Below are 121,896 nucleotides of genomic sequence, written 5' to 3' on the forward strand. Positions count from 1 at the left end.
CAAGGTCTCACCTTGCTGTAGAACATTTCATCTCCAGATACATGGTCCAGTTCCACTCGATAAAGGTCATCTCTGCACCAACACACACACACACACACACACACACACACACCAGCATTAGCAGTAACATTAAAAATGGGCCTTAATTTAACATTAAGAAGGCGAATCATAAATCATATACTATTTCTACTACAGAGTATGCACCACACAACAAAAATAAATAAAAAATAAAAATGCAATCAGTATTTTGGCCATGAAACTGGACTGGAGAAGCGAATTTGTGTAGAGTTATCAGTAAATATATGTACAATTTGATTTGATTAACTTGATTAATCCCAAAGGGAAATTCCAATGTCAGAACAGAGCTCACCACACAATAATAAATAAATACATGAATAAAATACTACATTTTATATAGCACTCCTTTGTTTGAAGCATCAAAGTGCACACTACAGTACATCATGATTATACAATATACAAATAAGATTCTAAAATAAATCATCTAATCTGATAATAATTATAGAGTCTAATAGCTGTTGGTAAAAGTGACTTTCTATATCGTTACTTGTAACACCTAGGCTGAATTTGATTAAATATATTCAGTTTATTATGACAGTTTCTTGGTTTTTAGCATAAAATCTACCAAAAATAAATTAGGATTATGCTTAAAAAAACTGAGTAGAAATACTAATACTAATTGTGTTTAAAAATGCACTTAATTTAAGACATCTTCAAACAATCTAAATAATTTGAAGAATTATTTTCTTAAACTATTAGAAAATAAAATATAAATCAAAAAATTGAATTAGACTCAAAAGTATTTTTTTTTTACTTTTTATTTTAGAAATTAGAAATGTTGAACTGAACTGAAATAAAGTAATTGCTGAAATTAGCCTACTAAACCTGAAATGTTAATGTTAGTTAATAAAAATAAACGCTCCATTGTTTGTTCAGGTTAGTTCAAACTGCATTAACTAACATTAACAAACAACTTTAGATTTTTTAAAATTTATTAGTAAATGTAAAAAATAATATTAACTAAGATGAATAAATGTTGTAGAAATATTGCTCATAGATAGTTCATGTTAACTAATGTAGGTTAACTAATGCTAACAAATGAAACCTAATTGTAAAGAGTTACCATAATTTATCAACAATTCTATGTTTCAGTATGTCTGATTTACTGTCTGACTACATACAAATATTTTACCACTGTCAGTAAAGTATAGAGAATATTAGAAGCATGCAAATCAAATTACAGCCAAAATCATGTGACAAACTGAGACAAGACAGAAAGTCTGTGAAGATATATTTCACCACCTACAGGAATACAGTGAAGCATTGAAGGCTTTTGATAAAACAAATCCATCAAGCTGTCTATGAGAGCAGTCTAAATGTGAGTTCTCAGCTCTGGAGATGTCAGCCTCAGAGTTCTGTGGTGTCAGTAACCGGTTTATCAGAGTTTACACTTTCCACAATGTGTAAGAGAGTGCTCGGAAACGTAAGATAGAATATATATATATGACCCTGGACCACAAAACCTTAAGTGTTAATTTTTCGAAATGTGAGCATTATACATCATTTGAAAGCTGAATAAATAATCTTTCCATTGATGTATGTTTTATTAGGGACATTATTTGGCCGAGATACAACTATTTGAAAATCTGGAATCTGAGGGTGCAAAAAAAATCTAAATACTGAGAAAATCACCTTTTAATTTGTCCAAATGAATTCTAAGCTATGCATATTACTAATCAAAAATTAAGTTTTGGTATATTTACGGTAGGAAATTGTAAAAATATCTTCATGGAACATTATCTTTACTTATTATCCTAATGATTTTTGGCTTAAAAGAAAAATCAATATTTTTGACCCATTGTTCTTTGGCTATTGCTAAAAATATACCCCAGCGACTTAAGACTGGTTTTGTGGTCCAGGGTCACATATCTGTTCCCCAGCTTCAGAGAAAGCAAGTGTTTAAGTGGCTTGACTGTGTAATGGTTAGAGGTCAGCGAACAGGGGTTTAACTTTCAACCACCGCTTAACTAGGACCACATGTCAACTCCCTCGGGAGTCCAAATCCTTTGAAGACCTGTCTATGTGACGGATTTCAAAGATGTAAATAAATGTAAGACCATTCAAACTGGACACAGATTTCCCCTCAAACATCCACATGCACACTTTGAATGCGTGGAAAGAACATGCTGCTATACTGCTGAGTGTGTTGAGTTAGAAGAACAGAGTGTTCATGTCAGAGCTTTGAAACCTAAAGAAATGTTCTCATTGTGTAACCTGTCATTTCCATTTAAGACCAATTAGGTAACGAGATGGTGTAGCGAAATAGAAAGGTTTTAATAACAGAGAGGATATTATAGTACTCATGTCACATTAATTCATAATGTAAAACCAAATACAGTGAAGTTGCTGTGTGAACAGAGTGGGCAACACTGAAGTTAACATGTTGTTAATTAGTACAATAAATATTATTATTATTAAAAACATATCATATCATAAAATCTAAAAATATTAGAAGAAAAACTAAACAAAAATCTGACATTTTGCCATGGCAAGTTGAAGAACTAAAATTATTCACTGGAAATAAACAAACTGAACAAAATATTAAAAATGAAATAAAAATTAATTAAACCTGATTATGAAAATAGAATAAAAATACTAATAAAATAATAATAATAGAAATACAAATACTAATAAAATAACAAAGCACATACTGTAACAAAATGACAAAAATAATTAGAAAAAAAAAAATATATATATATAAAAAAATAAATATTATTTAATATTTAACATTTTAAAATGGCAAAAAAAATATTTTAATAAAAAAAAAAAAAAAAAATTGCTTTACTAGCTTAAAAATTTATAAGACTAGTTTACTCACCCTTATATATATATATATATATATATATATATATATATATATATATATATATATATATATATATATATATATATATATATATATATCATACTTAAATAACAATGATTACCACAGAGAATAATTTTCCCTTCTTCCTTAGTACAGTATGTGCAGCAATATGCAAAATGAACACAACAGTTTTTATTTTGATTGCTCTGAAAAGACGTGCAATATGCAAAATATAATGTACAAATATTTCTGATGTGAAGCGTGCATGTTGAATTGTTGTGAATGCAGTTGGATGTTACCTGGCTCCGATGTAGAGTGTACGGTTGACTTTCAGGACGGTCTGAATGTAGAGTGGCTCCTGACGGGTGTAAGAGTGATGCGCTCGGCCCACAAACACTGGATATCGTCTCACCACTGACAAATACAGAAACAGAGACGGTTCAGAAGAGAGGAAAGTCAAAATGTGGAAAAATGACTAGTTGAGATAGAAGACAGTGACAACCAAACAAAAGAGCCAAAACATGAAGAATAGATGGAGGAAACAGAGTCTAAAGCACAGGCAGGAATGTGTCCATCACTTTCCCAGAAGAGTTATGCCCCTTTCACACTGAGTTTCCGGACCACTGAGAGACAGAAGTCCTCAGAGACAAAAAAGTACACACATCATTGTCTTCTCCATGTAGAGTCCAAAAACAAGCTGTCTTAAAGCAGAAGTTCAACAAATCTGTCATATTTACTCACCCTTATGTTCCAAACCTGTATGACTTTATCTCTCCTAAAATATTCTGCCTGCTCTTTTCAAAATAATGACTAGAAAGATTCAGGCATCAAAAAGGACACAACGGTAACATAAAAGCATCTCAAGCTTGGTTTATACAACTTGTGTCCTACATTCTAAATCATGCGACAGGTTTTTGTGAGAAATAGGAATATGCATCATTACTCAATACATTACAGTCAACTGTTAACCACTTAGACTAAATAACTGAATCAGTGAGCTGAACTCAAGAACTGCATTAGTTCAATTCATTAATGAAACTTTCAGACCGTTTTTCATAAAAAAAAATAAATAAAAAAACATTAAAGTGCGACTATTATGGTTAATGAAAGGTTCATATTTTGATTTTGGGAGTCCCAAACAAGAGCTTGACATGCATGCAAGGTCAAAAAACACTTTCATTGTCTTATAATATGCATTTTTTTAAAGCTTACTTGCTCAGCGACTCTCCACCAATTTGCTCAATGATTCATTTTTCCAAAACCCATCTTTGCCAGACACTAATCTGCAGTGATCGGTCTGATTGGTCTCATTTTCATTTGACTTGCCTGTAACGCCCGATAAAGCAGCGTTTGTGAGTGCAGTGCTGCTGAGTGTACAGTGTTAACGGGAAACCAATATTTTTACCGCACCAAAAGCAGCACCTAGTGGCAAAGAATGAATTTGCATTTTCATTCAGACCAGTGCAAAAGAGCATCAAGTGGGCGGACAATATGCAAATGATTCAGGTTGACCTCAACATGAAACGGCTTGAGATTCATTTTAAAACGATTAGTTTCAATGATTCAGAGTCGACTCTTTCTTTTAAGAAACAATACACGGTGCACTTTCAGATTTAAAGATTTGCAAGATGTTTTTATTCACTTAAAGCTGTTTTGTACTGCATGAAAAATGTTTTTCAAAAATCCAGAATAGGTGAACTTTAAACGATTCATTAAAAAAGTAAAAAATAGAAAAATAGATTTGTTCACATTATGAATATATCATATGGACCAGTTACATATGTTGCATACTAATATGATATGCTTTCCTGGTGCTTTTTTTTGTCATTTTAGAACTTTCAAATTATTTACTTTCATTATACTGAATAGATTACAAGGGCATTCGTGTAAAATATCCCCTTTTCTTTTTGAATGAATGAATAAACGCACACAGCATTGTTTCTTTTAACTGAAAGTAAAATCAAAACTCTTTAAAACATTTTACGAATTAAAATAAAATATAAATATTATTAAAAACAAATGCAACCTGCCCTGACTGTGAGACTATTGGTCCAGTGTCCTGTCACATCAAAGCAAAGCGGATACGTTTTATATTACATCCCCATTACACTCCTGTATAAAATGCAGTTGAAAATAGTCGCCAGCAACAGCAAACTGCTTTCCAAATGCTGTGGAAAGAGGTTAAACACAATTAGAAAACCGATTACCACGGAAAAAACTAACAAGAATGTGTCCTCCAAGCGCAGATGGATCTGTACTCTGTGTCTGAGGGCTGAGAAGCCTGAGGACACCCACAGATTTATTGTGAAAGCTAATGATATTTCTTACAGTTTCTGCTACTAATTAATTCCACTGTTATACGGAGAGAAGGATAGAGATGTTGTTGTTGTTGCTGGCCTGTTCTTTGCCTCTAGTTGTTTGGACACATTTCACAAGGGTTTAAATGTTTTTGTGCTTTGGAAAGAGTAATTAAGTGTGGAAAACCCTTTAAAAGGTCACGTTATTTCACTTTGATTCACACACACACACACACACACACAAGCCCGCCATGTTCATTTTGTTCTTTACTAACTTCTGTTGTTTTTACACTGAGAGAAGGATATTTTCTTTCCTCTACCTCTTTCTCATTAAGACATTATTTAGTATGTCTACTAAGCCGTTTTCTTCATAGAGAGCAGACATTGGCTGGACCCCACAGTGTAGGTGATTTCAGGTTTTACTGTCCTTCTGGGGAGAAAATGTGACCCACATAAACACCAACTACATTGTGCTGGATGACCTTTAACCCCTGGTCTCTACTGAATCATTAGAGATGCATGAGTGGTTGTTCATCAATGTCACTGATTCTGTTTTGTGGGATCTATAGGGAATACGGGTGCTTGTACACACACACACAGTTTTTGTGTCAGTTGTTCTAACACCATTATGTTAAAAGGCTTTTAAAAGCCATATGGTGTATTTCATCCATTCACAAACGCTAATGTGCGAAACTATTTACAAACAGTGTGACATGTCCACTGTCCACATCACATGTCAACCATATGTACATTTAAAAGAACAACCTGTTTAACATAACCACAAGAAAGTATGCATTACAGTGATTTTACCACATTTAAAGGGGCAGTACAACTAAAAAAAGAAAATACTTACTTTTATAGCTTACTTATAGTTTAAGTCATTCCAAACCTAAATTACATAATTTCTTCTGTATATATATATATATATATATATATATATATATATATATATATATATATATATATATATATATATTAGTGCTGTCAAAATTAGCGCGTTAACGCATTCGATTAATTTGAAATATTTAACGCGTTAAAAAAAAATAACGCAATTAACGCGGTTGCAGTTTTTTTTTATTTCCAGTTGTGGCCTATGTGTGTTCAACGTGCAAAGAAATATGGATAAGACCAAGGAAGGACTTTTAGACAGAAAGTTTCAGTATAAAACTCTGCCGGATTACTCTTCAGTCTGCCACAAGAAACATTACTCTTCATTTAGTCTGCCACAAGAAACAGCAACATTAAAATCATGAACTCAAAGGTCATTGTTTAAAAAACAAAAAAAACAATGACTGTAACAGTGCGTAAATCAGACCTTTCTGTAACGCTAACGTTAATAAGCTTAAACGAAAATAACGAAATAATTGTGTAGGGAGTATTTTTTGTACACAGTGCCGCGAACTGTCAATCACTCTTGTGCGCGTGCATCACTGTCCTCCTCGCAGCTGCAGCAACTTGCGCTCTCTCTCTTCATCAAGCTTTAAAACAAAAAGGGGACAAAAAGATCATATTGTCTTTGAGCATAGGCTATAGATTAATTAGATAAATGAATATCTAAATTTGTGCCTTGCCGTCTACGGTATTTTTTTAGAACTTAGAAAAAAGATGCTGCAGCCAATGAACAGCCAGCGGGGGCTGCAGGACGACTCAACCTCCGCAGACAGTTTTTAATGTTTATCAGACAATAAATACTCAAGATTTTGCTTTAGTATAACTCACAACGAGTTTCACACACCTTCTCCGGCCACGTTGAGTTGTTGACACTTAACAGTGGGAAAAGCGACACATGCGCTATTCACTTGTATAACTTAAGGGTGAATGGGTAATGTAGTTTCTGCTCTGGGTGGGATGAATTAGGAAGCTTGCATTGTGAAGGGCGCTCTGAAAATCGGCAGTGCAGGTAAAAGATTAAAACCTCTATTAAAACAGATGTCCAAATGAGCGTACCGGTACGCTACAAGCACGTTCTGGGCGCACGGAGAGGTGGCGGTACGCTCAAGAGCTATATTTGGAAGTGACGTACTGAGTACCGGTGCGTACCGGCCCACTTAAAGCACTGGCAATGACTATACTTTGGAATTTTTTTGCAGTCCACTTAGAATTCAACATGGAAATCATTTTTGTTTTTTATTGGCATTGATTGTTTTGAAATTCAAATGGTACTTACATGCCTGTGTTTTTATTTCTGTAATAAATATGGCTTTCAAGCCAACAGTTAATTTGGAGGATATTGATGGTTTATTGCAGGTATGTTGTTTACATGAGAAAATCTGTGTTACAAGTTAAACAAAAATTCCAATAAACAATCATATTTTGAATTTAAATAGTTTCTTTGTCTTGAGTTTACATTAATTATTTACATTTTACATTTACATATCCAAAAAGTTTCAGTCTTTTAATTGGGATTAATCGCGATTAATTTTAAAAAATTGTGCGATTAATTAGTTATTTTTTTTTAATCGATTGACAGCACTAATATATATATATATATATATATATATATATATATATATATATATATATATATATATATATAATGTACAATGTATTATGTACTTAATAATAGGAAGAAAATGTTTTCTATTTTATGATCATGGAAACTTAGCAGAGTTTGGAATTCCGCTGATTTTCTCAAAGCTAATTCATGACGCAGAAATTGTAGTTGCTGATTGTGCTGTTATGCTCTAAACATAAGTGAATGAAAGATCCTAAATGTGGCATTTATCATGTCTAACTGAAAAAGAACCTGCTTGTGTTGCTTAACTGGTAGACTGTAATTGGTGAGGGGGAGTGTTCTTACCCTCAGCAGGGGCAGAGATTAAAGGGCCAGGTTCCTCTGGAAACGAGCAGACAGCCAATTGGAGGACAGCAAAGATCCGTAAGAAGCAGGGGGTCAGGGTCGCCATGGCAGCGACACACCAGAGCTGTGAAGGCAGGAATAGAGAAGTGATGTTAAGTTATAAAAACAGTGGAAAAAAACATAATACAATGCTAATGAGCAGCTTTGACATTTTAAAATAAACAACACCCTTTCAATGAATCCTTATGAATGATTAATTTGAAATGCTATTAATGGACAGAAGTTCCACAAAAAACCTTTGTCACATGAAAGCATGAGAGAACTGATGCTAAGCTAAAAAAAATTGCAATGCAAAACATAAATATTGCATTCAGCTGTGTATTTTAAATTGAAAAATGTCCATATAAATCATTTAGCTTTAGTATTGAATAAAATATATTTAACATTATCCTAAATTTATAAATATATAATTTTATAATAGAAATATATAATCAACATTTTCCTCTGTCAGCCATCTTGGTTGGAGCATTAAAATTACTAACTGGAAATAAAATAAATAAATAAAATTTACAAATTTAAATTTAAATTTAAAATGAATTAAATCTAAATGGTAAAACAGTATTTAGCAAGACAAAATAAAATAAAAATAATTCAAAATATAAATAAAAACAAAATATGTTTAGTTTATGTATAGTGTATATATATACAGCATTCAAATAATACCATTTGGATAAAAATTTTGCTAACTGAGCTTGTCCAAAGCCCTTATTAGATCAACTTATTTTCTACTGTAGCTTATACACTTTAAGCACTAATATCTCAAAAATCACAATAAATAAATGATTGAATGAATGCATGAATGAATGAATGAATTAATGAATATTTTATTATATTGAAAACAGTAATGATATTAGGATTTTTTTTAACTCATTTATTTAGTCATTTATGTATTTATTTAATTTCAAATCACACTAAGACCCTCTATATTTCATGTTTTGTCCTGAAAAAATGAATTGAACATTGATTATGGCCAGAAAATTTGTAGCATAAGTTTCCAGTTTACTGTTAGAACAACCTTCATGTAAGAAACACACCAATATTATGCCTAAAACGTTGCCTAGGTAGGCAGCATATCAGGTTTTAGGGCAAAACATATAACAAACAGTCTCTGAAAATATAAAGGCAAAAATGTTTAATGATACAAAGAAGTATTGAGTGTTCGACATGCCTCGTGCCTTCAATGACTTCATATGAAAATGAAACAATCTGCACAGACGACTCCACATGAGAGTGAGGCAAAACAGAAGCGGTTTATTACTTAACATTTGACATTTATTAGGCACTTTATGAGTAACAGACTGCTTCCAAAACCCACAATACCTGTCTGTAAAGCAAAACAGATTTTTAACAGGTGTGAGGAAACCGTCTGTCTATACGAGTGAGTGTAAGTGGGGCATAAAACTGTTTAACAAAAGCTTTCATCTCCGACAATCAGATGGAAACCAGATGAGAGTCGTGAGGGCTTCTCTTTCACAGACAACCCTCAATTACTGAAGAGACCCGAGCCCACACACACACACACACACACACACACACACACCGCAATTCATCTTCAGCAACTTTTTCATTGAGTGTGTGGAGGAAGGAGTGGTCGGTGGCTTTAGCAGGAGGACCAGAATGATGCCACCATCTGCTCTTTTCTTTTCCACACTCCTTTTTCATCTGTCCTTTTCTTTTTGTCGCTCTGCGTGATTGCTGTAATTGAGTAATTTATGAGTGTGTCAGGCCTCCCTACTGCAGTATATTACTGACACAAACACACACGAGACGTGGAGGGTGAATCGCGGTCAAGCTACATACGTCACATAATCTGAACAGTCTCACACAGCCATACTCATAACTATTGGTATAAAGCAAATATAGTTGATTTTTTTTAGTAGTTGATGAATATCAATGAGAATCATGGTGAGGGTGTAGAAAGATCCCAGTCCATTTGAAATCAACACTGAAGAAATCAATGGAATATGTGTTTAGAATATAATACAAATCAAAAGATTTAAGTGTTTATGCTCACCAAGGCTGTACTGATTTCATTACAAATACATTCAAAACTGTAATATTGTGAAATATTATTCTAATTCAAAACAACTGCTTTCTCTTTGAATATATTTTGAAATGTAATTTATTTCTGTATTTTCAGCATCATTACTCCAGTCTTCAGTGTCACATGTTCCTTCAGAAATCATTTGAATATGCTGATTTGCTGCTCAAGAAGTACCTCTTATTATTATCAATGCTGAAAATACTTTTTACTCTTTTTGAATTTCCCGTTTTCATTTTTCACATTTGTATAATCTCAGTTAAAGTTTTCTTTATTTCAAGTAACTTTTGTTTGAAAAACCGAAAAGCCAGCCAATCAGATTTGAGTTTGCAGTTTTCAGTTCATTGTGTAAAACAGTATATATATATATATATATATATATATATATATATATATATATATATATATATATATATATATATATATATATATGTTTAAAAAAAATTATAATGATTTTCATCATTAAAAACCTAAAATTCAGAAGTGTTTTAATGACAGAGATGGAGATTGTTTTGCCTCAGAGGATATGTTTGAGAACTTTCTCTATCATCCCTTCTTCTGCTTTCAACATGTCCCCAACAATACACGCATTACCACTTAAATGAGATGAAACAATGAATAATGTAATTAAGACATCCCTCAGGATGACGGAAATAAAAGAGATGGAAAAACTAATTGAAAGAACTTTAGATGCCTTTGGTTTTGAAATGAATAGTGGCCTTTTGAGGGTTTAAATTCATAAGGCAGAAATGAATCTCAATGGCATTAGAGAGAGACGAGCGACTCTATTAGTCCATTAGCACAGCGCACACAATGTTTATCCACCACACACATAAAATGAAGAACATTGTCAAAAACACTGCTTTAAATAGGCCACATCTTATAAGTTTTATATACAGTACCACTTGCAGGACAAATATCACAATTACTGCACTTACTTACACTTGAGGTTAGGGGTCCGAACAAATCACCAACCCCTAGGTAGTAAACTTCAGCATTGTTTGTGCATCGTTTGTGCTACGGTCATGAATGTTGCCTTAAATCATGCACACAGCTTGTTGTAGTGAAGTTTCTTTTCTAAGAAATCAGACAGAATTCAGAAATCAATCCACTCAAAAATTTCAATGTATATATATGTGTTTTTTTTAAGAAAATCTTACAGACCCCAAACTTTTGAATGGTAAAACAAACTATTTTACTCCAAAAGAGCCAGGAAATCTGTTTTCCATATTACGACCCCTTTAAGTTGAGAAACAAAAAATCATATTGAACAAAATGGTGTGTGTATTAGTGTGTGTGCGTGTGTGTTTCCAGGCTGTTTATAAGGGGCACTAAAAGGACAAAAGTACTGGTGGGCACACAGAGCTTCTGAATGTTTCATAAAGAAACCATTCATTGTCTAGAGCCTTCAGAACTGCTCTCTCTCTCTCTTTAATCTCCTTCATCCCCCTGTCCCACTCAAGCTTGAACCCTTTTGCCCGAAGGAAAGGTCAGAGGTCAGGATAGGTATCCTCCCGTGGGGTTTTTACAACAGAAAAGACATCTCTAGTACAGAACTGGTCTGTAATTTGGTTTAAGGGGGTCGTGACCAAGCCACAAACACATTACGTTTTGTGATAGCTCTAAATTAAACCTAATAGGCAGTGATACCACCTCAATTGTTCCTTATTAATGGAACACACACACCTCACAAACTCTCTCACTTCCTTCCTCTCTCACACACTCAAGCAACGAGGCCTGAATAACACAGGAGCCGTCCAAGTCTTTGTTGGCAGGCTGATGGTGCTAACAGCCGTTAAAATGAAATGCTTTAAACAGTAGTCAGAGACACAGCGGATGGAAATCCCTCACAGAAGCACGTCCAAAACATTTAAACAATTACCGGAATGTCATTGAGGCCGAGACTATTGTCCACAAAAGTCTAACCCACAAGTGCCTTAAAATTCACTGCACCTGGTCACAGTAACCCGACAGTGAACCACAAAACACATAATATAAAGGGACCGTTCTTATATTATGTGTTTTGTGGTTCACTGTCAGGCTACTTTGACCAGTTTACATACTTCCATAGCAGAGTATGTTGACCGTTTATATGCGTTTACTCTTCTCTCTCTCTCTCTCTCTCTCTCTCTCTATATATATATATATATATTCACTGTATTTATATAGAGGGACCGTTCTTATATTATGTGTTTTGTGGTTAATTGTCAGGTTACTTTGACCAGGTTTTATTTTTCAGCAAGGATGCATTAAATCAATCAAAATTGACAGTAAAATACATGTATAATGTTACAAAAGTTTTCTATTTCAAATGAATGTATTTCATAAATTGCTTTTGGGTAATGAAAGGTTCATATTTTGATTTTGGGAGTTCCAAACAAGAGGTTGAAATGCATGCAAGGTCAAAAAACACTTTCAATGTCTTATAATATGCATTTATTTTACCTTATTTGCTCAACGACTCCCAAACAATTAGTTTAACGATGAATTTTTCCAAACTCCTCCTTTGCTTGACGCTAATCTGTGGTGATTGGTCGATTTCATTTCATCATGCCTGAACTTCCTGATAAAGCAGTGTTTGTGAGCGCAGTGCTGCTTTGTGTACAGCGTTACCATGGAAACCGCTATCTTTATCACCTAGTGGCATTGCATTTTCATTCAAAGACCAATGCAAAAAGACTAACAAGTTGGTGGACAATATGCAAATGTTTCACGTTGACGTCACTGAAAGTCAAATCTTTCTTTTAAGAGACAATAACTTTATACATGGTGCACTTTCAGGTGCAAAACTTTGCAGGATGTTTTCATCCACTTAGAGCTGCTTTACACACTGCATGAAAGGTAATTTTCAGAAATCCATAATAGGGGCACTTGAATTCAATGCCAAAGCAAATTAAGCTGCTTTGCCATTTACTGTATTGATTAAAACATTAAGTTTTCAGGATTCCTGCATTTAATTAATTTTAATTCAGTAATTAACTAAATTAGATAGAAATTTGTTATAAAGCTGCATACAAGCAAATCTAAAAAAAAAGATCTTCTGGTGTTTGTTGTTCAGGCAAATATGAGACACTAATGTCTTGCTCCCTTTAGAGTGCTCACGTCAGGAACCCTTTTGAATGTTTTCCAAATCAGTCACCTTTTAGGGTCTATTTCAGTTAGACTGGCTTCGAAGACAGCTGCCAATAGACCTTCATCAGGGTAGCACCATATTTGATTTTTGACAGAAATGAAATTACCAACAAGCCTGTGAGGAATTCAAATACAGTGCGTTCAATGGATTGTCGTGTTGTATAACAACATACTTGTTCAGCTGATGAAACATCTTTCCCCTAAACACTTTTGGCAGACAAACACTTCATAAATCAATCCCGAAAGTTGTTAAAATTATGTGATCTAGGACATTTATACAGGTTGTGTTTTCCTTTCCTTTCCTTCATACAACCTTTTTTTCATCCAATATGGCGTCTAACCTGAGTAAGGCCTATGGAGGCAGTCTACCGCCATTTCTGAAACAAAGATATTAAAATATCTCACAATACTACTGTTCTATATTTTGTGTCCTATAACACATGATAACATCAGAAGATAGCCTAGAAGAGACATTTTAGGGGGTGCATAAACATTGCTGTGACCACGCTGTCCAGACTCACTCAAGACCACCAAATTAATCTGATGTATTGGACCACTTTATTTCTAAACTCAGCTAAAACCAAATAAACACCTTAAAAAATGCAGAGACCAAATTTGGTGTTGATAATTACAATGACCTCCTTCTAACTACTTGCATAGCAAAAGTCTGAAATCTTCCAAAACACGCCTCGGAGGTCAAAAAGTCGAACCTCAACCTTTGTCAGACAAATAAAACAAACCACGGCAACTGGTACAGCGACACTGGTGTTCAAACACAGACCAGTAGACCTCGATATTTTCCTATCGGGTCTCTTGAGGCTTGCTTTCGGGCCTCCATAAATACACACAGGATGTCATATCTCAGCAGGGTCTGTGCTATCTCTCAGCAAGCTTCCAGCCTTTACGTCAGTGACCTCTTTACATGGTCTGAAGTAGGTGAAGTTTAACTCCGTGGAAACAACCGCAGCTCTGTGTTTGATGCAGAATGACAGGAAGGAGAAGTAAAGGGCCTCATTCTTGTTATTCTAATGAAGGAATAATGCATGGAATGATATGAGCATGGTGAGATATCATAGACGAGGAGCCAAAAATGAGAGACACAATTACACAATGCTGCTAATTTGCTCTGTTACATTATATCTTTTGAATCTATATATTTAAAGATGGATATCATTGCTGATAGTAGATTTGTATATATTCTAACCAGTAGAGTATCAGAAATATTGAAGCCTCTCTGTGAACCATGAGATGCCTGTCATGCATGGATGGAATATTGCTGATGGAAACAGGCAAGATTTTATACTGACCCATTTATCTCTCTCTTAAGCACTTTGATATTGATTTATCACTCTAGATTTAACCATAACTATAATATAACTGGCTTTGTGTAATGCTTTGTGTAATGTAAAAATGTAATCTAAATCATGATACTTGTATGTTTTACAGTACAATTACACATAGTAACACAATATTTAGTACCAATTAAACAATGTTAAAGAATCTATTATTAATTTTGCATGTTAATTTATCACTGCCATTTAATATTTTAAGTAATATATTTTTTAAATATACTTTTATACAGCAAAGACACATCAAATTGACAGTTAATAAATGGATTATATTATAAATAAATTATATTATATATTTATTCTATTTCAAATAAAGGCTGTTCTTTTTTAACTTATTTAAGCACAATTTTCACAAAAATACAGTAAGCATGCAACACAACTGTTTTCAGCATTGATGATAATTAAGATTTTTGTCTTAAACACAAAATCTGCATATTAGAATGATTTTTGAAGAATTGAAAAAAAATCATTTTAAATTGTAACACTCACTTCTCACACCCTCAAATTGAAATTAAAACTGAAAACCAGAAATGTAAAGTGGTTCACTCAAAACTAAAATTGCATCGTCATTCCAAACCTCTCTTTCTTTTATCCTTAAACATAAAAAAAACTTTAAAAGTATATTCTTAACATAAAATAGCTGAAACATCTTTCATGAGATTTAAATGCTACTGTGGAAAGAAAGATGTTTCATCTTTCTTCCACAGTAGCATTTAAATCTCATTTACACTTTTTAGGTTTAATAGCTCTCTAAATGTGTCCAAGGATTTTAGAAGCAGATTTATTTGGTAATATATTTTTTCCAATATGAATCATCAGTGTTCAGAATTTTAAACGCTGTATATGATGTGCTGATTGTGATGGGCACATTAGAATTCTCTCTCACACAGGTCTGTCACCTCCATCTGGAGTCCAACGGGACTCATTCAAATAAGAGTCAAAAAGGGGTGAGTCCCTGAGAGTAATACATCCATGAACACGGATGGATGGATGGACAGAGAAGGGAGAAAGCATTAGGAATTGCTGTCTAATTTTCAGAAAACACCATAGAGTCCAAAAAACTTTGCAATGCTTATATCATGTTTTTAATGGTGCTTGCTAAAGCAAGATTATTACTATTACCATGCTTCAAGTTAGTCTTCTGAACAAACCCTTAACCCTAAACATGGTACTGGAGTTCATTACCATCACTTTACCGTGGTACCTACTCAGTAGCTTCAAGTCAAATAAATGTGTGCATGTGTACATCATTTCTCATGTTTTCATACAGAAAATCAATAATGAGGCACCTTTTCAAATGAAGGGAAAAATGCAGTGGAAACTCATCAGTTTTCATGCTGAACATGCTGCTTCTCTCTCACGTACACACATGCTAATACTGTTTTCCTCATTAGCATACACTAAATGTATACAACAACACAGTGTTTCACCTTTAGCTTCTGACTCCTGTTGGAATCCATTAAAACCACTAGAGCTGTAACCTTCACACACACAGACACAAACTGAACCACAGTTGATGCCTATTTTAAGATTTTAAAATGTCTAAACATTTTCTGATTTGCATCTGTCTTGATAAAGATCCCAGCCGACAGCTACTTTCTCAGTATCTGTTGTGATTCATAACTCATTGTCTAAATTTATACAATGCATGCTCTTCTATATTCAAGAGGAAAAGCCCAAGTCTCTATACAGGCTTTAATGTGGCACAGATATGATGTATGAAGTCATTTTACAGCACAGCGCACAATCTAAATCACAGTGTCTTATGTAAACTTCTTTAATATACTTTATGTAATATTGGACTCCCAAAGCACATCGTAATAACTAGCCTGTCATTTTATGTAGCGCATATGTGAGAAAAACACAATAAACATTCACAGCACAGCGACTACCGCAAACTTCATGATAAACACAATGTGGATATTAATCATGACTGCAAATGCACAGAACAGCTGCATAAACTATTTTTTTATTGTGCACATCTAAAAAAAATTCTAGAAAAGCAAGCTAGGTAGAATGAAATACAAACAGAGAGAATGATAAAATAACAGACAGACAGACATTTGACAGACATTTGACAGACTACAAACAGACATTAAACAGAAATTAGACAGACAACAAACAGACATTAGACTGATGACAAACAGACATTAGACAGACAGATATTATACAGGCGACAGACATACATTAGACAGATGACAGACATACATTAAACAGACAGACAGACAGACGGACGGACTTTAGACGGACAACAGACAGACATTAGACAGATGACAGACAGGCATTAAACAGACAGACAGACGGACATTAGACAGACATTAGACAGATGACAAACAGACATTAGACAGACAGACAGATATTAGAAAGACGACAGACAGATATTAAAGACAGACAGAGAGACAGACAGACGGACATTAGACAGACATTAGACAGATGACAGACAGACATTATACAGACATCAAAAAGAAAGACGACAGACAGATATTAAAGACAGACAGAGAGACAGACAGACGGACATTAGACAGACATTAGACAGATGACAGACAGACATTATACAGACATCAAAAAGACATCAAACAGACAGACAGACATTAGACAGATGACAGACAGGTATACATTAAAGGCAGGGTAGGTAAAAAATATATAAAAAACATTTTTTCCAAATTTGTTTAAACTTTATTAATATATCAATACATAATTAAAATGTAAGTACTCTGAAAAAGAAAGTATAAAAATTGAGTGTCTGTAGACCTCTCACGACTGTTTTAAAGACAGCTCATTATATCCATTCACTCCACCCCCTTCCTTCTGGGCTCCTTCCAAAGCCACGCTATAGCTATCATCTTGAGCTAGGCCTATAGATTATTTATCGTCTCTACTACGGCTCGCTAAGTAATGTTATGTTAGCTATATTATGCACTTTTTGTTCATTGCCTTTTCTTGTACTGTTACTGTCTTCCTTTTTTTGCCTGGTTTGCCTTCACTAACTGCATAGGCCGGTACTGTGAATTTTGCTTGCTGTTTCTCTACAATTGTTTTGGTATTCCTAGGATCCGTGCCTCTTGAATTCCTCAAATCAAACGTACGCGCGCAAGTGGGCAGGTCATGTGTGGCAAAAGTGTGGTTGCCATGGTTGCGAGAGAGTGGCAGTCGCCTAAGCCAATCCTATGTTTCGTCCCGAATGGAAATAATGAGCTGTGTTTAATACAGATTAAACGGTCTAGAGTCACTCGATTTTTATACTCTTTTTATCAGAGTACTTACATTTTAATTATGCATTGATATATATAGAAAGTTTAAACGAATTTGGAAGAAAGTTGTTTATAAATTTTTTTACCTACCCTGCCTTTAAACAGACAGACAGACAGACATTAGACTGACGACAGACAGACAGACATTAGACAGGCGACAGACAGACAGACATTAGACAGACGACAGACAGACATTACACACGACAGACAGACATTAGACAGACAGACAGACAGACATTACATACGACAGACAGACATTAGACAGACAGACAGACAGACATTACACACGACAGACAGACATTAGACAGGCATTAGACAGACATTAGACAGATGACAAACATACATTAAAAATACATTAGACAGACAGACATTAGACAGAAGACAGACAGAAATACAATAGAAAAGGACTTAAGGCCAGTTATAAAAATATACCATGGTAAACACAGTTTTCATTCAAATACTTTTGTGTTAACAGTTGTTAGAGAGACAGATCGACAGACAGATGGACGGATGGATAGACAGACAGACATAAATAGAATGACAAAATAAAAGAACAACAGAATGATAGACAGACAGATAGATCTGGCTTCAATTAATATAGGCAGTTTACATTATCCTAGTACTCATTCAGATAACGATTCAGTTAAAGATTACACACTCCACCCTCACACTGCGTTCTAATTAGAGCCCAGATCTCTCCTTACATGACTAACTAAAACACATTGAATCAGCATTCTCATTAGAATGTTTATTAACTAATCTGTTAAGGTTAGCATTAGCATTTGCGCTAGTCAGGGGTTCCCGGTGATTTTTAGCAGACCTTGTTTAACCCAGAAAGAACCGCAAGGTTTTAATCTCTGCGGCGTTCAGCCTTTGATCTCGACTAAATCACTGCACTCCCGCCCATCATACTAAGATGCACAATATAACTAATGGAACAGAGAATGAAAGAGAAGGGGATCAGGCCAGGAAATACGAGTTTGTAGCTGCTTTAAAGACACTTGTAAGGTTTTAGCAATTTCCTGAGAGACATGTCGTCTGGAACATAATTTTAATGGGTTTTCGGAGTCCTCTGTGGGATGTGGGATGTCATCCAGCGCTCCTTCCAGCATGCTAACATCAAGCTTGACCTGTGTTATTATAAATTTAGCAATGAGAGTTGATCGCAGCACCATCTGAACGCTGTATGTCACTGCAACGTGGGTTTACAGCCCACTCAGCACATGGTCTTGTAGGACAGAGAGTAAGGAAATGAATCATGGACATTTTGATTGAGTCAGCTGTTTTCTGGGGGCATGGGGACACATGCTAATGAATAAGAAAGAGCGAGACACAGGATATCAATGTTACAGATTTAGATGATACCGAAACTGCATACATTGATCCAACACAGAAGCTGTTGTAACTGCCTCTTACGTAAAAATGAAAGAAAAAGCCGCCTATTTTAAGTCCAATCAATGTCAATTTTCCACAGCATTGTGCAAACAATGTGCACATCGTGTAAATGTACAGAGTGTTTTATTTCAGGGAAACAAAACACTGCTTACCAATTATGCGACTTCATCCGGATAATGTGGCATTGCACAGGAAACACAATAGTGAAGTGACATTCAGTCAAGTATGGTGACCCATACTCAGAATTTGTGCTCTGCATTTAACCCATCCGAAATGCACACACACAGAGCAGTGAACACACACACACACACTGTGAGCACACACCCGGAGCAGTGGGCAGCCATTTATGCTGCGGCGCCCGGGGAGCAGTTGGGGGTTCGATGCCTTGCTCAAGGGCACCTAAGTCGTGGTATTGAAGGTGGAGAGAGAGCTGTTCATGCACTCCCCCCACCTACAATTCCGTCCGGCCAGAGACTAGAACTCACAACCCTTCGATTGGGAGTACGACTCTCTAACCATTAGGCCACGATTTAAGGCCAGTTAAAAAAATATGCCATGGTAAACACAGTTTTCTCAAAATACTTTTGTTTTAACAGTTGTTATTATAATGCAAGATGGGATCTAATAACCATAGTATTTTTGTATGGTAATGGTAATTGTAGTTGCTATGGTTTAATTTAATGAGGAAAGCACACGAACATTGTATTTATTGTGGTATTCTCCAAAGTACACCACGCATATACCTTATATTCTAGATTAATATGGTATTGATTAAATATCATATGTAAGAAATCCATGATATCCCTGACATGTCACTGATATCTGATATACTGCATTGTTGTTGATAACTAAAACTATTAAAAACAGTTTTTGGTAACTGAAAGTTTACATTGGATGAAAAACTATATGAACTATATATAAATAACTAATTAACTAGCAACTAACTATATATCAAAACCATATTGGGGTTAATGAAAACAGTTTTTGGTAGCTGAAATAAAGCTTAAATAAAATATAAACATTAGATGAAAAACTGAATCTAAATGAAAATTAGAAATTCATTTTTATGCAATTAAATTACAAAAATGAATAAAAAAATTAAAGATAAATAGAAATATGAATTAAAAATGAGCAAAAACTAAAATGAGTTGAATATTGAAAATATAAAAATTAAAGTCAATTCAAAACATTAAAACAAACTAAAATATTAATAATACTAAAATAACACTACTGATGTGTCTGACATACTGTGGTTTTAAATCAATGACCTTGACAGTTTACATAGAAATGTAAGTGGGAAATTACAATTAAAAGAAGTCGCCCTATCAAGAAACCCAACTATTTTAACTGCAGCAAACAGAGTTACACGGGTTAAAAACTTCACTACTCGCAGTGTGTGTGTAATGTGCTCTGCGTTGGAGACCAGGATAATAAAGCTGTTTATGGGGCTGCTTTATGAGAGGGATGTTTTAAAGGGGGAGGCAGAAGGCCTGAGGGACAGAAGCTGCTAACTAACGGTTATTAATACAGAACATTACAACAAAATGACTAACGTAATATTAGTTATTTAAAAATGTAAATACAGCTGCCTGTATTCATATATTATTGATATATTTATATATTATGAATAATACTTTTTGAATAAAAAAAATTACATTCCCAAAGGGAGTTTTTATTCAGATTTAGCTCATTCATGCGGACAGTCATTAATTCTGTTTATCAGTAAACGATGGAGAACAGACTCTTTATGGCAAATGTTATATATATATATATATTGTTGTTTTTTACAGTACTGTTCTAAAGCAGTCGAGTGACTGCTTTTTTTTGGTAAAAGTCACATTTTTGCGTACATACAGACAGATAGACAGATACACAGACAAACAGATGGATAGATAGATAGATAGATAGATAGATAGATAGATAGATAGATAGATAGATAGATAGATAGATAGATAGATAGATAGATAGATAGATAGATAGATAGATAGTATTGGTATTGGTAGATAGATAGTATTGTATTGGTATTGGTAGATGGATAATAGCAAGACAGAATGCCTGTTTGTGTAAATGTGTGTGTATCTTTGTTGTTTTTAATGCAGAAGTGGAGCAGCTGTAAAAAAAACGTAGGTGTCTTTAGGGCCTTATAGCAACAAGGAACCACGATCTGCTATCAAACACAACACAAATTTTTAAAAGGTGGCAGCTCCGTTCTTAGCCAAAGGCAATCACAATGCATAAAGCAATAAGAAAGCAATTTTGTCTAGACCTCTAATCCTTGCAAATAAAAATTAGCCAGTCGATAAGATGGAAACAGCTCATTTTGACAAGCCTTCAGTCAAATTCCTGTTCAGATTCATTTCTCTTCAATAACAAGAGATTCAATCCTTCGCTCTCTCATGATTTTGCTTGTTTAGCATCTCAAAAGGAAGCTGAAAAAGCATGATGGAGCTGCAGACTGAATGTAGATTGGGAAAGATAGAAATGGAAAGGAAGAATTATGCTGGAAACAGCATCACCACATGTTATTTACACACATGTTTTGTATGCATGGAAACTGTTTTCTTAATGGCTTATTGATTTATAAAGTTAATTGATTCTGTTGGCACTTTCTAAAATAAAATTAATTTTCCATTCACATGTATGCACATTTTGGAAAACAGCATAAAAACAGCAGTATGTTACACTGTTGTCATGGCCATTTACTTTATTTTATCTAGCTACATACATTTTTACATACTATTTGGAAACAGTATGCAGTAGGCAGTATATTGGTAATAGATTTCAAACACAGCCACACAATCTGAATAAACCACATGGACTGTGTTGTGCATGAACAAATGTACTTCTCACAATCCTAAAGTATTGCTCTCTGCTTATACTAAAACCAGAGTCAGCTTCTAAAGCCAAGACTCTGCATTAGTGCAGCAACATTTGCATTTCTGACAGCTTAAAATCTGGAGTAGGCTGTAAATATGCACACGCACATGAAACTCAAATGAATATGAGGTATAATAAATAAAAAACGTTATCAGTCAAGATCTTATTTAGAAGCGCTGATGAAAGGCAATCTATCTTTGGCACAAATGCGCCGTCACCATGGAGAACAAGCTTAAAGTTTTGCGTTTATATTTGTGTTGAACTTGTATATACAGATTTCATGTGCACAGTCTTCAGGTCTTCAGATCTGTTAGTGTGACACACACACACACACACACACACACACACACACACACACACACACACACACACACACACACACAGTATATACTGCAAACTGTCAGTCCCTATTTTAAAAGCTCCCTGTTGATTTTTCCATTTCCTATTTATGTGTCAACAGAAAATGTCGCTGTGAGTGTGATGTTTAAATAATGAGACAGGTTCAGATCTGTGACTTTGTTTAATAATTAATGAGCGGAGGCTAATTACCAGAGCGCAAGCTGAGTGTGAGAGGAAGAGTGGGATGCAGTGGCGGCTCGTGGGTTTTAAAATAGAGGTGGCACACTAATTGTAAAGGTCTGGGCTGGGACAATTCCAGGATATTCATTTTGAGGTCAAAAGTTTGGGATCAGAACATTTTTTATGTTTTCTTGTACAGGAGTACCTATGCTCATCAAGGCTGCATTTATTTGATCAAAAATACAGGGGAAAAAATTATATTGTGAAACATTATTATGATGTAAAATAAAAAATTATATTTTAATATACATTAAAAATATAGTTTATTCCTGTGATGCAAAGCTGAATTTGCATCAGCCATTACTCCAGAAAAAGTGTGACATGACACTGTAAATAAATAATATTCCAGAAAACTATAACTAAGCTTAGACCAAAAAAGAAAGAAAGAAAGAAAAAACTGAAAGTGAAAAAAGGAAAACAAACATTCTATGTTCTGTTCTTACTAAACTAGAACAGTTTAGAACTAGAAAAAAGAAAACTAAACCAAAACTAAAGAACATAGTTTACAGACTAAAATAAAATAAAATAAAAACAATTAAAAAAACGTCCTATTATCACGGCCATTAGCTGTTCACAGGAAAGAAATGTTCAATTTCTTTAGGAAATGTAAAGATCATACATACATTTTTTACATAAAGTACACGTATATTTAAAATACATATTTCAGTTCTTGTCTGACAGTTAAAAAATCACAGTCTCTTACTTTTTACCTTGGGCATAAGTAATTATTTTTATTCTTAGTTTGATTTCTCTGTCAAATTCTAGTTTTTTAAGAGTTTCTTCATTGTTAATAACTGTTGCTGTGAGGAGGCCATTTCCTATAACCTTATAACAAACTTTAAATGTAGTTTTCCACTCAGACACCTAAATGTAATAAATGCAGAGGCTTGTGTTGTGCTGAAATGTCCCCCTCAGGTCCCAATGAAAGCTAGAGACCGTTAGTTGACCGTGTGTCGCTGCTTTAATGCAATAAGCAGAGAAAGAGAGAGAAAGGGGGTGGCTAAATGCTGCAGATGGATCTTCTGTGGAGACTTTGACTCTTTCTCTCTCTCTCACACACACACAAGTCTGTCTACTGAGGTCTAATGCCTGTTGATTTACGATCATGGCACAGGAAGACCGCAGTGTTGTTGTAATCCACCCGGCTCAAAACTGCAAGGACTATTAGTGCAGCTCAGTACAATCTACACACTTCACCAAATCACGCCGAAACAGTGACAACAAAATGTGTCAGACTCAGTGGCCCCGCAAACATTAAAGGCCGGGCTTCCCTGAAACGCCACTGAAGAGAAGACTAAAGACATTGCATCCTATTCTAGTCACAGTCCATATGGGTAAATATGACATCGAATATAACTCTGAGAACAAAAATGAGAAAAATGATCTAAAAATCAATCAAACAACGTACATTTACTCAGGCATGAGCCATTAAGGCTCGTTTCCAAAGACCCTGTAAAAACTAAAGTGCATTTTGTCACACACTTGTGTAGATAAGAAACATACTTGTAAAGAATAAGGTTTAATGAGTTTTTGATTAGTACTTTTTGGACTTTTTCAAGCAAAAATGATCTAAATATCCATGAAACAAGATTTATTTATGTATGCAACACTGCATGAGCCATTAAGCATTGTTTCCATAGATTCTACTATCTTACAAGATAATTATTTCTTTTTTTCACTTGTTTTCACTTTTTATACTTAAAATATAAAGCAGCAAGACAAAACATGCTTGTATAACACATTGTCTGGAAACAAGTCTTACAATATCTTATGCATGTGAAGAAAACTTACTTAAAGTATTTGTGGTAGCACTTTAGAATAGGTAACACTTGTTAACTATTAACTACGACATTTCTCTCAATAAATTCTTCATTTGCTGCTTATTAATAGTTAGTAAGGTATTTGTTAAGTTTGGGTATTGGGTAAGATTAGGGATGTAGAATAAGGTCAAGTAGAATAAGGCATTAATATGCTCTTAATTAGCACAAATACATGGCTAATAATCTAGTAATATGCATGCTAATAAGCAAGTAATAGGTGTTACCTATTCTAAAGTGTTACCAGATTTTTTGATATTTTAGCTGAAAAATAAGACAAACATACTTGTTAAGAATAAGATTATTGCAGTTTACTTCTAATACAACTCTTGAATATATTTCAGAGACTCAATGTTGTAACATTGCAGCAATGACAGTTACTTCAGAAGTGCTCATGGGGTTTCATTCATTTAACAAACAGAAAGACTTTCAGTCGTACTGCTATACTGTATTTTTTATTAAATAAATGTAGCCTTGGTCACCATAAGAGACTAATTTCAAATTCAAAAAATCTAACAGATGCCAAAATGTTCAACGGTAGTCCAAGACCCAGCATGTCTCAAGCACAAACTTTCACCACTGCCTTGTAGCTCCCAACATTTATAATACTATGCAAATGTGCAAGGACTTTAGGTTGATATCAAATACAAGCTGCAAATTGATCTATTGAAGAATACTTCAGCTTCAGAAAAATCTCAAGCAGATCTTTAAAACACTGATTTTCAACATGTAGAACCCGGGTTCTCACGCAAAACCAGAAGAGAATCCACGGCTTTACAACAGAACAAATATTTTCCACACGGCTAAGCCCGAGAGGGAAACACAACATTGACAGACCGTACAGAAACGGCTGCAGTCAAAGCATGAATGTGCAGAAAACAGGCAAGGGAAGAGAGGAACGGCAGAGCTGGACGAGTCTGTTCCTGGTCTACTTTGCCGGAGGGCGGCTATAAGATGAGATGTCTGCATGTGTGTGTGTGTGTGTGTGTGTGTGTGTGAGAGAGAGAGAGATTGCCGCAGTGTCTCAGGCACACGCTCTTCTGCTAACAGTTGGACACTCTCTGTTATTCTGACCATGTCAAATACACTTTCAGTTTCCCCTTTCCTCAGTTATTTCATACCAGTATCAACTTGTTTCTCTCTACACAGTTCCTCTGAAGAAACAACATTCAAATAAAAGAAGACAATTGCAGAAATGCAGCAAAAGAAAAGAGCTATAAAATCAAATCTGGACCTCATAGATCATGTAGTCTCGGATGATAAATGCTTGCGATCATATTAATAACTCTGACATTTGATCTTAGACACTGCTATCTTGAAACACAGTTTGACATACTGTTGAAATAATGTCTGAAAATTTTGTCTAATCTATTCATCTTTTATTTGAGAGAAAATACAATTTTGTTCTCAAGTTAACCTCTCCACTGTTTAGGTGGAGTTGGAGGTGGGGGATATTAATGGAACAATTATTGCAATATAAAATTTCTGTCATCATTTACTCAACCTCATGCCGTTCTAAATCTCTATGACACGTTTTTTTTAAGCTGAATACGAATAAGTTATAGCAGAATGTTCACACTGCTTTTTTTCCATGCAGTGAAAGTAGAAGGTGACCATCGTTTTTAACTTTAACAATAAAATGTGTCCATATCACTCTTGCAATTTTTCAAACATCTCCATTTGTGTTCTAATGAAGAAAGACAGGTGAGTAAATCATTTAAGAATTTTCTCACCTATACATGTTTTTTTTTTTGTTTTTTTTGTCTATGCCTAAATATGTAGTTAATTCCAAAAGCAATGGTCTGCAAGATTTTTATATTGTTTGTAAAAATAAAAAAAAGTATCTTCTATTCACCAGGGCTGCATTTATCTGAATCCATTAAATACAGTAAAATTTTGAAATATTATTACAGTTCAAAATAACATTTTTTTTTTTCTATTTGAACATATTTTAAAATATAATTTGTTCCTGTGATGCAACGCTGAATTTTCAGCATCATTCCTCCAGTCTTCAGCTTCACATGATCCGTCAGAAATCATTCTGATATGCTGAGATCTGCTGCTCAAGAAACATTTCTGATTATTATCAATGTTAAAAGACTTGATCTGCTTCATATTTTTTGGAAACAAAACATTTTTTGGATTTAAGATTTAAAAGTACAGCATAGAACAGAACACAAATCTAAATTCTTTTCTGTAACTTTTGATCAATTAATAGTGTACTTGCTGAATAAAAATATTCATTTCTTTCACTAAAACATCATACTGACCCCAAACTTTGAACAGTAGTGTATCACACGAGAACAATTATTCTTAAACTCACTGTTTTACCAATCCTGATACGTGTTTCCACATTACACACACACACACTCACACACACACACACTTGTGCTTCTGCATGCTGGGACGCAGTCAAACTCATTTCCCAGCAGAAGTGGAAGCCATTACAGAGTCATTGTTTCATAGATGCCCTGCCACAGTTTGAAGGCGTCCCGCATGTTGTTGAGTCTGTGAGCTGGCAACAGATTGGTCCACTCGTACGGTGAGTGGGCAGGTTCAAGTGATCTCGCTGCTAAAACGTCCAACTGAACCCCCTCAAATGTGTTCTGACACCACGACGGGCGGCACTCGCAGATTTCCCACTATATGACGAGGACGGCTGGTGACTGTTGATCAAATTACATTTGGAAACAGAACAGTGACCTGGGGGGATGTGAAAAAGATTTCTATCTCCCTATCCCATGCAAGAGATGTAAGAAAGGATAGTTCAATGTCATCGATCGCTTGCAGGCAATTAATGTCCTGATTAATTGCTTAAGTCTATCAACAGCCTTCAATTTGGCTTGAATGGCGTTCTCTTCTCTCTCTTTTGCTGCAATCACAAGACACTAAACCAAAATATGCAAATAACTGCCAGAGTGAGATATTACATCCGGATCTCTAACCATTAGATGGAGATTTGTGTTTATTAGTATAATAAAAAGGATATTTTGGAAAGCATCAAGCGCAGGTGTCAGAGTCCTTTTTCCTCTTTCTTTCACACACACACACACACACACACACACACACACACACACACACACAGATAATAAGAATGTTTTCAACACGAATACCCTGTCCTCCCTACTGATTTTTCCTCTCCGTTTCGGTTGCCGTGGAAACAGTAAGCGATGTTCAATGGGGCTGGAGAAAGAGAGAAATCTATCGCCGTCAGTCTCATTCTCACCCACTGAGAGCATATGTGTGATCAAATATTTGACTTCTGTTTGACACATATATGTCTTGGGATACGCCAGCCATTGGGCTGAGAAGGTAATTGTATGAAGGACAGCCTCAGTGTGGGATTGAAGGTTGCCAATGTTTTCAATATCTGTGATATCTGAGGGTTTTCTTTTTTGGAGGACTACACAAATATATATATATATATATATATATATATATATATATATATATATATATATATATATATATATATATATATATATATATATATATATATATATATATATATATATATATATATAGCTTTTGGCATATTCCTATAAACAATATATATATATATAAAACTCCCACACTGTAAAATTATATATATATAATTTGTGTGTGTATGTGTGTATGTGTATATATATATATATATATATATATATATATATATATATATATATAATAAATGCTAGAGATATATTTAAAAAATAATAAATGCTATAGAGATAAAAAATTATAAATAATAAATGCTATAGAAATATTAATAATAAAAAAAATAATAGATTCTATATAGATATATTTAAAAATAATAATAAATAATAAATGCTATAGAGATAAAAAAATATAAATAATAAATGCTATAGAAATATTTATTAAAAAATAATAATAAAAATGACAAAAACAAATTTACTTTTCTTTTTATTTTGTTGAAAATCATAAAACTATTATACGCCTCAGATGCAGTTCTGAAATCAGTTTTGAAAAGTACATAAATGTGAAGAAAAACATTTAGCAGTAACTACAATGACTTTTTAATTAGATTCATATTTTTAACAAAAACACTAATCAACCATAAAAAAAATAAACTGATTCCTTCCACATTTGGTATCTGAACAATCACTTTTTTTTCACTCCTCCCCTCCTTGCAACCAAATAATTACACTTCTACATAATTCCATTTGAAGGCCGCTGAGACGTTGATGGTTTCTTCTTGTTCCACTCCTGAGGCCATGCAGTCCTTGATGATCCCTGATGCCTGCCGAAACTGTGGCAACCGTCAACTCATTATCTCACGACGAGACCCCCCATGGCAACCACGAGGGAAGTCAAATCAAATCATATCATAAACGTCGACTGGGGATAACCATTTAAAAACATTCTAAACCAGGCAGCTCATTAATGAACCATGTTACCATGCACTTCATATTGCGTCTGTTAAAAAGCAATTACAGCAAACCCTACTTAAGCGAGATAGATATCCAGCCAAATGGGTACATGTGAGGCTGTGCTGAGACTTAATTATGTTATACGGAGATGTTTAATGATCATTTACTTATCAGATGATCAAACACGTATGCGTGAAATCGATCACTGACGCCAGGCTTCTCATTTGCCACAGCTTAGTCAAACTGATTTGTATTAATTAAATGAGCAAGCACCTGATTGTCTGTGCTCCATCATATTCTCCAGTCAGTGAACATGTTTCTAAAACAAAATAAATGACATCTACTAAGATTATAAGAAGCCTTTTTCTCATGTCTTGATCCCACTCTTCCTTTCTCACCTCTATTTTCCTGTTTACACTTGATCCTATAAGAGTAAATGACATATAGAATGTCTATGTTAAAAGTAAAAGTCCTTTGAAATAAAGGAAAAAATTATGTTTAAAACACGTAAAATGTTTTGAAAACGTATGTGATTTTCAAAAATGTAAATTAAAGACTTATATAATGACTACATGGGATGTCTCTTAATCTTAACCATCCCCCCAAAATATTATAATTATTATCATTTTTTATTCCTTAACACTATTAAGGTTTTGGGGAGCTGCACGACATTACATTTTAAAGCTTAAATTAATGATTAAGTAAATAAAATAAACAACAAATCTAAACTAAACTGAAATACAACTAAAAAAAGTGAATCAATTAAAAAACATGCGCATCATAGAAGATGTGTTATTCATAGCTGCATTTTAAATGCATTTAAAATTTATTTACATTTATTTTTTAATAAAAAGACATTTAAAGAATCATCAATATTTGACCAAAAAATAAAAATTTTAAAAAATAAATAAAAACTATTTAGACCCAGAACAACCTCAAAGCTTAATAAAGGAATTTTAACTTTTAACTTTTAACCTCTAAAAAAAGTTAACACCTTTATTTATGTTCATTAGTTCATTAAATTGTGATTTTAAAAGATAATTTACAGATGGCGACTTTAATAAAAGTTGGCTGCTTATGCATTATTACACGACTAGAGAAAACTGTGGCCAAAAAAAGGTAGGAAAATTTCAACACCCATAATGCACTAGGCTCGATTAGACTATCTGCCAGCAAGGAAAACAAAAATGTGATCTGTAGATTTCACAAAAGCCCTGGAGCTGTCAAAAGATGTGAAAAATGCATTATCCAGCAAAAATGCATTATATTAGTGTGAGTTAAACAGAAAATTAAGACACATTGTTAATTTATACTATTGACATTGTTGCAAATCTGAGAACTTACCCTTCAAGTCCCAATAACACCTTTCACCCTGGCATTTTAAAAGAGGAACTGTTGTGATTTCTACATCAACAAATGTAATAATAATAATAAAAAAAAAATTACCAACAGTTTCACTGTAATATTCTCCTTGTCTGTCACTGGTCATCAAACACTTAGCCCCGCCCTAAACTCACCCCATTGGCTGAAATAATGTTGCTGTGTCAGGCTAACCAACCAAAACAACTTTTTCTAACAACATTTACTTTTCAGGCCAGTCATCCTACAAACGTCTTACTTATAGTTATCTGCATATTAATTACGTGTTTTAATACGACACAACATATATTTCAGACATTACAATCGCAAAGTGAGACAAATTGTGAACCGATCAGCTGTGCAACAGGCGTTCTCCAAGTGACGACGCAGACTGTACAAGATAGATGTGTTTTTCTGCCTCTCAACAAAGACATTTCTCTCTCTTTCTCTCTGCAGGTGTCAATCTGACAGTCTTGTCAGATTAACTGCCTAGTTAAGAACCACAGTTGTTTGCTTGTTTGTGGGTGTGTGTGTGTGTGTGTGTGTACAGCTTCATTGTTCCCTGCAGTGATTTCTGTTTCCGTTTCCAGACACAGTGAGTGAGCAGTTAGTGGATTAACTCTCTCCTACAGGGAATCGTGGGCAATACTGCGCTGTACGACAGGCGTAATAAAATATAAGGCCTGTCTTTAGTAACAATAAAAGCTGTTAGGCAGAAGCATTGGGGTCTATAGTGCTCTTCAGTTCTGGTGATTAGGGAAATCATGTGAAATTCAACGCTGAAATTACACTATTGGGTTCAGTGCTCTATTTATCAACAGAGACAGATGAGAATGTGTCGTCATACGTACAGAAGATAAGACGTGAGGTGATTTGTGTATTAACTGGCTTGTTGATTAAATGTGTTACTCAGTGGACGGGGATAGTAAGCATTGCTATCATGTTGCCAGGGTGTTTGATAATTTCCCCAGCAAAGTTTAATTGCGTAGAAAGTAATAGCACACCTCTTCTGAACAAGCTGCATGATTTGAGGCATCATTCAAAGTCTGTAGTGAAAACAGTGTGAGACAGGTTATGTGCTACAGTTAAATGCTTAGGATGAGCTGTAACACAAATAAAATATAACTCAATTTAGCTCAGTCTTGTAGAGTTCCTTCCCCACCTTATAACATCACACTTATCAGTGGGCTAAAATACATTTTCAATTATTTTGGGCTTTTATGACTGATGCAGTGGCATTTGGATTTCACACATTATTCACGAATGAATTCATGAAAACAAAGCATATTTTCATTTTCTTTATCAGTCGTGAAAATATTGCTGTTGCGTGTGTGTGTGTGTGTGTGTGTGTGTGTGTGTTGGCTTTTAGAAAATTGCATAATTACTTTGTTTTTCCATTTAAACAGATACAAAACGTATACTTTGGAAGTATTACTTTCATAGTTATTATAAATCAGCGAATCCAAGCAGCAACAGCCTTCATACACAATGTTTCAGAAAGACCAAATCATATATTATATAGGATAGATAAATGAATGATGAATCAGAATTTGCATACTATATATTTATGCATATATAATAATAATCTATAATAATGTAATAATGCATAAACATATATAATGCAGGACAGATAGTTCAGTTTAACCAGAATTTACTCAGGTTGGATTTGTCTACTTGGAAAAGCAAGAGAATGCAAACTGAATTCACACTTCTAACATGGAAACTTACGGGTATATGACACCTTCAGGTTTGGGATTCGGAGTAAGAATTTCCCACATTTGACTTGAACAACCCTAACCCTAACCCTAACCCTACACTAAAAATAGTATGTCAAAGAAGCCTGACTGGTGTATTATCCAGGTTGTTTTCAAAATATGCATCTTTTAATACTTCTAATATCCAATATGCAATCCCTTGCACTACAGAAGAACATTGTTTTGCCGTGTCCCTACTTGCATAGTGTCCTACTACATACTCCAAAGTACATAATATCAATTAATTGGGACTTCACCTAGAAATGCTCAAGGAAAGACAGAACTGTAAGCACTGACCACATGGACTAGAGGGTGAGTGTTCAAAAGCAACAGTCAGTTTGAAATAGGGATAAAGACAGGGACGGTACGGGAAATCAGTATTCCACAGTCATTCCTTACCACTGTGACAGCTAAGGACACCTCAAGAACGCCAGCGCCTCTACACACACACACACACACACACACACACACACACACACACACACACACACACACACACACACACACACACACACACACAACCACAATGATTTCTTATTGCTAACTGTGCTCTCCCATCATGCCCTCCTCCCTCTCACCTGTAAACTGTCATCACAAACACACACCAACATAAATATTCACACACTCAATCTAGCTTGCTCTCCATATATCTTCAGATGAGAGGTTAAACCCATTGAATAAAACAAGAGAAACTAAAGCTGTACAATAAACTAGGTCACCTTTACCTCAATCAAACACACACACACACTCACACACATGCACTATGTGGCTTCTTGACTTTGTGTTCTGGGCCCATTCATCATACTCCTAATTCTTCATATTGATTTGTGGCAAACACAAGCACAGAACCCTTTCCGAGCTCGGAGCAGCTGTAATAGTGTTTCTGTTAGTTCGTCTGGACACATTGGGCTTTAGATAAAGTGACTCTGCGGAGACATCAACTACCTTTGTGATACTAGTGCATTGCATATTGTGCAGTCTTTCCATCTATCTATCTATCTATCTATCTATCTATCTATCTATCTATCTATCTATCTATCTATCTATCTATCTATCTATCTATCTATCTATCTATCTATCAGTGCTGCATATCCTCTGTTTATCTATTCTATTCTGTATTTATTATTCAAATATTCAGAAGTAAACAATGCATTTTGAATGGAGGAATAAATAAATAAATACTAACAATGAATAAATAACTAATACACAAATAAATAAATACATTAAACAAATAAATATTGAATAATAAAGAAATTATAGATAGGTTTATTCATTTCACATTTGGTGTGAAAGAGCCTTTACAGTTGCCAAAAATATAATTGTCGGGTTTTTGCTTTTAAAAACAAGTAAGCAAGCCAATCCCAGGTGACAAAAGGCAACATAATGCATTACTTTCCATAAAAAAAAAAAAAAAAAAAAAAGAAACAATTTGTTGCCTTTTTATGGCGTAACATTCATTTAAAAAACAAAAATTTCCCCAGCACTGATTGCAAGTCAGATCACTTGAGAAACTAACAGAACACTTCAAATCAATTTGAGCGTATTGCATTCTGGGATACAATATTCACAATCAGTATAATTTACTTGCATATTGCACATTTTTACAACTGTGATAGGCCATCCTTTCATTTCATGCATACAACATTATGAATAGTATTCGGTGGTTTAAATATGCTGCTATAATAGAATGAGTACTAGTATGTGCCACTCATTACATACCCACAAGCACTGCATTACCAGCTGATGAATGAATCATCTTTATTTTATCACATAGACAGTCTTATTGGATAAAATGCTCTTTCCTTAAGAGCTTGTCTTTCTGCCCATTTTTCCGTAAATAGACTTAAGGCAATACTGGATTTTTTTTTTTTTTATTGGGGTGGAAGCTAAATGTCGTAATGCACTTTTCAATTTTCAGGCCAATTTATATGCTAATGAGCAGGGTACTTCTACATTAGATTGGCTGGCAGACAGCAGGGCGATCAGGTGATTTTCTGCTCTCTTTCTCCCTCTGTGTAATTAAAGGGGCCGACGAACAGCTCAACATGGCTGCACAAACACACCCCTTCACCTCTCTCCAGCTCTCCTTCTCTCCCAGGGCGGTTTCATAGGACAGAACTGCTTATGTATGGCGAGTGTGTTTCTGGGTTTAACAGGTCTGCATGCTCTTTTTACGGCTGCTGGAATGGGATCGCTATCGAGGGCAGAAAAGCTCAGTATCTGTAGCTTTCTTGGAGTATCTCATTGTATTCTCTGCACTTCTCACCTTCTTTTATCTCTATGGTACACTGCAAAAAAAAAAACATCACAGAATGCCTACAAGAACGCCATCACAGATACCTCTGACATTTGAGCAAGTCTGGTCCACATTGCAGCTTATTCTGGCTAAGAACCGCCCACTTATATGGGAGGAGCGCATCTGACTGACGTGAAGTGTCATGTGACGGTGTGGCAATTAGACTTAAAGGGGTACTTCACCTAAAATTTTTAATTTAAATCAAAATAATTGATTCACCATCGAGTTGTTTCAGACCTGTATGGTTTTCTTTCTGTAAACACTGAAAAATATATTTTGAAGAATGTTAGTAACCAAACAGTTGACGTAGTTATTGATGTCCATAGTATTTTTTGCCATATTATGCAAGTCGATGGCTACCGTCAACTCCATGGTTATCCACTGTAATGAATGGCACATCACACTGGGAGCTGTAATCTCATCTGCTGTAATGAAAGGAACAGTAAGTTTACTGGACCCTCAACCCACACCTCCACAGAGGTACAACAAACAAAGAGCCAGTTGGGCAAAGAAGATAAGACTGAAAATACCATTGGCAGCTGTAACTAGTGGATGACAAGAATGACTTCTTCAGCAACCCATTGATCACAGACTGGCTTTGTTATCATTTTTCCTTGGTTCGCCACAGTCTATTCTAGAGACCTACATGTGAACAACTGTGACCATCTCCAACTCACCAAAACCCGTTAACTGGCCTGACCATGTGGCCTGTGTAGAGACTGCTCATCTGGGGTCAGTTTATAACATTATGCTATCTGTAGAAACAGCAAACAAACCTTTTGCTATCAACCCCATTGTCCATAAGACTGTTTACAGCACAACTCTCTCTCTCCCATTGCTTTGCCCAATCCCACTGCTTTAACCATTTGCTTAAAATGATGGTTCATTGATGGTTTTGTGTGTTAGTCTGTGGTTATTTCTAATATTTGATTTTAATTGTTCTGTAGTAGTTTTAGTTATTCTCCAGTGTGGTACATAGCTTGTGTAATATTTTACTTTTGGTCAATAAATGAGTTCTCATTGCAACTGTGTTCTTCTTGTGTTGATAATCAGAGGCTCTACAAGTTAGCTTTGATCTCCCAAACCTTCAAGGCAAAATTCCTGGCTAGTGTTCCATAAGAGAGGGAGAAAGTGTCTGATACTCTCACATATATTTCGTTTTTCTTCTGAAATGCTCACCATACCATGCTAAAAAAAACACTCAGAACACCCTAGCAACCACACAGATAAAAAAGCTAAAAAAGAATTAAAAATACAGTAAAAACAGTAATATTCTGAAATATTATTACAATCTAAAATAAATATTTTGTATTTTAATAAGTATTTTGATGTAATTTATTTCTGTGAAGAAAAGCTGAATTTTCAGCATCATTACTCCAGTCTTCAGTGTCACATGATTCTTCAGAAATCATTCTAATATGTTGATTTGCTGTTAAAGGAACATTTTTATTGTGATCAGTGTTGAAAACTGTTTTATCATGTAAAATCATACTTTTTCAGTATTCCTTTATTGTCACTTTTAAACAACTGCATGCATCATTGATGAATAAAAAATAATACATTAAAACTGTATTTCAAAAGAAAACTGTGTGTGTACATGCTTGACCTTTAAGGTCCAAATTTTGTCTGCAAACTTGTAAACATAAATATGTTCATTTGCAACCTGATAAATATTTGTGCATCCTGACTCTGCCTGAGACCCTGCATAAAAAACTCACTGGAGCTTGCCATTTTAAAAATGCTTTTGCAATTACGGCATGCAATATGCATTTGACAATCTGAGGCCTTCCCTGACATAATGTTCCTTTATATTAGTCAGTTTGGCCCATTCCCAGCCCAGTCGCCATCAAACGATAAGACATGCTTGCACTTTGTCTTTTAATGTTGACAGCAAATCATCAGAAAAAAAAAAAAAACTGACAGTGTGCCATAAGATCAGTCTCCTAAACCTTATGCCAATGTCACAATAATGTCATTCCAAAGCGAGAGAAATACATTTCTGCAGCACTGTAAAGGCCTTGCAATATTCCACCCATGTCACAGAGACAACAACACTGTGATATTGCATCAAACACAATATTGAGCGATGTAATGAGCTCTGCAGAAAGACCAATGAGACAAATACTCATACAGTAGAAGCAGAGATGGACGAAGTGAAAGCAAGAGAGATGGATGGGGAGAAAGAGAAAGAAAGGTGCTGGCAGACTAATTAAGGCAAAGGAAGTTTCAAAATATAGGGTTTAATTCAACGGTGGGACATTCTGATAGATGTGACAAACTTGACAGCAAATTAAAGTGATAATAAGAGCTGATACTCAAACTTGCAAAATCAAAAACAAATGAAGGTGTTGAATGAATTGCCATCCTTTTTATTCATCTCACACTAAATGTAACACAGTTTAACAAACTCTAGGAGATGCTGTCATCTCTTATGCTAAAGGTGATGTCATTTTCTATGTCAAAATAATGGGAAAATCTGTACTATTATTTAATGTGCAAACATTTGGAGTTTGACTTGTAACATAAACAACTGTGACCTGCAGTGCTGTCAAAAAACCTTAAATGGTGAAGCTTCTTGGGGAGAGATGCTATGCCTTTTCTAAGTAATAAAAAAAACTTTTCTTCAACTGGCAAATGACCAAATGTCACGACGCACACTGGGAGCACTGGAACATAGGAGTGAGGAGACGAGGAGTAAAGCAAAATCCAAAATATTTAATAAACACTAAGCAGGTAACACAGGAAGACAGGAAACACAGAACATTAAATGACTTTTAACAGCGTACAGGAAATGAGGGGCATAACACACTATAAACACACAGAAGCTAACGGGACACACCTGGGGTCCATAGAACTAAATGGGAATAAGAACAGAAAAAAAACTAATATGCACTTTAGCAGCTGCTTAGCTATATGCTAAGAATCCCACAATAACTCCACATAAAAATGCAAAAAAAAAAAAAATCTGAACACTTTACTAACCACATTTCAATGCCCTAGTAACCATACAGAACTCCCTAAAACTCACCTAAAAAAGTATTTACCTTAGCAACCACATAGCAAGATGTTTTAAAAAAGAACACCTCAGCAAACACATAGCAACATGCTAAAAAAGCCCTCACCTTAGTAATCACATAGCAGTCCAAGAACACCCTAAAATACTGACTGTGAGTTTCACATTATCAAACACCGCTCACACTTTCGGTTTCAGCTGTAAAAATCTAGTTTTGCAATTCAGTTTGGTGCCACTAATGGTTCAGAAATGGCACACTTCACATTAAAGGTCCAAATTATTCCACGTGCATATAGTTTTTAGTAAATCTAGCCCAGATCTTCAGAGTTCTGTCTGTACCTTATGTTCCAGTCCAGCTGTGTGTGTGAAGCTCTCTGATACAATGATGGTGGAGCCCCTGGGGCATCCAAAGGACCAATGAGAACATTTAACTTTTTATTAACATAACGTTTGTTCTCTTAATTACTCTATTTGCATATATCCTCAAATTGGTAGCTCTGAGCTGTAACATGTATCCATTTGAATGTATCTTTGGCAGGCTTCATATATCTGATCTCTTTTAATCCAAATTCACTGCACTACACTGTTACAGCTTCTCAAACACACACAGAGACAAGCAGAGGAACTGTTCAGGAAAGGACTTTGTATACTTAATATCCAGTCTAATGGCTAATAATCCACATACTTTGGACACAAATAAAAAATGATTTATTATATAAGACTTTTTTTCTGTGGTGGACACAGAAAAAAAAAAAGAACTTTGAGAAAAAAGTCAGAATTCTAAGTTTAGATCTCGCAATTCTGAATTTATATCTCACAATTCTTTTTTTTTTTTTGTGAGACAAAGTCAGATGTGGCAAGATGTGAACTTATAATTTTGAGAAGAAAAGTCAGAATTGTGCATTATAAACTCACAGTTCTCAGGAAATTAAGTTATTATTGTGAGATAAAATGTCATAATTACCTTTTTTATTTGGTAGAAATGTGAGACATAAGCTCAGACTTTAGAGAAATATAGTCAGAATTGTGAGATGCAAAGTCTGAGGTTATAAAAACATTTAAAAATTAAAAAAGGGAATTGTGTCATTTTATCTAACAATTCTGTCATTTATTCTATAGCAGAACTCTTAGATAAAAGTCACAATTTTATTGTTATTGTATTTTTTTAATTCTGTGGAGGAAACAGGCTTCCATTCATGACACTATTATTGATCATTTTAGTGCATCATGCTGTGACTCTTAAAATGTAAAGACAGTATAACTTTAAATGATAATCATCAAATAATTAAACAAAAAATCCCTTTAAAACAATAAAGAAAACAATTTCTAAAGTGTGAAACCTCCCAATCATATAATGTACATTAAATAAAGCCTCTCTTCACAATATCTCATCAAACTGTAAAAGTCTCTGGTTGGCTGATTGCAAGGTTTAAACCTTTAAACATACGCTTTGTTTGTTTGTTGACATATGGATTTTGAGTGGATGAAACATAACAGTTGTTTTCCTTGCACTCTGCCCGCTTTTTCCTGATCTGTTTGGATCAGCATGTTATTACGAATGAACGCAGAGCTGTGCTCATGAATACACAATCACAGCAGGAGAGCAGCGAGACAGAGACAGCCAGAGAAGATGCTAGAGTATTAATGGAAGCTATGGAACCTATAATCATACGCAGTATTCTCAAGATAATTCTGTGCGCTGGTGAGAAGCACCCCACCTCAGACAGGTGAATACATTCAAACAGCTCTCTAATTACAGCTCAATAATAAGAATAAACATAAGAGTGTCTTCACATTTCCTCCTGTGAAGTAAATGACAAATGGAGTAGACCAGATATAATAATACTGTTTATAAAAGAAATTAGTCATTTCATTAAACTTCATTAAATTAAAATTCCATATCTATTTGCTTCTATGCTATTAAATGTGAGCTAAATTAACATTTGACAGACTGACTTGGATCTCAGTACTCAATTTTGATGTTTCACACCACATAACTTTCATTTTGCTATCCTTCAGATTTTGATCTCTTGATGCAATGATCTTATTCTCAAAATGTTGACTTCCAGATCATGACTTGTTAATTTCATAATATGGTCATTTGGATAGGCCATCCTATACAAAATAAATAAAAAAAGAAATGTGGACACCTGAATTGAAATGCATCATACACAGTAAATACAGGCGGCAATTTATATAAATATGGGCCTAATTTAACTTAAAAGTCTCAGAATCCTTAAAAGGAATACATCACCCAAAATAATTTTCTCATCCTCATCATTCCAAACCTTTATTTACTATGTGGAACATAAAAGAAGATATTTTGAAAAAGTCAATGGGCTCCAAAAAGGTTTGGTTAGCATCACTGTTCCACAAAAGAAAGAAATGCACACACGTTTGGAAAGACTTTAGGATGTGTAGTACCACAAAATTTGCATCTCAATGCTAGTATTTGAAAATTCATCATAACAAAGAGTATTACAGTTAACAGTACGAGATGTAAAAGATGAGTCTGGGCTCCTACACACAACTAAACCACATCCAAAACTTCTCCATCTTTTAAAATCGTACGTACAACTCAAAGCCAGAGAATATCTCCTGCTGATGCTCCCTCTGACTAATGAGTCGTTATCGTCTGATTCACTGATTGGCATCTCGTGGCTTAAAATCCCTTAATTAACCCCCGAGCTCTCAGTTGTCTGGCGTTCCGGATGGCTGAAATCAACAGTAGCTCACATTTGTCAGTTTATCTGACTAGAACAGCTTCTGCAGTGAGTTGGTGAAGAACACATTTACTTTGTAAACTTAACTTTAACTTAAACTACACTGCCATTCAAGAGTTTGGGGTCAGTAAGATTGTTTTATGATTTTAAAATAACCCTCTTATTCTCACCAAGGTTGCATTTATTTGATCAAAAATTACAGTAAAAACAGTAATACTGTGAAATATTATTACAATTTAAAAAACATGCAAAAAATGTAATTTATTCCTGTGATGGTTTTCAGCATCATTCCTCCAGTCTTCAGTGTCAGATGATCCTTCAGAAATCATTCTAATATACCGATTAGCTGCTGCTAAAAAAAAATAGTTCTTGTTATTATCAATGTTGTGATGTTGTGCTGCTTTATATTTTTGTAGGAACACTGTTATATTTTTGGATGAATAAAAAAAGAATGTAATTTATTTGAAATACAAGTTTTTGTAGCAGCATAAATTACTTTAATGTCACTTTTGATCATTTAAATGCGTCCTTAAAAATATTAATTTGGATTGCACAGACACTTTTGCAGTTTTGCATGAGTTAGTACAGCTTATGTACTTTTCTTCAGAAAATATCAAAGCATAGTTTTTTTATGTGAACAGCATCCACAAAATTATGGCAGTGCTAGTGTCATATTAAAATTAAAATAAATAAAAATCTATAATTTTGAAAATTAAGACAGCACTAAAAAAATAACATCTTAACACTTTGATTAATAAGCTGACTTTGCTGTTCTCCAACACACACAATGGATGTTACTTTCCCTACTACTTTAATCTTGTACTGCTATGACCCCATTTATTCATCATTTTGACAAAATATTACTTTATTAATCCTGTAATGTTAAGACTTTGTTCTCATAAATGTCCTACTAAGAGATTATTCTTAAAACCTCAAAAACTTCTCAAAATTTTCCTAATTATTTGAATGTGGCACTTATGGGCCAGCACACAAAATACTAAAAATCATATTTCTGATCAAATCAAAACAAAAAATAAGCATTTTCTCTCTCTAAATGGTCTCTGTTTCCAGTCCACTGTAGACTCAGTCATCACACCTTTTATAACACTTGAAGTTAAACTTACACAGATATGAAGGTCAACGTCAGAGAACTGTTTGATTGAAGTTGATTAATATATCAATGCTTGAACTGACCAGTCAGACGTCCTTCAGCATCTTGATGGACTGGGAATCTAACGCATAGGACTCTGTTGACGGGTGCATGGTGACATTTACCCATAAAGCACAGCATCTCTTGAACTTGCATCTCACACTTTCATGACCTCAGAGAAGCAAAGCATCAGCAGCTGATCTGAGCTCAAACTGCCTGCAGAAAGCTGCTGTCTCCAGGCAACCGTGCAATGCTCTGCCCAGGGACCGGTCCTCTCTGGAGCTAACGGCTAAACTGCTTCTTTCCACCGTCACAACCACTCCGACATCCGCAGACCCATCTCACAGTCTTCAGGCACTGCTCTAGCCTAGTCACAAATGTCCCAATGTAAGGGGCTGGAAATGAAGTGAGCAGCTCAGCTAAACTTCACAGTGAGATTCAGTCAAACTCGATGTAGGAGAATATAACATTGTTTCACTCACCGCCTGATAATGACTCTCTCCCGCCTGCCACAGTCCCACCAGAGAGTCATAACCCCAACTTGTTTCCCACCTCTGAGTTCCTACAACTTATAACTTGAAAACATCCAATAAACAGCAGAGCAGCTCTAGTTAATGGATGCAGTGTGTGTGTGTGTGTGTGTGTGTGTGTTTGCATGCACCCAGTGGAATTGAAGAAAATGCACATCCTTAACCTGTTTTTTAAAACACCTGTTTTAGTCCTAGAAGGGGGAATTAACTTAGAAAATGTGTTTGCATATGTGCAAAATCAATTTAAAAGAGTCATAATACACATTTCTGTATCATTTTATATTTCCCCCCTGGGGTTCATTACACATGGCTGTAGCAATAATCATTAAAGGGATAGTTCACCTTCAGTTGCTGGTCCCTTTTGACGTCCATGAAAGTATGGAAAAACACAAAATACAGACGGAGTGCTTTTAATGAATTCAATTGTAACTTCAAGGTTGAGTTGAGTTTGAGCTCTGAAAGTATGTCTACACACATAGTACAACTTTTTATTTGAAAAGAAAATGGAAAATGCTGTTTTTTTCATGATATATTGATTTGAACGTGCATCAGTCGTGTGAGGAAGGCAACGACAAGAACTGTATGTGACATTTCACGGACCTAAATGAAACAGCTTTTTTAATGAACACAAAGGCCTGGGAAACTGCAGCCCATTTATGAATGTGACAAAAAACCATCAAAGAGAAGCTGTCTGTGCATGCTCCAACTAAAACAGCCTTCCCCCAAACAGATATTATGAACAAGCTGGCATTTACAGTCTGACATCTTGCCAGGTTTCCCTCGCTCTCTCTCTTCTTCTCAGCAGCACACACATATGCTCTCCGAGCCACACGTCACCGTTTGAAGTGCTGAACCTAATCCATCCATAATCCCTCGCTCAGGAAAAGCTAATCAAAGCAAAAACTATGGAGAAACACCCATGTTGCAGAAGGGGAGAAAATGAAAGAAGAACTGAGATCAATTTAAAGGAACAGTTCTCCCAGAAATTAACATTTGCTGAAAATGATCTCATCCTCAGGCCAGAACAAGATGTAGATTAGTTTGTTTCTTCTTGCTTTCTCTAGTAAAAACAAAAATAAAATAAAAAATATTTGTCTTGTCTATAAATCGGGTGAGAAATATGTACAAATCAAGCTCAGTTTACAAGCAAAACCTGTTCTAAACTAATATGTTCGTGGATTTTGATTATTGTGATGCTTTTATCAGCTGTTTGGACTCTCATTCTGACGGCACCCATTCACTGCAGAGGATCCACTGGTGAACAAAAGATGCACTGCTAAATCTGTTCTGATGAACCTTTCAGCAAATGTTCATTTTAAGGTGTACAACACCGTTACCTATGTTCGACCTCACCTCTGTAACCAGCATCCTCTGGTGCTGCTGAAAAGCATTATAGACAAAACGCTCCTCAGACACTGACATTTCTGTCTGTTTAATCCTGTTTAATGAGGCTAAATTTAGCCAGTGTGTTCCACTGTGAAGGTGACTAGTCCCCACAGGAGGTTTTTTTTTTTAAAACATGCAAGGGGAACGAATGTGTGTCTCCGAAGTCATTTATGCCTTATAGGCTGATGTTCATATTAGGTTTCCACCTTTAAAGCGATAAAAAAATATATATTTTGTGCCTATAACAAGAACCATTGATTTTTACAGCTGCTGTGCCAACGGCCCATTCAGAGCATGCGGAAAAAAATACGCTTTAATTTGGACAATGGTAGGTGGAAGTGACTTCGCAACACTTCATAAATATTTGCTGCACACAACAGCGCATTTACTATAAGTATTTCACACTGTAAGCGCAGAAAATAAACAGGAAGCACAAGGTGCTAAATGCTTTTGATATTCTGAAGTTTCACACAGCCGCAGCAGTTTGCCAGGAGAATAAGGAGGAAGCAGATGGTGAACTGCATTTAGCAGTCACCTCCCACCTGCTTTTACTGGCACCTGTGTGTTCACTGCACTGACGTAATGAGGTTTATATGTGCATTCATCTATCCATTCATCAATCCCTCATTCCCTCTGTCAACCATCAGTCTGTATATACTTTCATCCATCTGTTCATTCAAAACTATCTATCTACCTAAATACATACAAACAGTGCTGTGCAGATTGCTTACAACTTGTAGAACATTACTGATTACAAAAACACATGACTGTTGTTACTAATTTGAGTTAGTAACAAGATATTAGATTACACATTTTAAGTAATGAATTCATACTTTTTGATGACTTTTTTTTATTACATTTGAATTTGAGCGGGAATTCAGACTCACAAAGCAGAAATCAGTGTAGTTAGACTGTCTATGAATTTCCCCTGTGGGATCAATAAACTTCATCCATTAATCTTACGTAAAGGCTGCATTCATCTAGACTTAGTTAAAGCAGTCAGATAAACATGTCTATATCCAGAAGAGTGAAAAGGTCTTAAAGACGTCCGCTTCATGAAAAACATTCCCTGCTCTGATTTTCAGGGGTGTAATACGCTTTAATCTGATAGAAAGATAAACATTCAGTCTTTCATTTAAAAAAAAAAAAAAAGGAAACCCAACAAAACATTTGGCAAGTAAACAAAAACATGAATTAACTTCTCTGATTGCTTCTTCAGAGACGTAAACCACAGCCAGAGTGACATTCAAAGGACCTGTCAGGATCCGGAGATGAAGCTGAGATCATCGACACACATGGAGAGTGAATGCCAGGATCACTGAGACTGACTGCAGTCTTATCACAGCCAGACACCACTGTAAACAAATCCATCATATCCTGTTTAAGAAAAGCGCCAGCTGTAATACAGCATTACGGATGATGGGAACAATCTGTAGTACATCCACATTCTGACAGTTTTCCTGCATAATGTTCTGCATGACCTGAAAGTTTCCTTAAACTCATTTGACTTCGAGCTGGATTTTAAAGGGGTCTTTTCATGGAAAACACAACTTTTCTTGCTCTTTTGAGGTAAGAGTTTGATAAAGGCAAACAAACTAATGAAGCATGGTTTTATCTATATTTTTGTTTAAATAAATACTGTAAATAAATTCATCCTGAATAAGCAACACAAAAACTATGTGAATACATTTATAAATACAAATAAATACATGTTTCTGAACATCGGATTGACATTTGTCAAAATGTTTGGTCTTGTGTTGATGGTACCATATTTTCCTGCTATTTATTTTAAAGATGTGACTGGGTTTTAATAAATCTAACACCCAGTCATGGTGTAAAAAAAAAAGAATAATAATTCACATTACTAATGTGAACAACATTCTGCAGGAAAATTCACAAAGGCACATTAATAACAACAATAACAGTCCAAAAACTCACAAAGCCACTCATTTTTAACAGCAACATAGCTTACAATCAAATTGAGTAATAAAACACATTAAACGGGCAATAATGTGCTTGCATGTTTTGTTCCAACTCTCTTAGCGAGTAAAAATGACTGATGATTTTCTCAAATGCATTCATGGACTCCCATGTGAAAGGAAAATCTGCTGAATACTGGAGGTGAGAACGAGGGATGCATGTCATTTTACAGCAAACAGTGGCGTCTGAAACACTCCATTTACAGCACAAACAGCAGCAGCCTCAGCATCCGTTTAAAGGTTAAAAAGAAGCAAAGCCAAAGAACGGGAAAGAGAGAGAGAGAGAGTTATGTCTGGGCCAGGGAAACTTTGTGAGGTCAGCAGTGCTGAAAATGGCAGTGTTATCAACAAACGCACCACTGCTGCTCTTTGCAAAGGGCTGAAAGATAGAGGCTGAGGTTAAGCTACAGCTCGCTGGCACACACAGACATGCTGGGAAAAAGCCTGACTCCGAACAGATTCCTGATATACAGTATATGCACGAGTGCTGGACCTTTCTAAAGAGGGTTTTAAATAAACATTAAGTTTTAAAAAAAATGTAACACCATATATTTTTGTTTGGATGATTTTTACAAGTTTTAATTTTATATATATATTATATATACATATATATATATATATATACATATATATATATATATATATATATATATAAATAGAATTTAAATCTTTTCAAGAACAGTTTCTAATGAGTTCGTCAGTGTGTCAAGACGTAAAATACATTATTTTATTTTATATTTACAAATGCAAGTTTTTTTATGTATAACTCCTAAGCTATTTACATAAAAAAATTATATATTTTCTCATATTTTCAATTATTTTGCATATTTATTTTACATATATTGTAGGATCTAAATGATAAAAAAAACACCGTTATTGTTATTCTTTCCATTAATATAAAAAAAGTTCTCAAAAATGGGTCAAGCACATTTCAGAATGGCACTGTTTTTTTTTTCAGCTACAGTGAATGTTGCTCAAAACAAATGATGCTAGCAGTTGCATGACCTTGTAACAGTGTTATTAAGTACACCAGTGTTTGTACACCAGTGTCTATATTTGTACTGATTCCCAACATAAAGAATGAAGCGATGTAATGAGACACAGCCCACACTTCATCAGTCGTCAAAAAGACAGGACAGGAAATTCAAATCAGAGGGTAATGTGCAGATGTCAGCTTATGCAATTCTCCTAGACCCCCCCGGCTTCAATGGGCCAACATTAGCATAGACCGCAGGGTTCGAGGGAGGAGACTGATGACCAGAGTAGATGCGGTATCAAACCCCAGGAGACTTGCCATCGGCAAAATGAATTGGTAACCAGAACGGAAGCTGAATCAATGCAGTAGGCTTCAAACATACACAGAGAGGGTGAGAGAGACTTGATTAAATGGTCTGATTACAAACTACTTGCACATTAAAACACATCAGACTAATGAAAATGATTAATGAGACCATACCAAACACATTACCAGCCAATCAAATGGCAGCTTGGGGGGAGGAGGTTATGGGAATATTACATTTTCAGAAGTGTCAAAGTCAAACATGATTCTAGGGTGTTGGTTTTTGCTAAGGCGTTCTCAGTGCTTTTGTTGCATTGCTGTGAGGTTGTTGGCTGGTTTCTTACTGGTTTAATTAATTAACAGTTATACTATTTCATAATATCATTAAAGGAATGGCTCATCCAAAAGTTTGCATTTGTTGAAAATGTTCTCACCCTCAAACCATCCAAATTGTAGATGAGTTTGTTTCTTCATCTAAACAGATTTGGTCACATTTAGCATTACATCAATTGCTAACCAATGCAGTGAATGGGTGCCGTCAGAATGAGAGACCAAACAGCTGATGAAAACATCACAATAATCCACAAGTTATTCACACCACTCCAGTCGATCAAGTAATGTCTTGTTTCCTGCAAATGTGCATATTTGTAGGAAACAAATCCATCACTAAGACGTTTTTAACTTTACACTGTTTCTGGAGAAAAAAAAGTATCAAGAGGCAGGTAGCGAACGGAACCAGATTGCACAAAAAGCCCAATTCAGTCCTATAAATGGCTTTTCATTTAATGAATGTGGTTCAAAAGAAATGAATTGGTCTGTATGGGGTCTTTCACTGACATTTCACTTTCAGTTATGGAGGTCTGATATTCACTGACTCTTGTGAGATATGAGTTTGATTGCTGCAAAATTATCTAGCAACTCCAAGGTTAAGTCTATCTCCTCTGAGAAGTTCAGATGAATATAGACAATTGCTTAAAATGAGCAGATAAAAAAAAGTATAATCTTGCACAGTATATGTCATCTGCTCTGATGGATTTAAAGTGAATATGAAGAGCCATATGCCACCTATAATAATTAAATATAAAATATGATAAAGAGGACTTATTTATCTTATTTAAGACTTATTTAAGAGGACTTTAGAAATGTTTTTCAGAACCAGTTACAAACTATTCAAAACGGTACTATATATTATAAATATATATTATAAATCTTTTTGCCTCTTAACTTTAACTTTATTAATAAAATGACCAAAGGTAAATTAAAAATAAAAAAATGTCCCAAATGACCCCTTTAAAATATCAAATAGCCATTTATGTACACACTCTGTTGCCAGTTGTTTACAGGAGACAGGATGTTACGGATGCTTCTGTTTTGTTCTACAGCGTTGGTTTTGCCATTTAAAGTGAGAATGAATTGCAAGCAGTTCGTTTGCAAAGTTGACTGCTCTTGAAAGATTTTCCATCATGCACCACAGGGAGAAATGAAAAGAATAAAGCAACACTAAATGCCCAAGAAAAAAAAACTAGCAAAAGAGAACAAAAAGACTGTGAGCAAGAGAAAGGTAGACAGTTATTTTAGCAGTCATCCTTTCCAGAATCCTAGCATGCACTTTTCCTCAGAGATGTTCTTGTGTTCCTCGGCACTTAAACAACATCACACACTTCTGAAAGTCTTAATTCCTCTCACTTTGTTTTTCTTCCCCGTTGGGGGTCACGATGCTAAACGTTCCTGTGACATCTGACAATGAAAAGATGAATTTCAAGACATTTCTTTTCAAAGGCCCATTCAGCTGACTCTCATTAATCAAGTTATGGCTTCAGAACTGACACTGGAATCAAAGCGGCCCGAGTTAGTTTTCGGCTCTTTCTTTTCCTCTGCCATGTGCGCTCTGAAGAATAACCTCCCACCGCCTGCATGTCTGGTGTCTAGGGGAGCAGGTCAGGGGATGGATGCCCCTCTCCAGCTGAGCTTGTGTGATCTACTCCTTCGCAGAAACTGCCACATTGCAGGCGCTTTTCAAAGGGGCATTACCCGCTTTCTAAAAGCTGTACAATAGCATGGTGGGACATCCAGCATTCCACATGTCCATGTCATAACTGGGTGATGCATCTCCTCTCAGCACGCATTAACAGATCACGAGCGACTGCAGGGAAAACAACTCCAAATGTTTACAATGCTTATGACAAAAATGTTCCATGTTTAATATTAAAACATCACATAATAGCATGTTATGACTGAACGCTGTCCCAGTCTCACATTTAAACATTTTGATGGTCCATAAGAAATAAAAATCATAAACTGCAATTCATAGACATAAATCAGTGTAAACAGAGAGCACATGGAGACTTCTGCCAAAGTTTTCAGCATGTCAGAATTTTTTCTCTTGAGAAAAATGACCCATTAATCTCACATGTCTCCTCTAGACTTTCATAAGAAATTCCTTAGAAACTGAAAATATTTACACATTCAGAAAAATTATAAATTAAATATATTTAAAATATATTTATAAAAACGGACATAAGTATACATGTGTTTTCCATCTTAAAATTAATTTGTACTAGAAATAAATATAAAATATTTATTATAAATAAAAACATTAATAAAAATGGATATGTAAGTATATATAATTTTTACATAAAAAATTGATATGTACTAAAAAAAATGTATTGTATATATATACTATACACACACACACACACACACACATTCCATCTATCCACAGTTAGCATCACCCTCAACAAATTCCCTGCCAGGCATTTCAATAAAAAGTGTGAATGCAAATTTCATTATAGACTATGAAATCATTCCTTTTCGCTTTTTAGCAGTGAAATCCATTCAGAAATGCCACACACACAGTATGAACAGTCCTATATAAACAACCAAGAAATGTCCTGATAGGTGAAACCCCAAAAAACTATTTGAAACCCGTGGTTTTGGACACGCCGATGTCAATAAAGGGGCATGCTGGGAAGTCGGGAGAAGGAGTAATATTCCGTTCCGCATCAGTGCAAGCACTCGGTTACTTTTAACAGCATTATTTGTTTACCCAACGCCCGCCAGCCGCATGAATTTATATTCCAATAAGAGGGAGGTGAGAGTTACACAGGCTGTTATGGTCTCCTCGTTCACCACAAAACATTAGGAGAGAGCTGCACAACCCTCACTGGTCAGAATGTAATGTTCCTAAATGACAGTACATAATGCTAAGATGTGCTAAATGTAGATTATTGTGGGTTCAGGAAACAAACAATGAAAAACTTAGACCTAGAGGGTGACATTACAGTGAAGGTTCTCTAAAGTACAAATAAAGAGTTTGTGAGAGTCTGGGGTGGCTGAATCTGGAACATTGTGTGTTTAACCACTGATGAAATTTAGGAGCTAATTGGTGGCTAACTGCTTTTAAATGAGCCCCTTATGACCAGTTGCGTCTATTTGATTTCACAGGCCTGCACGCACTCTTTTATGTGATGTGGGGCTTTGGGGAATACACATCGCTCAAAACATTCAAGAGCTTCCTCTCATCTCCTGTGTTAATAGACTGTCATTTAACCCACACATCTAAAAAAAAATCTTAATTCAAGATATATTAAGATGTGTTCTCAGAAAATGGTTTTCTTACGCGATTGGTAAATAGTAAATGTAGTAAAATATGCTTAAAACAATGAAGTGATGATTTAAGATTTATTCTTTATTTATTTTTTAAGAAACATCATAACAGCATAACTGTTTTCAATATTGATAAGAAATGTTTCTTGAGCAGAAAATCAGCATATCTGAATGATTTCTAAAGGATCATGTGACAGTGAAGACTGGAGTAATGATGCTGAAAGTTCAGCTTCGCATCACAGGAATAAATATATTTTTTTCGAACATATTACAATGGAAAACAATTGTTTTAAATTGTCATAATATTCCACAATATTACGTTTTTTTTACTGTATTTTTGATCAAATAAATGCAACCATGGTGAGCAAAAGAAACTTCTATCAAAAATCTTACCAACCAAGTTTTGAACATTAGTTTACTCTTTTTCCTGTATTTCTCACATTATTTTACTCAATTTTGCTAAAGTAAATGTATATATTTTTTAAAGAGATAGTTCATCCAAAAATAACAATTCTGTCATCATTTACTCCCCTTCATATGGTTCCAAAACAAAACATAATTCTTTTATGAACACATAAAAAAATGTCAATGTTCAGAAAGCTTTGGAAACCACTGACTTGCAATGTATGGACAAAAAATTATTTGCATTTGCATTTCATTATAATTTATGTAGGCTAACTGATGACAGAATGCAAGGATCTTACTTTTACCACAAAACAAGACAAAATACTGAAAAAGAAAATGTTTTGGCAATGACAACCTGAGCTATAATGACCTATCTGTACCAGCTAGAAACCATATAAAACCATCAACTATCAAAGTCAATGATCTAATAACGTTCACAGCAGATGAAAAGATGTGTCTGTGTCTGAGCAGCTTGTTAGCTCACATTCAGCTCATTGTTAGCGCCACAGATGACTCAAGGTGACCCATGGGAACTTTCAAACAGCATGTTGAGATAATTGAAGTCCTCTCAACTGTGCTGGCGAGTACGATACTGTTTTAAGAACATCAGTTGGATGTGGAGCGCCTCACTGGACACAAGCGTGCATGTACTGTGAGTTTTGAGGAAGAATACAAAGCTGTGGAACAAGGGACACTTTACTTGCCTAAATTCTTGTTAGGGAAAAAATTGCTGCCTTGTAGTAAACCAGTTGTGATATTTCAAGAAAGTAGAGAGAACAATGAAGTCTTTGAGGATCAATAAACTGTCAGATGAATTTTCTCTAAAAATTCTCTGATGATGCTCTCCCATAATGCCGTATCTTTAACTGTGACTAGTCTTTCAATACTTAATGATTTAATATCAGTCCATTCTCGGCCAAAACAAACTGGATTCGAAAGCAAGAGTTTCTAAGATATAACTAGCATAGAACAGAAAACAGTTTTACTTCATTTTAACTTAAAAAATACTGAAGTGTTCAGAGGAAGAAAGCTATGAACTGAAATAAAAAAGAAAAACGTTTTTAATAATGATACTTCTGCTATACAGCAATGCGATTTAATGGAGAGCAGTTGGAGACTTCAAACTGTAATACTGAAGTTTTCAGAAGGAGGAATATATTCACATATGGCATCTCTTTGATATATAGGTACTTCTTTCACAAAGCTATTAAGACCTTAATGACACATAACTGAGAACTCAGTTAAGTCTCTAGGGCGATGAAAGAGCAATGTCTAAGCAATAAAAATACATCCTCCGGCTGAGTTACACACTCAAACACAGATGCACACACATCCGAATAACACCTTGAGCTCTAAATCTTCCCTTATTGTTGAAAGATGAGAGCAATCCTTCGGTCCGTGGACCACGAAAGGGAACAAGGCCGGTCGTCACACGCAACAAGTTGCAAACAACAGCGAGACGTCACCCTTGGTCACTCGAGCTTACAGTGCTGGAGCAGGATGAGGACCCACCCTAGTGATGGTGCTCAGCCCCCGGGAGAGACAGGAAGGGAGGACTATGTGTCTTAACCCCAACAGACACCTGCTATTTTTGTGCTGCACCTGCCTGGCTGGCCTGCTGCGCTGCTGACTGTGTGCACTGCAGAGATAACAGGGAGGCTATTCACAGCTAGTCATTCAGAGAGAGTCAAGCCCTGTCTCACTTTCTATGTGTGTGTTTGTTTGTGTGTGTGTGTGCGTCTTACTCTCTCACACACATCGAGACCAGCTCTGTTGCTCTGTTTGCCCTCCATTTCTGTCCAACAATCACACAGACACAACTCTCATACAAATGCACTATCAATCCTTCTCAAGCAATTCCGGCTCAATCCATGTATCTTTACATCTTTATTGGCACACACACACACACACATTCAGTCTATCTGCTTCAGAATGCGGCCAGCTGATCTAGGAAACTAAAGCATTTTTTTTTTTTTGTGAAAACCTTGTTATAATTTCAAGTTTTTTGTATAACTAAAAAGTTGTTATTTACCGTGTAATCACTGTATTCAAACACAAATATTTTAGCTCACGTCATCCGTCCAACATACAGCTAGTGTACGTTTCCACTGTTATCTGTAGATGTTATCGTCTATCTAAACATTCTGTTCTTCCCTGCACGTCTCCAGACTGTCCTTACACATGATTTATTTTTCAAAGTCCTGGAACCTATGGGTAAAAATAAATAAATCATGTCAATTTTGCAGTGCCTAAGAGGGCAAAGACGGCACGTCAGCAAAAAGAAAACCAAGGGCCAGTTACTGGCCAGCTCATTTTTACAACATCTTGATGTAGGACGATTCTGTCTTTCTCAGGAAGATACTGGCACATGGAGAGATGTGTTGGTTTTCCTTCAGGCCCTCTTGGTTATTTCAGCCATCATGAGGATATTGCATATAGCTGTTTTAGTCCTTTTTGAAGCACTAAATAATAATAATAATAATAATATTAATATTAATAATAATGTTTTTAAATAATATTATTAGATATAAAATATTTAATTTATTATATATATATATATATATATATATATATATATATATATATATATATATATATATATATATATATATATATATATATATACTCTATAGTACCATTACAAAATAGTAAAGAATGATTTATTGTAACATTTGTAATCAATTGTAATGTATTAAAAATTAATAACCTTTGTTATAGCAATTTTTCATTTAGAACTATACTATTGCTCATTCTTTAAACCAAATACATAATTCAGTTAATTGTTAATTTATAACTTGAAATGTTGAATATGTGTTAATAAACAAAGAAAATTGCATTAAAAGTCTTGTTTAATAAAATAAAATAAAATAAAATAAAATATTTTTGTTAGCCCCAAAAAAAAAATCCAAATAGTGTTAACTTATTAAAAAAGCTTCTTTTGTGAGTGTAGTCACACATTTTCAGTGTATACTATGGTATTACCTTATGGCAGCCTCACTATACCATGGTACCACCATAAAAGCAATTTAAAGTTTGTTCCTATTAAGTTTAACTTATAAATGGCTGTTTTCCTTGGAAACAAAGGAAGCAGTTCCTATTAACTAAGCTTATAAATTATGCAAAACTACTAACAAACCCACACAGACAATCATCATATGCAGAACACAAAGCACAAAAGCCAAATTTAGGTGGTGACAGCATTTCAGTATTGCATGTGTATCCCAAAGCACATGGTGAACCAATCCTCTATCCTCTAAGCCAATATATGAAAGCGTTGTCTTCAGAAACACTGTTGACATGTGAAACGTGCTTTACATAAGCCTGGCACTTGAGAGGTTTGTTTATTAGTAAGAGCCGCAGAATTATAAAGCATCAGCAGGTCTGGAGTGTGCATGCATTCACAACAACAGAGCGATGAAGCAATGAAAGCCATGATGACGCAAACGATCACTCACACCACACTTGAGCGAATTACAAACTAAACAATTTTGCAAGATATGGATCTTGCATGCATGACCTATGAGACATGCTCCTTAAAACAAACCATGGAAGAGGTTTTAAAAAAATCCCTAAAAACAAACTACACCCAGTTAAAATTCTTAAAGTTATGTAAACAGAATTCCATCATTTTTTCAAAGTAATTGTAATTGGTATTTTCTTGCAGTAACAGTACTGTGCAAAAATAGGCCAACAAAAATTGTTTTAAGTCAGTTATCTATATCTTTTGCTGCAGTGTGTCAGTAGTAAATATCAGTTTACATTTCCAAACATTATTTTTGCCATTAACTATAATAATCTAGTGAGATTTTTGTTTGCACGAGGAGTCTGACAGCAGCCAGTGCACTACATAGATCATCATCAGTCTGTCTGGAGTAACATGAAGAAACAGAACAAACTGAGACAGACTCAATCCAGAAGAACTGTGGCAATGTCTCCAAGACACTTCAAGAAACCTACCTGCAAAGCTACAGTACTGTGCAAAGTTTCAGGCTCGTGTATAAAAATACTGTGAAGTGAGGATGCCATCAAAAATAATGCCATAAATAGATTTTATTAATTAACTACCGTTAACTTAACTAAATTAAATCAACATTTGATGTGACCACACTATGCATTAAGAAAAGCTTTTGTCCTAGGTGCACTTGCACTTTTTTTTTTCCAGGTGGCTTTGCAGGTTTCAATATATATATATATATTGATTGCCTTCATTAAAAGAAATGTAAAAAAATATATAATCTAACAAGCTCTTAGCTTCCATGTGATTTCCTTTAACTGCCCAATAGTAAAGCATTATTCCATTGCAATAAGTACAGCTTTCATACACAACAGACATGTTTAATCCCAAAGAAAATCTGGAGGAATTTAAGTTTATCCAGTTGGATTTGATTCTTAAAGATTCTTTCTGGATCCAAATGTTAATGCTATATTTAATAGATATCCTATTCCTTCAGGATTTTATGAATAGGGTGGATGCATTGATGAACCTTCTTCCAGATCAAATGTGCATCATGGTCAGAAACTAACAATGGCTCAAGACAAAAACATGTCTGTAAAAGTGACAAAGAGCTCCATATTTTTATAGTCTGGGGTAAAAATAAAAAATAAACTTAATTCATCCTCTGTTTTTGCATTTTATGGATCATTCCTAATATTTTAGACCAATAATTATGGTTTTAGAGCCTTTGCTGAGCTAATATTAAATGTGTGTGATTAAATCAGAAAATAAAAACAAAATGCGTCTGAAATTAATTTCCTTAATAATAATAATAATTAAACAAACAACAACAAAAAGTTAATTTCTTACTCTATAGATCTGTAACTAATATATGACTGAGCGCCTCACCTGGTAAGTTGGATGTCGTTTAAATCCTCAAGGTGATGCGTTCCTTCTTGGCGCAGGATGCGGGACAAAGCTGGTAATTTCACCTGCCTCTCATCCAAAGCGATCACGCGCACCGGGGTGACATATCGGTCCGACACGGGCGTGTTTGAGCGGGTCCGGTGCGCACCGGGCGTTTATAGCGCAGTAGATCCGCGTTCTTCCACCCGCTCACACAAACATAATGTCCCTTTCGCGACGGAATCGGTCGGGATCCGGTGTACGGGACGCCGCAGCTGTAATTCGGTGAGGATACAACGGGTAGGTGTGGTTGGGTGAACGGACGGAGACAGACAACCGTGGCACGGGTCCAAAAGAGCAGCCCTGCGTTAAGACGCACAGCACAGTGTTTGTGTCAACCCACTGAAAGCTTTTCAGATGCTGAAGATTCACGTGCATATGAAGATATCAATATCTGAGGGTCCTCAAATGGTTTGGGAGATGGTTAATAATGCCATACATCCTCCTGCAGTCTGCAGCGAAGCGTCTTTCCAGAGATTCCTTTGGCGATGCTCAGGAATCAGTCTGTGCTTTCTGCAGTCGTATAAACTGATATTTACATCCACTGGTGAGACGCCGAGCGCTGCGCACGAGCTTCATCCGCGCGCTTCAGACTGAGGCACATAACCGTCCAAGAGGGGGGATGGATCTCTCTCTCTTTCCCTCACACACACACACACACACACACACACGCACACACAGTTAGGCAACGTTCACACAGACAGATAATTAGATCTAATTAATATCTCAATGGTTTCTTCTGTAGATTAAGATATGGATACAAATAGAGATAATAGTTTTCCCCTGAGAAAAACAACCTACACTCAAACAAATGACTCTTTGGCCGAACATGATTCTTTCATGGACAGTAGTTCCACATGTTTGTACCATGTTATTTGGACATGAATAAATCAAGTTATAAGGACTTGTCTACCTTTAGTTGAGTTTACTCAGTTTGCTTTAGTTCATCCTACATGAAATATCTGAGTAGAGATAATATGTTTACATCATGTAGAACCACTGTCCATGCAAGTTTAGCCAAAGTGTTATAAAAACATTAGCAAGTAAGATATAACTTTTCTTTACACATGATGTTAATTGTTTGCAGTTTAAGGATGTTACTATGTGTACATCATACACTAGCACTCTCATTAAAGTTGCTTTTTTTTTATTAAGTATTTTAGACGTTCTTTCAACCAGGTCCTCAACCCAACCACAAGCTCCACAATTCACCACAATGGTAACTCGCACAAAATACACCAATATAAAGTCTTTTAAAATGCCCACATAATAGAGCATTATACATGAAAAAGTCTCCTTATTATCACATTTTATTAAAAACTGCATAAAATAACACTTTATTTCAACATTTTCTCTCCCCATATCCAGTCCTGTGCAAAGCATGATGGGAAGTGTAAAACTTATTTTGAGGGACTTGATTGAAACATGTTCTTTCAAAATGAAAACTTTATGTTAAACCAACGAGAGACAGTTTTAAGTCAGTTTAACATGACACAATAATGCTGAAATGAAAAATAGCCAAAATGGCATTAATTCAACATGAATTGTTCAGGTAAAGTGAACGAAACTAAAAATTCATTTTTTTGAGTGTATTAATTTCATGCGTCCTCTGAGATACATTGGAGATCTCAACATTGCCTCAAACTGTACAGAAAACAATATTCAATACTATATACATCTCAATATGAACTGACATATTTCTCATCAAAATGGCTCAAGACCAAATGATCAGATCCCACATTAATTCCATGAATGTTTGGTTTGCGCCTTATTTGGTTTCAGGAGAAATATGTGAGACAAAGTCAATGTATTTCACTTCTTTAAGGCTTCTGGGATGTGAAAGATTAACCTCTAAGCAATATGATTTTTAATAGCTCGAGAGCACCCCCCTTAGATTTCTATTGCTATAAAATAAAGCTAATTATGATTCAACTCTTTAAAAATGTATTATAATTAGATTTTAAAAAGTCATTCTCTGGTATGAGAACCTAGTTCTCGTTTTCATCCATATAGTGATCTAAAGAAGATGAAAAATTACATCAAGAGCCTTAAGAATCCTACAGAGTGAAAAATGGTTTCTTGGAGGATTCCTGGCTGGGCTTAAAGAGACGGTTTACCAAAATAAAATGAAAATGATCTTATCATTTACCCATCTTCATGTCGTTCCAAACTTGTATGATTTATTTATTTTCTGTGAAAAAAAAAAGAAGTTAATATTTTGAAAAATTTATTCGTCTTTGTAAATGTCTTTTCTCCATACAATGGAAGTCAGTGGGCACTAATGTTGCTTGGTTCACAATGTTTTTCTGCTTTTGTTCTCCACATAAAAAAGAAGTGTTTTACACACTTTAAAGGTAGAATCCTTACCACATAAGCAAATATATTTTAAAATATAAACATTATGTATGTTTTGGTCTACAGAAGTTGCATGTGACTAATGCACAGGGACGAAACATACTCCAGGACATGTGTCTGGGTAACTTTTATTTTTTAATTTCAGTTTATTTAAAGCAAGAATCCCCACCACCGCGTGGACAACAAAGGCTCTTTATAGATAATGCTTTGGACCATCTGTGTTTGGTTTTTGACTGCCGCACCTGCTGAAGCAACAAAAGACATCAACAGACTAAACCAGTTAATAAACATAAAATACTCTGTCATTGTGATCTCACTTTAAACACAGGTCACGACAGACCGGTTCACCACTGACCTATTTATCGACAAATATGTCATTTAACCAGGATTCCACCAATCTTTTTGGAAGAGTTCACTGAAAAATATTTACAATAAAACATTTTTTTACATTAAATATTTTTTACAAAAAACACTTTTTCATATTTTTCACCCCTAACTATAAAGTTTAAAAGAATGGCATTTATTTGAAATAAAAAAAACATCTAAGAATATAAATGTCTATACAGTCTCTTTTGATCAATTTACTGCTTTCATATTAACAGTTTGAATCTTATGAATAACTCAGATTTTACATATCTAAACAAAACTTATATAACATAATACAATTTATATAACAGCTTTACCTTTAATTTGTTGTTGACTTAGAAGTTTTTTAAAAAGTATTAATAACAATAGCGATCCAGAAAATGAACTGCATTTATAAATAATCCAAGCAGTGTAATTATATATTTCAGATCTGAAAACATAGAAAATGCATGTAAGCTTAATTTGAACTCTTCAGGTTACTCAGCAGCATAGAGGGTCCTGCTTTTCTCTTTCTGTCACATGCGCAGAACAGATTTTCCAGATGGATTCTCAATGTGTGGGATTTTTGCTTCAGAGTCTGATATATTCGCAAGTACGATGTGACTCATGAAAGTTTAAAATGCACTCAAAATACTACAAACGCACTGAACCACAGGATCAAAAGCACATGCATGCATTTCTCAAGGGTTGTTCACATCAAATAGCAATGCTTAAATCAGACAAATTAGCAAATTAGTAACACTCAGTGCTTGTACTCCTTAAATAAATAATAAAAAGGTGTTTCAGTTGTAGAAAAAAAGGCCATTTGCAAGAGTGCAATGCAAATCGTTTTAGGCCTGAAAACAAGACTCTGAAAGCCCAGTTTCCTCGATATCCCCCAAAGAAACTGCGATCAAAGAGAAAAAAGAGAGAGGGGAGAACACTTTTTAGTAATATTCCTGTTTGGCAGGTTTTCATCACCCTTGCTTCTGTTGCTGAGGAGATGAGCATCAGGAAACCATTATGGTGATACTTTTAGGCAAGCATTGAAACAGATGCTGCTTTGATATGGAACAGGGGGAAAGTATACGATTCTGACATCTACAAATTGGACACAGGTCAGTGGCAAATCGCTCCAGAAAGTGTTTTTAGCACAGACCCTGTAAAATTGAAAAATCTATGTGCAAAAAAATCTGAAAATGTGGCAGATCACCACAAAAGCCAGCAGGCCATACCACAACACTATAGCAATTAAAATGTATGTCAGTAAAACGAAAACTCTGTCCTCATTTGAAGATGTAGAAATTGTGCATTATGTCACTTGCTCACCAATGGATCCCCTGTAGTGAATGGGTGCCGTCAGAATAAGAGTCCAAACAGCTGATAAACACATCACAATTATCCACATCACTCCAGTCCAACAATTAACATCTTGTGAAGTGAAATGATACATGCTCGTAAGAAACAAATCCATCATTAAGGCGTTTTAACTTTAAACTGTCACTTCTGGCCTAAATATGAATCCATAAGATCCTTAAATCAAAAAGTCCATCCCCTGTTGTCCACTCATAAGACAAATCACCAGCAAATTAATTTAGAACTGGTTTTGCTCGTAACTGGCATTTGATCTGTGCATATTTCTCCCCTGATTTAGACGAGACAACTTTTTCACTGCAGAAACCAATATTATCCATAGCAGACTTATATTTAGCTGGAAGGAACAGTTTGAACACAGTTTGTTAAAAACCTCTTAATAATGTTTTTTTTTTTTCACTTCACAAGACATTAACTGATGGACTGGAGTGGTGTGCATTACTTGTGGATTATTGTAATGTTTTTATCAGCTGTTTGGACTCTCATTCTGACGGCACCCATTCTGGATCTGCAGAGTGATGCAATGCAAAATTTCTCCAAATCTGTTGATGTCACACTTTGCATAAGAAGTTAGATTTAGGAGCCACAGCAGAGGAGATCATTTAAATGGATTATTATTAAATGGACTGTTACAGAATTCATTTGAATCATTTGACCCTTAAATGCAACATAAATAAATGAATAAATAATGCCCTTTAAAACAGGTTAATAATAATCTCACTCCAAACGCAAACATTTGAGATGCTTTGGATAAAAGCGACTTCTAATGCTGAATCGCATCTCTTTGAACCTGTTGCTGTGTCGAGTTGGTAAGGATGAACAAACAAACAAAAGCAATCAGACACAAAACCACATTTTGTGAGGATCAGCTTGCACACCGTTGACTCTGCACATCAAGCTGGGATAGTTTAAGGTAACAGAAAGACTCCAAGCTGGAGCTTTGAACAGATTTCATTTTAAAGGAGCCATTTAATCAAATTACTTTTATCTTTAACAGCCTCAAACCATTTTAATAGATAATGCTACAGAGCGGGTAAAAATAGACCCGTATATTACTGTATCCCTGGAGATGGCACTGAAAATCACAAACAGGTTTATTGACTGTGTGCAGAGACAGCAGTGCTGCATCGCTCTGAAGACAGAGGGACTCTGCCATCTAGTGAGGAACGAGAACAGGGATGTAGATTTTGAGGAGGGTAAAAGCGCTCATAATGTGTCTGATGTTGATTCCTAGATCGTCTTTGCATTAGGAATATTATTCCAAGGCATGAAAGCAGGCAACAAGCTACTGACTTAATACAAATTCTCTGTTTTTGACAACTTTTTTTTTCTTCTTTAATATATATACCGTATCTATACGGTAACAAAATTATACATGCAAGTCGAAAATACTGCAATGAACCAGGGATATAATAACAGTTAATGTAAGCCAAAACTGTATTAAAGAAAATAAATAAATCTAATTAATAAAATTAAATAAAATATATTAAAACTCAATGTTTTTTCCCAGACAGCATATATATATATAACAGCATATATATATAAAAAGAAAGATTATATTCGAAATTCTACATTTATGTTTCACAATTCTAATATATATGATATATAACTGAGTTTTATGCTCAAAATAATAATAAAATCAGTTAAATAATAATAAAATCAGTTAAAGGACGACGTTCAGTCTATCAACCAATGTTCAAACATTCTGAGATGACTGGAACCAATTAACAAAAATGTTGTCTATGGACAAGAGTCTAAATTATTTTAAGTCTTGCATAAATATTGTAAAATAAATGCTACTTTTGTGAACATCTCATTTGCGGTCAAAAACCCGACTGAAACTTTACAGTTTTCCTTTATTACTCAACCACAGTACATCACATCTTCCAGCTAAAAAAAGAAAACATTATCCAAAACACACACACCTTACATCATAAGAGGACACACCATAACCTCTCTATACAGACGTGTACCTGGAAATATACAGTCATTTTCTTGCAAATCCTGATACAGATATGCGACTTAGTGTGAAATACAGCTTTATATCGCTATTCAAAATCGTGAGTCGGCATAGAGCATTTTAGAGTTCTCAGATAAGGTTGTGCTGTTACTGAAAGTAAGCAAACCCTTCAAATAATCATCACAATCATCATCAGGTTTGTGCGAGTCTGACAGAGAATGTACTCTCTCCAGTTCTCACAAAGGTTTGACATTATTGCTCAGTAGTTCAGTGATGTGAATACTAACCCTTTTCATTAGAGCTCTAAAAAGCAAATGAAATACAAATTAACATTCTAACAATTTTATATATTAGGCTAAAGTGAACTATATTGAAATCTCAGAAAGTCATATAATATACACCGAAAATCACACGCTATAATAAGTCCATTTTCTTTTCATATCTTACCGATTACATGCATACTATACTGTAAGTGGCACACCACCTGCTTTAACACAAAGTTTGCTATGCTGTTTAAGACACAGATGTCAACATGAAAATGAATTTTCCTGCTGTCTGTGGTTCCTAAGATCAATGTAAAGCAGGTTCAGTTTTACTGGCAGGATTTTGGAGATAAATATGCAGTGTGTTGTCAGCCAAAGGAAAGAAGAAATAAACCTCAAATGTTCCTGAGTACACACTGATTTTTACAAGTGTTGGGGTCTTAATGTCAGTCGTAAAAACAGTCTTAAGAACTACAGATGTCATGATAAAAAAGACTTTAAGGGATGCATAGCAAACTAGATGTTAAAGAGGTTGTAATGTCCTTTTAAAGAGATAGTTCAACTAAAAAATGAAAAATCATATCATTTACTCTCACTCATGGTGTTACAAACATATCTAACGTCTTAAATTGAAGAATTTCCGAGCTGATTTGATAAAGTGGAAGTATATAGACGAAAAAAAAAAAACAAACATACAATTAATTTATCATAACCATAAGCCATTTAAAGAAACACACACGCAAAAAAAAAAAAAAAAAAAAGATATATAATTGATGATTGATTTTTTCTCATGTCATTCCAAACTTGTATGACTTTCTTAAGGTGGAATGTAAAAGAAGATATTTTAGTTCCTATAAACTTGTATTGTTTGGGCAAAAAATACAATGAAAGTCAAAACAGTTTTATTTAAATATCTTCTTTTGTGTTCTGCGATGAAAATAAAGTCCTACAAGTTTGAAATAACATAAGAGTGAGTAAATGATGACAGATTTTCATTTTTGAATGGTTATGCACCAATTATTCATCTTCTCTGAACTTGACAGCCCTTGGGCACTATATCCTTTCAATATATGGAACAAGAGAAGCTTATAATATTCAGAAACGATCCTTTGATGGTCTTACAGAATTTAATTTTGGGTGAACTATCACTCCAAGTCAAAAATGTCCAGACTGCAAAGACAGACCTATCCTGTTAAAAATGGCTCTGAAACAGTGAAAGGTTTGTTCATATAGCAAAGACTTGTCAACCTTATAAAAAATAGATCTGGAAGTTCGTGTTATATATCCATTGACCACATAAGAGCGAGGCTTGTTTGCGAGAGAAAAGGCTGCTATAAATAGCTCAATATCCAAACTTGCGATACGAAATAGCAAAAATGACAGTAATGTGATTTGATGACCTGGCATGCAGTAATATATAAAAAAAGAAAGGTCACGGTTCTTGCTCTCGCAGACATAAATACAGACAAGAGGTCAGCAGTGGATGGAGGTCATGACCCCATGCTGAGACGGCTCAGAAAACTGTCAATCACACACCAGTCTGGGGTCGACTCGGGCGGCAGAGTTCATTTACGCATCATCACATCAAGCGAAGAGAACTGAATGCAGAAAGAACTTGTGATGTTTTGGGGGTGGCGTGAGGTTTCCTGTCATTCAGGGGCTCACAGTGGGCAAAATCACATCTATTAACCTCCACCACAATTCAGAGTGTGGGGAGAAAGTGGAAAAAAGGATCACAAATCTAAATATTTACAAATTCAGTCCCCATTTTAGGGCTGGAAATGCCAACTACTTCATCGTGATACATGCGTCACAATACACTGATGCATCACAATATCATATCAACTGGACCAGGGAAGAGTTTAATCTCCCCTGCATGTTTTACTTCACTTTTGTCTTACAGAAGCGGCTCTGGTTTAGAATTGTTGCTTATTTAGACAACCGGTTTCTTGTTAAAGTGATAAAACGAATGAACATGTGAATTAGGATTATACAAAGATTAATGCAATAAGGTGAGAAAAAAAAAAAAAAAAAGTACTTCAACACTGTTCAAAAGTTTGGGTTGGTAAGATTTGTTTATGTTTTTTAAAGAAGTTTATTTTGAAACCGAAAACATTCTTATTTGATGTTTTTTTTAAATATTATTATTATTATTAAATGTTAAAAACAGTTGCTTTCAATATCGTTGTGGAAACTGTGATACTTTTTTCAGGATACTTTGATGAATACAAAGTTTAAAACAACCCAAATCTATTTTAAATACAAACATTTTCTAACATTATGAATGCCTTACGGTTTCTTTTATTCCATTTTAATGCGCCATGGCTGAAAAACAATTTTATTTTTTTTCGTACAGATCCCAAACTTTTGAACGGCAGTGTGTTTCCATATATCCATACTGTAACAACTATGGAAGCTTGTTTCCACCACTGAATATAAAAACAAAACAAGGTAATTGTGACTTTTTAACTCACAATTCTGACACACAATTTGTTCGCGGAGAATTGCAATATAAACTTTTGCGAGTTCATACCATGCAATTCTGTCTGTAAAACACGCAATTGAGAGTTATAAAGTCAAAATTGTGATTTGCGAGATATAAACAGGCAATTCTGAGATTTTTCTCACAATTCTGACTTTTTTACCCTCACAATTGCAAGTCAAAGTCAGAATTGTGTCACATCAAGTCACAATCCGGAGAAATAGTCTTTATAACTCACAATTTTAACTTTTGCGAGTTCATATCAAAGTCATAATGGCGTGATATAAACATTTTTTATTAAAAAAAGTTAGAATTGTGAGATAAAATTATATGGATTTTATTTTTTTATTTAGTGGCAGAAACGGGCTTCCATAATCAGAATTTATCCCACATCCTTAAAAACAGTGTTTGGGCCCCAAACTCTTCTTTTTAAATGACAGGTAAGCAAATGGAACAATGCTTTAAAAAAAGGAAAATAAATAAAAGTGAAGCATCTGGTAAACAAAACCTATTGAAACCTGCACTACTAGTCAAAAGTTTCGACACATCTACTTATTTATTTTTTTTACATCACTATCATCCATTTTAGAATACTAGTGAAGTCATGAAAACTAGAAAATAATGCAAACTGAAGTCTGTCAAAAGTTCATAAACATCTGATCAGTCTTACATCTGAGCTTCTTTGTCTAGATTCCAGCTCTGGACATTCAGTAACTTCATGAGCAGCATCCTGGGATGGTTTTTGAACAGTACTGAAGTTTACATATCTACTGGACTATTTGCTGGTTGCTTCCCTATCTTCATTAAGAAAATGCATTAAGATTTTAATTTTCAAAAATTGCTTAAGTAGGCACAATCAATAGGTGTCTACAAATTTCAAGCATTTAAGATTTTTAAGATCTTGAAAAACAAGCTCAGTGTCCAAAATTTTGACTGGTAATTCCTCTCAAAAGAGCAGATAAGGTGGTTTCAATCAAAACACATTCACACAAACACAGCAAATGGTCTAAAAAAGGTTAACACACAAACACACACACACACACACAATCTGTCCAGCAGAGAGTTCTTGTCTGAAATTGATAATGCTATATTTTAAAACAGACTGGTCATATGCTTACCCACAAGACCTTACAAAAGAAAAAGTACATAAACACCCAGGAGATAAGAGCTTCATAAAGAGATATTAGTCCTGTTCAAATGAGATTTCATTTTTGTCCTGGTCACATAAATCACAAGCCAAATCAACTGTGAGTGCCTCAGACGTACTGAGATCCTGAGACCGATGCTCACACATTCAGATCTTCTCGGTGTTAAGTCGAGGGGACTTCTCAGTAGAAAACTCAGCTACAGGCTGACAGAAACGTGAAAGCTGAAAGTTTACAGAAGAAAAAAAAGCCTCCAGAACCAGATTCGGTTTGTTTGCTTTCCATAAACGTCAACCATTTATAGACGCGAGCGCAACGAATGGTGCGTTTACTGTGCAGCCACTTCCTGGCTGATGAACCGGCGCAGGCGTTCCAGGTACTGACTGTAGAGCTCGATGTCATTGTGCCCGGCTCCTTCCACCCACAACGGCTCCACGGCCTTTGGGCAGCGCTCAAACAAGGCCAGACCATGAGAGAAATCAATGACTTCATCCTCTGTCCCATGGATGATCAGCACTGGAGATGTGATTTTAGAGACCTTCTCAATGCTGAGAGAGCAGAAGACAACAAAGAGCCATTAAAGAAACCATCCCCAAAATAATGCCACTATTTATTCTCCCTTATGTTGTTCAAAACCTGTTTGACTTTCTGTGGACCTTAAAAAATTATTTGGGAGAACAGACTGGTCTTTTTCCAGGGCAGTTGTACTCACAGGGATTTGGCGCTTGCAGCATTCGAGGCGGTCAAAAGATAAACATCAAAGTATTTTATATCAGTCTAAACATAATATTCTGAAATCAAGAGTAGTTTTGGGTAAGGAAAAGATCAGTAGATTTGTCAAATATGTCCTTAAGACTTTTCAATGTTTCTGAAAGAAGTCTTGTATTTGATAAAAAAATTCAAATACAAGTAAAAAATTATTTGAAATTAAGTGTCACATGATCCTTCTGAAATCATTCTAATATGCTGATATTATGCTCAAGAAACATTTCTTATTATTATCAATGTTGAAAAAACACTTGTGTTGCTTAATATTTTAATGAAAACTAAGACTTATATATTTTTAAAGATTTTTGGAAAGTTCAAAATGCCAGCATTTATTTAAAATGGAAACCTTTGGTAACAATATGAATGTTTTACTGTCTATTTTAATCAATTTAATGCATAGTTTCTGTATTTAACATCAGTTTCTGAAAGTCCTACTTAGTACAAACCAACATCTAAAACCAAGTAGTGTATTCCAAAGAACACAAGTCATACATAAACAGAACAACATAAGAGTGAATAAATGACAAAATTGCAATTCTTCTTGCTTAACTATCCCTTAAGTTAAAAAAGTTAGAAAATAAAATATAGAATAAAAATTATATTCACCAAACCAGTGTAAATAAATCTGAAAGATACCATAGCTGTAGTATCCAGCAGTCAAAAATCTAGTAGCTTCATCAATGGGCATTTAAAATTAGTATTCTGATAAAACTAATAAAGCACAGCACAAATATTTCATATCATAGTAGATGCTTTACCACTGCTGAATTTCAGAGGTAAAGGGAATGATATTTTTCCCTTTACATGAGTATGATAAATGGAAACATACTACTGAATGGATGAGCTATATTTGAAGACTTTGTCAAATAAATGACATACTTTAAACACACCTAAATCAAGAGTTCAATATTAATGCATAACCTTGAGCAGCCTATTGTTTTAATATATCCTAATGTTCTAAACAACGGTGTTAACATCTTTGTCATGTAAAAAAAAGAAAGAAAAAGAAACATTTTTCAGTGTTCACTGACTTTGGGAAGGCGTCAAAGCAGTATGTCTTCTTGGTGTCGGGGAACGCCACCCTCATTCCTGAGGTGAGGGGTGAGTGAAGTACCACAGCAGCACACTCATAACGGGACGCCAGGTCCACGGTGGGCACGGTACCAATGCTCTGCCCATAAAGAATGATATTCTCAGGGCTGATCCCATACCTGAGACAACGGAGAAGTGATTTCACACATGAAATCAACACAAAACACAGCTGAATTTCACTACTGCACCAGTACAGCTGCATGCTACCTAGTCTCTGGATTCTGACATACCTTGAGCGCAAAGCGTGCCATGCAGCATCTATGTCTGCATACAGATTCTTCTCTGAGGGCTTCCCTGTACTGACCCCATAACCAGAGTAATCATAAGAGAAGATGTTGCAGTTGATACGAGTGCCCAGCCCGATGTAGAAGCTGCTCATCTGACCGAGATCCACAGCGTTACCGTGAGAAAACAGCACAGTGTACCTGTAGATCACAAAACAGGAATGGTTTAGAGGACTGGCTTTAAAATGGATTGTGAGATTGTTTGCATATCAGAACATTGCAAAATAATAACATTTCTTGATTAAAGGGACAGATTAAATGGAACAGGAACAGAAGAAATTGTTAAATAAAGTCATAGTTTTTGTTTTCAATGCACACTCGTAGCTTCATAAAATTAAAGTTGAACCACTGCTGTCACATGGACTATTTTAACAATGTCCTTACTACCTTTCTGGGCCTTGAATGTGGTATTTGCATTGCACTGCACTGTCTATGGAGAGTCAGAAAGCACTCAGATTTGAAGCTTTGCTTGTCATGTGTTATAATGTATTATAACCATGGTTACAATTATTCATGAGATCAAACGATGCAATATACAGTGCATTACAAGGCATGATTCATGCATTAAAACTACTTTTATAAAGCATTATATATATAAATAAAGGCAAAAATAGTTTTGAAATGATCCCAATGATAGTGTTTCTATGTGTTATTATCATTATAGTTATATTTCCTGGTATGAATGGGCCTCTACAGGCTTGGGTGAGAAGACTAACACTAAAGAATGCTTTACATTGACATCTTAAGCTGATCCTTCCTCACCTTGCGGATGGGGAACAGCGGATGTACATGCATCCGACTCTGTTTCCACGGCCGGAGTGAGTGAGGAAGACCTCGGTTCCGTCCAGCTCTCTCTGGGAGTACTGGAACTCTGCTCGCTCAGAGAGGTGCAGCTTCCATCGACCTTCTCCACTCCTGTCAACAAAACTACCCCCACCACCACCTGCTCCTTCTCCGCCACCGCCTCCTCCACCTCCGCCCAAACGGGAGCGCAAACCTGAAGCTCCAAGGTTAGAGGTCACAGGTGAGGTGGACTCCAGGTCTGGCAGAAGAGTGTAGGTTGGCTCTGGGGGCAGGAAGGCCAGCTTCGCTGCAATCCGGCTCGGACAAGGTGGGCAACAGAACAAGCCACACAAGTCGCTGATGGATAAGCCGTTCATTTTCTTCTACTGGAAATTAGAGATCCTGTGAAAGATTGCACGGGTTTAATTATCATATTTCAACATCATTCTCATAAGCCAATGCCAACAAAGCAATCCAGCCAAGTGAGAATGTCATTTAATGTTAAGGAGGGCTGACATTTAGATTAAAGGGAAATGTTGATTTGGTCATTGCAAGACAGCGTGATTAACCTTTAGAGACATTTTAACAGGGCACAGAAATCAAAGCTACGTTTGGGTCTGTCACTACAGCAAGGCTGTCAGGAGAGCTGCCCACATAATCACAAAACTAGATCACACATCACATCTAAGCATTTAACTTAATCGTGCATTAATTCAGAAAACAATTATCTATGCCAGTGGTTTGCCTATGCATTAAAAATCTTAATTTAAAAACAAAAAATGTACATCAACTAGTGATCTCAGACTGACATTTGGAACTCAGTGCATGAAGGCAAAAATATAAATTTCATGGAAACACGAAACTAAATAAAATAAAATAAGAAATATGATTAACATACATTTAAATGCTAGACAGATATGCATTAGTTGCACTGTATGGTGCAATATACAATGTAATTAAATATTGAATAATGTCAAAATCAGAAAATACACAAAACATTTGCACAATACGAAAATACATTCACTGCACTGGTGTATTTTATATTTCATATCATATGCATCCAAATTATTTAGAAACTAGATATTATTAGTTAGCATTAGCATGATTTTTGGCCACATAAATCAAAGACGTCACTTACCAAAAATGGTTTAGAAATACAAAACGGGCTTTGGCTAGCAACAGATACAGTAAACGCTAACAGTTTGATCCGTATTTATTGAAAACAGTCAGTAGGATGCCGATCATCTTGCTGATTGTTGCAGGAATCAGGCCGGCATTAGCAGCCAACACTGATGTTTTCATCGGTCGGGCAAAAACCGAAGGCAGTGCCGGATGTGCCGCATTTCACAATAAAAGCCCGTTTACCGGAAACGTTTGACATTAAAAATACAGTTCACTTCGCAGATAAAATATTTAAAAATCGTAATTTAATTACTAATGCGTGAAAATATAACAAATAATAAAACGAATCAAATATTATTATTAAATACTTATTAAACGACATTTGCTTTATTGCCAAATGTTTATATTAATGTGTATGATCTTGTAATCACAAACAGTTTATTATATTATACTTTTTCATTTTGGGGCATCATCCATGGACAAATAAATAATTCATCATCATTCTGTGATGCGTGAAAAGACAAAAAAAGACACATTCACATGTTCGCTAAACATTTTGTTTATGACTTTAACTAAAATAAATAAACAAAAAAGTTAAGATGGACCTTTGTTGTAGGCCTTTCTAAATTACTTCCTTAATACAGTCAGAGTGACTTTACTCACTTAAGGGAATTATTCTCTAATTTTTATTTACAAGATAGAACTGAACTGTTTGTTTCTCAGCACTACGTTTGTTAAAATACTCAGATTGTCAAATTTAATCACAACATATGTCTATATTAATGTGAGATTAAGCTTAAATAATATTTTTTTTTGTCTAAGACTTTGTTTTAATAGGACCTATTAAATTCATTTTCAGATGTGACAGAAATAAATATAAGATCATCCACCAATATAATTATTTTTTTTTTTTACATTGAAGTAACTGCATTATAACCATGTTTACATTTTACATCTTTATATGACATTTCAATTTAGATATGTTTAAATAATGTATATTCACAATGTGTAAATTATTTTATAATGGGGCTTTTCCCAAAATACTACTGTGCATTCATATTCATCTTGAGTAGCAAATGTTATAATGTGTCAAATGTGTATTTAGATGCATTTCTGTTATGTGGTTTATTGGGCTATTAATTACTGATATTTCCCACAAATGTTGTTGGTTGAGCCTTAATAAGGATTCAGGACCCACAGAGTCCTTGAATCACATTTTATCAGCATTGTGCCCTTGAGTAAAACTCTACCAGTAACAAGAGTGTGTTGCATGGGTTAAAAAAAACTATCATATATTAAAAGCATCCTACAATACAACAGATCATGCTATTGATTATTGTACTGATGTGTTATATAGGTAGGCCTACATTATTCCTTAATGTCAAAGCTTAACTGCAAAAATTATCATCAGGGAGTAACAGACTGTCCTTTGACTATCCCATCAGCCAGTAAGTTCCTGATGCCATGCTGTCCTGTGTTCTTATCAGATAACTGACAGTAAATCAGAAGGAGAGACGTCAGAGAGATGCTTGTTTCATGAGTAATGATGATTTAGATTGAATAGATAGATATTGTTATTTCCTATATTATTTCTGTCATGTGTAAATGCATGTATATGTATATAATATATGGAGCTGATCTTGGTTGACTTTTATTGTTACTGCCTTATCTCTGGACAAAAGACAGTTTAGATTGATATGTAACAGAGAGATTAATAATGAACAGCCAGTTGATACAGTATAATCAGAGTAAGAGAGGATGTCTGTTAACTAGATTAGACATTCCTGGACATTCACTGGAGCCAAATAAACATCAGATGAGATAGATGCTGAATAACAAACATATATATATATATATTTATATATATATATATTTATATATTTTTTTTTTATTGATACAAAAGGGGAAATATTTGCTGAAAAGAGTTTTAAAACTTTGTAAGCCTAAGTGCTCTATGATAAAAAATAAAAATAAAATAAAAAATAGAACTTATTTTATTTAAACAGGTTCTTTTAGGATTGATGTTCTATTCTAAAAGAAACAAAAATAGATTTTGTGAACAAAGAAATGTATTCATTCAAAATATGAATCAAACTTTAGTTTCACCTTATAGAGTTCTGTAACAGTGTTGCAAAACTGAATTTCGGATATATTGATATAATTTAGATCTATAATTGCTTTAAAGGCTGATTTAATCACGTCATGACCTGTTTTTTTTTCATCAGATGTGGATTTGATTAGATCTGTCTGTCTTTGTTTGTGATAAATGGATGATATGAATGTTTTTTTGTTTGTTTTATTTGAGAATTTTGTTTACTTGTGTTCAATACATTTTGTTGCCCATTAACATAATGCAATTTTAAACAAAGCTTTTAGCCAAGTTGTTACATAGAGGCCCACTCTCCCCTAAAGGCCTATAGAAAAATAATATAAATAATATAACAAATTGGCTAATACATGCATAAAAACCGTTAGCTAATTATTTAGCTAGACTTATTATAAGAGGGATTGAAATGTTGTCAGTTAATGAAGGAACGTTTACAGTGTAAAGTGTGCGGGTAGAACTTCAGTACCCATGATGCACCGCGACCCCATTGGAATTGAGGAAAGACGCATCCAGGACATCGACTCATAACTCGCCACTCTCATTCGCGTTTACTAGTTCACGCTAATTTGTGCTCCTCGACGGATCAGCTTGGCACACAATTCAAGCGTAGACTTTCTTTATGTGCATTCAGGCATCTGCATTTACTTATTTAACGAAAACCTCCCGTTAGAGAGGATTAGTGTTGAGTCGAAGTGGATTTTCACGGCTAGCCTTCAGCTACGGAAAAAAACAACAAACCCCGAGCGCGATTATTTATTATTCTGACAGGCAAAACTCTGCGTATGAACAACCGAACAACATTTTTTACTTTCATGGACGACGGAAAAAATACTTATAATGCTTTATAGCCAAAGCACCTTTCATTTGATCGAAAATAACCTCTCTTTTTGAGGACATTGTCATTTCTTCGCTAAGCTAGCAACTCCAGACAAAGAAAAGCAGCTTTCATTGCCTCGTCACATCTTGTCAACTTTTTCCCCCTTTTTGAGGAAGAAAGCCCGCTTTGTGAGTCTAGTTGGGTGGAAATAAAGCAGAAATGGCCCATCAGAGCAGTGCTCAGGTCGCCAGCTCACAGAAAGCTTTGATGCTGGAGATGAAGTCTCTACAGGAGGAACCAGTGGAGGGTTTCAAGATCACTTTAGTGGATGAAGCCGATCTCTACAACTGGGAAGTGGCGATTTTCGGACCCCCAAACACTCACTATGAAGGGGGCTATTTCAAGGTAAGGACTGAGGTTGGTTTGAAAAGGGTAAATGTGTGTTATTTTTAGGAACAGATGGCTGGGTCTATATTTAGAACTGGAACCAGCTCTAGATTGCACCATCTCGCTATGTGACACTTCATTCAGACGAATTTTTCATATAATTAAGGGTTTTGATTTGATTTAAGGTTTAATTTTGATCTGAAGTCTTGTTTTCCATCAGTTGTCGGTTTGGTGAGATTGTGGGTTCTTTGTTGAGGATAATGGAGCTCATTTGTTTGGTTTCTTTGTTCCTCATTGTGATTCTGATGGATGGAGGGTGACTTTTCACGAAGAATATTTTTTTATATTACAATCAAATATAATCTTATTTGACCTCATAGTAGTAATACACTTTAAGCTTGCTGTAAGCTAATTACTGATTTAAATAATTACCTTTATACTCATTATTGACTTAGTCATAAATTCTAAAATAATTTATGCATAAGTGTTTGTGGTACTTTCCAATTCTGCTGAATGCATGCATGTGTCAAAACCAATTACACTTTAGAAAATGTCACAATCATGACCTTGCATACACTTATAAGGAACAATTTATTTGGTATTAGTTGTTGTCATCATGTTTGACCGGTTTTATTGTTATTATGATAATTGTAATAATAGAATAATGACAACAAAGAATGATTGTAAGGAGGTTTGCCCCATTCCACCAGAGCAGATAAACCTGTTCCTTCACACCAGTCTGAATGGTTTATAATTAATGACCTTAATAATGTCACAATCTTTGCTGAATTATTAATCTTCGTGTTAGTTCCTCTCTAGATTATAAAGGAAGGACTGTTGTGAAGACATTTGAAGTAGGTCAGTGACTTTTCTTGCCTTTGTTTACAGCGAGATCACTCACTCACACACACACACACAAATACAGTGGGTTTGGTAGATACAGTGGCGTCACTGTTCACTGGTGTGTCAGGATGTGAGTTTGTGTTGAAACCTGATAAATGTCAGATCTGAACTCTCGAGTCTAGCGAAACCCAAGGGCATGGTACTCGTACCTGTAAATGCTCCCTGCTTGAGGATAAGTCAGTGGAGAGTGTATTTGCATGACAGAGACTTGCTTCTTTGTTTAAAAGGGGAAATTATTCACACACACTGTCTGTTTGCAGGAGCAATGTTAAGGCCCTCTTGAGTATTCTGCTGGCACATTTTCAAGATCTCATAGTCAGCCAAGAAACTGAAACCAGTCGAGCCTAACTTATCAGGAATGGTTACATGCTTTCAAATGTCGATTCACCCAGATATGAATATTATGTCATTTCCTCACCCTCATATGGTTGTAACCTTTACGACTGACATTTTTCCTTGGAACACAAACGGAGAAGTGCTGATTGATGTTGTTGTGTCACCAACACCACCTGAAGTCATCCATATGACTACTGTTCAGAAGTTTGATTAGAAAGAAATTAATGCCAACAGTCAGCAGGGATGCATTAAATTGGTGACAGTAAAAACATTTATGTTCAAAGATTACCATTTCAAATAAATGCTATTCATTTGAACTTTATATTTTTTTGAATTAAAATAGAATAGGTTTTGACATTGCTAAATAATAATAAAAAAAAAATTATGTAATAATATTATAGTAATAATGCAAAAAATTCAGCTTTGCATGACAAGAATAAATGACATTTTAAAATAAATTAAAGTAGTAAACAGGTATTTTAAATTATATATATTTTTAAACAATATTACTGTTTTTACTGTATTTTTGATTAAATAAATTCAGCCTTGGAAGAGAAAAGTATTTTTTCTAAAACATTTAAACAAATCTTACCAAACCCAAACGTTGAACCCTATTGTATGTGCTGTATTTCAGGTATTCAGAAACCATACAAAGGCTTTGAAGTTGTTTTTGACTAAAAATCCGTTCCTCTGCTGTAGTTCTCGATTCTCATTGTCTCTTATGAATAAAAATAATTCCATTTGGCATCACTGATCTCAAACCTGGTGTCACAAGTTTTTACTTACTGTATTTGAATATAAGCAAATGACATTTGTGTGCTACTTTGTGACTAAATACTTTTTTGATCCATTCCTTAGATAAAAGCTGTCATATGATTTTGGTGACTACAGAGAAACCAAAAAAAAAAAAACCATTGATGTTTTTGAATAACATTAGGCTGATTAAAGTAACTAATCCTTGTTAATAAAGTGATTTAAATGAGTATAGTTTAAATGCATGACACAGTATGTCCACTTCCAATAGTAGCAGTCTAAAATATTTCAAGGGCAGTTTTGCCGCAAGACTTGAAAATAATTAGGTCTGTATTGAATTGAGATGGAGGGCATATCTCTTGCATAACGGCTGTTTAACCTAGTTGTTTCCGTGCCAAAAAATGATTTGTCCCACTTCCTGGTTCTCCAGCTCAACGTCCATTTGTTTTTTTCTCTCAGATTTCCCCCCCTTTCCATCTGCACTGTTCTCCTGCAATGTGATGCGTCTCCAATCCTATTAAGAGCAGCTGTCCTGCGCTCACCCGGAGATAGAATCCTCCAAAGCGGCTGTGTATTAGAAATCTCTCTGTGCCGTGACAGCCGACAGCACTGTGATGGTGTTCGGTTTGAACCTGAATGTCTAGATTGTCAGTCAGTAGGGATGCACGATAATATCGGCACAATATCAGTATCGGCCGATAAAAGCTTAAAATGACCATTATCGGTATCGGCCGATATGAATATTTCTGCCGATGAGCCAAACCGATATTCTCCAAGTGAAATAATTGACCTGTTTTTCAGATGTGAATGTCTGTCTACATTTGTAAAATAATAAATTTATGGTAGAATCAGTACAGAATAGATACATGGATTTCTCTTCAGTAAAATTAAAGTTTAAATATATCAGTATATATATTTGTAAATATATCAGTATATATTTGTATATATATCGATATCGGTATCGGCATCGGCCAAAATTATTTAGAAAATATCGGCATATCGAATATCGGCCAAAATCCAATATCGTGCATCCCTATCAGTCAGCAATGTGTTTTTGGTGGGTGGGAGAATCTGAAGAAATTTTTTTTTGAAAGTTTTTAACGGAGTAAAAAACACTTTCACACTAGAGCGGACCCAAGTCCATTTAATGTCAGAGTTGGTTGTTTTGAGAGCAGTTTTCCAGTATGGTTTGCTTTAGGAAAATGTGGGCTGTGTAAAATGTAATAAATGTAGTACTGATAACAACACAAATGATATCAAAAATGTTCTTTAAAAATATATTTTTACATATTTACCGTACCATTCTGCTTTCTTAAGACTGATTAATCAATTTCTTCTGATTTAAACCTGTACAACGGCTATAATTGTGTGGGTAGAAATGAATACAATCTTAATAGAAATTCAATATATTTATCAGGTAATATATTGCATATTTTTATTATTCTTTTTTGTGTGTGTGTGAGAATGCATAGCTGCTGTTTCATATTTTTGGCAGGAGCTCATTTTTAAGGGGACAGTCATATTTGTAGGTTTCACAAAATTTGAAATCCCTAACTTTGATGTTATGAATCTCTCATGGAAGCATGTCTCTGAATAAATTGCCTTCAGAAAGCAGCTTGCATTTTTCACATATCTTGTGCTACTTCTGGTGCAGACAAACACAAGTACAATGTGAAAAGAGATCAGCGGGTGAGGGGGTTGAAATCAAACTTCAGTTCAGACCAAACAATGAAACGAGTGTGAAAACAGCCTTATTGGCAGCTGAAAGCATTATCCGTTTAGCCGTTATAGTTAATTACAAACATACAGGGGTCGAAGTCTCCTTTGATAGTCCTGACCATTGTTTTTGTCTTGTTTTGCAGGCTCGCATCAAGTTCCCAATTGATTACCCCTATTCCCCGCCCACTTTCAGATTCCTCACCAAGATGTGGCACCCCAACATCTATGAGGTAAGAGGATTGTTTCGGCTCTCACCATGTGTACTGTGGCATGTGGCTTATCTGTTGTTCTGGACTTCCTCATTTCCTTCTCAGTTAAGCCCTGTGTTAATGCACCAGGTAAAAACAAACCTATTTATGACGGTTAGTGCCGCTGAACAGATATGAAAAACAATGCATTATATGAGTACTTGATATGATTGAATATAAATAGCTGCACTGTGTCAAATGAGTAAGTAAGCCACTTAAAAATGAGGAAGAACTGTAAATCTCATCACCAGGCACAGACTGGTGTGGTTCACCTGCAGTTCAGGCCTGTTTGTGACCTGAAAAACATCAGGTCGTGGTGCGTTTGAAATTCTATGCATAACAATGGCAAAAACCACTGCACAGATCTATGTTCTTACCCTTCTGCATTTTTGTGTTCAGTGAACTCCTGGGTGGACTGTCTGATATCCAAAAAGGATTAAAACGGTTATAAAATTGTCTCCAATCATGCATTATATTCTTTTGCATGTGTGTGTGTGTTTGTGAAGAACGGACTGAAAATTAAGTAATTTAAAAACACTGAAAGCACTAATATTTCTCAGTTGGTTATGTTTTTATTTGAGGTTCTATAACAACATAATATTTATAAATCTCTAAATATATAAACACTTTCTTTTCCCAAAAGATGTCATGTGCATTTTTAGTGTGTGCAAAAAAATGTAAAAAGGTACAATAAAATAAATAACCCTCCTCTCAAAAGTTTGAATTATTTTTGAAAATGTATATCAGCGGTAATATGTGTGGTGTGCTGGAGACAGTGTATTGTGTGCTTGTAGTGTAGTGTAGACTGCTTTGTTGATTTATAATGTACCTTTATGAATGTAGTGTAGCAGTATGTTGTTTGTTTGCATGTTGCCATGCACTGTAATATCTTTCAACATTAATATTCAAATCAAATGATGCACATTCATGTATAAAGACACATTAATTTCTACTATTGTAGAATTTATTAATGTTTTGAATTAGCCTTTATTTTTATATTATCCGTTTTCATTTTGATGTTTGTTTCTAAAACTATTCAAATGTATTTGTGATTTGTTTTAGTAATTTTAGTATTTCACCTTAGTTATGTTTTTCATCTATTATTTCTAAGAGTGATACCTAATGTATTGATTTGTTATAAATTTTAAAATAAAACAATTAAATTTATGCATTTAGCAGACGCTTTTATCCAAAGTGATTTACAGTGCATTCAGGCTATCAGTTTTTACCTATCATATAAATATAAATTATAAATCTTTTTTTTTTTTTTTTTTTTTTTTTTTTTTTTTATATATAACCAAGTTACAGATAAAAAGGCAGTAATCAAGTAATATGAAGTGTGTTTTATTTGCAAAACATTTAATTGGTGCTTTGGTTATTGGATTATTATTTAAAAGAGAATTACTACATGGTAATGTATTTATCTAAGAAACCTTTGGGTTGAATTTACAAGAAGTAAAACTACAGTATATAGATAGATAGATGTAATTTCAATTACACTGATATAACATTACTCTGATTTAAGTTTTTAGTCAAACCACCTAACCCATGCACCAGTATATTTCCTGCATAACATGCACAGGGCCTTTTCCGAGTCCAGGCGAGTTTTGATGGTTCTGCAGAGGCTGTTTCTCCTTATCTCTCTTTCACATGTCTCGCTCTGACTCGAGTACTCACAGCAGTGGTGTGGAGATGAAGGGTTCGCTCAGATGCTTGTTTTTCCTCATGAAAGCATTACGATCATGCGATTGATGAATCTCTTTGTGCTTTCACAGAACGGGGACGTGTGTATCTCCATTCTGCATCCTCCAGTAGATGATCCACAGAGCGGAGAGCTTCCCTCCGAGAGGTGGAACCCTACACAGAACGTCAGGTATGAAGTCATCTCCAACAGCCAGACCTTTTTGATTATCAGCATATAGTCTAGTCCACTTTGCAGCTTATTCAGACCACTTTCCAAAGAGAAATGGTTGGTTTTTAAATACATTTCCCCTCAGGGATACATAGGTAGTGATCATGTATTTTCCCACTAACAGAATTATATGAAGAGTGACCAGGCTGGTTTTGTGCTCATGAGTTTCCTGTTGCTTGCCTTTATGGAAAGCATCTCATTGGAGATCAGGGTATTTGTGTGTGTCCTCCCCCGAGTCTGATCTGTGTTCTTGTTAGTCTGGTATCATGTTTCACTGGGCTTTGTGTTTTGGTGGAAAAGCGAGTGTCTTCCAGGAAGCTCCTGTTAATCATTTGTGTTGTTGAAGAGCACCTGTCGCTGCACACAGAGAGAGATGGGCATATTTTGACAACGGACTGAATGTTGTAAAAGCCTACTGTGTTCTTCTGCTCAGAATGATTATCTTGAGTGCAAAACAAATGTGAAAAATCAGTGTGATTTTAAATGCTCTTTTTTTTTCTTACTGGTCATTACGTCTAGATTATTCTTTGAGCTAGTTTTAATTTTACAGTAAACAATTTGTATGTGGTAAGAAAAGCTATTAAGATCATGTTTTGTTTTTTGTTTTTAAAAAACAAATATATATTGATGTTGATTTGATGTCAAATTTAAAAAAATAAATAATATATAAATATATATATATATATATATATAATATTTAGAACCAGCTATGCTATGTGTAGAATGTGGCGAACCCGCTATGTTAAATCTGGTTTTAACATATTAATAACTAAGCAACTAAAATAATTATATCACATGATTTACACTAAATGATAATTATAGCATGATTAATATAATAATAATAAGTATAATGATCTTTGTTGTTGCTGTTATTTTTTATTATACAAGTTTCACTCAAAATTGTTGAAAATGTATTTTGAACCATGTCATTTATTTTCTAAGTTCAAAACACTTTGCTTACTTAACAATCAATGACTATAAGAATGGTTTTGCAAAATGTATTTTGAAAAGTACTTCAAAATAAGTTACTTTCCAAATGAACACTGTTGTTTTCTTGCCAAATTGGTCAATGAATATACTGTACACCCCAACTGCAAATATGAATGCATCTGTGTAGCTGTAAGCAATAGATGAAGCCTGATCCTCTTGTGTGAAATCTCTTGGAATCTTCAGGAAAATGCAACACAAAGCAGCTTTGCAGCTGATGAGGTTTAAGGTAATGGCATTATAACATGGAGTGTCTGTTTGTGTGTTTCAGAACTATCCTGCTGAGTGTCATCTCTCTGCTGAACGAACCCAACACGTTTTCTCCAGCCAACGTGGACGCCTCCGTCATGTACCGCAAATGGAGAGAGAGCAAAGGAAAAGACCGGGAATACGCAGAAATCATCAGGTAATATTAATGATTGTGCAGAAATACACAATATGACTCCTTTAAGAGTTCAGCTGTGCTTAATGTTCATTTGTTTAATGCTGGTTATGTTTTGGTGAAAAAGCCTGGTGAAAAGCAACAGCTAATGGAAAGATTTAGATTTATTTTCTGGATCAGCGGTGCCCTCCTGTGGTTGAATGAGTCACTGAAACACAAGTGACCGTTCATCTTGCAATTCATGTTTTCAGCCATCCGAGTTGGAAAATTTGACTTGCATCTGAGTTCATCCTTTGCCTCCTTCAGGGCATCAGTTGTTGATGTCTTTTTTAAAACCTCAGGGCAATGATTCATATGAAGAACTAATATAACATAAAATGTCAATATGTCCCACTGCCTGAAACAGATGGGTCTTATGGAAGCTACATGGTTAATATTTCAGCTGTGTAAATCTGCATTATGAGCAAAGTTAATGTCTTTTGGCTGTGGCATGACATGGATCGCAGTAAAAGCAATTGAAAAACATGTTACTTTAATGTATTTACAATTGAAGTCTAGTCTGAAGGTTTGCAAGCACAAATGTGAAGTCAAATATTCCTTTAAATCCATTGCATGTGTTTGTATGTCTTACAGAAAACAGGTTCTGGCCACTAAAGCTGAGGCGGAACGGGACGGAGTAAAAGTTCCCACCACCCTGGCGGAGTACTGCGTTCGCACACGCGCCCCTGCACTGGACGAGGGGTCCGACCTGTTATACGACGATTACTATGATGATGAGGACTTGGAGGATGAGGATGGCGAGGACTGTTGCTATGACGAGGATGACTCAGGAAACGAGGAATCATGACAACATTAGCATCTTCACTCTCGTCTTCATCAGCATCACCCCGAAAGAGGAAACGTTAAGGCATGCGCCCTGCATTTACACTCACTCAGATGGCCAATTCTGTTTCCTTAAAGGACTGAAATTAGATTTCTTTTTTCTTTTTAAATCAGAATTATGTTGTTTTCTCTCGGTGTCATAATTGTGCTGGCCTTCCAGTCTGCTGTTTTATTATTTCTTTGCTTTGTGCTTTCAGATAGCTCTGTGAAAGTTACTTCAAAAAGGACAAAAAAACAAAAAAAAAACAAGGCTGACTGAATTAAGGAGTGATTCTTTGAATGAGGCTTTGTGCTGAATTACGCTGATTATGTGACTGATTTTTGTTTTAGTGACCCACTCACTTTTTTGGCCTTTAAGCACATCTGAGCAGCCCAGTAATAAAACGTTCTGACTTTTGGGGCATAATTTGAGTTTCACCTTCATTTGAGTAATAATTACCTTAAAGGGATAGTTCACCCAAAAAATGCCAATTCTGTCATCATTTACTCACCCTCCAGTCATTTCAAACCTGTATGACTCACTTTGTTCTTCAAAACAGAAGACATTTTGAGAAATGGAAGTCAATTGTCACCAAAACTGTTTGGTTACCAACATTCTTCAAAATATAGGTTGAGTAAATTACAGAGCTTTCATTTTTGGGTGAATTATCTCTTTAAGAAGCCCTAAGCAAAAAAATTAAAGGAGGATAAGTTGATATTAAAATCATTTTGGAAAAAAAAGAAAAGAAAAAGAGAACTGCTGAGGCTTAAATTCTACAATGTGCTTAAAATCTGCTTTATTTAACTAATAGTGTCACTTTAATTAATGAAAGGATGTGTTTCTTTGTTCCAAGATATTGGAGCTTTTCAGAAAGTCAGTATAGTCAGACTTAATCGGGTATGTTGGCGAGTGGATATTATCTTTTCTGTTAAGCTGAGTTCATTTTAATATATATTTTGTTTTAGCAGTGCTGATATTCCTGTGTTGTCCTAAGTCAATCTTATTTAATCACTGAAGCATTTGTTGTTTTATTTGGGATGCAGGGAGGCATCTTTTGCACAGTTTCTTTTGCGTTATAGCTCCATGAATTGAAAGCATGTCCTGTGTTGTAATATCATGATTGAAACGTTCCTTTTCCGCTGCCTGGAGGCTGATGAGTGCTGGCATCCGTCTCTGATTTGAATTTGATCTCAGACCGACTGACTCAGGATCAACCAATCTGGAAAAGAAAAAAAAAACACCGCCAACAAATTTTGATTTTGATTTTTTTTTCCACACCTGCAAGTCATCCATCTGTTCCTTTTTATTTTGAGGACAATTTACAACCGTATCCCATGAGGCTGAAATGCACACAAGGAGCTGATTTGTCATTTTATTGACCTGTATGTATTTTTACGGTTTGTTGGCCTATTTAAAACTGAATAAAGATCTTTATTAGAATACTCATCATTTCTCTTCTTTTTTTAAATATCTAACGGAACTGGCTAAAAATTAGTGTAGGACCTAAAACAATTTTCACTCAGAAATGGGCTAGATAATTTTCACAAATAATTACTAAGAAGCAACAGGTTACAAATTAAATGTGAAATTTTGAAGTTGACTGAAATTGTATTTTCTTGTAAAATGTATTCCAGTAATCGTTGTTTTATTCAAAGAATAAATAAAAACCTCAAATTAAATTAAAAATTACTTGTATTAATAAAACTTCCAAAATCATTCAAATCAGACTAAAGGAATGAAATGCAGTTGGTCTTACTGACAAAACTTTCTTTTGCTTAACTCTTCTCAGGGGTTTCAATTAAATAAAGTAGACCAGAAAGAAGAATTTAATTTAGTGTTTAATTTGAGTTCATTTAAAATCTGCACTCTTTTTCTCAAACCAAGGTATAGGAGAAAATCGTTAGCCTGAATGCAATGTAAGTCGCTTTGGATAAAAGCATCTGCTAAATGCATAATTTTAATTTAATTTAATTCCGAGAATCTATTGAGATATTAAAGAGATCTCATTTGTTATTCACATTATGTAGGACGTGTGATTTTTCAGGGGAACTGGTCACGAGAGAGCACAGAAGGATATGACATTGTTTACCAGATAAGATGCTCGGCACAGCTGAAGTGTTCAGGGTCTCCAGACATTCAAAGTGCAGTTAGAGCCGACTCTGTTGCCATGGCAACCCTCCGACTGGCATTCAAGCTTTGCCTGGAAACACTGTGCTCAAGGCTTATTCAGACGATCTGAGCTCGCAGGCGACACAATGAACATACAGTGAGATGCAGTTACAGCCCTGATACAGATTCTAGAGCAAAGGTTCGCCGTAATCTGGCTGAGAGGGTTTGGAGACAGAACTGGTGACTCAAACACTGCAAGAATGAAAAAGGAGGCATGCCTCTAATATTGGCACATTATGGAGAAAAATCTCTTAAAGGGATAGTCCACTCAAAAATGAAAACTCTATTATTATTCTTAAGATTAAATACCTGTATGTTTTTTTTTTTTTTTTACAACAACAACAAAAGGATATTCTAAGAATTCCATATTGTGGAAAAAAAAAAATACTTTAGAAGTCAATGGCTACCGTCAACTCTTTGGTTACCAACAGTCTTCAAAAAGCTTCTTTTGTGTTTTGCTGAAGAATAAATGATGACAGAATTTTCATTTTTGGGTGAACTATCCTTTAGAGTGGTCAAAATCTTACTTTTTGCTGTTTTATATTGTACTTTTAGGATCTATGTTTTACGGAAAACAGGATTATTTTTTTTTTTACTTGAATTAGAGTTTTATGTACCATGTGTACAGTAACCATGTATAGAGTTTTCCTTATTCAGTAAATGAGATCATTTTGCATTCAAAGTCTAAAAAGTGCAGCAGTATAAGCATCCTAATTCTGAATACCAGAGAGTGGGTGAAATGCCACTTAATGGACTTAAAGTGATGAATTCCACCTTAAACATTTATTATACACTGCATCATACTTTCCTTGGTGGTGGAACAAACTCCTGAACTCCACTGCGACCCTCAAGGAACACACTCTGCTTGCATTACTTATGTTATTTCCTTTGCTTGTTGCTTTAGGACATTCAGGAAAAAAATATTTTTGATTAAATAAATGCAGCCTACTAATATTTAACAAATTACTGAAATCATTTAACAAAAACTTGAAATGGTTCATCCTCTTTATACTATTCAAGTAAATGCACTTCTACAATCAATAGCATCTCCACATCTAGCGTCTGCCAGCTCAGCGCCTCTATAAAAGTTCTTCATTCATTTCATTTGCGCTCGGGTGACAGCAGTGAAGAGGCCACACACACACACTGGCCTTGCGCTAACAGATTTGTCCTTCATTAAGACATAAAGAGCGTCTCTCTGTGCCTGATAGGGATTCTCCCAGGGAGCACAGAGCAGGCTTGTGCCTGCAAACGGGTGCACAGCAGTGCCCAGGGAGAGCTGGCTAAGTGCCCGCACATACTGGAGAGAGTCCTGCAAGCCAGCAGGAAGAGGACACCGGGGTTAGTAGGATTATAGTGTGTTTTAGCGTATTAGAAAAGGGGTTTTTAAGGCCCTGGTGGGAAGATTAAGGATTGTCAGTGCTACCATACTACTCCTATTTTTTTTTTTTTTTTTGTGGTGTTTACCAGAGCATCACTACAATATGAATTTGAAGTCCTAACCCTATGTATTTAGCTTTAGCAGTAAGATAAAAATAAAAAATAAAAAAAAGTTTTAGTTTTTTTTCTAAAGAAGGTAAAGAAACTACATAAAAAAATCCTGAAATAAAAGATCCATTACCACAGAAATATTAAGCAGCACAACTGTGTTCAACATTGATAATAAAAAGAAATGAAGAGCATATCAAATCAAAATATTAAAATGGATCATGAAAAAAAATAATAACTTTGTTTGTGTTCAAAATGTAGAAAAATGTATAAAATAAGCGAGTACACCATGAATCCATTTTCCAAACCGTGTTTTTAGCTTGTCCTGAATCACTAGGGTGCACCTATAATAAGTGTTTATATTCGGACTATTTTAGATTGCTTCGGGGGTACCGCGGCGGAGTAACCCAATACCTTTGTGATTCTTCATAGACATAAACAGAGAGAAGTAGTTCCGGCTACGATGTTCTTCCGCAAGACGCAAGCAGTTCTGTTTATTAACCGCTAGAGCGTCAAAAGTTCCCTACCGCAGCTTTAATGAAAGCTTAGTGAGCATAAGAGACTTATTTAAAAAAAAATGCTGCTGACCAAAACTTTTGAACCCAACCATACAAATGTCACACAAAATTTGATTTGCAATGCAAAACAATAATTTCCCCCCTAAAAAGCATTTGAATGTGTACATGTGTATATAGCCTACTGTAAGTGACATATTTTTAAATGAATGTTTATTAAAACCAGACAGCGATTTATAGGCTCACTGCATTATTTGCAATCCCACGGAGATCATCTGATGAGACTTAAGTACTTTTTAATGTGATGGTTGAGGAGCACCACAGTTTATGACAATGAGAAACACTGGTGCTACCCATAAATCAGTCATCCTCACTGAGAGCTTCTCTTCAAGTGGCGTCAGTGTCAATATCTGAAACCCAGTCTCATATATTCCTGTATGACTTAGTGAGAGAGCATTATAGAGGTGTATTACATTACAGCGAATCAATAAGGCGACCAGCAGAGATGTGGAAGTACAATCCAATAGTCGATTACAAATGAAACAATCCAAAGATAAAATGATAAACCAATTCTGTTACACAATATTTATTTATAGGTATGATGCTATAAATTACTGCTTGCTTGGCTTCTTGTGTGAGTGTTTTTGTGTGTGTACCTCATAAAATGGCAAGATGGATGGACATATGCCAGGATAAAAGGCATTTATGCCTCCTTTTCCCTGCAGAAAAGATGGCTTATGCTGGTTTAGCTGATCCTAGATGATATGTTTGTTGGTTTTAAAGCGGTTTGAGGCACTTTCAGCTGGTTAAACTACTGTAGATAATACTTTATACTCGCAAAAATATATTATCAGTGATATCAAGTCAACACATGTTTCAAAGTAGCTTTACAGAAAATCATGTTTATGATATCATATCTTCATGACTTATAGTCGCATTTAGCAAAGCTTTGCAATAATATAGTTTATATTTTCAGACAATTCAAGCAGTTGAGATTTGCTATGTCACCCATAATATACAGATGAAGTTGGACATGTTTATACATCCAAGAGATTGTGATGATGATGCAATCTTTTTTGATATTTTATATTCAGAAACAATTTTTCTGCCCTGTGATTGCATAGTTTATTTTCCACAGTGATATTTGTTTCATCTGGTTTTATTGGAAAGAATGAACCTGAAACCCAGTCACAACATCAACTAAATTACTCACAGCTCAATGCATTTCAACTCATGAAACTATGAAGTGAGTAATGTCTGGTATAGCATATGATATTTTTAGCATCACTTTAACAGTAACAACAGAAAGCAGACTAGATTTTCAAAAAAAAAAAAAAAAAAAAAGGTCAAAATATTGAAAAATGCTAATGATGTTTGCACTTGCATGAGTAAAAACTATCACGGTTTTCAAAGGTTCCTGTCCTGGACACAGTTTTACCGTTGCTCTGGCAACCAGCTGCTTCCAACAGATCCCTGAGGTCTTCTCCTCCTCTGTGTCCTCATTGGGAATGATAAGCCTGTCACCAGTGTCCAGCCCCTGCTGCATATGCAAAAAATTACCATGTACATATTTAAAATGCTGTTTACAAAAGAACCAGATCATATTTTTTTAATATTATATTAAGTATAAACATCAAGCATTTAAAAATCATTAAAATATTATAAACCATGCAGTGGCTCACTTACCCTTGTGCTGTGCTTTTCCTAATTTAGTGATCCCAGGTCCAAAATGCTCGGCCTGGTAAAAATTGCTTGTAAATCTGATATATTTACATTCAACAGGCAGAAAATGCAAGTCATACTCAAGGAAAAGTGATCGTACATTTGAAGATAATGATGGTGACATTTGAAATGTTCTGTTTTCTCATTTGGCTTAGCCTTTTGCAGCCTTGACTTTGTTAAAAAAAAAAAAAAATCTTTATTCACTTATGTGGTTTATTGTTTTTCAGTAACTTCTTTGTGTGTGTGTGTGTGTGTGTGTGTGCGTGTGTGCAATAAAAGGCATAATGCATTTGTATTCATTAATGTAATATTCATAGTGTATTCCAGTAATACACTCTCAGAAAAAGAAAGTACTATAAGTACATTAAAGTGAAGCTTAAAATATATTCTAAATGTACTTCAAGAAGTATTAAAGTGTATTTTAAATCATGTTTAGAACACTTAAATTGCACTAAAGATACGTTGTTATTCTATTTTAACACAACTAAATATATTAAAATACATCGCAATTAGCTTAAACATATCTTAAACATATCTTAAAGAGGACTCAATATACTTAAAGTTACAAAATAACACATTTATTATGCACTTATAATAAAAATATATTTATAAGTGCATCGATTAGTACAGCTTAAGTGAATTTCTTTTTTTACCTGGGAAAGCTTAAACTGTGTTCATGTATGAATTAATATTTATGAATATATTATAAATGTATTTTTTTTTAGGTATACAAGACAAACACAATGCATGCACTTAAAAAGAAGACAAAACATGCTCGCCTACATCAGAGTTGACATATTCAAAAAACAGTAATAAAATGCGTATGCATGAAATGCTCTTAAAGCATTTGCAAACTTGCAAATACATCTCTAACAAAGTGAATTGTGATACTTTTGAAAATATTGTGTATGTTTTCATTGTCTGATGATCTCGTCCAGTTCAGTGGCAGAGTTGAGCAGTTCCTCCAGTCCTCTGACTTCAATGCCAGGAAATCAGACAGCAACAGACCAGAGGGGTAACTGAATCAAAACGCATTCTGTGCAGATCCCAGACCAAAAATAGACTGTATTTATATGAAAAGTAACGTCATATGACAGTGTAAATGGACAACCTTTATAAGATGTTCTTCCTCTCATTAGAGAAGTCCATTCCCAGCTCAGCCTGCGACTGTTTCATCTCAGACGCATCCAGATGGCCAAACAGGAGCAGAACATAAAAGCAACTCATTAACTTTCAGCGATACAGCTTAATCAAACTCAGACAAAACATATTCAAAATAAATGATCCACTACCCCAATAATGAAACACACAACTCATTTAATCAAGATGTTTCAAAACTACCAATTAGAAACTCAAGTACTCAAACACTACAAACAGAAAGATACACATCACTTTGCAAATCAGATAATACTGTGCTCAAAGAAGAGCAAATTAAGTCTAAAAGCTTGACTGATTTAAAAAAGTAATGTTAACATTACTAAAGCATACTATTGTTTTTACTGTGCATTACGTATAGTGTGCACAGTATGCAGTTTTATGTTTATTAGTTCAGACAAAAATTAAAATACGCTGAACATTTACTCACTCTCAGGCCACCCAAGATGAGCTTGTTTTTTCAATGGAACAGATTTAGAGAAATTTAGAATTACATCACTTGCTCACCAGTGGATCCTCTGCAGTGAATGGGTGCCGTCAGAATGAGAGTCCAAACAGTCCACAAGTAATCCAAATGACTCCAGTCCATCAGTTAAAATCTTGTGCAAAGTGAAAAGCTTTGTGTTTGTAATAATAATGTCATCTCATCTGAATCAGGAGAGAAATATGCATATCAGCACTGCTTACAAGCAAAAACAGCTCAAAATGGTTCTAAATAAATATATTAGTGGATTTTGATGCGAGGACAACAATCACTGGAGGAACCGTTATTATATATCATGAATGATATATCATTTCGCTTAAGACATTAACTGATGGACTGGAGTGGTATGGACTACTTGTGGATTATCGTGATGTTTTAATCAACTGTTTGGACTCTCATTCTGATGGCACCCATTCACAGCAAAGGATCCTTTTGCTGTGCAAGTCATGTAATACTAAATTTCTCCAAATCTAATGAAGAAACAAACTCATCTTGGATCATAATCATAAAGGTAGGAATATACTGCAAAATATGCAGCATTATTCCATTCCCCATGACTTCACTGAAGTTTACCAGCAGTCATCAATCTGTTTTAAATATAAAGTGCCTAATTTTAGCTGGGCAAAGCATAGCATACAACTAATAGTTTTAGTACATGGGTGGTTTTGGCACATTGTTGTTGCAGGAGCATCTGTTTCTGTTTTCTTGCCATTCCGCCTAGATTAGTATTAATGTCATTGTTTAGTTTTTTTTTCAGGCTGTGGGCTGGAGTTTATGCTAATGATGTTTTAGTTTTCAGTAAAGGCAGTAAAGGAAAGACCGCCATCTTCTATGGTATGAGTGATGGTAATTTTTGCAAAACCAATTATAGCTAAAGAAAATTATATTTTCAGCTAACAAAATGTTTTTGTGCAAAACTTTGTCTTCAGCACAGTCGTTATGGATCTAGAAATTCTAATAGGATGTTTACAAGGACATTTTTTGAGCTGAGATAGAAGACTCTGTTCCCAACTGCTAGTGACATGGACGAAGAGTTACTGAACAAAACTGCCATCACCAGGATAAAAAAGTATTTTCACATGTTCAAGATTCTGCAGTGTATGGAGACATGAAGATGCATGCAGGAGACATTCTCTTCTGGCCTTACCTATGACAAGCTCACAAATGAGCACTAGTTTTATATTCCCCTGTTACCATTTGCAGAACGTTTGGGTGAACTGGTTTGACTGTTAATCAGACCTTATGGGAATCATTAAAAGACTAAAAGATTTAACTCAACCAAATTAGCATTTACAAGATGCTTCCTCATTAAAGAAAGCTCTCAGCAGACTAATTGCAGCCCTGAAACTACTCTAACTACTCTGAAACTAGAGTCTTGTTTAAAGTGGTGACATGGTGACAGAGAGGTTGTATTTTTAGTAGCTCTTGGGTTCTTAAGATGGAACCTGCAGAACCTTAACCATAAAGCATACCATTTCATGATGCATTCACTGTACTAACAGAAACTTACTGTAACATGTTTTTGGCCCTTATTAGGATGGATGATGATGAGACATGGTTTTGACAATACAGATACACATAAGCCCACTTAAGTATGCCATCACAATAAATGCTACATACTCTTATATTATATACCACAATACAAAACATTCTAACATAGAATTTTTTTAATGTTTATTTTTTCAGAATTTTATTGAGAATATGGAACACATCTGCCAGCAGAGGGCATCATATTTTCCTTATCCTGCGTTTTTTTTTATTTTTTATTTATTTTTTTGCTGCGAGTTGTACATTTTTAATCCTGTTTTACTTATATATATATAATTTTGTATATTTGTACACACACACACACACACACACACACACACACACACACACTAGACTGCTGCAACAATCTCACGCTAGCAGACAAACGGGCATTTCATCATTCAACTCCATTGCTCTCTATTTAATTAGTCTACAAGATTAAACCTAATCAGATTGCATACTTAAAGCACATTTTAACTAACAAGCTCTGTTATTAAATATTTAATAACATACAAAAATATATATCAAGCTTCAGGTTTTAAATGACATAATTGCAGCATCGTTTCTTAGAAGGTGGGTTACATTTTTCTCTTGTATCATTTTCCTCATGACATTTGAATATCATATTATAATATTATATTAATGGAATCATATTACTGTTATATATTTATTTATGCATGAAATATGCATTAATAAATTTGGTTGCATTAAAAATCATTTAAACGAGAAATATTATGAAATATATTGATGCAGTTTATTTAAAGTAATAAATCATTATGGTGGCTCATTTTTTTATGTGTGCGAGAGATATTTTTGTGACAATGACCTCATCTCCACCCCCTCTTCTCCTCCCCTCTTTCCCTTCTCCATCCCACCTCTAATTGCCCAATTCTCTACGCGTTCTGCCTCTTTTCTCCTTCTCTCTCTCTCTCTCTCAGACACACACACGCGCGCGAACACCTGCGCAGAGCCGGTGAATCACGCCGACGCCGCTTCGCTCTCCAGTCTCTCATCCATCCTGACAGCCAGATCGCCTCCATTTTAACCAGGAGCCTCTCCGCAGTGGAAAGACGATTCATTGCCATCATCTGCAAGCACAAGAAGTGCGTTTCGATTAATATTTCACAAGTTCCTTCTCGCTCTGTGTGGATTGGCTGGCTCTCTTTTGTTTCCTGGAGGTGAAATGATGCTGAAGTGATGCTGCGTCGCTGTTCCCACCCGCTGTAGAACAACATCACCATCATCATCATGAGTATGAGTCTGATCGAAAAGCCCAACATGAGAGATTCGGACTAACAAATCCGAACGGCTGGTGAAGATCTCAAGTGTTTCAACCCCTCAAGTTAACGTGCTGGAGAACGCCATAGTGGCAGGTAGGCTTAGTTGTACTCTTCTACACTGGTTGATGTTTTTTTGCTGATCAAGACATGTTATTAATTAAACATCAGCAAATGTGCATGCATTATATGCTTTTTCACGTTTTGGTTCTTGCTTTATGTGACTGCATGATTGCCCTACAAGTATTTTAAATACTGATTGGTACTGAAATATTAAATGTAGGCTACAAAATGGAGAACAACAAAATTACATATATGAAAACTTTTGATGAATTGCATAAAATTGTTATTATTATATAAATATATATATATATATATATATTATTATTATTACATATATTATAAACATAAAAGAGTGGAATATATATATATATATATATATATATATATATATATATATATATATATATATATATATATATATATATATATATATATATATAAACCTTGTGTTTTTCCACTAGTTTATATTCCAGTAAGGCTGTAAATTTCATATAAACAGCAGGCAGTGATCATAAGGTCAAACAAACATAGGCCACTGGTTATGTGTGTTTTCATGTGTGTGTGTGAACATGTATGTGTGTAATTGCAGCTTTATGTCACATCCAACACTCTTTTCTCCCAAAAGACCAAAATTAGAAAACATGACAATCCCACTTTCCATCAGGACTGTGAACAAACCACCCACACAAACAGACCGAAAAACGGAGACAAACACAAATACATGAATACACACACTTTTTCCTTTCCATTTTACTTTAGTAAACTATGCAGTATTAATTATGTAGGCCTAGCAGGGTATATATCAAACAATAGGCTACTATTTTACTCTTTATTGTGCGCTATATACACAGACACACAGCAGGTTTGTCCACAATGCAGCTAATTTGTCAACTGTGCTACCTGCTCCATTCAGTCTAATTCAAGTAGGATTGATTTCTTTGTGTGTGTGTGTGTGTGTGTGTGTGTGTGTGTGCGTGTGTGTGCCCTAGCTGAGCCCTGCCAATCCTGAAATATGGCAGTCCGAGATATCCAGTCTCTTTTGTCAAACCTCGATTCCGGCTCTGTAATGTTACTCCAGTACTTTGTGTTGAACACATGAGCATGTCTCCACACAGATCCACTCAATCCATGAAAGATTCATGCGTCTAAATGTGGCCCAGACCAAGAAGGCATATCATGATCAATCTTCAAGTAGGCGTGATTACTACTGCCACACTATCAGAGCTATATATAACATCTCACTGGACTTCGCACCCTAAAACCCTGTGTAAACACAGCACACAGGACCAGACTCAGTCAGACTGATGTTATCATTACTGTAGAGATGATGCAGCAGTGAAATATGCCATTATAGATGAATCAGTAGTGATGTGATATTTGATTCTAGATACAGGATGTTTGATATTCTGTGCAATGAAAACAAGAAGGCGGTTTTTAATGCAGGCCATGTCACTGTTTTCCTGCTATGATGAGATGAGGAACTGTGACTGGCTTTGTTTATCTTTCTGAGCAGATAGAGGTTTTCGTTCTGTGCGTATTGTGTTGATTATAAAGGAACATTTTGTATGTGAGTAAAAGCTGATTGTGTGCTTTCTAAGGCAGTAGCATTGGGAAAAATAACTGTTTTCAGACAGGTTTCTTGAACACAAGCAGATACTTGACACAGGTGAGTTGAGACAGTCAGGATGTTTTAACTAACAGTGATGCCAATAAACCAATAAAGCTTTGTTCACTGCAATGCACAGACTGCACATTTATTGACTGTATTTTCCCATAGACTTCCATTGTAAGTGCGTTATTATGATGAACACAGTGAAACAAATCAAAATTATAGTCTGTGGCAATCAGCAGCATCTTTGGCATTGAACTTCACTTGTTTTGAACCCCAAACAATCCTTTAATTGTACTCATCAGCATTTCTCAAAAGCATCGTAAGCCTTAGTATATATTAGATACAGTTGATGGCAAGGGTTTCTATGTTATGCTAGGCTTATGATGCTTTTGGGAAATGCAGACCTGTATGTTTAGTATCCATGGACGGTTGCCTGTTTCTGGGTGCATTTGTATTTGTGTGGGCATCAGAGCTGTGGATCAAATACAGCACAAAGTGAGCTTAAATCCTTCAGCTGCCTTTTCACTCTCTTGTGAAAATGTGATTAGCTGTTGAACCCGGAGGTTAATTCAAGTCAAGTTAGACATTACATCCATACATCAATCTGCTCTTGGGGTCTTTGTGTTTTGCTAAGAGCCCTCCTGATAACAGATTGGATGCTGGACTGTATATTGAAACAAGCTTCATCAACTGCGTGTTTGATATGGAAAATGTTTTTTTGTAAGGTTGAATTGCATGAAGTCATCAATGTAATCTACTTAAGTTAATTTCAGGCAGGATGCTTCATGCATAACGGGGGAGGTGAATGAAAGGCAAGGTTCAAATTAATGTTAAGCAATCATCAGCAGTGAAATAAAGCCGTTTGCTTTTTGGTGGGTACAAATTACTTTGAAATCCTGAGAATGTCATAAGAGATTGTTATAAAACTTTCAGCCCATCGGTAAAACTTGTTAATTAGGTCTTTTTTGGTTTTATCAGTGTCTATCTGTGTCTCTCTCACTGTCTTTTTTTGCAGAAATCAAACAAAGGCACAAATGAAACTCTGCAACTGAGAATAAGGCTCTGAGAAACATTGTTAACACACACAAATTCACTTACTGCTTAACACACACACACACACACACACACACAATGGCACTGGACAACACCGGCTTCTCATCGTGCGCCGAATCCCTGTCCCTCCCAGTTCCAGAGAAAGGGGAGGAGCCTGTGGAGGAGGCCCCAAAGGATGCTCCGCCCACCAATGTACAGAACGTATTCGAGGAGCTGGGGCATGTCGTAACCACGGAGACAGCCCCGCCCACACAGCAACAGGCCAATAACAGCATGTCCTTCCAGGATAAGATGGCAGCGAGGGAGGCACAAGCCAATCAGCCATTCAAGAAGAAAATTCAAGGGGCAGTGCAAGAGAGGGGCAGGTTTGGATGGGGTAAGACTCAATTATATCAGATGCTGTAGGAGTCGGTGGCTGTCAAGACTTTGTTCTGCTTACCTGTAATGAAACAGACTGACCTACTCAAACACCACTATAGGAATACATGTAACTGGTCTTCTGCTTGTTTATGTAGCATTTATTACGTTTTGGGATATCTGAATCTCAGTTTTACTTTGTCAATCTTGTCTGTTTTTTTATATGGATTGCGGTAAGCTGCTCAGTGACGGTGTTTGCCTACTTTTGTGTCTGCTCTAATTTTTCTGTGCTTCTCTCCAGGACGCAACAAGCGTAAAAGACAGCGCTATGTGGAGAAAAACGGCCGTTGTAATGTGCAGCATGGTAACATGCGTAAGACATACCGTTACCTGACGGATATCTTCACCACACTGGTGGATCTGAACTGGCGTTGCTCTCTGCTGGTCTTTGTCATGGCGTATGCAGTCACCTGGCTCTTCTTTGGAGCAATATGGTATCTCATTGCATACTGCAGGTATGAATAACACACACACAAACACACAGTTTTTATCTTTAACTTTATCTTTTAACCCTTTTAAATCATAAGAATATATTTTTTTTAATGCAAAATCATGCATAATTTTTTTTTTGCATAATTTAATGCAAAACTGTCCTTCAGTAAATAAAGAATGTGGAACGTATTGGTGACAGTTGGTGTGCATTGTAATAATATATGCATGTATAAAACTTGACTAATATATATGACGTGACAATATATATAAATATATATATATATTTTTATATATATATATATATATATATATATATATATATATATATATATATATATATATATATATATGTAAAATACTAGCAATTTCCGGGTGAATTTGTTTGAAAGTATTTTTTCAGTCTATGTAAATAATAATTAAATAACAATTTGACGTTCACGTTTTCTGCTCATAGATGCAGTGCATTTGTGTCGTCCACACTCTGTCATATTTGTCCATGCTAGATATGAACACAAGTAATCTGTGTAGGTGGACACTTGAGAACAAGCGATCCTCTTTGGGCTGTAAGATGCAAGAGGCAATTTATTGAAGGAGACTGTGTGAAAAAAAACAGAACATCTCCATCGCTGTTGGATGTCCTCTGACGCTCTCTCTCTCTTTGGTATGGCAGGGGTGATCTGGATCATTTGGAGGATGAGGCGTGGACTCCATGTGTAAATAATGTTAATGGATTCATCTCTGCGTTTCTTTTCTCCATTGAAACGGAGACGACCATTGGCTACGGTCACCGTGTCATCACTGACCAGTGCCCAGTGGGCACCATGTTACTCCTGCTACAGGCCATACTGGGATCTATGGTCAATGCATTCATGGTAAGATCAAAAATGTGGTACACTTTGGCGTCCAATCACTTTTTAAAAAATTAACAAATCTTGTGTTTTTTAGCTGTGCAATCTAAGATTTTATATTTTTTTATACAAATTGTAACGCTGACTCCATTATTCAAGCTGAACCATAATAAGATTATCAACAAAAAATGTAAAATATATATTCATTTGATTAATAATATCATATTACCTTTATTTTATTAATAGTAATATCATATTATAATTTTAATATCAATACTTAATATTATTTAGTGCCTTTGAAAATATTTTTAAAGCATCTCAGGTACTACTTGCATTCTTTTATTGACAACAAATATGTATATTAAAGGTTATTAAAATATGATAAAAAATCGAAATGACATATAATAAATTTTGTTATTTATTGTCTTGATGTTTCAACACTATTAATTTTATATTTTTTTATCAACAACATCAAAATGAATTTTTTTTTGTATTATTATTAATTTTCTATTTATTTTGCAACCCTTACCATCTGTGTGATTTCTTTATTTTCTAGAAATAAACCTGAAATAAATCAAATTTATAAAAATAACAGTGTTGTATATAAACATATGTAAAGTTGTATGAAGTTATATAAACTATAATAGTAAAGCATTTAAAAGGTTGATGATTTTAGGAAGGTTAAGCACTTTTTTGAGCCCTTTGTTTCACTGATCATTTGTTGAAAAAGCAAATAATTATAAGGCATTTCAGGAAATATTTACACTCTTTTTGTAGAAAGTGCCCCATGATTCCCATGTACGATGTGGCCTGGGACAGTTTTTTTTTTTTTGCACGTGGCTTTCGTTTGTTGATTTGTGCTCTGCTGAGTTATATCATCCATAACCAAGAGCAAATGAGTCATGCGTTTTGGAGCACAGATGTGCGTACCCTTTCCCTCTGTTTCTGTTTCAGTGTCTGTCTTTCCTTTTCTCCTTTTCTAATGCTGTCTCTTCTGCCAAATTCAACCCCCTTCTCAATCTCTTTTCTGGCCTATTTTTATGTATTTTATGGTTATGATGAGCTCATTTATATCTCCGTGTCCTGGTTTAAATGTTGCCCCTGGGGGCTGTGTTCACACACACACACACACTTGAACACAACACACACTCTCTCTAAATGTCATGTCTTCTAGTATCTGCTTTTGTAAAAGGTTTGAAAGCTAAAAGGTAAGGTATATATATATATATATATATATATATATATATATATATATATATATATATATATATATATATATATATATATATATATATATATATATATATATATATGTATATAAATGTATATAAAATGTAAAATGTATATATGTAACTATTGTGATTGCATTAGCAATCTGTCCAATTTCTCATATTTGATGCTTTTTCTGTATGTGAGTGTGATTTGAACTCAAACAACATCCAATAGTCCAGTAATTTCTCTCCTGGATGAAGTTTAATAACAAAATTAACTGGAAAAAATGACATGGTCCAAAAACTGTATCTTGCATGAGTCGTTGCTGGAAATGATGTCACCAGTATTATAAGAAACATTAAATTATTGAATTACTATTATTTATCAGTTGTGTAATCTACACAATTGTTTATTTCACATCTGTATAAAGACACAAATAACTTATGGCTCTTACAACAAAAACTATTTTAATTTTTTTTATTTGAAATAAAGTTGACTGAATGTTAGAAATAAAACTTAAACTTAAAAAAAACTTTGACTAATTAGAAACTTTAAACCTTAACAAAATTAGAAATGTTTCCTTGGAAACTCTGTAAAAATGATTTTTCTAAGTTGTAAATAAAACAAAGATTATTAAGAGTATGTTGTACTAGAAAATACTATTTCTTGATTGTGTTACTTGCTATTTGAATTATTTCAGTATTTTCATTATTTATTTTAAATTGAGTTATTTCAAAGTAAACCCTAAACCATTTTTTGTCCAACTTTAGTAAACTGAAGTTGAAGTATTAAAAGGACTAAAATACAAATAAATTAAAGTTAAATAGAAATATAAAAAACAAAACCAGCAGAAACCTCAAACAGAAAACTCCTTGAAAAATTGAAAAAAAAAAAAAAAAAAAAATGCCTGCAAATTAAGAAAACAACTTCATCAATTTGACAACACACGTACTGCAAATCACAACATAAGCAAACAAAGACATGGTTGCAAATAAAATTCTATACTTGGTTATGTAGTGAGATTCTGCAGTGCGTTTCTTTATTTGTTTGCGTTGTGAGCATTTGCAACACTTGCAGTCAAACTGATGAAGTTTTCTTGATTTGCTGGTGCTTTTTCTATTTGCATGCGTTTTCTGAAGTTGCAGCCTGTTGAGCTCTCTCGGACACCCTAAAAATATGAATAAACAATGGAATAGTACATAAATCTAAAATATCTCTGAAAACAACTCACATATTTTACAAATCAGTTTCTTTCTCTCTCCATCTCTCACTAGGTTGGTTGTATGTTTGTGAAGATCTCCCAGCCGAATAAGCGTGCGGAGACCTTGGTGTTTTCTCGTAATGCTGTCATCTCATTGCGGGATGACAAGCTCTGTTTGATGTTCCGCGTCGGGGACTTGAGATCCTCCCACATTGTGGGCGCCAACATGAGAGCCAAACTTATCAAATCCAAACAGACACAGGAGGGTAAGACAGCATTTCCCACCCTCACAGGCCTCATCTGAAGCAGCAGCACCCTCATAGAATATATATATAAGGGGCGCCCCCTGCTGGCTGTAATGTATAATGTTGTGAACACTCTCTTATCAGAACAGTTTGTTTCACTGTCTTTTTCTGTAGGTGAGTTTATTCCGCTGGATCAGACTGATATCAGTGTTGGTTTTGAGACAGGGGATGATCGTCTCTTCCTGGTGTCTCCGTTAGTGATCTCTCACGAGATCGATGTCCGCTCTCCGTTCTGGGACATGTCACAATCTCAGCTGGAGAAAGAGGACTTTGAGGTTGTGGTCATCTTGGAGGGGATGGTGGAAGCTACAGGTACACTAATACTTAGATATATTATGCGAAATCTGTTGTGGTTTGTGTTTAGTAATTGACGGATATATTCCGATCTACAGGAATGACCTGTCAGGCACGGAGCTCTTACCTGGCTGAAGAACTGTTATGGGGTCACAGGTTTAGTCCCATGATGACGCTGGCTGAGGGATTCTTTGACGTGGATTATGGGGCTTTTCACCACACTTTTGAGGTATGTGGTGTGGAATGGGAATTTCTAATCGGTGGATTTGAGGTTCTGTGGTAAAACATTTTCGTATACACTCTTAAAAATAAAGTTCTTTATTGGCATCTTGGGTTCCATGAAGAACATTTAACATCAATGGAACATTTACATTCCACGTTGGGTTCTTAGTGGTAAAGGTTATTTAGGATTTTAGAAAATCTATGGCTAAATCTGAGTGTAATTATGCTCAATTGTATAATTCAACCTTGACTATGCACTAAATAAATGTTTAAATTGGAAGTTTTATTTGTTTAAGTAGCTGTATCACCATATCTGGGTTTTATAGTGCAGTGTGCATCTTCTCTTATATTGTTTTTTCTTAAATCCCTTACAAAGTAAATAAACTAAAATATGTTGAGACCACCGTATTAGCTTCAAAGTCTCTGTAATAATCATCTGTCTGTGCAAGGCTGACTGGCACTTTATGTAAAAGCAGAAAATATCTCTTTACTTTTGGGATTTTATGTGCGTAATCGATCAAAAATTCTGATTCAAGTTGCTTCGGGTGCTGCTGTAGTTTTGGATGAGTCATGAATGTACATCGTCAGAAGAAATCCAACTACTTACACAATCACATTGTCCTCTTTGTCCTGAATAAACAGCATTTTTGTATAAAGTTACAATAAACCATTTTATGTTCTATTAAAAAAGGAATAATATTGTAATAAATAGGTACTATTTAAATTAATATTAACATTACAAATATTTGTAGAGTAACATGTGTACAATATACAGCTATTCAATTAAATAATTTATGTTGAAACCTCTGTATTAGCTTGTTCAAAGGCTCTGTAATAACAATCTGCCTGTGCAAAGCTGATTAGCATTTTATATCAGAGCAAAAGTTATGTTATACTATATATAGTTAATTTTTTTTTCATATTTATAAAGATATTTTTATGTAAAGCTACGTTAAACCATTTTAAGAAGATTCAGATAAATGCTTTAAATACACTTACTACTGTTGTTCATGATCCTTCAAAGGTGGACACGCCCTCCTGTTCTGCGAGAGCCCTGGCATTGGCTGCCGCCCGTTTGGACGCTCATCTCTATTGGTCGATCTCCAGTCGGCTTGATGAAGAGAAATGGGAGGAGCCTAATGCGACTGAGCAAACGGGGAAGTCCACTGATTCAGAATCTGTCAGGGAGGGAGACAGGCCAACATTTACTGTGGGCGGAGTTACAAATACCCAGGACCAATCGGTTGTAGGAGAGCAGAACGGCAGTGTGACCACTGACCAGTCAGAATCTGAGGCTTAAAAGGATGCAAGAATGTAAAAAGGTACGGAAAATGTTCGAAGGAGTCCACAGTTGATGTAAATTTAACTTTAGACTGGATTGTTCAATGATCCAGGCCGCCTTCTTTGAGTTATATTTTTAAATGTATAGTCGCTAATGCCTAGCATAGAATACTTTCCCCAAGGGGGAAATCCTAGTGTCTCCTTGCTGTGTTTTCAGTCAGATTAAATCTTAACTTTTGATGTTTCACGACAACACCAACGCCTTTGAATTCACTAGTAGCTATAATTCAAACTCTAGTGGGCTGCCTCACTGTCTGCCGTCTACTTAAGTATCATTCTAAATGCTATGAAACCTGTGACGCACACATGCGGTGTTGTCTTAAAGGGATAGTTCACCCAAAAAAACGAAAACTCTGTCATGATTTACACACGCTCATGTTGTTCTAAACCTAAAAGTTTGTTTCTTGTGCTGGACAGAAAAGAAGATATTTCGAAGAATGTGAGTAATGAAACAGTTGCTGGTCCACCTTTGACTTCATGGTGTAGAAGTCAATGGCTACCGGCAGCTGTTGGGTTAACCACATTCTTCAGAATATCTTCTCTTGTCTTGAACAGAACAAAGAAAGGTTTGGAACAACATAAGGGCAAGTAACCGACAGCATTGTCATTTTTGGGTGAACTATGCCTTTAAAATGAGGCTAAAACGAAATATCTTACATGGTGTTTAGGTAGGCAACTCGCTAGGTATTGAAACTGAACTGACATGTCTGATTGGTATTAGTTTCAATCATTTGAGTAAACTTAACAGTCCTTAACGTTTCACTTCTTTTCTTTCTTAAGTGTTCAGCCAGTTCGGTTCAACCGTTACTGTTTTTAAACCAATCTTTTAGAAGTCAGTGACAGTTGTTTACCGTCACTTTGACTAGTTTCACATGTACCTGAAAAAGAAGTGAATGTGTTACTATAGCGACATCCCAATTTGCTACATCACACAGCAGAGTTTAGCATTAGTTTCTTAAGAGTCAGCCGGTGATAAAATTAGCACACGCTGAAGACAGCCGAACAGAGTTTAGCCTGTCATTTGTATCCATGCCATTATGTGAGTGGATCTAGATGATAAGTGGATTAATTGGATTAAAATAAGAGCGATATTGGAAGCTATTATGCCATTGCAACTTTTCAATATCCTAATTAAATCAATGTAGAAATTAGCATCATCCTGAGATTAATTAGCTGTACAAACACACTGCTGTTCTTTGTATCTCTTATTTATTGAATCCAAATGTGTTCATAGCAACAAATAACTCACTGCTCAGTTGCTGTCGCAGATGAAATAAGAGAGAGACATTTTAAAGTGGCCAATAAAGAGAATTTATATTAATAAGTGAATATTTCCAACATATCAACAGGCCATTTTTGATGTCTGGTCCAGGTCTATTCCCATGCTGGTTCTGCTATGTATATATATATATAAACAAAAAAGTATATTAATGAAGAGCAACAATGCAGAATAAACAGGGGTTTAATTAAATTCAGAAATGTTTAAGTTAAAGGGAACAGTTGCATTTTTTAAAGAGTTCAATAAAAAAAAAAGATTTTCATATGCTGCTCTCTATATTTTTCTGATGGTCTCTCTTTAATACCAAAAGAGTTTAACACAGAATTGTATATGTAGTTCATAAAAATGAAGTTGTGGCTTTCATTTAGACACTATGATCAGTATTTCTAGTTCTCTTAGTTTCCTTTAGAATAATCTTGTTTAATAATTTGTTTTTGGAACATGGATCCCTAACACAACTTTTAAATTATTCACTGTATGTTGAAGAAAGCAGAGTGATGCTGGATCTGTTTTACGCTGAAAACCTCAGTTTGACATGTAATGTAGACAGAACTCTCGTGAGCGATGCACTGATGTGTGTTTTTGTAGAGTAATATGTGTGTGGTGTGTTACATAGAACCATCAATCTGGACCTCTATTATTAAATGAAAGCTTTCAATGCATCATTATAAAAACTCTATTATATTTAAGTACACTCACTATTCAGAAAAGTTTGAATAAATCGAAGGTCCACTCAGTAATATTTGTTGTCTTTATTATTGTGTTGAAGTTCTCAGTTCTCAGTGCAGAAGTGTTTGCCGACATGCATGATTAAATTATTATGAAAGTTCAAATGTTTGTGTTTTTTAAAGTCTCTTATGCTCATCAAGGCTGCATTTATTTGATCAAAAATTCAGAAAAAAGTTAAATATTATGAAAATTTAAAACAATTGTTCTCTACTTAAATAATTTTAAAATTTAATTTATTCCTGTGGTCAAAGCTGAATTTTTAGCATCATTACTCAATTCTTCAGTATCACACGATCCTTAAGAAATCAATCATATGCTGATTTCCTGCTTATTTTATTTGTATTTATTTATTTGAAAATGGTGAATTTTTTTTTAGGATTCATATAAATAATAGAAATAATAAAAAAACTTTATTTTACGTTTTTTTGTAAGAACGACCATGTATTTATTGTCATTTTTGATCAATTTAATGTGTCCTTGCTGAATAAAAGTATTAATTTCTTTAGGCTACCTACCTATGAATCGTTATGTCATATGATGATTTTAAACACATTTCTCAAAACTACAAGTCATGTATTTGTGTTCTTTGGTTAATGAGGAAAACATTACTGAGTGCACCTTTAAAAACTGAGTTTGAAACCGGCTGAGAGAAACTGTGTGTATTCCCCAAGTGTTCTAGCGTGTGCTGTCCTGTATGTGATTTGTAGCTCACTTGAATGTCTTTGGCACATACGATAAGCACAAACTCTGCTCTCATGCAGGTTTCTACTCTTGCTTTTGCTGCTGTTGACATTTTTAAAATATGTTTTTAAGCTTTACTAATTATGTATTATAAGTCTTAATAAAACTATATCCAACCTAATGTCTGGAGATCAAGATGTGTAAACATGGAACATTTTTTGAATTTATTTGTTTCTTTAAAAAAAAAATTGTGAGATTTGGCGCCACTAGTGACACCAACCGGAACTGCGAGATAGAATGGCTAAATAGTCCCACCCCAAACTCACTTATATTAATGCTGTTTTATTACGTTAACAGTTGGGCTAATCAGATACAATACATTTCTACATATTTTAGTATTATAAAAGCGATTCAACAATGATCTGTAAACATTATATTTTATATATTCACCATCACTTCCCCTGTGGGAATCACGGGTACTTCACATGCACAAAACGTGTCCCCTTCTTAACCCAGTGAGATTATGGGTAAATGTTAACATATTGACTGTTCTCTGACTCGCTGACTCTTTTGTCCTCTGTCATCTTCCTCCTGCTTATTTCTGTTTAACTGATTCGCCTCTGTGTTTCTCCATACCCGTTTGGTTTCGATGTATTTACCACACTGAACATTTAAAAATAGACGTTTGCATTGTTCCTTTAAGACGCGAGGTGATTGCATGAAGTCTCCATGTGCTGCTGTATAGCACCAGCTCTGCAGTCTAGCTGCGTTGCACGGCCTGGAAGTGCCACTAGAGGGCAGTGGCTGCAGCGAGGCTGAGTGCACAGATTCATCATTTCACTATTCTACATAGTAACAGACCTACAGATCTGTATAAACCCCCAAAGCTCAGTGGGGTTGTCTTTGAACGGCTTGTAAGCAGGCCTACTCTGATTCTGCGCCCGCAGCATCCTACAGAAAGATCAGCGGAATTGAAACATCCGCCTTTCACAAACTTTTAAACATCCTTTGACCTTGTTTCTGAAATATTTTGAGTCATCTGATTGTGCTCTCAGCTATCATTGAGAATGTCTTTACATCAGTACCATTGTAAACATTGCAATATGTTTAAATGCTAGATTTGTTGCTTGTTTACGCAATATTTTGAGTAGCCTCATTTCTCATTTCCATTTGACGCATTGTAACATGTTTAAATTGCACAGATTTTCCTCCAAAATAATCAGTGCAGAAAATAGAACATTTCAAAACGATAAACAAAAGAGACACTGTTTTACATCTCACATTACATTTCCCTTGCTCTCTTTCTTTTCTGTCTAATACGCCCCTCCTTGCCTCCTCTTCATTACAATACTGACATAGTTTTTTCAAACATGAGCTTGTGAAACCTTAAAGAGGCCTTGTGCAAAACACTCTTGTGGTCTCTTTATATGGTTTGTGGAACTGTCTTTATTCTGAAAACTCATAGTTATGTTAAAAATGAATTGCATAATATTAATTATTACTGTACAATTTAAGAAACTTATATTTGTACGTTATATTTTACAGTTAATTTATAATTCACATTGTTTTCTTGACATCCGCTCATGTAGGGCATGCTGGGAGGTTTGCATGTGAACAACACCCAGGCTCTATCTCTCTCTCCCTTCACCTCTAGCATCTCTACAGAGTGTCATTGTGGATAGCGCTCGCACCGTGCTGATCTGATCAAGAGCACAGGGAATTCTGGGTCAGTGTTCCATGGTGATGAGGTGTGTGTGTGTGTGTGTGAGTGGGCCGCTTCCTCAGAGAATGGGTATGGTGTGATGTCCATGCTCAGATGGGCAGTTTCAAAACGCACAGTACTTTGGACTTTCCCTCTGTCTGTCCATATGGAATATAATGTCATCTGCTTTCTGGTAGCAAGTCATTTACATGCATGCAAAGACAGTCGATCTGAATCTAATGTGTGAATCTGTAATCCTTGAATGCACTGTTCGTTTTTGTATAAAAGCATCTGCTAAATGCATGAATGTAAAAGTTTAGTAAAAACCTCTTTCCTACTTCTTTGGAGATAAATAAAGTTTGTGACATTATATATTCTTCAGATATGTGTGTGTGTGTGTGTGTGTGTGTATAAACGCATGCAGGTTAAGAACCTGTTGTTAAAATTACATCTAAATATATATGTGTGTGTGTGTGTGTGTGTATTCTCTTTTAAAAATCTTTTCACTCTACAGAGTTCTTGTAAAGGCTAAAGGTTCTTGACATTACGTACAGGTGTTATATGCATACAAATATTCTGTCTATATATTCATATGTAATAAAGATGTTATAAAGATGTTAATAAAGAGCAGGATAAAAGCTGATAGATTACAGGTTCATGTGACAGCATTGTCTCTGGGTTCTTTAACATTGATGGCTTTCTAACACTTTCTGACACTCTACAGAGATAAATTAAGTTTTTTAGCATCACATTAAAGGTTCTTCAGATCCTTAAAACATTAGATGTTTTTCAAACCAGCTCGAACATTAAAAGTCCATGGTGGAACTTGAAGGTTCTAGTTAAAGGCTGGAACCTGTATTACTGAGAGTGTGTGCACACCTAGCATGAACTGAACCCCACTCGCTGAAGAGCTCTTGACATCAGAACACACTTCGCCACCACCATGGAAGGCTCCGCATTACTGCTGGCGTACCGAGCTCCACTAAATGTCAAATCAAGCAGCAATTCCACGCGCGTCTGACGTCAACAACGGCGAAGGAAAATAAACTTCGCGCACACTTCGGGAGAAACCATTTTCGCCAACGCTGTTTTTTCTCCTTCCGCTTAGAGAGGAGGAGAGCCCGCTGATATAGGCATGCCCAGCTGAAGCGTCCTGCAGCCTCTGACGCTGGGCGCAGGCGAACTGCGACGGCCGCGCCAAACAAGCTCCAGGTAAGACGGATGCATTTGAAATGACATCCGAGCGCGTCGCGCCTTTTAACGACCAAATATACACATATGCAGCCGGCCCGTGCATGCATGTATTTTTTTCCATTAATAAGCAGTATAACGCGAGTGCGCGCGCGCGCGTGTGTGTATTTTCCACCTAATGCAAAAGATAAACACACTCAAGCAAAAGACGCATCCGCAAATGGTGCGGAGAGCTGAAAATTAAACGCCTTTGCCGGTGCGAGTCTAGACCATTTATGTGTTTATGTTGCTATGGGAAGATATGTAAAAAAAAAAAAAAAAAAAATGAAATGAAATGGGATTATGACAGCGTATTTTCCCCACTCAATTTGTGCAATGTGATTCCTGTACCTGCGGCGCCGCGTATACCTGCGTTTTGGGGCGTTTTTGACTTTTAGAATCATTCCTGAGCGGCCTGTTTGATGTATACTGTGGCACCCACTGCAGTATGGCTTTGCCAGCATAGCACGTTTGTGCTGCTGATGCTGCTGCTGGTGCTGATGCTGTAGGTCATATTACGCGCTTGTGCGCCGCGTTGATGCTCATCAGGAGCTGCATGTGTTTGTGGCGCAGTGGAGATGTTTAGTGAAATGAAATAAGTGAGAGGTGGAAATTGCATTCGAGTTGGGCTTCTTGCTCTAATATTAACATCGTCTCCCATAGGGTAGGGAATGCTTGGTGCGTTTGGGTGTTACTCTGCGTTACCCATTCCACCCCACCTCTCTCTCTCTCTCTCTCTCTCTCTCTCTCTTTCTCTCTCTCTCTGCTCTAAGTTCTTAATTAATTTTGATACACACATGATAATAATTGAACCGTCTCTATTCGGCTCCTATTAAATGTTGCATTCTGTAAAAAGTGACAGAGGAGTGATTTTATCACCTGCTCATGTGCTGACGGAAGCTACCTGTATGCCCTACAGTAGAGTATCAAGCTGGCCTGCTCCTTAGAGACAGTGTATTCAACCATGGGAACATTTTATTGCTCTTTTACAGCTTTATGATTTTCACATGTTCAGGCTTTTATCCTTGAGTGAGATTAAGGTAAACATATTTGATTTGTTGGCCATGGTGGAGGGCTCAAGACTCAACTCAAACTTCAAATAGACCTTCTGGACTTATTAATTTATGCATGCTATAATAAAAGTGAGTGGAAATAGAAGTGGAGGTGGAAGAAAGTAAGTTAGATGAACATGCTGAACGCCTGAAATTTCATTCCAGTGGTTTATGTTTCAACTTTTTGTTTCAACCACGTTTCATTGCATTTTGGAGGCAAATATGAGGACAGTTTGTCAGACTGTTTAGAAACTCTAGAGGAGATGCATGCGAGATTAGTTATTTTTCTTAGGGGGAAATTCTGGGTTCTTAAAAGCACAATTCTACTTAAAATTAATATTCTGTCATTATTTACTCTCTTTCAAACTCTCATGACATTCTTTCTTCTGTGGTACACAAAGCAGATGTTAGACATAATGATAGTTTCAGTCACCATTCACTTACATTGCATTTTTTTTTTGCCATAGTGAAAGTGAATGGCGACTGAGACTGTTATACTGCTACCACTTGCTTTGCGTTTTATGCAAGAAAGTCATACAGGTTAAAATCAGCATGAAGGATGAGTAAATTATGACAGGTTTTTAATTTTTTAGGTGAACTGTCCATTTAAGGAAAAATCTAAACGTGCTCTCCTTATAATCAAGGAGACACTTGAGTTATTAAAACATTTCATTGTGGTTCATCTTTCCTGAAGTTAGTGTATATGGTGAAGTTTGTGTGTATTATCTGACACGTATCTAGGCTGCTGTTGCCATGATGACAGTTGTGTAAAGTTCATCTTTACATCATTTCATCGTTTTGAATATATTTTTAGTATTTATGATGCAATGCAGATCTACAATAAACAAAAACAACAACAACAAACAACAATAAAAAACATAACAATAATTAATGAAAAAGTCAATACAAATTCTGCTGAATATGCAGTTTTAGTGATTTAAAGTATCTTAGTCATCAATGTTAAATGAAGGATTACAAGACAAAAAAAATGTTTTTTGTATTTATGATGTAATGCAGATCTGCAGGACAGTAAGTCTTTAGAATTCTGCTGAATATGGAATTTTTCGTGATAATTTGTCATTTTACCATTCAGCTTTCAAAGTTTTTTAATGATCAATGTTAAATGAAGGATGAATTGTAAGACAAAAAATTTACATGGTAACATGTTTTTTGCATTTATGATGTAATGCGGATCTGCAGAACAGTAAGTCTTTAGAATTCTGTTGGATATGCAATTCTCGTGATATGTTGTCATATTACCTTTCAGCTTTCAAAGTTTTTTAATGATCAATGTTAAATGAAGAATGAATTGTAAGACAAAAAAATAATATATGTACCTGCAAAAATGTGTTTGCATTTATGATGCAATGCACATACACATACATACACACACTTGCAAATTGATATATTAGTATGACACAGAAGATTAGATAAATGATGTCAGATCAGTGTTTTGTGAAGTCCCCCTCTGGGATACAGTCAACGGTTGTAATTATGAACCTCCATTCCAGTGGTGATGCTGTGACACTCTCATATTCAATCAACATGAGGCAGCAACACCCCTTTTTCTACCCAGCAACACCGATGTGCTATCATTGACAACAGCTGTCATGGTCAAATCACACTTTCACTATTGCAGTCTCTCTTCCCTGATCCCTAAGACTGAATAGGGAGCACTGCTTCATGGTGTGATACAATCAACCTGCGATGTTACCTGCACTCGCAGTGGTATTGTTAGAATGCAGTATTGGAGGGAGGAGGCTGTGTAACTGTGTCACAGGCAGTTAAAGAGCAAGAGCTATGTATCAAACAGAATTGTTTGGTCTTTCACTCTTTAATTAGCTTTAGTCAGAATTGTGCTGTAGGTTCCAGCTGATTTAGACTCAGAGGAATGTGATTGGCTGCTCACAGTGATGATGTCACTCCTATACCACACCAATCAGAGTTACAGCTGGCAGGGGAAATGCAATATCCTCAACCTCAGTGTAATTTTAGCCCCATATTTCACAAATTTACATTGGGTTATTAAAGCATCAGTGGTTTTAACGGTTCTGAAATGCTATAACCAACCCACAGAGAGAGGTTTTCAGACTGCTAACAGAAACAAAACAAAACATACTGACACAAGTATGTATATTTTATGCATGCAGTTTTGTTATTCATTAGACAGCATATAAAGTGTACATTGGTTGCTGGTTATATCATGCAGGTAATGCACAGGAACAAATGCACATGTTTTCCACAGAGGTCACCCAGAGGTCAGGTGTGTGTGTGTGTGGACAACAGCAACAGTAACAAAAAAATTGCAGGGATGGTAAGCAGGCTCCAGACTACTTAGAGATGGATCTAGCCAAAGCCTCAAGCGTAGCTGGCTGTATTGCATGGCTCATTGTGGATTCAACCTGACGGAATGCCACTCATCAAATTGGTCTGAGCATTGCTCAAGACAACAAGACAGTGTTTAGGCAAACACACACATACACACACACACACACACATGCAAACGTGCATGCAGAGATGCTACAGAGCATGAGTCAAGGTCATTCTCTCTTTTTCTTTTAACCTGGTTCAAGGTCAAGTAAAGGTCACTGGGGGGATCAAAGGTTACCGCTAGGGTACATTCAGCACTGAGGTGTGGTTCAGTTATTTTAAATCACCATGGAAACTCACAGTTTTGCTCTCTCAGCGATGCAGATAGATAGTTTCCAGACGATTATTTATTGACCAGTTATTCAAACATAAATTTAGACATCATATTGCTGATTTATAAGTAGGTAAGTATCTTGTGTGTACTGTATGTGATCTAATCTTTACACATTTTTTTAAATACAACAAAGGTTATTGGAGCATGAGATATTAAAACATATATCATGTCTGTCTGGCTCAACATTTTATATTTTCATTCAATGTGTACTTGCTTTTTTTTTGTAATTATTTGTGAAATATACTTGCAGTTTCTAAGTGAAAATAATTTCAAAGTAAACACTACACTTAAATATTTCAGTGTTGATCAACTTTATCTATTGCAACTTATGGCATTTATTTTTGCTTATGAATAAAACAATGTATCCTTGTATCCAGTGTAAAATTCCACGCTACATTTTTTTAAATAATTTTTTTTCTCCAAGATATCTTTTTGAAAACATTATTTTTACAATTGCATTTGGTATTATTAGTTGTGCAGAAATTCAGTGAGAAACCTGAAAACCTGTCTTGATATTTTTTTTACTGTATGTTACTTGCATTAAACATTTTAAATCTGCTTGGCAACAGTGACTCTGGTTCCTCTAATACTGAGATATATATGTTGAGTATCATAAAAAAAAGGCAGAAAAATATCACGCAGGCCCAGATAATGGCTGTGAAATGGGAGCAGAGAATCATATTGACTTTAAGCTGCACGTCTGAGTTAGCACTTGAAGATTTTGTGCATTGGTTATATAATAACCTGACAGGGTGTGGTCACATCAAATCTAAAGAATAGATGCTGTATGTAGCTTCATAAGTTTCATTGTACTTAACCAAGAAGATGGTTATGTCTCTGCAGAGCAGATGGTTATTGTTTTAGAGTGTAATGTTCTCTCTATCTCTCTCTGTCTTCCTTCTTCTCCAGTGATGGCCTCTGCTGAGCAGCTGTGTCCCCGCCTGCTGCACCAGCACTGCCCATAGGCCACACATACATACACATACACACACTTACACACGCCTTTGGGCTCCCTTTCCAACTCCATCCATACACACACACACATCATGTACAGTGTGGAGGACCTGCTGATCTCTCATGGATACAAACTGCCCAGGAGCGGCCCTGCCTCCTCCTCTTCCGCTGCGCCTTATGACAATCGAAACAACGAATGTCGTCGTGATAATGTAGAGAACCGGCCTGCTGCTGCTGGTGGTGGTGGTGGAACTCTGAATGGATTTGGGACAACGGAGGGGGGAGCAGAAGCAGGCACAGGGGTGTACAGGCCGGCTCCGGTGAAGGCTTACCCAGAGAACAACAACAACATTAATGAGGGCCATGAAAGGATTCATCGGAGATTGGAGGTTCCTGTTGCTTTCCTTGGTGAACTGCAACCTCTGGGTGACTCCCTAGCTACAGACAGTGGGTAAGTGTGCACTGTAAAGGGTCCACACTAAAGTGTCCATATTTAGAAACACAATGTTTCATGTAAAATGTTGGTTGCATGTGTTTTAAGTGACATTAACACCAAAGACAATAACTACGTTTTAATAATCTTTCTGATTCTACGAGACTATAAAAAACACAACTAAGATATCATTGGAATCACTGATGAACTGCTGATGAACAATAAAAACATTGACAGCCAATCAGAATCTACCTGAGCATTTAAAACTGGAACTACATAATAAACAGAACATTATTGCCCATTGGTGTTACATAGTATAGTTATCTTCATGGTTACCGTTCTATAGTTATTGTATTGCAAGGGGACAGTTCAAATCTTTATTACACCTACATTTTTGCTAGCATAACCATAACCCATAAATATGCCACCAAAAGTAAAACGGAAGAAATGGCAGGAATTTGAAAAATAAAAATGTTTCAAAAATATTATGCGATGTTTCAGGTAAACAAATTAACATATTTGTTGAATTAGACCCAGCAAATCAGTGTACATTTTGTGAGTGAATCACTCTTTTGAATTGTCAAACAAGTTCAATGCGAATCGTTTCATGATTCAGTTTTAATTATTCGGAAATTTCTCTCACACACTGAATCATTTGGAGAGGTTACTATAAAGAGTAATGCATTAAAACTTGGAGAACAAAAAGAGCATTGAATTAAGTGGATATTTATCAACCGAAACAAAGCCTGAAAATGCCTCTTAGTGTTTGTGGGCAGTCTTTATGAAAACCTGTATGTGTTCGGGAATGACTTGCAGGGAAAGACACTTCCCAAATAAGAGTTTCAAAGCAATACATGTTCAGTGAAGCACACAAGAATGCAAATAAAAAAGTAAGATCAACAACTGTATTTAATAATCTGCATTAAATATGCATCAATGATAATCATCACTGGTGAACATCGATCTTGGCTAATGTTGTCGAGATATATATGTAACCTAAAATACACACATTAAAACATTTGACATTCCTTTTACAGGGTGTAAAGCATTTGATTAATTCAAATATTAAACATTCAGTTGACACTAATAAATGACATTTGGATGTCATAATGCATGATTTAAGATGCATAATTCTAACCATGATTATGGCCCATATATTATAATCTATTGTAACAAAAACAGTGGCCCCAAAAATGTCTGGGCACTTTCACCACATTGTATAAATATAATTGAATTAGGTAACAAAATAGTTGTATTAAAATAGTTTGCATGCAACGATGCTAGAGCCTTATCTCAGAATTACTGTAATGTTAGAGCAGTTCCCTTCAAGTTCACACAGTTGTAGTTCTTCACATTAACTACACTTGTTTTGAGCCCTGAAATCTGAGTGGGTGTCATGCCATGTGTGCTGATTTTGAATGTGTGTGAGTTTAATTTTAATGTAAAAATCAAATGTTAAACACAGCTTTCTTCTAGCACACCTTGAACTGTTATTCTGAGTCTAAGACTGTCCTAAAACAAGTCAATTAAAATAGACTTCATCCATATTTCCTGTTGTAGCCTAATCCATTCCACTGTGATTTTATCACAGAAATCTAGACACTATGTCAACATTGATGTACTATAACCTGAAAGGAATCGGCCATGTGAATGTAATCACATATATAGCTTGCCCTGAGGTGCATTTTGAGTGTGTGTAAAGTGACAGTAAATGAATGCCTGAATCATGCACAACACAAGCCTTTTTTTCATTAACAAAAGTTGTTTATTTGTCATTATACTAAACATATGAAATTTCATTATAATTTTACCTGGTTATTCAGTTTTTTTTTTTTTTTTTGCTTGGTCTGCAAATGTCTAATGTCACAGTTATAGGTTGGCCTATGCTGGATTTGGTTAAAATATATTTTATTTTAATTTATTTATTGCTTTATTGATTGATTGAGATATTGAATGTAACATTCTAAATTGCATTATTTAACTACCCTGATACTTTTCACAGATCTCTGTGAATGTGTAGATTTACCTAGATCAGGGGTGTCTAAACTCCTGGAGGGCCACAGTCTTGCAGAGTATAGCTCCAGCTTTCCTCAGTACCCCTCCCTGGAAGTTTGTAGTATGGCTAGTTAGACCTTGAGTTGGTTCAGGGGTTCAGCCAATTGGGGTTGGAGCTGAACTTTGCAGGACAGTGGCCCTCCAGGAACAGGACTGGACACCCCTGAGCTAGAACTATAATTGTTATTTGAACCAGTCAGTAATTATGATTGATCTCTAACAAACCACAAAATACACTTACTGTAGCATCAACCCGTATGGTGTTAGAGCTATACTTGTTTCCTTGACTATATGAATATAATTTTATTCAATTCTGTGACCTAATCTGTTTGTAACAGGAAAGTTGTGATATCTGATTGCAGTTTTGAAAAATTAACAAAACAATTCTACATTCATCAATGATCTATATTTGTCTCTGTTGCTAGGTTCTATGATGCTCCCAGCCTGACATTCTCTGAACATGCAGATGAGCGAGATATTTCATTCTGGAGAAGGAGGGGCCAGGACTTCAGTGCTCTTTTGGACTATGCTGATCCTAGGGAACTCAGATTGTCTGGAGGATTGTGGAGAGGTCCAGTACTAGCCGTTGAAGAGCTGAGGGCTGAGAGGCCACTGACACGGTGGGAGGAAGGCCCATGGATACGGGAACCTATAGACTCAGGCCCAGAGACGCTACGTGTGACTGGAGAGAGAAAATGCCAGAGCCTGGGAACAGAGGAGTGGCGCCCTGCAGTGGGCTTGGGCCGGCAGCTGTCAGATGGGGAGGCTGAACATTGGTCTCAGGAGCAGCAACACCATCTGCGACCAGCAGAGGGTAGTGTGTCCACCACAGTGCGAGCCAAGTCTCAGTCGCTCCCTCGAGTCCTTTCACCAGAAGATCCCCACTATGGAGAACTGCCTCAAACCGGTGCCCCAAATCACCCACCTACACAAAGAAGCAGCAGCTCTGCTCCATATGGTCGATACCACAGTGAGTGGCAAGCAGGGGAAAGGTGGAGTGGTCAGACACAAAGTCATGCATCTTCTGCACTTGTACCAAAGCCACGGTTCAGCCGCCCCGTCAAGCCCCCGTCTTATGAGACTCACCAGCAAAACAGGGGGAGCTGGGAAACATTGTCCTCTGAACCTGTGTCCAAAGCCAGAGACCGCTCCGTGTGTTTCTCTCAGACTTTTGAACCACTCAGAGACCGGTCTGGATGTTATTCTCAAAGTGCAGAGCCTCTAAGAGATCGGTCCATTTGCTTTTCACAGAGTGCAGAACCAATTCGAGACCGCATGCTGAGCCACTCTCAGAGTGTTGAACCGCTAAGAGACAGATTTGTCAGTCATTCACAGAGTGCAGAACTACTGCGTGATCGTTTTTTCAGCCACTCGCATAGTGCCGATCTTTTACGGGACCGATCCCTTTGTTACTCTCAGAGCTCAGAACTGCTACGAGACCGGTCCATTTGTTACTCCCAAAGTGCAGAGCTCCTGAGACCAGAATCATACAGGACAGATCTATTTTACCATGAACTGACTGGTATGGATCCCCCTGGTTACATCCCACCCCCCTCCTACAGGAGATTCCTGCCACCCAGGAGTGGACAGAACTATCGAGCAGATTCTGCTCTTGTCCGATGGAAACGTGAGCCTGTGAGTGCAGAGATGGGCCAGTGGTTTTCTAGGACTTCAGGATTGTCATGGTCAGAGCGGCGTGAAGATAGGAGCATGGCAGTAGTTCCAAGAAGGCCTGTGCATCCAGGGCCTGTTGTACCTAGCCGTCCAGGACTTGTGCAGTATGTCCCATTTGAAGACCCGCGTATCAGGCACGTCTCAGGGGGGCCCTGTGGAAACTCGCTCACAGACTCGGACAAGATCCGACACGTCAACAAAGAGCTTCCCTGCACTGCAACTTTAGGACAATCCACACATGATAGTGCCTTTCTCTCTTCACAGGGACCGAATCTTAGCACGGATAATAACAAACCGGCTCTCACTGAACAGGAGAATACTAACCGCTGGCACAAGGGGATGAACAAAGGCAGTGAAACTGTAGCACCTGACCAGAGCTGTGCAAAGTTCCCCCCAGCCTTTCAGCTCAGACCCCTGCAACCAATCATTAAAACAGACAGAAGTACAGACCAACAGACTAGAGCAGACAGAATCACTGACCAAGTCAAGGTTGAGAGAGTAACAGAGCCTGTCAAAGCTGAGAGAGGTGCTGAACAGACAAAAACAGACCAGGTCAAAGTAACAGAGCAAATGAAACCAGATCGAGTTACTGACCTAATCAAATTAGATAAGCCTACAGAACAAGTAAAGCCGGACAGGATTACAGACAAACAAGTAAAGGTGGAAAGATTAACTGACCAGATACAAGTAGACAGAATCCCAGATCAAGTCAAAGTCGACAAGTATACCGACAAACAAATTAAGCCTGAAGTCAAAGCGGAGAAAATCCCTGAAAAGCTCGTAAAAGCAGACAGAATTTCAGACAGGCAAAGTAAAGCTGAGCGACTCTTAGAGAAGCACTTGAAGATCGATAGAATTTTAGAAAAACAACTGAAAGCAGATAAAATTTTAGAAAAACAGTGTAAATCTGAAAAATTTACTGACAAGTTAAATAAATCTGACAAGCAGACTAAAGGAGACAGCAGTACAGACCAGATGAAATCTGAGAAGATCACTGACAAGTCTGGAAAAGCTGACAAATCCTTGGATAAAGGTTCCACAGAGAGTGTTTCAACAGTAAAGACAGAACCAGTCCAGGAACCTGAGAAAAAGAGTGTGAAAAAGAAACTCAGTGAGACCATCTTCTGCCTTGTGTCCGTGCCACTTTCGCAGTCCAGTTCAAAATCTCGAGATCAAAACAACAACGAAGAGAAAGAACCAGACTCTCCTCCAATTCCTCCTCCTCCTCCACCAAGTTCCTCCAGCGAAAAAAGCAACACCCTCAGCTCCCTGCCAAACCAAAGCCTCAAAAGCACATCCACCACCTCCACTGACTTAGAGCTACAAGCACTCACACTTGGCAGTGGGACCAGTAGCATAGCCACAAGGAGAGCTCATCGCAGAAGGAACTCACGCTCTAGGATCATTAAGCCAAATCCACATGATGAGCTCCGACGGTATTCTGGGGCTTGGCCTGGGGACCAGTACCGTGATCAGGAAACCCAAACAAGCCCCGAGCCCACAAAGAACAATGCAAATCCAGGCCCCGCCAATACAGAAGCACAAGATGCTCCTGCTGCCCCAGAGGTAACTCCTGCTGAGACTACATCGGTGGCTCCAGGGGCTGCCCCAGGGGCCATTGGGGCTTCGTCAGCTCCGCCGGCTCCATCGGTTCCATCAGTTCCACCGACTCCAGCAGCTCCACCGGCTTCAGGAGCTCCTGACCCCAGCACCCCTTATGGGTATCCCATGAAGGGCCAGAAAAGCCTAAAACCATCCAGCAACAGTGCTTTTTCACGGACAGGCACCTTCTCCAAGAGCACAGGTTCTCACAGACCTCCATTACATCCCCCGTCTCACCCTCCACCCCCTCCTCCAACCCAACCACCATCTCAACCTCCTCCTCCTCCACCAACACAGCCCCCAGCTCAGTCCCCACCATCAGATCTTACTGAAGAGGCGAAGTCAGCCACAGGGCCAAACCCAGAGGCATTAGGCCAGTTCTTGCTGAAGCCAGTGAGCCGGCGGCCGTGGGATACCATTGAGGATCTTGAGACCATCAATAAAGAGGCGCAAGACCAAGCAGGTAAACGCCCCAGTGTGGACCAGTGCATTGAGGATCTCAATGAGGCCTACAAAGATATCCTTGAGCTCAGCACTGCCAGCAATAACCTTCCCAACCGCTCCTCCATGCAAATCCCTGACCGCATTAAATCCAGGTTGTCTTCAGATTCAATTGGAATTCCTGCAACCGCTCTTCGACCAAGCTTGGTGCCTGGAAGTGACCCAGAATACCGGGAGGTGAAGAGTGCCTTTTCCCGACCATCAACTGGGAAAAGTGTGAGCTTCAGCAAACAGCTAAGAGAGGAGATTTGTCCTGCTCCTCCCCCACCAGAACCAGGTTTCAGAGATTACAAAACAGTTATGTCCCAGATAACCCAACGCAAAGCCTGCAGATCAGTGAAGCTGGATATCCCTGCTCCCAAAGAGACTCAAAGAGATGACGATTTGACTGCACAAACCTCCTCCACCTCTTCCATGGCAGCCGAGATCCCATGGGCAGACAGACAGCCCATGCAAGATGCTTCCACTCTAACCAGCCCCCCAGACTATGAGCACATCTGTCAAACTCTCCAAATGGCCCGTGATTCTGGGGCTGTTAGCCGATCTTCTATAAAATCCAAACCAGGAAGTGCCATGAGCATCGAAACCCCACAGCATGTGCCCATACCTGGTAGACCTCCCATAGATTCTGAGCAGCCATGTTGTTCTTCAGCATTAGAAGTGAGACAGGAGCCAATGGCATTATTCAGGGATGAAAGGAGCTCAGGTTTTAGGAGGGTAACAAGCCACACTAACAGGTTTCTTAGCAACAGGGGTGTGCTTGGTAGCCTTGCAACGGGAAAGCCTGTTGGTGACAAAGCAGGTTTAGAGGCTAGCCCAGAAGTACCTGCTGACTGGCAGATGCAGCTTTCATTAGCTGAAAAGCATATTGCTACTCTGATCACAGGAAAGGGTTCAGCAGAGAACCTTGATGAGTCAAACATGGTTAAAGGTGATAAAGACATTCCTGGCAGTGAGTCAGTAGAGGATGAAGTGAGCAACACTTTAGCCACTGAAATGAAAGACGATCCTGCCAGTGCTGAGCAGAAACATAATGAAATCAAAAAGAAAGAAACAGAGCAAACAGAGAAACCTGAAAGCCAACAATCTGAAGTGACAGAGAAAGTGAAAGAAGATGAAACTTCTAGGGAAAAGATGCAAACAGAGCAAGAGAAGTGCTGTGTTACTGAAGGAACAGAGCAAAATAGTGATATTACCTTAGAGGCAAATAAAGAACCAAATGTGATCTTGAGGGCAAATAAAACTGCAATGTGGACTAATTCAGGTTTAGATTCAGAGCTACGTCCTGAATTTCCACCAGATCACCTTCCCCTTTCTGTACTTCCTACAACTAATCGTAGATTATCTCTAGGGTTGGATTGGGAGAGGGGTGGGTGGGAAGGGGAAAGCTTGGGTCAAGGTGGTTTCTGGTCCAGAGAGAGGCGGTCCCTTGATGCTGAAAGATGGGATGTTGGTGGAGAGAGATGGGGTTTAGACAATGATAGACAGGAAGGAGGTGGTGAAAAACGGGGTCTGGGGGGTTGGCGTGGATGTGGGATTGATGGGCAAGGCAAAGATGATTCAGACTGGGAATTAGATAAAAATACCCAAGACACTGTTGATAAAGATGCAGATTCAGACACAAAACAGAGAATACTTAAACCTGAGCAGGGTCATAGCAGTCCAGTCTCTAGCACTGATGAAGTGGAAAAACATAAAAAGCATGTTGTTGCTAGCCAATGCATTGAAAATGGCCGGAGTCAAGGTCCAGGTGAAGGTCAGGTTTCAAGTGTAGATAGACGGAGCCGTGGACTTTCCCAAAGAATAGAGGCTCTTTTTACAGCCCCGCCTGGGCATGGCTCAGAGGAGAGACTTGCCCGCATGAGGGAGGTGGACACTGTCTCACGAATGAGAAGCCTTAGCCTCCGAAGCTCAGACTCTTGGGATGGACTGCATGGGGTGGGAAGGTGGGTAGATTATGGATGGGAGAAAGAAGGCCCCCTTCCTGGACCACAGGATTCTTCAAAAATTACAAAGGCAGAGGATAACGAGGGCAGCGTCCACCCTGCAGTCACAAGTGAACCTAAAGAAAAAAAAGACGACCAGGCAACCCTAAAAGGTGAGAAACTGTTACAGCAGTCTATGTATTTAATACACTGTAGGTGACATTTGTACAGTATAGTGTTTGATAAAGACCTGCCCCATACCGTAGCTTTAAAATGAAATGTGCAGTTCAGTTTATTATTGAATCTTATGCTAATTTTGACTAATAATATATATTAATTATATTATAGACTTTTATTACTGATAACATTGACAAAGTGTAATATAGTTTGATTTTTTTTTTTTTTTTTGATAACAGTACATTTATGAGGGATTGCTGACATTTTAACTTTTTTTTGTACTAAAAACAAACTCAACAAATCCTGGTTGCACTTATACTGAGTGGCCACCAGAGGGCATTCTCCTAAAGTTCAGTTCACAAGTTGCCTGCCAAATTTGACTCAAAAATCAGTCATTGATTATTCTAATTTTTCACAAAAATTAGTTTGCTGTGATTTGAACCCAGCATTGTGTTGCTATCTTTTTTGAATTGATGGTCAATCAGCTTATTTATGTTACGTACATGCATTAATGTACACAGTGATGCTATTGTTATATTTTCAGCTGTTACATTGTGTATTTCTCCTCTTTTGGCATTTTAAGAGTCACAGGAGCCCAGCCAGGTGGAGAGGTCGTAGCTGAACCCTAGAGGTCAGAGGTCATCTAACTAAGGGCCAGCCTCCAGCACTGTGAGCTGGCTGTCTGTTAAATGCCTTCATCCTCATATGCTATTGAAACATCATCAGACATACATATATACACAACATTAGACACAAACACACTGAGCGATGCATCTCTCTTTAATACAGACGTCTGTGCATTAACACAGACAAACTGACACACAAACACTCAAAATCATTGTCATGTATGCTGACGCTCACTTGCATTCAGAACACATTTAAATACCTAACCACACTGAGACATCTGAAATGGCCTTCTACTCCGACAAGAGCATTGTGTATCAACTCCACTCCACGCCCACTCAGTTCCAGCTCTGCTGGCTTTCTAAGTGTTGCTGTGCCACTGCCAGAAGGAGGTTCCCAATAATGCCCCACCACCTTCATATGTTACAGTTCTCATCATGCCCCATTGTTCTTAATTTTGTGCCCTTGACATATTTTTATTCCCTGCAATTTCTGTAAAAGTTGGTTAATTGGACTTTATCTGGTGCGTCACTCAGCAAAACATTGAAAATGTTGTTGTGTGACCATGAAACAAACAAACGGAACACTTTACTGTCTTTTAAAAAAAAATGACTGTTTAAAAAGTATTACAGAACTTTAATATAATAAGAAGCAGTTTAAAACCAGCTACAATCTCTTATAATGTCATATCTCTTGCAAACAACCTATCATCCTCACAACTGTCTTTCCTTCCTCACATCTTTGCATGTTCCTTCCCTCAATCAGTTTTTGTTAAAAGACCTTAGTCTTCTCACTAACCCTTCATTACACTAACCTTATGTACATCTCATGAATTTCACATTTGTCTAGACAGTGTTATCTCTGTGCTCCAATGTTTTGCTAATAACTGGCAAAATTAATATTTGTGTAAGCCCTCATCACACTTACAATATCATCCCACCAGTATAAACAGTCTTGTCCTTATAATCAAAATCTTGTGCTACACTTCTTAATTACTATGACCACAAATGATTTACATTGTCTTCGCACCTTATTGAGTTAATAATGTCTACCAACTGACTGATATCATCCCACACTAGCATACACTCTTGAAAACAAATGTTCTTTATTGATTTCAATGGTTCCATGAAAAACATTTCCTATCCATTGAACCTTTCTATTCCACATAAGGTTCTTTATAGTGAGAAAAAGAATCCTTAGATTTTTAAAATGGTCTTCAAACTAAGAAATAATCTATTCTTTTAAGAACTGATTAAAGAAAGGTTCTTTTATGGCGACCCCCTTTCTGCAGCTTTATTTTTAAGAGTGTATACAGTATGTGTGTCTGAGCGTTCTTGCTGAAACGCACTGCTTTAATGCCGCACTTTAAGCTAACCACATCATAATACCATGTGCCAACCAGATATGTTTACTATGTAACTGCAAGGATTTCATTCTTCATATTACACCCCAAAATAAAATAAAAAAATACATTTTGCATTAATAAAATGAAGCAGATTTTTCTCAATTACCCAATTTAGTTGGAAATATGTTAAAAATTCAATTATGTATAATATTAATAAAGGATAGGGTTTGTTAGACAGCTTTTTAATTTAAATTGACATGTTAATGAAATTTGAATTAAAAATGATTCTGAATTATAGGCTTCATTAATTTTATACAGTGTAGAGAGAAAGGGAGAGACATAATAACTGGACATTTCTTTGTGAAATAATCATTTTCTTTTATTTCTTGTTTATCTTCATCACATCCTACCTGGTTGGAACACGGTATAATAACTATTTCCATGTTCAAGCAGAACCGTGCACGACCCATCTGAGTCACCCCCTAAATTAAAACCTCCCAAATCCATCAGTCCATCAAGAATCCAGTCCATGGGGGCAGCCTCTACCCCATCCTCCCCAGTGAGGCTCGGTCCCGCCAGCCTTTCCTCTATTGACATCATGGAACTCTCTTGTCGTTTGTGGGAACATGTGGTCCTCTTGTGGAGTGCTTTCAAGGGGTGCACTTACCCCTCTGTCCAATGTGGTTCTGTTTGAGCAGACATGAATGTTTTGTAAATGCTTTTTATATTGTTTTTTGACTTTACCAAAACCAGTATGGCGGTTTTAGGAGAACTGTTCTATTTATTCATTTTTTCATGTTCATGTATCAACTGAGCTGTTTTGCTCCAAATTCAGGAGTTCCACACGAGGTGGTAGAAGACGCTCAATGGCTCTCAACTGTTTTCATTTTCAGACGGATCGATCAAAGAAACCGTATCGCTCTTAGTTCGAACCCATAGTGCCCTATTACCAGAACTTTTCAGCACACTGTAAAGTATGTCCCTGAGTGTGGAGAGCTTTGTACAGTATCGGTTAAAACCAGTGGTGTGTTGCAGGTCAAACGGAGACCTGGGTTGGATGAGCGTTTCAGTATTTGATGTATCAACTTTAAAAGCACCTTGTTAACATATTTTTATCGTGATTGGATTCAAAGAGAATTTTTAGCTATCGAGTGGCCTTTTTGAAACACACCAGTAACGATAAGCCTAAAGAGTTACTTTGAAACACCACCAAAATGTTTGATATCTCAAGTGTCGAAATGTGCATCATGTTTTGAATGTTTGTCTGATATATC

The 121,896-nt window shown here is 36.0% G+C and overlaps 5 protein-coding genes across 6 annotated transcripts in view; 3 read left to right on the plus strand and 2 right to left on the minus strand.

The window, feature by feature from the left end:
- Positions 1-55,879, minus strand: part of LOC113113404 (semaphorin-6B-like) — a 90,771-nt gene extending 34,892 nt beyond the window's left edge. Inside the window, exons 1-4 of the mRNA XM_026279575.1 lie at positions 55,176-55,879; positions 7,982-8,105; positions 3,184-3,298; positions 12-72 (exon numbers count right to left, since the gene is read on the minus strand). Of these exons, the coding sequence (XP_026135360.1) occupies positions 12-72; positions 3,184-3,298; positions 7,982-8,087 (282 nt within the window). The 5' untranslated portion in view covers positions 8,088-8,105; positions 55,176-55,879. The remainder of the gene's footprint in view (positions 1-11; positions 73-3,183; positions 3,299-7,981; positions 8,106-55,175) is intronic.
- An 8,524-nt stretch (positions 55,880-64,403) lies between these two features.
- On the minus strand, positions 64,404-69,416 carry LOC113113412 (alpha/beta hydrolase domain-containing protein 17A). Its single transcript, XM_026279587.1, has 5 exons — positions 69,222-69,416; positions 68,063-68,485; positions 67,247-67,441; positions 66,956-67,135; positions 64,404-65,704 (listed from the first exon to the last, which is right to left on the minus strand). Exons 2-5 carry the CDS (start codon positions 68,458-68,460, stop codon positions 65,485-65,487), a joined length of 993 nt encoding a protein of 330 aa, XP_026135372.1. The 5' UTR covers positions 68,461-68,485; positions 69,222-69,416; the 3' UTR covers positions 64,404-65,484.
- A 2,367-nt stretch (positions 69,417-71,783) lies between these two features.
- Positions 71,784-82,064, plus strand: LOC113113421 (ubiquitin-conjugating enzyme E2 R2-like). The gene is made up of 5 exons (XM_026279598.1): positions 71,784-72,534; positions 76,371-76,457; positions 78,251-78,348; positions 79,646-79,780; positions 80,390-82,064. The coding sequence occupies exons 1-5, from the start codon at positions 72,349-72,351 to the stop codon at positions 80,601-80,603; spliced, it is 720 nt and encodes a 239-aa protein (XP_026135383.1). The 5' UTR covers positions 71,784-72,348; the 3' UTR covers positions 80,604-82,064.
- An 8,484-nt stretch (positions 82,065-90,548) lies between these two features.
- Positions 90,549-102,123, plus strand: LOC113113427 (G protein-activated inward rectifier potassium channel 3). Of its 2 annotated transcripts, XM_026279610.1 has the most exons (8): positions 90,549-91,051; positions 93,646-94,059; positions 94,342-94,555; positions 95,203-95,404; positions 97,867-98,059; positions 98,213-98,410; positions 98,491-98,621; positions 99,639-99,914. In XM_026279610.1, the coding sequence occupies exons 2-8, from the start codon at positions 93,762-93,764 to the stop codon at positions 99,912-99,914; spliced, it is 1,512 nt and encodes a 503-aa protein (XP_026135395.1). In that variant the 5' UTR covers positions 90,549-91,051; positions 93,646-93,761. The 2 variants fall into 2 exon arrangements, with proteins under 2 accessions (XP_026135395.1, XP_026135402.1); XM_026279617.1 differs by lacking the exon at positions 90,549-91,051 and having other exon boundaries at positions 93,762-94,059; positions 99,639-102,123.
- Positions 102,124-105,271: 3,148 nt separating this feature from the next.
- On the plus strand, positions 105,272-121,399 carry LOC113113442 (uncharacterized). Its single transcript, XM_026279629.1, has 4 exons — positions 105,272-105,558; positions 110,242-110,737; positions 113,200-118,649; positions 119,237-121,399. The coding sequence occupies exons 2-4, from the start codon at positions 110,379-110,381 to the stop codon at positions 119,269-119,271; spliced, it is 5,844 nt and encodes a 1,947-aa protein (XP_026135414.1). The 5' UTR covers positions 105,272-105,558; positions 110,242-110,378; the 3' UTR covers positions 119,272-121,399.
- Positions 121,400-121,896: the final 497 nt, after the last annotated feature.

This window comes from Carassius auratus, chromosome 2 (genome assembly GCF_003368295.1).
Source record: "Carassius auratus strain Wakin chromosome 2, ASM336829v1, whole genome shotgun sequence".
NCBI lineage: Eukaryota > Metazoa > Chordata > Actinopteri > Cypriniformes > Cyprinidae > Carassius > Carassius auratus.

Coding starts and splice junctions, on each gene's coding strand:
- LOC113113412 (XM_026279587.1), bottom strand. CDS start 68,460: ATGAACGGCTTATCCATCAGCGACTTGTGTGGCTTGTTCTGTTGCCCA. Junction 67,442..68,062: donor CGCTGTTCCCCATCCGCAAG/GTGAGGAAGGAT, acceptor TGTGATCTACAG/GTACACTGTGCTGTTTTCTC. Junction 65,705..66,955: donor TGCTTTGACGCCTTCCCAAA/GTCAGTGAACAC, acceptor CTGCTCTCTCAG/CATTGAGAAGGTCTCTAAAA.
- LOC113113421 (XM_026279598.1), top strand. CDS start 72,349: ATGGCCCATCAGAGCAGTGCTCAGGTCGCCAGCTCACAGAAAGCTTTG. Junction 72,535..76,370: donor ATGAAGGGGGCTATTTCAAG/GTAAGGACTGAG, acceptor CTTGTTTTGCAG/GCTCGCATCAAGTTCCCAAT. Junction 79,781..80,389: donor GAATACGCAGAAATCATCAG/GTAATATTAATG, acceptor TATGTCTTACAG/AAAACAGGTTCTGGCCACTA.
- LOC113113427 (XM_026279610.1), top strand. CDS start 93,762: ATGGCACTGGACAACACCGGCTTCTCATCGTGCGCCGAATCCCTGTCC. Junction 94,556..95,202: donor TATCTCATTGCATACTGCAG/GTATGAATAACA, acceptor TTGGTATGGCAG/GGGTGATCTGGATCATTTGG. Junction 98,060..98,212: donor ATCCAAACAGACACAGGAGG/GTAAGACAGCAT, acceptor CTTTTTCTGTAG/GTGAGTTTATTCCGCTGGAT.
- LOC113113442 (XM_026279629.1), top strand. CDS start 110,379: ATGTACAGTGTGGAGGACCTGCTGATCTCTCATGGATACAAACTGCCC. Junction 110,738..113,199: donor TCCCTAGCTACAGACAGTGG/GTAAGTGTGCAC, acceptor CTCTGTTGCTAG/GTTCTATGATGCTCCCAGCC. Junction 118,650..119,236: donor CGACCAGGCAACCCTAAAAG/GTGAGAAACTGT, acceptor TGGCATTTTAAG/AGTCACAGGAGCCCAGCCAG.